The sequence below is a fragment of the Staurois parvus genome, unplaced genomic scaffold (assembly GCF_062004578.1).
Source record: "Staurois parvus isolate SC_StPar_1 unplaced genomic scaffold, SC_StPar_1.0 ptg001141l, whole genome shotgun sequence".
NCBI classification, from domain to species: Eukaryota; Metazoa; Chordata; class Amphibia; order Anura; family Ranidae; genus Staurois; species Staurois parvus.
This window is the reverse complement of record NW_028318937.1, coordinates 66,671-210,849: the sequence shown is the minus strand read 5'-3', so window position 1 is coordinate 210,849 and position 144,179 is coordinate 66,671. Positions and strand designations below refer to the sequence as shown.

The window sequence follows — 144,179 nt, the reverse complement described above, 5'->3', positions numbered from 1 at the left end:
ATGAAATCTGCAATACATGCTCATGAACATTTAGATTTATGTTTTTTTTTATGCCTAGAATTATTATTATTATTATACAGGATTTATATAGAGCCAACAGTTTGCTCAGCGCTTTACTATATAACGGGAGACAATACAGCAACAATACAGTTCAATACAAGAGGGATAGGAGAGCCCTGCTCCTTGGAGCTTACAATCTAGGAGAGAGGGGATTTTCTGGCACTTTCCCGTGCCCAATGAGTCGAAGGTGTCACTGTACAAGGCATGGAGATACATGGCCAGACTCCTGAAGCGCTGATGCTTCCTTGACTCCATGTTTGACTATGAACTATAAAAGTCTGACAGGGCTTCTGAACCTTCCTCACTCTTAAAAAAAAAAAAAAAAAAAGCATTTTTATCTTCTATAGATAAATTGTTTTGGAGAATATACCCTGGTACTATTTCTGCACATCAGAACTAGTGAGGAGTACTCTGAGGAAGAGGAGGAAATGTAAATCTGTCTCTGTGCTCCTGACTGTTAGGAGCATGAGAATTGTGTCATCTATTTCCAGTATCTCAGGTGATGTGTCGCCATTTTCATACAGACGGCACATAGAGGAGTTGGGGAACAGACGCCGGCTCAGTAACGGTGCCTGCTGGCACAGTGCGGACTACAGATGGAAGAGGACATTAGCAATTTAGATTCAGATATGTTTACTGTAGTGGAGTTAAAACAAAGGCCTTGTTTCAGAAGTCAGGGCTGAGCCTTTACCATATCTGCAGTCAGGAAAAGGCAATAAATAGTCGTTTTGTTGTCCGTAAACAGGCCAGACATGCACCCTGAATTGGATAGATTGAATCTGAATGGCTACCAAGATATAACCAGACTTTTGTCAGGGCATTCTGGTTTTGTTCTGATCCTCTGTGTGGTCATCTTTTTTTAATCTTTGTGATATAGAAATACTGACCCTTATGTGTTATAATGCAATGAGTGGTTTACGGCCCTCAACAATGCTCACCAGCAACTGTGAGGTCTTGCTGGGCCTCCAGAGGAGTTTATTAAAGCTCCGAAAGGATGGGAGTGCTACACCAACCTTTACAGACCTTTTTAAAAGATTTTTATTTGTAACAGCCAACACGTTTTGTGGGCTCAGCACTCTCCCTTCATCAGGGCTAAAAATCAGATAATGTAGGCATCTTTTTCCAATCCAGGGGCCTACATTATCTGGCTTTTGAGGCCTGATGAAAGGGGAATGCTGAGCCCCCAAAATGCTTTGGCTGTTACAAAATAAAAATCTTTTAAAATGTCTATACAAGCTGGTGTGGGCTCCCATCTTTTTTAAACTGGATATGATCAAAGTGACCTGGGCCAGATTAGATCTTTTTTCAACAGTGCAGAGTATTTCAGGAGAGGAGAGTAAAGCCGGCCATAGACGGTTCCTTTTTTCCCCCATAATACATTCCTCCATCAACACAAGTGAGGTGGATGGAGGAATCCCCCCCCCCCCCCCCCCACAGGACATTGTATTCTGAAAGCAGCTCCAGCCACTGTCAGATTACACTAAGTGGCTGCAACCGCTGATTGACCAAAGGTTTCCAGCATGTCCCTTAGACAAAAGTCAACCAAACAATTTGATTTCTGTTGAGCGTTGAGTTGATCAACATTCATCTGGTCCCTGACTCATTTTGATGAGTATATGGCCAGCTTTAAGCTGGCCATATACAAAGAAAGTGCTAAGTTGGTTATGTAGGTGCCCCTGCAGGCCATCTCTGGCCAGGCGAACGTTTTTTGGCTGAACAGCGGCTGCATTCAGTCAACTGCTGGTAATCTGAAAGGCCCTGGCTATGACTGTCAGAATGTGACATGTATAGCGTGGATGGGGGGAGTCTGTTTAATTATTTTTCATTAGCCTGCAGGTTGAATTAAAATATCTGTGTATAAATAGCTTTCAGTAGCAGAAGGATCAATGTCTTCAAACAGCACAGAGTATTTCAGAACTGGTCAGTTAGGTAATAGAAAGAGCAGAGTCCTCCAGCAGCACAATGTACTTAGATATTGGAAGGAGTAATGTTCTCCATCAGTACAGAGTATTTTAGGACAGGAGAGTTTGAGAAAGAGAGCAGAGTCTTCCATAAGTACAGAATATTTTAAGAGAAGAGTGTTGGAGAAAGAGCCATAGCCCTCCATCAGTACAGAATATTTTAGGAGAAGAGAGAGGAAGGAGCAGAGTCCTCCATCAATACAGAGTATTTATGGAGAGGAGAGTTATAGGAAGGGGCAGAGTTTTCCAACAGTACAGAAAATTTAAGGGAGGATAGTTAGAGGAAGGAGTAAAGTTCTCCATCAGTACAGAGTATTTTAGGAGAAGAGAGTTGGAGAAAGAGAGCAGAGTCTTCCATTAGTACATCATTTTTCAGGAGAGGACAGTTGGAGGAAGGAGGATAGTCCTCATCAGTACAGAGTATTTTAGAAGAGGCGAGTTGGAGAAAGTGAATAGAGTCTTCCATTAGTACAGAATATTTTAGGAGAGAAGAGTTGGAGGAAAGAGTAGAGTCCTTATCTTTACAGAATACTTCAGGAGAGGATAGTTAGAAGAAGGAGCAGAGTCCTCCTCAGTACAGACTATTTTAGGAGAGGAGAGTTGGAGGAAGGAGCAGAGTCCTCATCAGTACAGAGTATTTTAGGAGAGGAGAGTTGGATATAGGAAGGAACAGAGTCCTCATAAATACAGGGTACTTTAGGAGAGGAGTGTTAGCGGATGGCACTGCATTATAGAAAACAAGATTCTTACATTCAGCTTGCTAGGAAATACTTGATTCATTCTTGTGTGTGGCAAACAAGACGTCCTCTGCAAATCACGCCATGTTGCGGTGTAAGTTATTGTCCTCTATTGGCCACTGATGGATCCAGGAAAGTGAAAATATATGTGATAGAATTTTATTACCTGAATATATTTTTACAGTAAAGGACGGAGGATTGTTGTTCTTTGTAGGTGTGATGTCAGACAACAACTTGACAAGTCACAGACTACAAACTAAAGCACAGTGAAGGTTGAATGGAACAAAAGCAGAAACATTCAAGAAATGTGCGGCTTCGTTCATAGATAACGGAAGGGTGTTACATTGTATCTTGTGTTCTACAGGAATCTCTGTAATGCTATTGACCTTGTGGAATTGGATCTTTTTATATTTTTCTGCACTTGCTCAGATATCTGGAAACAAAAGAAAGGAAGTTAGATCTTAAGGTGACACTAAACTCTGGTGTAAAAAAAAAAAAATCTGTATTGCTTGTATTACTGTGTATTCTTAATTCAGAAAAGCACCTTCTATTGCTCTTAGCATTCTCCAAATTCTTTTTTTGCTGTTGTGATCTTCTTGTAGAGAGTGGCTACATTCGTTCTCCATGGTCCCACTGCATTGTAAGAATGTAGCCACTCTCTCGGGATTTGTAAAGTATGTTGTCAAGCACTGCACACAATATATAAATTGTGTATAATAACTGCAGCCCCCCCTTTACCCCTGGCATCAGGGAGAGCTGACATTTCACCTCAGGGTGCTGGTTCCTAGGTATGGTTGGCATGGACGGTTGCAGAAGAAGGGGCGCCAGTTACTTTTAGGCAGAACAAAAGTGAGTTTATTGTTCACAACAAAGTTCAGGGAGAAAGGGTCCGGGCACAGGACACCCTAGGACAATAGGCAAACAGACCAGCAGACTCCTTAGACAGAAATAGCCAGGCAGAAAGCAGTACAGAAAAAGGGCCTTTCACCTGAACCCTACGTTCTGTACTTATGTCGCAACAGATGTCCCCTATAGCAACCAAAAACTCACAGCACCATGCAGGAATTCTTTGGATGAGTCCATCTTGACACCTTACCAGGCTCTCCCCAGTCCATGGAAGAGTAACCTCTGGTACTTAATCTCAGAACTCCATCCCTTTCCTCATGCCTCCAGGCAACAGACAGGATCACCCTTGCTGAGCCTAGAGCACATGGCTAGGCCTTAAGCTTCAGGCCTACCCAATGCAGCTGTTTCTCACATATCCACACCAGACAAAGGTCTGGGTAGAAGGATCCAGATCACTTGACCTCCCCAAATATATATACTCTCTCCCAGCATGCATCAGTGGCCAGAGAAACTCCTCCTGATTGGTTGAGATAAGTATGCACATTCATAATCCAGCTTTACTATAGCTCATCATACTAATGCCAAAGGTAACCGTGCCACCAACTGGCAAAAGAGACGAACCACAGCTATGCTAGACTTAGGGGTGAACCCAAATAACCAAAAGACTACAATTCAGCCAGGTTAACTACAACCTAACTAACTACAACCTAGCACAGCTAAATTTACCGGTAGCCCCTGTTTAACCGCTTCCCGATATACTGCTACAGGGTGGCACGGGTGCGCAAAGTCACGTGTATATATACGTGATTTTGCATTTCCAGGTGTGCATATCTACCTGCGCCAGCATTCGCGGTCGCGGCTGTCAATCACTGGGTCCCGGCCGGTGATTACTCACCGGCACCCGGTGATTGACGAGGATCTCCGACGGGGAGGAGAACTGTATGTAAACAATACAATACAGTTCTCCTCCCTGTCAGCTTGTGCACACTGCTTTGGATGGCTGTGCACAGTACAGCCATCCAAAGCAGTGTGATTATAGTGAAGCTCCAACACACAGCACAGTAAAACCGCACACAGTTAACCCTTTGATCTCCCCTCATGTTAACCCCTTCCTGCCATTAGTACAGTGTCAGTGCCTTTTTCTAGCACTGATTATTGTATTGGTGTCACTGGGGATGTGACACCAAGTCAGCTCCTCCCAGTGTCAGAATGCCCGCCGCAGTCCCACTATAAGTCGCTGATCGCCGCCATTACTAGTAAAAAAATTTTTTTAAATTCCAGTTTATATTCTGCCATTTGCAGACGCTATAACTTTCACGTAAACCAATTGATTTACACATATTGGGATTTTTTTTTTTTAGCAAACACATGTCGCAGAATACATTTTGGCCTAAATTTATGATGAAATTTGATTTTTTTTTTTATTTTTACTGGACATGTTTAATAGCAAAAAGTAAAAAATACTGTTTTATCTCAAAATTGTCGGTCTTATTTTTTATAGCGCAAAAAATAAAAAAGGCAATCAAATACCACCGAAAGAAAGCTCAATTCGAGGGGAAAAATTACATAAATTTCATTTGGGTGCAGCGTTGCACGACCGCACAATTGTCAGTTAAAGTAACGCAGTGCCATAACGCAAAAAATTTCCTGGTCAGGAAGGGGGGTAAATCCTCTGGAGTTCAAGTGGTTAAGACAAAGGGGGCTACATAACAATAATATTAATAATACATAGAGTAGTGCACATGACCACAACTAAAATACACCGCTCATTCCAAACAAACAGATGTGGGATGGAAAAAGGAGAGGTTTGGGAGAACATGAAGGGCATTTCAAGGAGGCAGAAACACTGTGAGAAACATTTCATGAATAATAGAATACAGGGCCATAAGGCCGTGGATGTGTATAGATTATTTTTGGAGAATAAGGCTATCGTTTGGTGTCGCTTTAACACATAAATGGAAATACTTACATTTGTTCTTGAATCAGTATTCTCCACATGCCAACTAAGGCTCCAGGTACCAGGGTGGATTTGATTTAAATCAAACTGATTTAAATCACAATTTAAATCACTAGTCAGTAAGGCTTGATTTAAATCCTAGTTTTCTACATAAAGACTACCGTATTTTTCGCCGTATAAGACGCACTTTTTCTTCCCCAAAACTGGGGGGGAAAAGTTGGTGCGTCTTATACAACGAATAGAGAGAGAATCCGTCAGGCGCGGCCACGGCCGTACTAAAGGCCGTGGCTTTGGCCTATCTCTGGAGCGGTCGGCCATCTTAGTACACCCGGCGGTGCGCGCTGACGTCATCACCCCCTCTGCTCGTGGATCAGCCCTGAAGACCGGAACGGCGCGGGAACACGGCGAGAGGAACGCGCTGAGCAAAGGTAAGTGAATTGACACAATATGGGGGATGAATTACTATATGGGGGATGAATTACTATATGGGGGATGAATTACTATAGGGGGGATGAATTACTATAGGGGGGATGAATTACTATAGGGGGGATGAATTACTATATGGGGGATGAATTACTATATGTATTGGGTTCAGAATCTTTTTTTTTTCTAGATTTTCCTCCTTTAAAATTGAGTGCGTCTTAAATTCCGGAGCGTCTTATATGGCGAAAAATACGGTAATTCTTGCTGGTATAACTTTAATATGCAAGTAGATGAAGATTTTTAGAATAACAACTTTTCATATTCGTTTTTTTTATCCCCAGTTTAATAGGTTAATCATTCATATTTGGACAACTTTTCTGTTGTACTTAGGAAGGAGAAAAATAATCATTACCTTAATAATAACAATTTAAATAGATTTATTCAACTGAAACAATAACATTACAGCATATGTTATTTGCTTAAACAAACATCAATGTTTGTTAACTAATTTGGCTAAACAAAATATATATATTTTAAGAAACTTAGACTGTCAGCCCCTTCCTCCTCACACTTAGTTTCACTTTCTTCTTGTGCAGATCTATTCCACTCCAATCAGAAAAATATTGTTTCTATTCTATTCACTGAACTTCTTGAAACTTAGCACTGAAGGGGTTGATTCTGTATTCATAGGTTTGTAGAAGTTAGGATGAAGGTCTTTTTCTTAACTCTGTTCATGTTATAACATTTTTGCTGTTAAGAAGAGGCATGTGATCTCCGCTGAGTCAAATTCAGTTTTGAGAACTGCAAAAGTAAACCAAGCATCTGTGATAATATCTTGTAGGCAGAGAAACTGCCCAATAATCTTACAAAAACCTCTGGAAGAGCATGACATTGTGAATGGATTAATGGAATTTATTTACCAAAAAAATTAAACATATACAGCCTTATTCTACATAATTAAAAAACTAATCTTTATTTCATGATGGAATTACCTTTGGATGGTAATATATTTTACTCAAAAAGCATTTTATATAAAAAAATCCAATTTAAATAAAAAAAATCAGATTTTTTGTTTTTTTGGTTTTTTTTTTCCATTGATTTTTATCCACCCTGCCATGTACACGGGGTGTTTGGAAAACACTTCTGAACAATGGAAACTGACTGCTGGAAAAAGTAGGTTAAAAAACATCTGTTTAGCCGCGTATGCATACCGCGTTTATGTGCGTTTAGAAGCGTTTTTTTAAAGATAACCTCCAGAGACCTTCCAAAATGCCCAGAATGCACTGAAAAACAGTAAAAAAAAAAAAATAACTATTTCAGACGTTTTGAGAGAAATGGAGAGAGCAGAAGCAGAGAGAGCAGTATGTGTTGAGATGACCTGTCTTTTCTGGTTGTATTCACTGTGAATCCCATCATAATGCAGCACATTCTACCATTTTTTTCCTTAGCGCAAAACCTGGAACTGACTGCGCTGGTGTGCTAGGTCCATTTAAATACATTGAAAACACTTTGCATGCATTTCTGATGATGAAAAAAGGCTCTGGACAGCATTTGGATATGGAACAGTTAAAAAACACTTCTAAACGCAAACAAATGCGGTTAGCCGCGTTTACACGCATTTTACAAGTGTTTGGTGTTTGAAACGCTGATAAAATCTACTCCTGAATGCAAGTTTGGTGCGTTCAAAAAACGACTGTAAACTCAACTGCCTGTAAACGACATAGTGTACATGGACACATAGGAAAACATTACGGAGAGTTCAGGGGCTACTGAAAAAAAAACGCAGAAAAGCTCCTGAACTTGAGTTTATCAGCTGCAGTGTACATGGAGCCTAAGGCTGCATTCACACCTTAATTAAAAAACCAACCGTTCTTTATGGTGCAATAAATTTCAAAATAAGTGAGCGCTTAAAAACAACTAATATAAAATCACAAAGTGTAAAAGAAGAGAACAGCAGCTGAACACCAAAGAGGTACCATATGAACCTTCTTAATAGAAATGTATACAAGGGAGAGGTGCAGCGCTATCTATATGAATATACTTATATACTTAAATATAAATATAAATATAAGTCAATAAAAAGTGCTATTATAGTGCAAATGGTGACTAAATGGTAAATTCAGTCCATAACGTGCTCAGAATCCAAAAGAGTCCTTTAAGAGCTCCAGTCCCTGGATTCGTGGATAAGGTGATAAAAGTAAGAATTGCGCACTCACCAAATGCGCAATTCAAATGCGCATTAACAGCTGATATTCCAGGGTCCTCATATGGATCTGGTCAGGTCTGGTCATAGAAAGCCCTCCGCCACCTGGTAGTGTACTCCACACTTAGAGGAAAAAGCCGTTCTGCAGATGTAAAGGACTCTCACCAGAGCCCAAAGAACAAAGGAGGCCAAATAGTGTGATACCAGATAGGTAAGGGGTGTTTATTCCCAAAAACACACAATATAGTATACAGGCAGAGGCAGGAAGGATACTGACCATACACTGGATATGTAAATAATGGATGGCCGCCGGGGCCCTCGTGGCGCCGGTCGGCGTGACGTCACACCGCTTGTAGCCGCTCCCTGACGCGTTTCGTGCGAAGGCACGTAGTCATAGGGGGTTTAGCTTACAGCAGCGGACGTCAGTGTAAGCCCTAAATAGGGAAAGTGGCGCATGCGCTGTAATCGCGCGCCATTTTCCCTTCAACATATGTCTCCGTATCGGGCGCCATTTTCATGTAGCCCGCCAAACAGCGCATGCGCAAGCGCTGTCAGCACGGAGTAAGCAGCATAACAATGATCACCAGGGAAAGGTGTGTAGCCTGTAAATATGTATAAGAAATCTCTCAAGGATATCATTACCAAAGGATACCAGAATAAAATAATAAATAAAAAAGAGAAACAGTTTTTATGTCCCTCTGCTCCTAGACTACCAGTTATGTATATCCTTCCGAAGGTGCATAAGGACCCATTGAACCCTCCTGGTAGACCCATCATTAGTGGGATTGGATCCTTGTGCTCCAGAGCTGGACAATACATTGACTGCTTCCTGCAACCTTTGGTACGGACTACGCCTGCCTATCTTAGGGACACGAAGCAGGTCTTACAAGAAATTAGGAGCCTTCCTTTGGATGGGGATACATTTTTAGTAACGGCAGACGTTACATCATTGTATACCAGTATTGATCACTCCCATGGTATGGAAGCAGTTGAATTTTACCTGAAAGAATCTGAGTTGTCTGTTTTGCATCAAACTTTTATTCTTACTCTTTTAGATTTCACTATGACTACAAACTATTTTTGGTTTGATGGTACTTTTTATCTTCAAAAAAGGGGCGTGGCCATGGGAGCAAAGTTTGCTCCCAGCCTGGCCAACCTATTCATGGCCAGGTGGGAGGAAGATGTCATTTATGCCAGGGATTGGCCCGAGCTCGTTTTCTATAAACGATATATAGATGACATCTTGCTCTTGTGGAGAGGAGAAGAACAAGCACTTGTGAACTTCTTTGGGACTCTCAATAATAACATGCTCAATATCAGACTTACCTATGAATATAGTAAGACTAACATTAACTTTCTAGATTTAACATTAATTAACTCCAATGGAGCTGTTGCGACCTCTTCCTTTTTTAAGGAGACTGATCGCAACAGCTACATTCCTACTAGCAGTTGCCACCATCCATTGTGGCTTTCAAATGTACCTAAGGGTCAGTTTCTCAGAATCCGGAGAAACTGTACCTCAGTGGACACTTACCACGTACAGGCCTCGATTTTGCGTGATAGGTTTATTGAAAAAGGATACGAGCAATCTCACCTTACCCGTATCATGCAAGAGGTGGCAAATATGGACAGGGAGTCATTATTGACTGATAATCCCACCTGTAAACCTTCCAAGATTTGTCCTTTTGTGACCACATTTTCTGCTCAGTTCAAAACTATCACGAGAATAATTAACCAAAATTGGAAAATTCTGAAAGCGGATCCAGTTTTGGCGAGGATCTTGCCGGATAAGCCGGAGATTATGTTCAGGAGGGCACAACCTTTGAGAAATACTATAGCCCCCAATATCATCAATCCACCTACTAAAACCACGTTTTTTAACAATATGGTCGGATTTTTCCCGTGCAATAATTGTATAATATGCACATGCAATGGACATAGGAAAAAGAAGATTGATGACTTTACGTCTACTAGTACTGGGAAAAACTACAAGATTAACAACTTCATATCATGCAATAGCAAATATGTAGTTTATCTTTTGCAATGTCCGTGCAAGAAACAGTACGTAGGACGTACTACCAGGAGACTTAGGGATCGACTGCGGGAACACGTTAATAATGTGAAAAAAGGTTATAAAGAGCACTCGTTGTCAATGCACTATAGGACTCATCATAACAGAGACCCATCTTCCCTAACATTTGTAGGAATAGATGTAGTACAAAACCATTGGAGGGGAACGAATAAAAAGAAAGCGGTTTCCCAGATGGAAACTAAATGGATCTATCAAATTGACTGTATGCGTCCTAAAGGACTTAACATAGACATGGACATTAACTGTTTCATTGACAACAGTTAGTGTCTTTTATTCCATTATCTCTCTTTTTACTCCATTATCTTATTGTCTTTTGCCCTCTTTTGGTTTTGTGGTTTTGGGTCATAGTGATATCATCATTTTTACATATATTTTTACATATTTTTATATATTATATATGAGGTGGAATGTTCCTCTATATAAATATATTTTATATGTGGTTTTAATTTGTTTTATTGTGTGTTTTTACTGTGTGATTTCACTCATGTTTTATATATGCATCATGTCATATGTATCATGTCATATGTTTCTGGTTTTTGGTATTTTGTATTAAAGAGTGTGGCATTAGCAATGACCACCAGATATAACCTCATTTTTAACTGGATCATTTGACATTTTTATAATGTTTTTCGTATGGCTGATTAACACATTGATCATTATGCTGATTAATTTGTGGGCATACTGTTCGTTTTTATTAATCTCTAGGCTTTGGATAAGATGTCCATTTGATGATCACTTTGCTATGATAATTAGTAATCTGGTAATGATGGTGTTTAAATTGCCCTTGAGACTACTATTAATCGTCTCCGTGCACTGGTTGCTGGGCTACACACCTTTCCCTGGTGATCATTGTTATGCTGCTTACTCCGTGCTGACAGCGCTTGCGCATGCGCTGTTTGGCGGGCTACATGAAAATGGCGCCCGATACGGAGACATATGTTGAAGGGAAAATGGCGCGCGATTACAGCGCATGCGCCACTTTCCCTATTTAGGGCTTACACTGACGTCCGCTGCTGTAAGCTAAACCCCCTATGACTACGTGCCTTCGCACGAAACGCGTCAGGGAGCGGCTACAAGCGGTGTGACGTCACGCCGACCGGCGCCACGAGGGCCCCGGCGGCCATCCATTATTTACATATCCAGTGTATGGTCAGTATCCTTCCTGCCTCTGCCTGTATACTATATTGTGTGTTTTTGGGAATAAACACCCCTTACCTATCTGGTATCACACTATTTGGCCTCCTTTGTTCTTTGGGCTCTGGTGAGAGTCCTTTACATCTGCAGAACGGCTTTTTCCTCTAAGTGTGGAGTACACTACCAGGTGGCGGAGGGCTTTCTATGACCAGACCTGACCAGATCCATATGAGGACCCTGGAATATCAGCTGTTAATGCGCATTTGAATTGCGCATTTGGTGAGTGCGCAATTCTTACTTTTATCACCTTATCCACGAATCCAGGGACTGGAGCTCTTAAAGGACTCTTTTGGATTCTGAGCACGTTATGGACTGAATTTACCATTTAGTCACCATTTGCACTATAATAGCACTTTTTATTGACTTATATTTATATTTATATTTAAGTATATAAGTATATTCATATAGATAGCGCTGCACCTCTCCCTTGTATACATTTCTATTAAGAAGGTTCATATGGTACCTCTTTGGTGTTCAGCTGCTGTTCTCTTCTTTTACACTTTGTGATTTTATATTAGTTGTTTTTAAGCGCTCACTTATTTTGAAATTTATTGTTGACCTTTACCTATTTGAAGTTGAGCTGCTATTCTGCAATTTTGCATAATGACTGATATTTTTGAGATTAGGTCTATGAGACCGATGATATCAGATGATGTATTTACCATTAATGAGGATACAGATGACATTAAGGGATTATTCATACAGTTACGTAATATGACCTCAGCTGAGGTCAGAACACTTTGGGATATCTCCTTTCTTGATAGATATGTGAAAGAACATATGGTTCCCCGCTCATTGAGATGGGATATTCCCCCAGAGACAGGAGATGTTAACAGTACGTCCGAATGGTTTCAGTATTTCAACTCTGCTGGGTTGGATTTATTGAAATTTCTTATCTTACGTAAAAGAAAGAAACTAGGGTATTTGGATGGTGAAATTAATAACATACGGGATAAACTTACCCCATTTAAAGAGAAAGATGACTATAGAACAGAATCAGATAATCTTAAAACTTTTTTAGAGCATATCGAAAAGGAACAACGAATTAAAAAACGCAGGAAATATATACGTGACCATAAAGACTATGCGGAAAATAGAGTATTTAAATGGCAAACTATTAATGAAGAGACCGTTACAGTCTCTCCCACACCCATGGAGGTCACTACATATGTATCCAAACCATCTAAGAAAAAGAATGGTTGGAAAGGTCCCGCCCAATACCATCCCATGAGATCTAACCAGTCTCAATTACCTATGAGAAACAATATACAAATATCTAATCGTTTCGAACCACTGCAATCTATGCCCGATGAAAATGTAGGGTCTAGGAATTGTGAATGGTATCCAGACCAAGGTTATAGAATTAACCAATTCATAAAACCTGCTCATTACCATAATAAAAAGCCTAATAAAGGGCGTAATAACAATAAAATGAATGTCCATTATAATCCCCCTGTAAACAACTATAATTCCCCTGCAAACTACTATGGCACACCATCAAAAGATGGTAACTGGAGGCCATCTGGCCCCAGAACATATGGTGAAAACCAAGGGGGGTATCAATACCAATATCAATATAATCCACCAAATGGTCCTAGAGTGTACAATGAACAACAGGGGGGATACCAGCATGACCCACCTTTTGGCACTAATGTTTATTTTCCGCCTCCATCTAGTAACCCTAGACATCAGGGTGATAATTCTAACTCTAAATCAACCCCGGTGCATTTTTTAGGGGAGGGGAATACGCGCAAGAGAAGCGCTCGAACAGAGGACAAAGGGGAGGCAAAAGGGTCAATAAACCCAAAAAAGAGAAAAACGTAAAAGAAAAGGGTATTTTTAATCTCAGTGGAAAGGAACTCACACCCCTAGAAATGGGTTTATTGGACAAGGGATTAAAATTTGCCCCACATAAGAAACTTGATAAGTTCCACACATTCATTGATGTACATAGATTTATTAGGTCATTATCATTGAAAAGGTATTTTTCCCAGAACCCTATCATTAGGAATGCACCCAGCACTAACACTCAGTCTAATTTGCGTAATGCATCTTTGTACAACCCCCCTCCACAGGCTCTTAGCCATGTAAATGTGTTTAAGGAGACAGTTCTCAAGGATTTGGCTGGCGTTAAAATTAGGAACTACAATAATAATCGGGAAGTTTCCATAGCGATTGACTCCCTCCTTGACCGTAAGGATTTAGTCATACGCCCCGCCGACAAAGGAGGAGGTGTTGTAATAATGGATAAAGAAAAATATACCAGGGAAGTGCAGAACATCCTTAGTGACACTGAGACATATTGTGTTTTGTCAAAAAACCCTTTAAATATGTATAAGAAATCTCTCAAGGATATCATTACCAAAGGATACCAGAATAAAATAATAAATAAAAAAGAGAAACAGTTTTTATGTCCCTCTGCTCCTAGACTACCAGTTATGTATATCCTTCCGAAGGTGCATAAGGACCCATTGAACCCTCCTGGTAGACCCATCATTAGTGGGATTGGATCCTTGTGCTCCAGAGCTGGACAATACATTGACTGCTTCCTGCAACCTTTGGTACGGACTACGCCTGCCTATCTTAGGGACACGAAGCAGGTCTTACAAGAAATTAGGAGCCTTCCTTTGGATGGGGATACATTTTTAGTAACGGCAGACGTTACATCATTGTATACCAGTATTGATCACTCCCATGGTATGGAAGCAGTTGAATTTTACCTGAAAGAATCTGAGTTGTCTGTTTTGCATCAAACTTTTATTCTTACTCTTTTAGATTTCACTATGACTACAAACTATTTTTGGTTTGATGGTACTTTTTATCTTCAAAAAAGGGGCGTGGCCATGGGAGCAAAGTTTGCTCCCAGCCTGGCCAACCTATTCATGGCCAGGTGGGAGGAAGATGTCATTTATGCCAGGGATTGGCCCGAGCTCGTTTTCTATAAACGATATATAGATGACATCTTGCTCTTGTGGAGAGGAGAAGAACAAGCACTTGTGAACTTCTTTGGGACTCTCAATAATAACATGCTCAATATCAGACTTACCTATGAATATAGTAAGACTAACATTAACTTTCTAGATTTAACATTAATTAACTCCAATGGAGCTGTTGCGACCTCTTCCTTTTTTAAGGAGACTGATCGCAACAGCTACATTCCTACTAGCAGTTGCCACCATCCATTGTGGCTTTCAAATGTACCTAAGGGTCAGTTTCTCAGAATCCGGAGAAACTGTACCTCAGTGGACACTTACCACGTACAGGCCTCGATTTTGCGTGATAGGTTTATTGAAAAAGGATACGAGCAATCTCACCTTACCCGTATCATGCAAGAGGTGGCAAATATGGACAGGGAGTCATTATTGACTGATAATCCCACCTGTAAACCTTCCAAGATTTGTCCTTTTGTGACCACATTTTCTGCTCAGTTCAAAACTATCACGAGAATAATTAACCAAAATTGGAAAATTCTGAAAGCGGATCCAGTTTTGGCGAGGATCTTGCCGGATAAGCCGGAGATTATGTTCAGGAGGGCACAACCTTTGAGAAATACTATAGCCCCCAATATCATCAATCCACCTACTAAAACCACGTTTTTTAACAATATGGTCGGATTTTTCCCGTGCAATAATTGTATAATATGCACATGCAATGGACATAGGAAAAAGAAGATTGATGACTTTACGTCTACTAGTACTGGGAAAAACTACAAGATTAACAACTTCATATCATGCAATAGCAAATATGTAGTTTATCTTTTGCAATGTCCGTGCAAGAAACAGTACGTAGGACGTACTACCAGGAGACTTAGGGATCGACTGCGGGAACACGTTAATAATGTGAAAAAAGGTTATAAAGAGCACTCGTTGTCAATGCACTATAGGACTCATCATAACAGAGACCCATCTTCCCTAACATTTGTAGGAATAGATGTAGTACAAAACCATTGGAGGGGAACGAATAAAAAGAAAGCGGTTTCCCAGATGGAAACTAAATGGATCTATCAAATTGACTGTATGCGTCCTAAAGGACTTAACATAGACATGGACATTAACTGTTTCATTGACAACAGTTAGTGTCTTTTATTCCATTATCTCTCTTTTTACTCCATTATCTTATTGTCTTTTGCCCTCTTTTGGTTTTGTGGTTTTGGGTCATAGTGATATCATCATTTTTACATATATTTTTACATATTTTTATATATTATATATGAGGTGGAATGTTCCTCTATATAAATATATTTTATATGTGGTTTTAATTTGTTTTATTGTGTGTTTTTACTGTGTGATTTCACTCATGTTTTATATATGCATCATGTCATATGTATCATGTCATATGTTTCTGGTTTTTGGTATTTTGTATTAAAGAGTGTGGCATTAGCAATGACCACCAGATATAACCTCATTTTTAACTGGATCATTTGACATTTTTATAATGTTTTTCGTATGGCTGATTAACACATTGATCATTATGCTGATTAATTTGTGGGCATACTGTTCGTTTTTATTAATCTCTAGGCTTTGGATAAGATGTCCATTTGATGATCACTTTGCTATGATAATTAGTAATCTGGTAATGATGGTGTTTAAATTGCCCTTGAGACTACTATTAATCGTCTCCGTGCACTGGTTGCTGGGCTACACACCTTTCCCTGGTGATCATTGTTATGCTGCTTACTCCGTGCTGACAGCGCTTGCGCATGCGCTGTTTGGCGGGCTACATGAAAATGGCGCCCGATACGGAGACATATGTTGAAGGGAAAATGGCGCGCGATTACAGCGCATGCGCCACTTTCCCTATTTAGGGCTTACACTGACGTCCGCTGCTGTAAGCTAAACCCCCTATGACTACGTGCCTTCGCACGAAACGCGTCAGGGAGCGGCTACAAGCGGTGTGACGTCACGCCGACCGGCGCCACGAGGGCCCCGGCGGCCATCCATTATTTACATATCCAGTGTATGGTCAGTATCCTTCCTGCCTCTGCCTGTATACTATATTGTGTGTTTTTGGGAATAAACACCCCTTACCTATCTGGTATCACACTATTTGGCCTCCTTTGTTCTTTGGGCTCTGGTGAGAGTCCTTTACATCTGCAGAACGGCTTTTTCCTCTAAGTGTGGAGTACACTACCAGGTGGCGGAGGGCTTTCTATGACCAGACCTGACCAGATCCATATGAGGACCCTGGAATATCAGCTGTTAATGCGCATTTGAATTGCGCATTTGGTGAGTGCGCAATTCTTACTTTTATCACCTTATCCACGAATCCAGGGACTGGAGCTCTTAAAGGACTCTTTTGGATTCTGAGCACGTTATGGACTGAATTTACCATTTAGTCACCATTTGCACTATAGTTCTTTATGGTGCCTTTTAACATCTGAGCACACAAAGCTTGTTCACACTACTGTATGTGATTTTTTTTTTTTTTTACCCAATTTTCAGTGCAATTATGTATTGTGACTTTGGGTGCATTATGTCTGTGCTTTGCATATTCTGTGGCGCCAAATTGCATATTCTATGGTGCCAAATTGCACCAAATTAATTCACCTTCGAATTACGTGATTTCCCTTGTCCTGCGATTTCTGTGCGAAGTCTCATCTGAGATCGCATTGGTGCGAACCAGGCCTTCAGGACCTTCTTGGACTAACCTATTACAGCTAGCACAGGTTTTTCCATTGACAGTGGTGCAGTCCTGTACTGCGGTTGGACAGTTATCTGTGGTGTGCGATGGTTCAAGTGTATCCCGGAAGCGATAAGCCCCAGGTGACATCACTTTTGGATGACCTGATGGTTTAAACTTGACAAGGCATTGAAGATCAAGCCTTTTCAGAGTTTTTCACACTTTTCTCTGCCTGTTCTCTGTAACCTGTGCAGTGCCAGCACAGCCGTATTTATGTAGTTTGACGTGTACAAAGGCAAAGCTAGGCCTATTTACGTATACTACCTATTTTATCAGTGACATATGGGCAGGTAGTCATTTTTGCAGCCCTGCTTTCCCATACAAGTAATGTTGTAGAATAATCTGAACCAGTGATTCCCCTCCTAACCTGCCATGGCATCCTCCCATGCTGTGCCCACACTGCCGTTGATTTACCTGGTAAAAAAAAATCGCACTCAATAGGCATCACCCTGATAGTCTCCCACGCGTTTACTACACTAGCGGGCTCTGGTGTACATACATACATACATACATTAACTTCACCTGAAGGAGGAAAACCTTGTTCCAAAGGTCCAAAGTCAAGGCTGACTCTCCAGAAATAACTGAGCCGGTGTTAAGTGAGATATATTAATGACCCTCTGCGGCTCTCTACTCATTTTCTCCCGATAATTCCAAGAGCATTTTATAATTTCTAAAAGGTTCCCATTACCATCCGTTGTGCTGACTTCACAACTCGCTGCTGCTCAGCAACCACTATATCAAATTAATGCGCTTTACGGAATTATTCCTCTCTGCAAATTAGAAAAAGGGACACTTTGCCGCATTTTAAAGTGAAACCATCCTGGGTTTTCAGGGACTTTTCATTTTATTTGCATACTGCAGCATTTGTCTGGATTACGTGTACTATGTCATTTTCATTTTTTCTTGCTTACTATGCGGTACTGAATTTTCATTAACATATATCATATTAAGAGATGTGCAGGGGTGTCCTCCAGCTGCCATCTGTGTGTTAGACAATGCAGTCAGCATCCTTGCTGTTTGACTTTTGAGATACAGTATATTATTATCAGTGTAGCGGCCTGCCTAAGGCCCAATGTACACATGAACTCACCTGGTCGTTAAACTCAGCTGGCAGCAAAAAATCGCAAAACATGGCAAAAACGTGCTACCGCGTTTAGCGCTTGGACTTTATTCATTTGATTGGCCATAGTGTTTTCCATTGACGTCCAAGCGCTAAACACGGCTATCCACGTTTACACGTGTTCTTACCGTGTGTAGCATTTTTTGGGCAAAAACATTCCTCTCCTGAACGCAATTATTCTGCGTTCAGAAGAGGAACGTTCAACTGCCCCTAAATTCTGGTAAAAGCTTATGTATACATGGACACACAGACTGTTATTGAGTTGAGTTCAGGGGCTTTGACAAAAAAAAACGCCAAAATCTCCTAAACTTGCGTTTAGGAGCAGCAGTGTACATGAGGCCTTAGACTGGATAATTTCAATTTTGAGTCTGCTCCACTCAGTTAAGCAGCAATTTATTTTCCAGGTCTGGTCATTTCTATCCCTAAGCCTGGTGGTTGAATGCTCCCGCCCCTGAGTAGAAGGGTCGACCAGTGGATTATACATTTTTATCTGACTTCAGCCAATCCCTGGGAGGAGGTGCCCAGAAAGTGGCTGGAGAAAGGGTAGATGTTTGGGATGGTCTCCTCCTGCTCCTATTTTTCCTGAAACTTTTGCTTTTGGGAGGCAGCCTGTGCTACTAAAGATCTCTTGCTGTTTGGGCTCAGCATGCGCTTGGCCAAGGGCCTGAAAGACATCTGATGGAGGACACTACCTTATGAAACTGGGCTGGAGAAGGACCCTTTCATATCGCCTAGACTGAGCCTGTATTTGTCGTTGTGCGTTGGAACCTGGTATCTGGACCTGGTAACCTCTGGACAGGTAATGGAGATCGTTTATTTCCAGCGTCCCTTTCGGGGGTGAGTGCTACATGAAGATGAGCCATCAAGGGATCACATTATGTTCTTGTCTAGTGACAGCTCTCTGATCAGCTGAGAGTGACAGATCGCCTCCTAGGAATTCGAAACAACTGAGCAAGTTGGAAATCAGGAGTATTACTTGTATCTGCCTATCTATAGGTACCACTTATATCACTCTCAGTGCAAGTTTACTAGATGCTAGCACACTCCCTGACATGCAGGGAACTATAGATGAAGGACATACTGTCTGTAAATGTTATGAAATCATAAAAATTTCATTTAGCAAGCCTGTAAAAGTGGTACATAAAGTCACACAGGTAAATGTTACCATAATATCTCCACCTGCTAAAATGCTAACAGAGTAAAAGGAAACAATCATTTACAGCATGGACACAGGAATAAAAGAAAAATCACCATTAATGTGGAAGAGTTGGGGATTCAAGCATCTCGGAGGGTGGCTAAAGATCGATTCAATGGGATAGTTTGCGAAAACAACCCAGCAAGGAGCCAGGATGGGTACTGATGTGCCGATGTCACAGATGGATGTCATATATCTGAGAATAGATATTTACTGTCTTGCTTTAAGAAAGCCCTTCTATTAGGCTTTGATGTTATCTAAGGCCACCATGGGCTGGCAGCTTGTAATACATGACGATTCCTGGTTCCATTGTTATGTATGCATTTCCTACATAGTAAATTAGCCAGTTTAAATATTAGCTGTGGCTGCCAGGTTCTCATACGTAGAAAACATTTTAAATTGAACCTGTGCCCAGATCATACACATTAAAGTGTATATATATATATTCTGGACAAAGCGTAAAGGCACTTTAAGGCCTCATGTACAAAAACGCTTAGAAGCTCCTGTGTGCTGAAGTGCAAAATCACTTTTTAGCACCCATGGACCTGCACATGCTAATACAGCCATCGATACAATGGAATAGCTGTACATGCTCGGGTAAACACCAATGGCTTCTTCTACCTAAACATGCCACTTTTGCATTTGGGAAGAAGCGCCGTACGCACATTTGTAGGTAATTGCCAGTGCAGAAGCTGTCAGGATTTACCAAGGCACTGTTGTGTACAACCATTCACTTGTATTGGTGGCTGTACACAACACATGTTGCTTCCTGGGAGCCAGAAAGTATCAAGGATTTTGCAACTCAGCACACTGAGTCTGTGCGCATAAGGCCTAAAGCAAGCCCTCATTCATCTCTGTATTTATAAACATTGTATAGAAATTCATCTTAAAATTTCATAACGGATGCCTTTTCCTATTATTTTCTATTGAAGCAACGTCTTGGCAGCCTTCTTTTGTTGTGATCCTTGAGAATAGATAACTTCACATTAACTATCTGCTAACCGCTCACAGTATATAATCTGCGAGTGGGCGGCAGATACAGGCACAGTCATGTGCATGTAACAGCCTTCTTCTGGGTTTGGGCACTCCTGATTGGACACAGCACAAGTTTGGCAGCAGATTTCAGCAAATGATTTTGGCTGAAGCCTGATTGGCTGTGTCCAATCACGCACAGAGCTCTGTGTTTACAAACACACAAAGCTCTGTGTACATAGGAACAGCGATCTAGCTGTTTGTTCTCCCTTTAAAGCAGGGAGAAAAAACAGTCAGATTAGTAAGTAAAAGCAGCACATATAACACACATTACACTTGTTAGACACACTGTTAACCCCATGATTGCCGCTAGATGTTAACCCCTTCCCAGCCAGTGTCATTAGTACAGTGTCAGTATACAGTATTATCACTGTATTAGTGTCGTGTCAGTTAGTGACCCTCCCAGCCAATGTCCGTTAGCGCCAGATTGCCCACAATCCTATCAGTCCCACTATAAATTGCTGATCACCACCATTACAGTATAGCATCTATAGCTGAGTAAATTCTAGTATGTATACCATAGTTTATAGACACTATAACTTTAGCACAAACCAATTAATATACACTTATTGGGATTTTTTGCTACCAAACACATGTAGCAGAATACATTTTGGCCTAATTTTATGAAGAATTTTTTTTACTATTTTTTTGCGGAGGTTTTATAGCAGGAAGTAGAAAATATAGTTTATTATAAAAATAAATAAAAACCCAGCAAATACCACCAAAAGAAAGCTATATTTGTATGAAAAAATTATATAAATTTAATTTGCGCACAGTGTTGCATGACCGTGCAATTGCCAGTTAAAGTAGCGCAGTGCTGAATAGAAAAAAAATACCCTGTTCATGAAGGGGGTAAAACTTTCTGGAGGACAAGTAGTTAAAAGCAGCTAGTGAGGTCAGCAGGCGTTTGTTTTAAAGCCCATTAGCACCATATGCGCTGGGTTGCAATGGGTGGCATTTTCCAATGCAGTCCTGATGCACAGACAAGGCAGAGGTGCACCCTGGAAAAAGTAGGACAGGCTCTACATTTTTTTTTTTTTTTTGTAGCTCAGCATGTTTCAATTCATTACAGCACATCACAACTCATTGCAGTGAATAAACATGAACGAATTGTCATTTTATGACATTTCAATAACATTGAAAAAAAAAAAAACAGGGAGTTGCATCATTACATTGCATCGGCACTTCTCCCTTCACAGTGCACATCAGCGGCTACAGTGTAACATTGGTCACTGGTGCAAACAATTCCTAAAGGCTCTTTTACTGTTTATTAAATCCCCTTTTGGGATAGCACTATCCCCACCCCTCAGGCTGCATTCACACTTGAGCATTTTGTAGCATGATGCTCGAAGCTCCGTAAAAGCTCAAACTGAAAAAATCAATTGTTCTCTATGGTGCCTGTTCACATCTGATCGCGTAAACAGACACCATAGAGAACAATTTGATTTTTAAATTTGAGAATTTTTGGAGCTTCGAGATTTGAGCTTCAAGCTACAAAACGCTTAAGTGTGAATGCAGCCTTAAAATGACCACTGGCGTTAGAAAAAAAAACCCCAAAACACTTAATCCCTAAAACTAAAAGCCCTTTTTACTTGCCTAAAGAGTCCGATATGTGACATTGCAGTCCAGAGCCCTCTCTTGATTCTTTCTGTGGGGTCTATGTCACTGTCTGCATGACATAGACATTTCCAATTGGCTGGCTAGCAGAAGGGTTCCCCCAGGATCCAAAGTGATGTCAACAGTAGAGGACCAGCTGACGATAGGCCATCTGTATAGCAAGATTAGTGGTCTCCAGCACCTGGAAATGGCAAGGGGGGGGGGGGGGGGAACCTGGACAGGGTACTTTTTTTTATCTTCAGCAGGTATGAGAAAAATCCCATGCAGTATAGATGAGGGGGGGGGGGGGTCATATTTTGCTCAAAATGGAGCTTTAGGAATATGTAAAAGAAGTGTAGACTTTTTTGTTTTTCCCCAGTTATACTATCAGTCTGATACTGCATTTGTCCCCCATCGGCTCTACATGTGAGAACTCAGTGATCACATGACTGCTGATTGCTGAGTTCTCACAGCTACTCTCACAGCTACTCTGAGCAGAGAGCGGTGACTGTCAGCCACTGCTCTCTGCTCTGCCCCCCCCCCCCCCCCGCGCTCTCAATGGAGTTCTGGGCTGTTAAGCGGGAGGGAGTGTCTGGCTCAGGCTCTCAGCATATCGCTAAGAGGCTGAGCCAGGTTCCGGTTCAGATTGTGGGGTGGATCTCAAATTTAAAGTCGGGATCTTTCCCCAGTCTGGACTGGCTGAGTGACACCATCCAACTGAAAACCGTTCACAGGAGTGCAGAAGGAACTGCACTCCTGTGATCCACAGAAGTACAGCCAAAAGAGCTTTGGCTGTACTTCTCCTTTAAATGTAATTGAATGTCCATAGTCTGGGCACAGGCGCACTTTAAAGAGAAACTGAGCTCTTATAAAGAACCATAAAACCAAATGGGACGTTACTGGTACAGAAAGTGGACAACATCATATTGTTGTATAAAACATGTTTATTGAAACAAATCTTTCAAAAATTTACCATAAAAACAGTATTTTGGCTAATCAGCCCAATATATCACAGCATTGTATATCATGACATCAAAGTACTCCAGAGTTCGATGCGTTTCGCTTGTTCGCTTCCTCAGGACCCCAGAGGAGTTGAAGACAAAAAAGTCCAGTATCCTAGCTGGAAGACAAAAAAGTCCAGTATCCTAGCTGGAAGATACATATGTACATTTATTTGCAACACATTAGTTAAGAAATTATAATCATTACATAACACTACCAAAAGGAAACTTTCTCCACAAACTCACATGTCAACATGAGTGGTAATAAAGGGCTACAGCATCCACATAGCGGTTAAAAAGGTCCCAGATGAATATCCGCCATACGGCCAGATCCCCACATGCCGCATAAATTAAGGCCCTGCAATAAACACATAGTCATATTGCATCCTAAACACTTGCATCTTTAGGCTTTATTTGTTCTTACTTCTTGTAAGTAGTATTCTCAAGAATAAAAGGTTTTAAGTGATATTGCACCATGTTGGGTCTCTATTTTTTTCATCGGAAAGAGTCATTACTGTCTTGGAGAGTCTGAGCCATCATTGGAGGAATCCAATCTGTCTCTTGAAAGGGGTCTTTGAGAATTGTATATCCAAAAGCTCAAACCGCCAACCATGAGAATAGAAGGCAAATATGTTTGAATGCATACCTGAGAGGGCAGCACAGCACAACGTCGGATTGTTTCACTATTATTCACGTGGTGATTATTGGAATATGATTATGAATTAACTTCACGTGGTGATCACAAAAAAAGACTGAATTATTTGGACTTTTCATGCGTTTATATATTTTGAAAATTATTTATTTGAGTTTAAGCGCCACATTAATATTTTATAGAATATTATTTTGATAATTTTTTGATTTTTTTTTTTTTAATTCACATTTATATATTCACAGCGCAGTTTGTTTTTGAGCAGGGGTGTCCAAACTTTTTTCAAAGAGGGCCAGATTGGATGAAGTGAACATGGTGGAGGGCCGAACATTTTTCCGAACATTCTTTGAACCATTACAATTAAATGCAAATAAATTATTTTATGCCAAGTTAATTGCAAACGACATTATATTTCATTTCATAACATTAAGATCAACTGACAGCTGAGTTTTCACAATGTATTGAAAATAAATTAAAAAAAAAACTTACCTGCACTAATGTGAAGGGTGAAAAAGGTAGCTGGAGCTGAAGTCTCTGCTCGGCAGCCGGGAGGGGAAGAGAAACACACTTCACGCTGGAAGCCCGGCCCTGACGTCACCGCCCTCTGTCGCTCCCAGCGCGGCGCAGTCACGCATGCGCACTGCTCTCAAGCAGAAGACTGTCTGCCACAGAAGTGAGGGCCGTGGGAGGGCCACATTACACAGAGCAGGGAGGGCTGTTGGAGGGCCGTATTAAACCGACCCCCAGGCCATAAATGGCCCGCGGGCCGGACTTTGGACATGCCTGTTTTTGAGGGTTTATACCTTAAAATATATTTTTTTTTTATCTTGCATCCTAAGGCAAACCGGGGGAGTGGGTAAGGGGGAACACAAAGAAAAAGGGGGAAAAAATCAAAAAGAAACATCCCAAATGTGACTCATATTAGTTGATTCAGTGATAAAGGAAAACACACAGCGACAATATCCACATGTAAATCTCTGTAATATCTCCTATGCGCCCTCTCCCCAAGGCAATCTAGGCATAATAGTAATAATAACATACAGAGTCAAAGGGGATATCAATATATTCCCCACTCCATCATTGCCACTCCACCTTAAATGAACAGATCCATTCCCGATAAGCCCGGATCCAAGGGGGAGCTAGAAAATGTCCGCCCCAGCAACAGCAATATCACTAGGTAGTTTGTCCAAAATTTCTCCAATATCAGTCACCAGAAGCATCAATGTGTGACTCCTAGAATTCTATAAATAAGCATCCATATTCAATATTGTTCCCAACCTTAGACCCTCCGTACTAAGATGCCGACCCAAATGAACCTCTGTCATACCTCCAATACAACCATGTGGCGGCAACCGCTCTGTAGATGCGTCCTTCCCTGCTGGCGCCAAAACACTCATCTATCAGAAACTGAGCTCTGGAAACTATGCCCAAAAAAAAGCAGGCAGATGGCAAAGGTCCATCACCAGTATTGTCTGTGGTCTCCCTGCAGCTGATCCTTTCCCTATTACTAACTTACCATGCCTTGTTCTGCATTGTGGAGGCGGCCATATTGGTGAGGGCAGGGTTTTGTTTTCCCATGTCAGGGTGTGCAGCAATGAATACAGTGAGCAAGTACAGTGGTCACCAAATCTCCCAAGTCTAGCTGTCATCAGTGCCTTAGATCTCACACTGCAGATATCCAGCTCTGAGGCTGTGGGCACAGGAGTGCCTAGGCACCCCCTCCCCAGGAAGTACTATGCTGTTTTTCAAGAGAACAAGATACATTTTTTTGGGATACTGTTTAGGCACAGTTAAGTTTTTTTTCTAAATTTCCTTGTAGCAGATCTTCACTTTTTGAGTTTAGTGTCGCTTTAGAAAAACATATTTAGAGATCTAAGCTGTTCACCATTACCAGGGAAACATTTATTCCTTCCTAAAAATAGCTGAGGTAATAATTTGTTATTAGTGAGGGCGTTTAGCCCCGCGCAACACACACAGCCGGCCTGCGAGCGAGTGCACAATATTTGTCTGTTTACAGCTGAGCGTCTGTGTGTACATAGAGCAGCCTGAGTGTATACAAATATTTACTGAAGGATCTTTCTCAGCACAGATTTGCGTTCCTGTTTACATGAATATTTGTCACCCTCGCTGTGTGGAAAGTGAATAACAAAAGAAAAGGAGGTGACTGCAGGATTAGAAAGGCAAATGATCATATGATTAGCTCTGAGGGATCACATGGTATCTGCCAGAGGAGTTAGTATTAGGCCTCATGCACACAGACTGTGAGGGGCAGAAAATTCTGTGTGTTTTCCTATGCCGAGGAGTCATGGTGTTGTGTACAGCCGACATACAATTGAATGGCTATAATGCCACCACTTCCCCCTCACTCCCCCTCTCTGTTGGGGTCCCTCAAGGCTCTGTCCTCGGGCCCCTTCTCTTCTCCATCTACACCTCCTCCCTTGGCCAACTCATACACTCTCACGGCTTCAACTACCACCTATATGCCGACGACACACAAATCTATCTCTCAACCCCCCACCTCACCCCCTCAGTCTCCGCCCAAATCACACACCTACTGAGCGACATATCTGACTAGATGTCGCTCCACTTCCTTAAACTGAACCTCTCCAAAACCGAGTTTCTTGTCTTCCCCCCAGCCTGGACACCACCCCCCATTGACTTCTCCATCATGTCCAACAACGCCACCATCAAACCCGCCCCGCAGACCAGAGTACTTGGTGTCATTCTGGACTCCAACCTATCCTTCCAGCCCCAAGTCCAATCTTTAACAAACTCGTGCAGACTCCACCTCCGCAACATCGCTAAAATCCGCACGTTCCTAACCCCAGAAACCACTAAACAGCTCATCCACTCCCTCATCATATCACGACTTGATTACTGCAACTCCCTCCTCACTGGCCTGCCTCTCCGCTGGCTATCCCCGCTTCAGTCCATCCTGAATACGGCTGCCAGACTCATTCACCTTTCCAACCGCTCCGTTTCCGCCACCCCCCTCTGCCAATCCCTCCACTGGCTTCCGATTGCGCAACGGATCAAATTCAAAATCCTAACACTGACGTACAAAGCCATCCACCATACTGCCCCGAACTACATCACTGACCTAATATCCAAGTACCGCCCAGCACGCACACTCCGCTCCTCACAAGACCTCCTTCTCTCTAGTTCCCTGGTCTCCTCCTCCCATGCCCGCCTCCAGGACTTCTCCAGGGTGTCATCCATCCTCTGGAACTCCCTGCCCCAACCCATCAGATTATCACCTACTCTCCTCTCCTTTAGGTGCACCCTGAAAACCCACCTCTTCAGGGAAGCCTACCCCACCCCCTGCTAACTTGCCGACCTCCTCCACTCTTCCTACCACTCCATCCCCCACAGCTATCTCCTCCTGTGCCACCATCCCCTCCCTCCTAGATTGTAAGCTCGAAAGAGCAGGGCCCTCGATCCCCTCATGTTTTGCATTGTATTGTATTGCTATTGTTCTGTCCCCCATTGTAATGTACAGCGCTGAGCGAACTATTGGCGCTTTATAAATACTGTATAATAATAATAATGGCTGCACTCATGTAAATGCTGACTCTGCATTGCATCTGTGTTTACCCCGTGTGTGTGTGTGTACAATATATTTCCCCAATGTGAAACTTCCAAAGGAGCATCAGCGCACACGTAGCTTTGTATAGCCTTTCACAGAGTCAATGTACATGAGGCCTTATGCTCCATACACACTATCAGTTTTTTTCAATAACCCAGCGGGCTGAATGAAAAGAAAACTGTCAGATCGCTGTACTAACACAAATGGTGTCAGTACAGCGATCTCCCCCGCTGTGCTATTGTGATCTGATAGGGGGACTGCCCCTCCTCCCGCTAGAACACATTGGTAAACACTCTCAGCTATTGGATGAGAGCGTTGATTGGAAGCCAATCGGCAGACCTTTTTTGGTCATGCCCCTTCGACAGAAGCCAGGCAAATGTCCAGCTTCTGTTGAACTGGCTGCCAGACACATGGGCCAAATATTGTCCGGTTTCTGCTGAACCAGCTGATGCCGCCCAATATTCTGCCTAGGCTTTAGATTTGGGTTAAAGATGATTTCTAGGTATAGATATTTTATACACGGGACACTTCTGAACGATGGAAACTCACTGCTGGAAAATGTAGGTTAAAATACGTCTGTTTAGCCGCATTTGCATATCGCGTTTATGCGCGTTTGCATTGAGAAACATTTTTTAAAGATAAGCACAGGAGAACCTCCCAAATGCCCAGAATGCACGGAGGTGGTGAATTATTAACTATTTCAGACTGTTTCAGAGAAATACAGAGAGTAGAAGCAGGGACAGTAGTATGTGTTGAGATAATTAGGTGTGAGTTGCTCATTAACATTTCTTTTGTTTCCAAGGGTGGGAAGGGTGTCTGGTGGAGTGAGTACTTAAGGTCACTTGGCAGGGGGTCTTCCTGAGGAATTTGAGCTGTGAATGGTCATTAACATATCTTTTGTTTCCAAGGGTGGGAGAGGTCTGAGGTGTAAATTGGTCATTACAATGTGTGACAAGATTGGTAGGAACATTCTGTGTTCAGTGTTTTGTCCATCTGAGTACCTTGAAAACGCTTTGCATGCATTTTTCATGATGAAAAAAGGCTCTGGACAGCATTGGGAACTGGAAGAGTTAAAAAAAAATTTTCAGACGCAAACGCTTATAAACGCAATTTGCCGCGTTTAGACGTGTTTAGCTGCGCGTAAAAGCGTTTTGTGTTTGAAACACTGTGTTAGGGATCCGGGTATGACCAGAAATGTGTGGACTGACACAGGGAAGTAGCAGGTTTCAGGAACACAGGTGTAGTCAGGGCTGGAGAGGTGGAATGGTCAGGCAGGCCGTCAGGTACTGTCAGGTACCACCCGGTGGGATCTCTAGTACCCACAGAATGGGATTCCCCAGGGCGCGGAGTCTAAGCCCCAGTCTGCCTTTTCACCAGAGCCCCTGATGGTGGGGATGGACTTGGCGCAGGACTGAGACCAGGTCGCGGCCCCTGAGTGCACCCAACTGTGGTAGAGGGGTCCGCCGAGGGTATGTACCGTGGGAAAGCCTGACGTGAAGAGGCTGGCAGACCTGGTAACAGGGACAGCTCCGTGCGGGATGGATCGTCTGGGTAGCGTCAGGCAGGCCAGGTCAGCAACGTGCGGGCAGTGAGGTACCGGAGGAGCAGGCAGAGAATAGTCAGGGTCACAAGCCGGGTTCAGTAACTCACGGGCAGCGCGGTACAGAGGATCATGCAGAAGGATGGTCAGGCAAGCCAGGGATCAAGCGGGAGAAGTCAGCAGAGGTCAGGATCAGGCAGGGTCGGCAACAAATCAGATAGTCAGCAGAACAGGAACACAGGATACCAGGTACAGGGTCTCATGGGAAACAATACACCAAGGCCCTGATCACAGGCCTGGTCCTACTTAAATACACCTCCTGAAATCAGCTTCAGCTGATGGCTGACTGCAGGAGTGAGCTTCTGGTTGCTGAGAGCACCCACTGGCCAGCCCTGGTACTGCAGCCCACACGGCAGGTGAGTCCCACCACCAGTGCTGAGTCCATTCCTGACACACTGATAAAATCAACTGCTGAACGCAAGTTTTCTGCGTTCAAAAAAAACTGTAAACTCAACTGCCTGTAAATGACTGTAAACGACGATATGTACATGGACACATAGGAAAACATTAGGGTGAGTTCAGGGGCTGCTGAAAAAAACGCTGAACAGTTCCTAAATGTGAGTTTATCAGCTGTAGTGTACCTGAGCCCTTATTGGTCCAGCTTGGAATAATGTAGCTACAGTATGTGTGTGATAGACCTAGAAGCTGGAGATCACAGAGGTAGACAATGCTATTCCTCTGAAAAAAACGCACAGGAGGACGCAAAATCTGAGCGTTTTACCACCATAAACATTTATTTAATCCAAAAACAATTGTATACTCACAAACATGTATAGAATAATATCAAACAATAACTCCTGCTGTAGGCGACTTCATCTATTCATATACCACACGGTTAGAAGGCTGACATGTTTCAAGGTATAAATTCAACCTTCCAATCATGTGATCTAAGAATGGATGACTTCACCTACAGCTGGAGCTGTTGTCTGATACACCTGTTTCTATACACGATTGTAAGTATGCAGTTGTTTTTGTTTTAAATAAATGTTGTGGTGATGCGCTAGGCGTTTGCACCCTTCCGTGTGTTTTTGCAGCTTTGAAGATGATCTTAGAAGGGCTGCATTGAGTGCCACGATTTCATGAGAAGTGCATTAGTCTGAGCACTCAAGTGTTTGGAATTTTCTGTTTAACTGCTGCTACTCTACTAGTGATCTCCACTTGCCTTGGGATCCGGGGCTGAGCCATTGCCCTAATCCTAATGAATTTTGAACATAAGGGGGGAGATTTAGGCTAGGTTCACATCTGTATGGGTGGTGCAGCTGCGGATCCACACAAAAATCCGTGCAGCCACACCACCCGCACAGAAGAATGCGGACCCGCGGGCGGGTGCCATTGATTCTAAAAGCATGCCGCCCGCACTGGAAATCGCAACCGTACTGGGAACCGAGGTTCCTGTGCTGGCTGTGTTTTCAGAAGAAGTGCAGGGACTTCTTGCCTGCATGTCCTGGGGCACGGGAATCCATTCAAATGAATGGGCTCTCGTGCCTGCGCAACATGTGGACCGCATGAACACAGATATGTGAACCAGGGCTGACTAAGGCTACGTTCACACTCGCTTTGTCAGCAGGCGTCAGACAGGCGTTTGGGAAGCGGTTTTAACGCTTCTCAAACACCTATGAAAATTCTGCAAATGGCAACACACAGCGCTGTTCACACGGAAGCGTTAGTGTCGTGGCAAAACTGATGCCTCGTGTCGAGTCAGGAGGAGTTGAAGCCTCCCATTCAAGTCTATGGTGCCGCTCCACAAATGCCTGGCAGGCGTTTGCCATGCGGTTCCAGAGCGTTAATACCATTTAACTTCATTATAGGCGTTTGTGGTGCTGTTTTAACACTTGGCAAATGCCTATCAACCTCCTCAAAACCACGCAGGGGGCATTTAAGAAGCATTAGACAGGTGTTTCGGAAGCGTTTTTAACGCTTGTCAAACACTATAGGGGCGTTTGGCAAGAGTGAGAAATAAAGTCAAGTGTGAATGATCCCTAAAGCTGGTTCACTCAGTCTGGTGCACCTGTGCATGGCAGCCAATCAGCTTCTAACTTTAGATGTTCAATTATTATAATATTATTATTATTATACAGGATTTATATAGCACCAACAGTTTGCTCAGCGCTTTACAATAGAAATGGGAGACAATACATCAACAATACAGTTCAATATAAGAGGGATAGGAGGGCCCTGCTCCTCGGAGCTTACAATCAATTAAGCTTTGACAATGAAACCTGTAAGCTGATTGGCTTCCATGCAGAAGTGCACGAGATTCTGAGTGAACCAGCTTTAGTACATAAACCCCACGATGTCCACTTGTCCAATTAGAGAATGCCTTGCCTGCATTCAGAAAATATAAAGCATTCTGTGAATTGCGCCCGTGTCAAGCAGCTGACTGCTAGTGTTCAGAATGCAGCAGGGCAGCCACTTGGCATAGGACCTGGAAGCAAGTGGAGATCACTGGAGTAGTGGAGTCTTTTTAAATAATGTCAAAATATGATCAAATTCGTGTAATTAGTATAATCAGATTTTAATTTATTTTACCAATCGGTGTTTTATCTAAAAAAAATAAAAAAATAAAAAATTCATATTGAGTTTTTAAATGCCAAAACAGCACATACTGTATGTTGCGGAACTCCCATATGCAGCCCGGGTCGCACAGGGGTCCTGGATAGGACTTTCCAGCTTAGCTCACTAAAGTCCAGCCTTGGTGGGTTAATCAACAATGTCCTCCAACAAATTGGTAGACTTAGAACAGAAAACCATTTTTCTTCAGAAACCACTTCACAGTTTGAGAGAGATGAAATGAAATATTTAATGGTCATTCAGTGAAAGTAATTGGGCAAATATACTTCTGCCAAGTGTCTGCAAATTTACACAGTGTGAAGGAAATTATTTGGTAGGCAATTAACGTTCCCAGCTTCCTGCAATATTTTGTAGCTGCTCTATTCTTGGGTCTCATTGAGCAATCTCAAGAGCATCGTAATGCACACCAAGAATTTCACCGCAGGGCGGTCAGACGGCCCCAAGGTGCCCATTCGGTGGTTGTAGACGAACTTTATGATGTTGCCTTTTACAGGCAGGGCCTAGGCCAAGACATAAACAACTGATGAATTCTTTAAGCTGGGCAGCAAAATGTTATATGGCATACAGGTGTCTATTCACTCGGATGGATGGGTTAGTTTAAAGCAGAGTTCCATTTTTGTGTTTATTAAAAGTCAGCAGCTACAAAAACTGCATATGCTGACTTTAAATGAACACACATTCACCTGTCCAGGGGTCCGGTGATGTACTCACACACGCCGTCCATTTTCTTCCTCTTCTCTCCCCCGCGCTGGCATCTCAACTGTGGGCACCAGGCTGTGACAGCTTGCAGTTTCACAGCCGGGTGCCCACTGCGCATGCGAGAGTCGCATTTTGCATCCTGATTGATCCAACAGTCTTCTAGGACCTGTGAAGGTTCCCAGGAGACTGCGGGAGGAAGGAGGGGGCCACAGCAAACTGAGCCAGAAGTGGGAGTGGGTACCTGTCAAAACCAGGTACCCGCTCCCCCCCAAATATGGCAGTGGAGGGAGGAGGCAAACAAGTGGAGCTCTGTTTTCTCTATAAGGAACGGTACTGGGAGGTGGGAAGGAACCAAGGGACAGTGCTTGGAGGTGGGGAGGGGGCAGAGGCAAGAAGCGTTTCAAAAGGGGGGAGGTCCTGCACCTATTTTCTGAGAAAACCCTGATTTTGAGTCTGTACAAGCTTGCATCATTTTTATTGGCAGTGTTAGCCACCTCCCTCTACACAGTTCCCTTCCATTGATGATCATAGCTCTTTAACCGCTTCCCATCCGCCCTATAGCAGAAGTACCGATTATTCGCCGGCGCCCGGTGATTGCTGAGGATCTCCGACGGGGTGGGGGGGAGAACTGTTTGTAAACAAAACTGTTCTCTCCCCTGTCAGCTCCTGCACACTGCTTTGCATGGCTGTACATAGCAGAGTCATGCAAAGCAGTGTGTTTACAGTGAAGCACAAACACACTGCCCCACAGTAGAACACACACAGCACACAGTTATCCCTTTGATTGCCCCTCACGTTAACCCCTTCTTGCTCAGTGTCATTAGTACAGTGTCAGTGCTTTTTTTTTTTGCACTGGTCTGTTCCTCCAAGTGTCAGAATGCCCGCAGCAGTCCCGCTGTAAGTTGCTGATCGCCGCCATTACTAGTAAAAATTTAAAAAAAATTAAAAATCCCAGTATATATACCTCCATTTGTAAACGCTATAACTTTCATGTAAACCAATTACTTTACACATATTGGGATTTTCTTTTTAGCAAAGACGTAGCAGAATATATTTTGGCCTAAATTTATGACGAAATTAGATTTTAAAATTTTTTTTACTGGACTTGTTTATTAGCAAAAAGTCAAAAATATTGTTTTTTTTTTTCTCAAAATTGTCAGTCCTTTTTTTTATTTTTTTTCATAGCACACAAAATAAAAAAACGCACAGGTGATCAAATACCACTGAAAGAAAGCACAATTCGTGGAAAAAAAAAAAGACTTACATTTCGTCGGGGTGCAGCATTGCGTGACCGCGCAATTGTCAGTTAAAGCAACGCCGCGCCGTAACACAAAAAAAGGCCTGGTCAGGAAAGTGGGTAAATCCTCAGGAGGGCAAGTGGTTAAACAAATCTGTTTTGGCTGCACACCTGCTACACAGCCATGCATGCATTGACTGCCTTAGGCGTGTTGCACATGGCTGGTCTGAGGCTTCTGGCCTAAACTGAGGGCTTATTTCTGCACCCGGGAGATACAGCTGCAGCACCAAGCCGCCCATAGTAATGAATGACTGGACACGGGTTTATGCCATGATTGCAGAACTCTTTTCTCAGCCATGTGTGAGCATAGCATATACTTGTGTACATTCATTACTATGCGCAGCCTCGGCCTGCAGATGTCTATCTTGGGTGTGGACGTATGCCTGCTATTTACATTGGAAGTCTCAAACTGCCTGTGTACATGAGGCCTAATGCAGGCTATGCCCTTTAAATGAGTCCTAACACAGAGAAAGATGTTTTGTGAAGCCCTCTGGGTGCTGTAGCACGTGTGTATGGCGGTACACAGACAGGTCGTGTTGCAGCACAGCAAGTGATGGTGCTCTAGGTGTTAACAGGCCCCCAGAGGTGCGATATTTGTTCTCTGTTCAGTTTCCAGGCTGACCAAGAAATGTTAAATGTTCTCACAAGAACAATTTGTAGTTTAGTGCCTTTTCATGCAAGGACTTTGTTGTAGTGTAACTTCTAAATGTACTTTAACAGGGCGCTGAATGTAAACTCTCCTACAATTTCTTCCATTCCTCAGGCTTTATTTTACAATCTTTTTCCAGGTTTGTAGCTGTGCCTTCTAATGGAGTGTGTCGGGCATGTTTGTACATACCATAGGGCACTAGTCCAAAGGCCATGGAGCATTTGTGTCGTTTTTTTTTTGTTTGTTTTATTTCAGACAGGTTAGGCAAGCTGTTATAATTCATCCTGAATACTGTCTGCCAGAATTTGTAACATTTTGTCAACCTCTGCCTGGGACAGCACAGACATGATCATTTTTGGGGTGGATTGAGGTGAGAAATAAGAAGTACATTTACTTGTAATGAGGGTGCATCCATTCATCAAGTTGTATATTTTGTGCATTGCATAATCCTCGGTTCACACTCCTGCAACCCCAAAGGTTTTGTGACTTTCAGTGCGAGTTGTTTGCGACTTTAAAGTTTATGCAACTTTGGTTCTGGCCAATCAACACAACACAGAGTGTGACACAGCAGAAAATAAACTGGGAGTGGATTATAGGGTTAAAGGATAAGTTCACCTTTTGCAAAAAAATAATAAATGATATAATAAATTTTTTTTTTTTTTGCAGGTAATAAAATGTACATTTTATTATTTTTGTCTGCAGGAGCCTGTAAAGAATTGCAGCAGTGATCAGTAGATCACTGAAGCCATGCAGGTCTCCTGCAGACCTGTCAGTATATCAGCTTGCCCTTACGGGATGCACGAGCAAGCAGATATACTGACAGGAAGATTCAATGAACTACTATTGGTAGCTCATTGAAAACTACAAGCCGACAGCTGCAAAGGCTGTGGGGACTTGCAGTTCATTCATTCATGGAACTCTGTGAATGAATGATGCCCTGTGGGCGGAGCCCCGCACATCCGCGATGTTTCCGTACCTGACAGATATTATCGGGAAATTCTCTTCTGTCATTGGAGGAGGCAGCAGTCAGCGGCTGCAGCATTGTGGAACACATAACATGTTAAGGTGAACTTATCCTTAAAAAAAAAAAAAAAAAAAAACAACCCTCTGAAGTCGGATCATGTTGCAGCCAAAGTTGTATAGAGAAGACAAAAATATAACTTTTTGTGATTTTAACATTGCAGTCTATGCCACTCAGGTCTCACCAGAGACGCAGAAAAGTAGTGTACAGGGTCAGACTGAACATCTGGAAACTCGGCCACTGCCCGAGGGCCTGGGGTCAGTAGGGGGCCCCATGAGATGCCCCTGGTACCTTTTTCATAGGCTTTTTTGAGTTTGGGCAAGGACACAGGAGCCCCATGATCCCCTATTGCCCGGGGGGCCCCATGAGTTGTCAGTCCGCCCCTGGTAGTGTAGGAACTTTCTTTTGTTGCTGTGACTCAAGTTGGCCCCCATCGAAATGAATGTGTACTGACTTGTCATGCGACTCTTTGTTGCAAACTGCACGACAAGTCACAGCAGTGTGAACTGCTAAATGCCAGCTGTTCTGTTTTTTTGGGACGGTCCCACATCTAGGTGTTCTGTCCCAATGATGCTGTGTCCCGGGCTCCGGCCCAGGATCACAGTATAATCTTTACTTGAGTTACAGAGTATGTGCAGTAGCTCAAAAACAGTTATTACCTGAAGGGATCAAGACCGCAAGTGGGATCATATATAATTAGGGATGGGGCTGTCCTAAAAATGCATGTGATCTGGGCAGGGCTAACAGTATCTCTGGGGACTGGGGAAAAAAATAATCACAAGAATACTCCTAAGGGCTCGTTCCCACTTGACTTTATTTCTAACTCTTGCCAAACACCCCTATAGCGTTTGCCAGGTGTTAGACAGGTGTTTGGAAAGCTTTTTTTTATGCTCCCCAAATGCCCTATGCGTGGTTTTGAGCTGTTTGATAGGCGTTTACCAAGCGTTAAAACTGCACCACAAACGCCTTTAATGAAGTTAAATGGTATTAACGCTCCGCAAACGTCTCGCAACCGCACCGCAAACGCCTGCCAGGCGTTCGAGGAGCGGCACCATAGACTTGAATGGGAGGCTTCAACTCCTCCTGACTCAACATGAGGCACCAGTTTTGCCACGACGCAACGCTAACGCTTCAGTGTGAACAGCAGAATTTTCATAGGCATTTGAGAAGCGTTAAAAACACTTCCCAAACGCCTGTCTGACACCTGCTGATAAAGCTAGTGTGAACATAGCCTTATTAAATATTTTGGCATTAAAACCTCATGTCAGACTTTGCCAGGCCTTTCTTTGACAAAAGATGTTTGTAAAATTTTCAGAAGCACGCTAAAGATTCATCCTCCTCTTGTTCTCACTGCCATGGCCTATCCAGGGATGGTCTGTGTTCTACAACCGGCGGCGTTCTAGTTGTTCTTTATGCCCAAGCGGGCTGATATTTCAGGGGTTACTTGGAACAGGAAGAAGGGTGGTGGGAATTTGTTTTGTTATAGGTATAGTTGTCCTTTTAAATGTGAATGAATTGTAGAGTACAGATCTCTTCTTCTCACTGGAGCCATCACTCGCAGTCCTACTAGTGGTGGAAAATGTTAAATTACCAGCCGCCCGGCAGATGAATAGCCAGGATTATCCGCTTACCACCTGGCTCACCCTGATGCTGCTGTCATCTGCTCCGTACAGGCTGGCACATTGGCTCTGTTTTCTCATTACTTCCACAGAGCTCGCTGCCCGGTGGTTTATCTGACACCATGCCACCTGACTTACCCGAGGCCTACTTCTCAGTTTATTGTGCAACAACAAAAGTTGATTTTTTGATCTTGTGCAGTGTAATAAAAATCTTCATAGCTGTACATGTAACCAGATCTTGTGACCTTGCACAATGAGGGAATGTGTGTTGTAATGTCCCATTCTAGGAACTGAGCTGCTACATTTCATTTTTTAGTGTCTGATGATTTTGCAAATCGCTAACAGGCTTGAGGTTTCCCTCTTTTCGGACCATATTGAGTATCATGAATCATTTCAAAACACGACTTTGTGGTCTTCACATAAGAATAGAATGTAAGTTCCGGAGGCGGGTTTAACAGCAAAGGAAATAAAATGAAGTGTTGAGATGTGAACAGGGCACATGTACATGTATGCTGCCTCTAGTTTACATCCAAGCATTGCTGTAATGCTCCAGTCTACCCCATTGTTTTGGTGTTAGGCCTCATGCACAGGGATGTTTTGGCCCATGAGCATCAAATGCCAGCCTTTTGGTGCCTAGAAGGCTCAGGTACAGTATCCTGCCCCACTGCCAGCAGACTGACAAAATCTATAAAATAATATTCTATAAAAAATAAAATATTAACGCGACGCTTATACTCAAACAAATGGTTTTCAAAATATATATAAACACATAAAAAATCCAAATGATTCAGTCCATTTTTGTGATCACCACGTGAAATTAATTCATAATCATATTCATATTCGATTTTTCAATAATCACCACGTGAATAATAGTGAAACAAAATGAAGTTGCGCCGTGCTCCCCTCTCAGGTATGCACTCACCAATCATAATTGCCTTCCATTCTCATGGTTGGCATACTGAGCTTTTGGATATAAAATTCTCCAAGGAATAGAACCCTTTCAAGACACAGAGTGGATTCCTCCAATGGTGAATCAGAATCTCCAAGGTATATAGTAATGGCTTTTTCCGATGCTCCCAACAAATATCACATAGAAGATAAAAAATAGAGACCCGACATGTTGCAGCACTACTTAAAACCTTTTATTCTCTACCTGAGAATACTACTTACAAGAAGTATGAAATTAAAGCCCAAAGATGTAAGTGTCTCGGTTAATCAGAGAGGAAAGACCGCACAATGCTCTCACCACTGCCAGTCCTTGCTCTCAGACAATCCTGCATCACTTCCAGTTCCGATGATCGTCACTTCCGGTCACCAACACTGACGCGTTTCGTCACTTCCTGACTTAATCATAGGGAGTGGTTATGCGGTGCGGCGTCACACATATATAGTGCGTTCAGTTAATTGAATGAGGAATATTATAGGTCGGAATCAGCGATCCCTCCTGCTTACTAACACCACCCACATACTGGGGGAAATATATTGCTCATGGCGTCATGTAAGTGGGCAAACTAAAATTCTCAAAAATATATACTTTAACATCGTTGGGCTTATATAAAAATTCTAATTATTTAAAACAAATATCTATGACAAGCTAAAATATGCAGCCACTGGACATGGCTGGATCCTGTACTGAATGATATTCAGTGTTTAGGGCTGTACGTGTTTCAGGAAGTATGCCCAGAATTAAGGAATTTCGGCATTCTTTTTGGCATACATCCCTTGCCTACTAGGCATTTATACCCCCTTTGTGCCCAGTCCAATTTTCAGCTTTCAGCGCTGTCGTACTTTGAGTGACAATTGCGCGGTCATGCAACACTGCACCCATATGAAATTTTTATCTTTTTTTCACACAAATAGAGCTTTCTTTTGGTGGTATGTACTTGCCACTGAGTGTTTTTATTTTTTGTGTATAAACAAAAAAAGAGCAAAATTTTTGAAATAAAAATGTTTTCTTTGTTTCCATTATAAAATTTTGCAAACAGGTAATTGTTCTCCTTCACTGATGTGCGTTGATGAGGCTACACTGATAGGCAGCACTGATGAGGTGGTACTGATGAGCTGGCACTGATATGCAACAATGATGGGCACTGATAGGCGGCACTGATATGCAACAATGATGGACACTGATAGGCGGCACTGCTGGATGGCACTGCTGGGCACAGATTGGCGGGACTGGTGGGTGGCACTGCTGGGCACCGATCATCAGGGCACTGATCATCAGTGCACTTATGATTGGTGCCGATCCCTCCTCTGACAATTGACGGTTATCGGCAGTACTTTCCTCACGCTGTGACAATGTGAGGAAAGTGCAGCCGATAACCGGCAACTGCATTTACCGGTGATCTGCTGTGTCATTGGACACGGCTGATCACGTGGTAAAAAGCCACTGTAATTGGCCTTTTACCACATCAAGTGATCAGTTGTGTCCATAGGACACCGCAATCACGGAGATCGCTGGGGGCGCGCGGGAGGGCACGTTCTGGGTGGATGTCATATGACGCCCACACAGACCTGGCCGGCCACAGGGAAGCCGTCATTTGGCTATCTGCGGTTGGCAAGTGGTTAAAGTTGTTGTAGACCTTAGGCATGAAATATAAACAAACCATATCCCCTGTATAGTTTGTATTTTTTTTAATCCAGAGAACCAAGTGCCGTTTTTGTCTGCTGCTTCGTTTCTCTGCTGTCTACTTCTGACAAGTTTTCCAGACACCAAGAGAAAAATGGTGACAGGGAGGGGCCTCCAGTAGACTGAAAGCCTCAGCTCTGTTCCTGTGAGCTGTGTGTAGGAGGGTGTGTCCATTCCCTCCAATCAGCTCTCAGGGCTATCTCACTGAGTGCTGTAGTGTATAATTTCAGCTCTCCGCCCCTTTTTTCTGAACTCTCAGACAAGCTTTATAAATTCAGCACTTTGAATGGATGTAGAGAAGGCTGCAGATAGACAAGTGCACCTTATGTAGGAGGATTTGTTTCATCTCTGTATCATCTGAGGCTAATCGCTTCACTGGGCATATGGAAGGGTTTACAATCATGTTAATGCATGCCTGCCTTAAACACAAGTACTGCTCTGTACAGTGTCCAGTTGCCACACACTTCAGCCTGTCATAGATTTTAATAGGCTGCTGTCAGCAAGCCTGGACGCTGCACCTTTGCCTCCCACATACCTGAAAATGCCAGGATTCAAGGCATAGGAGTCCAAACGCCTGTTTGCATGTAGCCTTAATCTGGGAACCCTGTTAGCTGTGCTGTTCATCACACCCATCATTCAAATTCAAAACGGTTTTGGAAACGTGGATCTGATTGCTGATATTGCGGATACTTCAGTCTGATCCACAACACACAAACAGCTGAATGAGCCAGAGGTGGCCTTCCGCTAGCTCATATTTATTGGATGGAGGTAGTCATGAATGGAGGTAGTCATAAAAATGTTTGTTTCAAAACATTCAACTAAAGTTGACCAAAAGCCATTATAGGATCATTTCAGTGTATATAACCTGTTTGTTTTTAAAAACATATAGAGTGATATTTGCATAATGTCTGTCTTAAGCCGTCCATAGCTGGACCGAATCTTGGCAGGTTCAGCAGGCACTGGCTAGAATTCAATCCATCTATTGGCAGGCTGGTTGTACTAAAGTCGATCCATCAATCGACTTAAGCACAAACAGCCTGTCAGATTTTTTCATGTGATTGCTGCTGGTAGCTATACCCAAAAGCAGTGATCATTGTGTTCTGCCAACAGGGAAGACTCCCCACTGGTAGGACACAATAGTTCTGCGGGAGGGATTCCCCCATCAACACTGATTGTGTTGATGGGAGAATCATAACAGTTTTCTTTCCTGAAAGAAAATGACTTCATGTATAGCCTGCCTTACTTATCCTCTCATCTAGTCACAGTGCTTCCAGACAGGGCCGGTCTGATTTGACGATAACAGATTCTCTCATTTTGAATGACGTTAAATGTTCTGAGCAGTCAATGATTGGGTTCTTTTGATTTATGTGAATTTGTTTTTGCAAAAGGTCAATTTTAAACCTCTTTTTTTATCTGTTCCTTCCTCAGGATTATCCGGGTCTTTGTGCGCACTCTGAAATATTTTTTTGGGGTGCGTTTCGAGGTGAAAGGATTGGAAAACTTTCAGGTTGACGGCCCATGTGTCATTATCTCCAACCACCAAAGTGTTCTGGATATGATGGGTAAGGATGACTGTAGATGGCTGGATGTGTCACCCAGGCAAGTGGGCAGAAAGATGTCTGCTCATCTTCAGGGTTTTCTTCCTGAATGGGCCAGTGAATGGCGGAATGGCGTGCATATTGTAATGGCTTAGTTCCCTTTTCTGTATAGAAAAGTGAGTGATCGGTTGTTCAAGACTCCAATGTAGAAGACATTAAGAGGACCAAGGGACGTATTTGTCCCATGTTTTTAATGGCGTGTATTATCTGATTAGGAACTTAAAACTTTTTTTTTTTTTTTTTGTTTTGAGTCAAAATATTAGTTCTTATCAACAAACAACAAATGGATCTAGCTTTTTGCCAATTATTTCGTGAAATGGCTTAGTTACAGAAACTGAAGTGTACGAACTTTAAAAACAAAAAAATTGATTCTTTTGGCGTTCCAAAATCTTACGGTCCTCAAAGGGTTAACCATGTGTGATAACAGTCCCATGTAAGGACTGGAAGTGCTTGTGATCTCTGCATGGGTTCCTAGTCACAAGCACTCCAGTGCCTATTTGGTAGTCCGGCACGATCTATGGGCCCCGCCACAACAGATCAAAATAATATTGATTTGATCTCCAAAGAAAATTACAATGAAGCTTTCTTAAACCATTTATAAAAGATAGAAAAAGTGAATCAACTCAAAGAAATGCAAACTTTACATTAAAGACCTAGAGCAAATACTGCATTAATAAAATGTACCCAATAACAACTTAAAGTACATAAACCATGGACATTGGTTTCACATTACAGCTTGTCTATTAAAAGCTCATCTTCTTTCAGCTGACAGTAAGAAAATGTTGTTGCAACCTATGTACACGTAACGTACAGTAGTGACGGTCATCTCCATCTAGCGGCCGATGTGCACCCTACATACTTCAATGTTATCCCTTTAGAACGCACGCACAAGAAACCTCCAGAAACCTGCGAGGAGGGTGCAAGGTTTAGACTGCCTAGGGGCCTCCACACAATTTAATCTGGCACTACTGAAATGATCTGTATTCAACCCAAAATGATGGGTTTGGGAAATGGTCACTTTCCTGTGGATATTTGTGGAAGCCCCTGGCCCAGTTTATGTGTGAGTCATATATTTCTATAAGATTGCTGTCTCCAGAGATGAGACCAAGTCCTGATTATATGTGCTCAGTACATAAACGTGAATGCTTGGCTTTTAATAAAAGTGACATTATGATATGTCGCTTCCCTTTCTCTGCTCCAGCCTGCCTCCTGTTTCAAACTACAGCCCTTCTGATAATCTGGGAATGGATCACACATGCACCTTCCTTCTGCCCTCTTTAAAGCTTAAGTGCTATCACATGGGGTGGTAGGCCTAGTAAGAGGGCAAGCACTAGCCACAGGGTATGGTCATAATGATATTTTCAAGGGTTGAAGCATGGATCAGGTTGGAGGACAGGGGCAAGAAATGTACCTTTGGTAAAAAGGGTCAAGGATGTTTGTCTGGTTTTAATACATTTTCTATCACACATTTAAAGAAGATATGCAGACAGCAAAGTACAATCTCATATTTTATACAGTTCTGGGAAAATGTATTTGCCCCCTTCCTGATTTGTTTGCATTTTTGGCACAATTAGATGATTCAGATCACCAAAAATTTTTTAATATTACACAAAGATAACCTAAGTAAATACAAAATGCAGTTTTTAAATGAAGATATAATTTATTAAGGAAAAAAGCTGTCTGACCCTAATAACTGGTTGTACCACCCTCGGCGACAACAACTGCAATAAAGCTTTGCGATAACTGACAATGAACCTTTCACATCACTGTGGAGGAATTTTGGTCACTCTTCTTTGCAGAATTGTTTTAATTCAGCCATATTAGAAGGTTTTTGAGCATGAACAGCCTGTTTAACCACTTCCAGACCGGACACTTTTACCCCCTTCCTGACCAGGGCAATTTTCAGCTTTCAGCGCTATCACACTTTGAATGATAATTGCGCGGTCATGCAACACTGTACCCAAATTAATTTTTTACCATTGTTTTGAGACAGATAAAGCTTTATTTTGGTGGTATTTATTCACCGCTGGGATTTTTATTTTTTTGCTATGTAAATGAAAAAGTCCAAAAATTTTGAACAAAAGTGTTTTTTTTTTAAATTTTGCAAATAAATAATATGTCATCATAAATCTTTGCCAAAATGTTTTCCGTTATCTTTTTAGTAAAAAAAAACAAAAAAACAAATTAGTTTATAACCAAAAATTATAATTTTTAAACTTTTTTTTTACATTTTTATCTTATTTTTTTATATTATTATTTTTTATTTATTTATTTTTTTACATACTGTCACCCTAGCAGTACAGTGTCACCATGGTGACACTGTACTACTTGGGGGTGATGAAGATTTTTTTTTTTTTTACACTGATTGCTTTTACACCCATATAGGATGTAAAAGCAATCATTTCTCTTTATCTCTGTGTGCATTCCTGCACTCATTGAGAAGTACTGAGTGAGCTGTGATTGGTCAGAGCTTGTCACATGGTACAAGGCTGTTGTGAATAGCCTTGTACCATGTGACCTCTGTGATCATTCACAGATTTCACACGTAGTAAGCAATGATGTCACAAGTGACATCTTGCTTACTACTTTGCGTGTGATCACTGATTGGCCAATTGGTACAGAGGTCCCGTCCGACGATCGGTGTTTCCATGTGTCCGGAGGACACAGCGGGCACCGGATCGCGGTGCTGCGTGCTCCAGGGAGCGCACACAAGCAGGGTGCGGCGAGGCCGTTCATAAACGGCCACCCGACCCTGTACTGCCACCGTCCGGCCGTTTATATGCAACGGCCGGTCGGGAGGTGGTTAAGGTCATGCCACAGCATCTCATTCAGATTTAAGTCTAGGCTTTGACTAGGCCACTCCAAAACTTTAATTTTGTTTTTTGAGCCATTCATAGGTCTTGCTGGTGTGTTTTGGATCATTGTCTTGCTTCATAGCCCAGGTATGCTTCAGCTTGGGGCCCAAATTGAAGGCCGGACTTTCTCCTTCTGGATTTTCTGGTAGAGTGCAGAATTCATAGTTCCTTCAAGTATGGCAAGGCGTGAAGGTCCCGAAGCTGCAAACTAGCTTGATTGCTTGAGTCCAAAAGCCTTAGTTATTGCTTTGTAACCCTTTTTCAGACTGATACATGTCAATTAGTATGTTTCTCATCTGTTCTTGAATTTCTTTAGATGACAGCATGATGTGTTGCTTTTTTAGATCTTTTAGCGTGCCTCACTTTGTCAGACAGCTACTCTATTTAAATGATTTCTTGATTCAACAGGTCTGGCAGTAATCAGGCCTGTGTGTGGCAAGTAAAATTTAGCTCCGCTTTCCAAAAAATGTGGTTAATCTAAGTTTGTTCACAATATAGCAAAGGAGGGCAGTTGGGTTAAGTTTCCCTTAATAAATTAAATCATAATTTAAAAACTGTATTTTGTATTTACTCAGGTGAATTTTGTGTAATATTAAAATTTGTTTGATGATCTGATTCATTTAAGTGTGACAAAAATGCAAAAAAAAAAATCAGGAAGGGGGCAAATACATTCTCACTTTTATGGGGAAAGAACAAAAAGAGGGCGCACAGGCCTAGTGCATTACCATAAAAAATGTTTAATAAAAAATAAAGTAGGTGTTGTACTCACAAACGACAATATAGTCAAGGCACATCATAAAAGAACAGCTGGATCAACACCGTGCTGAGTAACAGTCCGCAAGAGGGAGTTTAGACATCCAAAAGGCTGACGCGTTTCGAGGACTTGCCTCTTCCTCAGAGCCCTGAGGAAGAGGCAAGTCCTCGAAACGCGTCAACCTTTTGGATGTCTAAACTCCCTATTGCGGACTGTTACTCAGCGCGGTGTTGATCCAGCTGTTCTTTTATGATGTGCCTTGACTATATTGCCGTTTGTGAGTACAACACCTACTTTATTTTTCATTAAAAATTTTTTATGGTAATGCACTAGGCCTGTGCGCCCTCTTTTTGTTCTTTCCCCATTCAGTATATTTGGATTTCCCCGGTCCATTTGAGGGCAGCAAGGTGTGCATGTTCCAGGACATTCTTAATGTGGTTGTAGCATCGAGTCCATCCCCAAGCGCAAGAGCATTTGTGTTTGCTGGTTCTTTATTCTCACTTTTATGTAGGTATGTCAGGTAGCTGGACTGTTAATCCCATCTAAAGGTTTTTTTAGTTGGGAAGCCAATTAGAGTTCTGAACTTGAGTTCTGGTTTTGCACATTATAAAGGATTTCCACCATCCCTGCTAGATTTTTATTTTATATTATTGAATATACAACCAGCCCAGGTGGCTACAACAAAGCCAGGAACTAAGGCAGGTATGACAGCACCTGAAACCAGAACCAGCTTGGCCCAATGTAACTATACAATACCTGTGGGATCCCTGTAGAAGCTGGAAATCACTTTAGTAGGCACCACTACTTCAGTGATCTCCACTTGCTTTTGGGTCCCGTGTTGAGTGGCTGCCCTGCTGCATTCTGAACACAGGAGGTCAGTTGCTCAGCACAGGCGGCATTCAGGGAATGCTTTGAATCTTCTGAATAAATGCAAAATGTTCTCTGATTGAAATAGGTGGAGGGGCAGGGGCGTGAATGGCACCCGTGCGAGTGGACAACTTCCTTTGCTCACAGTGCATCAGGCCAGCCACTCAGCACAGAATCAAGTGGAGATCACTGGAGTAGTGGTACCTACTTCAGTAATTTCCAGCTTCCAGGGGCATTGGCCAAGTATGGTATTTCAACAGGTACATTGGTCCAAGCAGGTTTAGGTATAAATACCTGGAATTCTTTTTAAACATGCCAAACGTTTGTGATTTTTCACTGCTGATCACTCAGTAACAGCATCAGCATGTAAAGTAGATGTCTACATTGTTTCAGTTTGATTTTGCTTCACACAGTTCAGCAGGCAGGTTGACAGGAGAAAATAAACTAGACTTACATTTATCTTGAAAATGAAAATGTTTTATTTCACCCTTCTGTAAATGTTCCGAATGTATTTTTCTAATTCCGAATTTGAGGCTGTGTGGCATCAGCCGGTCTCCTATTCCCCAATCCAATAAGCAGCCCAGTGCTTCCTTCTCTCACCTATAACTCATATACCGCACATATATTATCGCCTTGCCTTCCGCTGAAGATTCCCCTCCACCTATTATTAGATTGTGAGGATTCATACGGTCAGCTCAAGCAGTTAAAATATTAACCGTCCGGCAGATTAAAATAGATGAGCCTCGGGAGTGCCATGCCGCTGTCTCATCTCAGCCGCTGCGTACAAAAACTATTGATTTTTCTGGACTCAGAACGGTGTTTTGTTTTTATTAAGAAGACCCAAAAAATTCACCGCCAGGCAAAGTGTAATATTAGCCGATTAAAAAGTCATTTTGCTTTCTTGTAAGACTACCCCCCCCCTTCATCCTTGTCTTACCGTTGCCAGCAACAATGAGAAGAAAATCACAGTGGGGAGCGATTGTGCACGCTGGCGGCTGTGCTTCGCAGAAGATATTTTAATCTGTGTCTCATTATGGAAATACAGATGAGTGAAGTTTGGATGGAGTCGGCTGGTAGGAGCAGTTTTTGTCCTGGTGAAGTGATGCTTTAAGGATTTAGACAGGACAGGAAGTGATGGAAAATCTCCCCAACAGGGACACATACAAAAACACATTTTTAGTATAGGATAGATTGGAATTTTTAGCATTTTAATTGCTGTAAGTGCCTTCTTGTACCCAGTGACAATGGCACCCCCATTTTTTGTCCAAAGTTTCACAGGGACAGGAAGTGAGGTAAAATCTCCCCTACGGGAGTTCATATGCGTCTCCCCTTCTTTTTGAGAAGACGTCTCGGGGGAACCAGAGGTTGTTGTTGTGTTTTGTTTTTTTTTTATTGTTTGAAGACATGTTTTGGGCTTTGTTCCTTTCCCCAATTTCTGTTTACATCTGGTCGGGAAGGAATAAGATGTAAAAAGGAACAAGCAAGATATTGTAAAGAAAGTTTTGGATCCTTGTGGTCTTTCTTTTGTTTGATTACCATTTCTGTTATTCTGTTTATTATGGGATCTGCGTATCCACGTTGTTCTATGTATGTGTAGTCCTGCTGTTGCAGTAATGTCATTGTGGATTCTGAAAGTATTGTTATTTATTTATTATTTATTTCAGGTACTTATATAGCGCCGTCAATTTACGCAGTGCTTTACATATATATTGTACATTCACATCAGTCCCTAACCCTCAAGGGGTGTACAATCTAAGTTCCCTAACTCACATTCATATATACACATACTAGGGCCAATTTAGACAGGAGTCAATTCACATACCAGCATGTCTTTGCAGTGTGGGAGGAAACTGGAGTACCCAGAGGAAACCCACGCAGGCATAGGGAGAACATGCAAACTCCAGGCAGGAGGTGCCGTGGCTGGGATTCGAACCAATGACCCTAGTACTGCCAGATGGAAGTGCTAACCATTTAGCCACTGTGCTGCCCATTTTCTCTATTACCTTGACAATAAAAGTTGTTTGGATTATAAAAAAAACAACTCCCCTACGGTCTCACAGACATAACAAAACGTGGACATTTTTAACTCCCCCAGCCCCCCCCCCCCAAAAAAAAAGAAAAATGTGGCTGGGTTTGGGATTTAATAGTGGAAAAGGGATCCTAAACTGGATCCAGATCGCCTGTCTTAAAAACAGTTGTTTGCCATCTCATTAGAGGACTACCCTTTGCCTCCTGTCCTGTAGACACAACAGGAAGTTTCGTTGATATCTTTTTTTCTGTGAAGGATAGCCCCCTTTTGCCACTGGGATTAGTATCCCCATTGGAAGATTTCTCTTCTATTCCTGTTCTGATGGCAGCTCAGAATTTTGGATTTACCCTCTTTTTCATTCCTGGTGAAATTGCTGAACTGATCAGGGCGAATGGAGAGAGTGAATTTCTCTACCGGGGACATGGACAGAGATAACCTCCTGACAGTGCTTCATACACCTCAGAGATAACCTCCTGACAGTGCTTCATACACCTCCCTACACTATTCTAAAAAGTATACTAAGCTCTAACCTCTGTTTCCTCTTGTACCAAATTGTATTGTAACTGTAATGTCTACCTTCATTTTGTAAAGTGCTGAGCAACCTGTTGGCTCTATATAAATCCCGTATAATAATAATAAATATTCTCTTTAGTTATGGATTAATTTGCCTAACATTTCCTAATAATGGTTTAAGAGTTTGCTTTGGCCACTCCGTTCCAAGGCTTGGTTCACATCTTTGTGGTGGATCTCATGTATGTTCTACATGCGTTTTGAGTCTGTTATCATTGAGCTCTGTGAAAGCGCATCAAAGTGAAGCAAATAGGACTTTTTTTCAACGCACCACACTTAAAACACACCTAAAATGCTCAGATGCCTGAGAGGTAGTTGGGGCATGAGCTGGCACCCCGTGTCGTACATGCTTCATACTAAGTATCTGCAGACCACTTTCCCCCTGAAAATTGCTTCTCTCCAAAACTAGAACTTTTTCTAACACATTCTTCCCTAACCAAGTTCTGAATTTGTTCTGTCTACTCCCGCCATTGTACTCTTTTGTGTAAGATTTTCTCTTATAATTTAAGCGGCGCTTTCAGCAATACTTTTGTACCATAGCACTGTCTTGGAGTGTTATTCAGGCCTGTCTCCGGCACCTCTAATTAATCACTCCTCTCCCCATTCTGTAGCTCGTGGCTCGACAGCCGTTGGCTTTGTTGAATAGAATTTCTCTCTGCCGAGGTACATTCCACTTGTAATAAAAGGTTTTGCATCGTTAGATGGCAAATAGATCCGAGTGAGCTTGTTAAAAATGCATTACAATCGCCTAATAATAATCCAACTTTTTTTAATGGTTCTCTATAATCCTCTTACACAGAGGAATAATCTAGCTGCATTATATAGCTTATGTATATGTAGCGCTACCCCTGCAGAGGCCTTTTAATAATTCCTGTCCCCAGTGGTTGCCCTGACCGTGCCTCCCGACACTTCTGACATAGTTCAACAGGTTAATAATGCAAGAAGCACAATTGTTTAGAACAACTCTATATTAGTATTGTTCAAAAGAGTAGACCATGAGAAAAATGAAAAGTATACCATATGGAGCTGCTCCAAGCTATGGATGGAAAGAAAAGGATCACCCCACCGGCAAGTGAGAAGGAAGCATGAGTCCAAGTGATTCTAGTGTCAGTCAATACAAGTGAAGGGATGGATGCTGCTCAACTGACCCTGGGAGTCCAATGCTGAGGAATGACCTCAGCCGCTGTTCTGGCCACACCCTCGGATGTGTTTCGCCCCGCTCACCGGGGCTTGGTCACAGAGGTGTCAAAGCCCCGGTAGGTGGGGCGAAAAGGGTTTAGGATATACAACCCCAATAACGCATAGAATTAGAACACTGGTAAAATAGGAATCATCAGTTAGCAACGTTTAACAAATTATACAGTCATAAGTAATAAGCTTCTACTAGACTAGACTGCAACACCTGCAGTGAGAGGGGGAAGAAACTGCTTGCTGACTTATCAGCTCAGATGCAGAGAATTATGTAAATATATATTCCAACGTTATTGGATATAAGTATCCTAATTTGAATAATAACGGCCTTAAGAGAGAAGAGGTCACTTTATAACTAGAGATTGCTATTTGAGTCCTGTGATGTTTAAAGTTCCTGATATGATGGTATCCATTGTCTTCTGCTAGCAATGGTGGGGCCCAAAAACAATAGTGAATACTGGTAATTCAAGGATGTTAGACAGGATGTGGTACTGCTCAAAGCAAAGGTCTCCTGATACTGAGGTGTAAAGGTGTCTGCATGCAGTGTCTCTAGAGCCATGTTTCTCAACCTTTTTTCAGTCAAGGCACCTTTGAAAATTCTGCACAATCTTGAGGCAGCCATTACAAAATGTAAAAAATATAAACTAATAGTTTTACAGACTTTAACTGACAATTGCTTGGTCATGCAACGCTGCACCCAAATGAAATATATGTCCTTTTTTTCTCCACAAATGGAGCTTTCTTTCAGTGGTATTTGATCGCCTCTGTGGTTGTTATTTTTTGTACTATAAACAAAAAAAGACCAACAATTTTGAAAAAAAACAATTTTTTGGACTTTTTGCTATAAAGCATATCCAGTAAAAAAAATGTAAAAATCAAATTTCATCATAACTTAAAGCCAAAATGTATTGTGCTACATGTCTTTGCTAAAAAAAATAAAAAAAACCCCCAATACATGTAAATTAATTGGTTTACGTGAGTTATAGCGTCTACAAATGACGGTATATATATTGGAATTTTTTTTATACTAGTAATGATCAGCGACTTATACTGGGACTGCAGCAGCATTCTGACACCGGGAGGGACTACTGCCACTGACATCCCCAGTGACACTAATACAGTGATCAGTGCTAATAAAAAGCACTGACATTGTACTAATCACACTGAGCAGGAAGGGGTTAACATCTGGGGTGATTAAGGGTTAACTGTGTGATGTTTTAGTATTTTGTCTATGTGTGCTTTACAATGTAATTACTCTGATCAGGACCTGGTTATCAACAGCTGAAGCCGCCAATGGCTGCGCAGGTAGGGCAGCGTGCGCACCCCCTTCCCAGAAATACAAAATCACTATATATATATATGTGTGTGTGTGTATGTATGTATGTATGTATGTGTGTGTATATGTATGTATATATGTGTATGTATGTGTGTGTGTGTATATATATATATATATATATATATATATATATATATATATATATATATATTTATATATATAATATCTATATATATATATATATATATATATATATATATATATATATAAACAGCACAGGGTCCTGTTACTGGATACAGGGTCTGCGTGGAGAAAACTGCTCTTGCAGGTTTCTCCAGATTTTGATATTTCTGGATGTGGCTCCGTAGTTTGGAGATTTCAAAGTGCCTTGGGAGGGAAGAAATCTCCAATGCAGTGTTCAGAGTTTGAAGTCAGCTAGCAGGGTGTGGGCCCAGGTGCTCACAGCCCATATAATGATGGTTTGCTGAGAGTTGCAGGGGGAGTGCAGTGGCTGACATTGAGTGTCTCTTTGTGAGATAAAGCTGTGTGCATCAAAAGAGCTCAATGCTGTGTGCATCAAAAGAAGTTCAAGGCTGTGTGCATTCAAGGAGTCCAACGCTGTATGCTGGGACTAGCCAGTGGTCTGGAAGACCCATATTAGCAGAGGTACTGCTAACCAGCGAGGCTGATAAGGAGTAGCTAGGAGGTTGGTAATTTTTCATTTGTCTTTACCATTGGAGAAGAACCCCTGTGTGGGAAAGCTTATTTTGGACTTTTGTTTCTTTTTGTTTCTTGCCTTTTAATAAAAGTGGGCTACCAAGCCCTAAAAAAAGTTTCTGACTAGCGTGGACTCACTTGGAAAGCATCTACCACTAGAGCTAATCATCCCCCATGTTACAATATATATATATATATGTGATTTTGCGCAGCCCTGCCGCCCTGTAGCAGTAGTTCTGCTATAGGGCGGTCGGGAAGAGGTTAACACTAGTTGGTGCAGGGAGGTGTGTTTCTGCCTTGCTAATACTAGGGAACAGGGACTGTGTCACTGACTTGGAAGATGTCTGATCTGACCACATTACAGCAGACTTAAGGCTCTGTATAATCAAAAGAGCAGGAACCACATTAGGATCCTGTTCTATTTGGAGAAGTTCTCATGCTAAATATTGCTTCACACAGCTTTGCCTCCTGATACAGTTGCACAGGGCAAATCCTCTTCTCACTTCACAACTTATTGACAACTGTGAAAATAGTGCAGCAAAATCTATTTTGCGATGACAGACACCAGTACTTCCTTCAAGCTGTGCTTCCTTCACTCCCATTTACTTCCCCACCCCTACTTTTAGGTCACCTCCCCATCCCCAAAGTAGAATGAACCTTGCCCTGTGCAGTCCCTCACTCCCATTTACTTCCCTATCCCCACTTTCAGGTCAGGTCACCTCCCCATCCCCAAAGTAGAATGCACCCTTCCCTGTGTGCTCCCTCACTTCCATTTACTTCCCTATCCCCACTTTCAGATCACTTCCCCATCCCTGAAAAGTACACTGAACACTCCCATCCAATATTTCCAAATCTACTCTCCCCCATCATCACACATTCCTGTTCCGCTGAGTCAGTGCTCTGCTATCTAATAAACTGAATCACCAATCCTTTCTCTTTCCTATGCAATTCCTCACGTTCTTTTCACAAAGGTTTCATTAGCAGTTCCACACATTCATCACAAAATGTACTGGAGTTTTTACTCGACTAAACTACGACTAAAACTGAAACAATTCAGATGACTAAAATATGACTAAAACTTTATTGAAATTTGATGTCAAAATTAACAGTGGCACTAACATCCAGGGCTTTTTAAAAAAAAAAACCCAGGTCACACGCTAAAGCCATTCTCTGTAATCTGTTCAGCCTGCAGGCTGACAAAAAATAAAGCAACAGATTCCTTCTGCCAGGCTACACAGTTTAGCTAGACGAATCTTCCACTGTGGCTACTGTAATATGACAGCCAGCTGTCAAAATACCTCAACAGTGCCTGTATCTGATTGGATGCACGCACTGTTCAGCTGACAAACTTTCTGCCCAGACCCTTGAATTTTTCAGTCGAGGGATGTTGAGCAGAAGCCGGCAAACGTGGCAACCCACTGAGCAAATCAGGAACCAACTGGCATTCAAACGGTGTATAGCCAGCTTAAAGTAACGGGTCTGCTCTTCTATGACATTGAAAACAAAATTAGTTTCTCATTTCACTACTACTACATTTCAGATCAGCGTGTCCCTTGTAAGCACTTTTCCACCATTATTTTTCTTATTATCTGGCCACTCACAGGAACACCTTGTTCCTCTTAGATCCATTAACAGAAATTGGACATGGGCAAAGGCTGAGATTTGCCCAGAGACATGTCGCTCTGACTGTGAATTCCTTGTCCAGGCTGCCCGCTAGTTCTAGCCACAGTGTGAACGTGTTGTGTTTAGGATATCTGCCTTCCCAGACTTTTCATATCTCATCATTTTACTGCCATTTCTCGATGCCAGTGTTCGAGTGCCTATTCCTTTCTCCAGTACATTTTGGCTTCAAAACAGCTATAAAATATAATACTCTTTGGATATATGGCTGAGTTCAAACATTAGTGCTTCCTGAACACCCTCCAGCTGAATGTGATGGATTAACCCAATATTTTTTCACGGTGGATTGAACTGTTGCTGAAAGTCTATACAGTGTTTTTCTTCGAAAATATTTTAAATAAAATCATGCTTCAAAAGCGTGAATCTCAAATTTATACTGTAAATAAAGATACCGCTTAGCCACTACATGCAGCACAGTGGCTAAGTGGTTAGCACTTCCGCTTAGCAGCACTAGGGTTGTTGGTTCAAATCCCAATCACAGCATTACCTGCACAGAGTTTGCACGTTCTTCCTGTGCTTATGCGAGTTTCCCCCAAAGATGTGCTGGTAGGTTTATTGGACCCTGTCTAAATTGGCCCTAGTATGTATATGTATGAATGTGAGTTAGGGACCTTGGATTGTATGCCCCTTGAGGATTAGTAGCAGCCTGGGATAAGTCAGCCTGGGAGTGAGGAATGAGTTCACCTAAGTACAGGCTGGGTGGTTCTACAGGTAAGCGCTTCTGGAGCCCTCCCACCCTTCCAGAAACTGGAGAACTTTCCGGAACAGGGGAGGAGGTCCAGATCTGCATGTTTGAGGGACCTTGGCCAATCCCCTGGCGGATGGCTGGGCATGGTGACCAGGGCAACCCTCATATATCACAGAGCTTGGGGAGCAGAGGTGAGTTGGGTGAAAAATGGATTCAGAGAAGGCTGGAGTGTGGAGCCTAGAAAGGAACCCCAGGGAGGGGAGCCTACCTACAGGCAGCATGCTGGATGGGAGGATCTCTACTGCCTCAACATCTCCTTGGGAGGACAACATGTTAGCAGAGAAGGAGCCAGCCCAGTGTAAGACCTGAAGGCAGCCACCAACCCACCATGTTGGCAGGCAAGGACAGTGTGAGTACTCCTACACCTCCTCTGGGCCAGATAAGGAGAGAGGGCAGTCAAGTGCAATACCCAACTAGTCTTCATCTGGGACTGCTTAACTACAGGCTCTTGGGACCCAAGCTCAAGGATTGTTTACTTTCAAGATACATGTGTGGAAAATGCATGTTGTCTGGCTGTGCAGAGCTTAGGGGGATCCAAAATAAATCCAGCGGCCGTTACGAGGGTAGTGCTACATGTGTGAAGTGCTGCGTAAATTGACAGTACTATACAAGTACCTGTAATAAATAAACATATAACCTGCTGACCACACCTATTCAAAAAACTGTCATATATGTTACAGTGGGAATACAATCTCTATAAATCTCTGGATATTCAGGCAAGAACTCACAAGCAACCTTTCACAGAGGTCAACACTCCTCTGGTAGAATCTAATGATAAAACATTTATGCGTTAGTACATGGTCACTACTAGAATACAGTTGCAAGAAAAAGTATGTGAACCCCTTGGGATTACGTGGAGTTTTGCATGAATTGGGCATAAAATGTGCTCTGAACGTCATCTAAGTCACAACAATAGAAGAACACAGTCTGCTGAACATAATACTACACAAACATTAGATGTTGCCATGGTTTAATTGCACATAACATGTAAACATTCACAGTGCAGGGAGGAAAAAGTATGTGAACCTTTGGACTTAATAACTGGTTGACCCTCCTTTGGCAGCAATAACCTCAACCAAACGTTTCCTGTAGTTTCAGATCAGACCTGCGCAACGATCTGGAGTAATTTTGGACCACTCCTCTTCACAAAACTGTTTCAGTGTAGCAATATTCTTGGGATGTCTGGTGTGAATCGCTCTCTTAAGGTCATGCCACAGCATTTCAATCGGGATGAGGTCAGGATTCTGACTGGGCCACTCCAGAAGGCGTATTCTGTGCTGTTGCAGCCATTATTTTTTTGAATTACTTGTATGCTTTGGGTCATTGTCCTGTTGCATCACCCATCCTCTGCGGAGCTTCAGTTGGCGGACAGATGGTCGTACGTTTTCCTGCAAAATGTCTTGATAAACTCTGGAATTCATTTTCCCATCAATGACAACAATCCGTCCAGGCCCTGAGGCAGCAAAGCAGCCCCAAACCATGATGCTCCCTCCGCCATGTTTTACAGTGGGGATGAGGTTTTGATGTTGGTTTTTTCTCCACACATAGTGTTGTGTGTTCTTCCCAAACAACTCAATCTTGGTTTCATCTGTCCACAGTATATTTTGCCAGTAGTGCTGTGGAACATCCAGGTGCTCTTTTGCAAACTTCAAACGTGCTGCAATATTCTTTTTGGACAGCAATGGCTTCCTCTGTGGTGTCCTCCAGTGTACTCCATTCTTGTTTAATGTTTTCCTTATTGTAGATGTGTCAACAAAAATGTTAGCATGTGCCAGAGATTTATGTAGGTCTTTAGCTGACACTCTGGGATTCTTCTTTATCTCATGCAGCATTCTGCACTGTGCTCTTCCAGTCATTTTTACAGGACGACCACGCCTAGGGAGAGTAGCAACAGTGCTAAACTTTCTCCATTTGTAGACAGTCTGTCTTACCGTGGACACATGAACATCAAGGCTTTTGGAGATACTTTTGTAACCCTTTCCAGCTTCATGCAAGTCAACAATTCTTGATTGTAGGTCTTCTGAGAGCTCTTTTCTGCGAGGCATGGTTCACATCAGACAGTGCTTCTTGAAACCAGTAAACCCAAAACAGGTGTGTGTTTTTTAAGGGCAGGACAGCTGTCAGCAACACATCCAATATCATCACACTGATTGGAGTCAAGGTTGGCTCACTCCTGGCTCCAATTAGCTCTGGGAGAAGTCATTAAGCTAGGGCCTCACATACTTTTTCCTCCCTGCACTGTGAATGTTTACATGTTATGTGCAATTAAACCATGGCAACATCTAATGTTTGTGTAGTATTATGTTCAGCAGACTGTGTTCTTCTATTGTTGTGACTTAGATGACGTTCAGGGCACATTTTATGCCCAATTCATGCAAAACTCCACGTAATCCCAAGGGGTTCACATACTTTTTCTTGCAACTGTATCTAGACTATACCCTCAGGGCTCGCCTATGTACCGTAGGGGACGTAGCCTAAAGATTAATTACCCAAATTACCTTAAAGCAGAGTTCTACTCAAAAGTGGAAGGTCCACTTATTTGCCTCCTCTCCCCCTCCACTGCCATATTTGGCACCTTTTGTGGAGGAGCGGGTACCTGGTTTTGACATATACCCACTCCCAGTTTCGGGCTCAGTTCGCCACGGTGCATTTTCGGCCCCCTCCTTCCTCCTGCAGTGTCCTGGGAACCTTCACAGTCTTCCCAAGACTGCCGGACCAATCAGGATGTGCAGCGTGACTCGCCCATGCGTAGTGGGCACCCAGCTGTGAAACTGCAAGCTGTCACAGCCTGGTGCCCATAGTTGAGATGCCGGCACCGTGCAGAGAAGGAGGGAAGGGATGGTGCAGGTGAGCACATTACTGGACCCTGGGACAGGTAACTGTGTGTTTATTAAAAGTCAGCAATTACAGTTTTTGTAGCTGCTGACTTTTAATAAACACAAAAATGGCTGTAACTCAGCTTTAAACTGCCCTGTTCTATGAATTTAATAGGGAAATCCCTATATATAAAATCCACCAGTGAAATACATATCACTGACCTCAGAATAGGGATAGCAAAAAACTTGAAACTCTCCATGATTTCTATAGATTAAGTCAAACACAAGCTAAATTGGATTATGTCCAACAAAAAAAATTCAGGTGCCTTCTATATTCAAAATGCCTGAGACCCGGGAAGACTGACTCTTCTTTTATCTACTTCTCCCACCAAGCTCATGCTTTCTCCTTTTCTCTTTTCTATTACACTTGGCTGACCCCTGTTCTGAATCACAGAGAAACAGGCGTTTTTCTTTTCTTTCTCCTACTATTTTATTAAGATATTGGAACGGCATGACTGTCTAACTCGGATTTAAAATTTGACTATGAGAAATATTTCACATAACATTTTCTCTGGTGTTAGTGATATCAAGCTGTATTACTGAGGAAGTATTCTCAAAGAACAACACACTGTAGCAAATTGATTTTGTATCAGTGCTTTATTGTATACTATGACATTTCCACTTCAATTGGTTGTAAATTTCATATACAGAAACAATAAACAGATTGAAATACAGGTATAAATAAAATCCCAGAACATACCATTTTTCCATTTCTTGAGGGTTTCTGCGCTGCTCAGATTTCTTTCTTTCTGAAGAGCAGCTTTAGTGGAAATCATTAGGTATTTCTGAGTTAAAGAAGAAGCAATTTTTTTACCATGCAGTGGGGATGTGCTTGCACTGCATGGGTTGACTGCTCATTTTCATCTAGGGATTCGGAGAGCTGGCATATACTTGCCTAATCCTCCAATCCTCCAAACACAAGACCGGTCCCTTCGGCTCCTGAACCCCATTGATCCATCGGTATTGTGCAGTGGATTGTTCCTGATGTCATTGCGCCCATAGACCTGCTGCTTTGTTTTCAAAACTTCAATTTTCTATTGTGAATAAAATATGGGTTTATTAGCTTTTCAAATCATTGCATTCTGCATTATGTAGATTTTACACCGCCTCTCAACTTTTTTGGAATTGGAGTTGTAAAAATAAACCTGGACTAGTGGTGCATTACAGGTGTAGGGTTCCTAAGAGATATGAAAAAACCAGCATGATTCAGCCTGCCAGCAATCCTGTAGCAAAGAAATGTCTGTTTTGCATGGAATCCATGCTTAAATGATTCTCCCTGCTGTATGCTATTTCCAGCTCTAGGGCACCTTTGCTGTTAACTGCCACAGAGAGACACACTCATTCTAGTGAAAAAGTGGTAAGATTCATGAATAAGAATTCCCATTATCACATTCAGTGTTCTCTTGCAGAGCTGGAAGAGTCACTAGAATTCTTCATATCCGACACTTCAGGTGGGTTGGATGTTTGTGTCTTCCTGCTGTGGCTCTTCCGGCTGATGCGTCCATAGCATGTCCCTTTAGAACTACAATGGGGCCCTTTATGGTGGCAGCTAAGAGGGGACTGAGCATGTTTCTTCTCACTTCTTGTTATGTTTCTAGGACAGGAAATGCATGAAAACACCCATATTGGGATACAGATAAAAGTTTAGGCTTTACAAATATTTAAACATTAATTGCAGCTATACCTGCCTAATTCATATCTGTTAAAACCTATTTTTTATTTCTTTTTCTAGGTTTGATGGAGATTTTACCAGATCGATGTGTGCAGATCGCCAAGAGAGAATTGATCTTTGCTGGCTCTGTGGGACTTGTCACCTATCTTGGAGGTGTCATCTACATCAATCGGAAACGAACAAGCGATGCCAAGTCCATTATGGCAGCAGTGGCACATGCTATGACAGTTGACAATGTAAGTAGTGGCAGTTCAAAATCTCAGTGGAGGGTTTAATAAGCTGAGCCTCTTCTAGAAAATGCTAACTTGGCGGCACTCAGACTTCATGGTACAGCAGGTCGAGTGTCCCCAGAGCATGGTGAATTATTACATTTATTAATAATGGGCCTCTGAGTATGACAGTGCTTTTTAAATATACTTATAATTTGTGTTATGGAAAGACAAATGAATTTGGAAAGCACATTTAATGCTGCAGATTATGTCAAGGAAATATGAAAAAATTATTTATTTGCCTTTTCAGCTGAGATTTAGTGCTGTTTTTAAGCACTGATGAGGGAAAAAAAGTATTATTGTTGGTCGTGAGGGTTCCAATTATGATGGGTATTGGCGAGATGGTAAAACTAAAAATGTCAAGGACTCAAGGGTTAATTTAAGAGTTACCTTCAATGCCCATTTACATGTATGTGTTACAGTAACACGTGGTTAAATGCATGTTCGAATGGCAATGTAACACACTAGTACATTAGCGGGCAATGCATCTGCACTACAGTGCGCCACAGCGCACCTGCTGTAATAATAAGATGTAAATGGGCCCTTTGAGCTCAGCATTAAGTTTTAGGATCTCCTACAATTACCAATTTTATTCATACATTCTGGAAAGAATGTATAAGAACTCATTTTACATTTTGGGCTCCTTTTCAGAGGATTGTAACTTTTGGAAATTCAGTGTTAGAAGGGACCTGCCTTAAAGCACAAGGCATATTTATGTAAGGAGCATCAATTGGATGCTGCCATTTTCCAGGTTTGCCTGCTGGCTCCAAGGCATTAAAATTGAACCTATTCATTGCCTTGAAAATAGTATTTAGCTTGGAACTCTTGTATTTTGGTTTGCTTTAAATATCTGTTGGGATTGCTACACCTAGGTCAAGAAATTGGTGATGACCTCACCATCTCAAGTCTTTTGGACCTATGGACACCTTTGGACCTAGGTGTCCAAAGCAATGATAAGAATAACAAGGTCATTGATCTGTTGATGACTCTACCAGAAATTACTCAGAAACCCCGGACTAGAGTCAGAAGAATTGGCTTTTGGCACCTTGGCATGGTATCCTGTTCTTGACACTGGGGTCCATTTCAAGGCTTATAAGTCATGACTAAGGCATCCAGGATTTAGCTGCCAAAATCTGGCTTAAAACTTTAGTTTGACCTTCATATAAATAGCATAGGGATCTAGTTTCTAGCTTGAGGACCAGCTTGGAGACCTAGTACTGAGTAGTAGGTTTGTCAATCAATATCAAACCCGCAAGAGCTGACTTATGGATCCAGAAGTTTAAGCTTAAGAAACTCTTCTGTGGATACAATACAGAATTTGAATATAATTTTTAAATTCAAAACCAATTGGTTTTAAATATGAAGAGATCCAGTATCCTGCTATTAAGATCTTGTTCCGGGTTTCCGTGTCGGACTCACTAGAGGAGAGCTCCTTTTAATTACATTATCGAAGATTCATTTAGAATCAACTCGGGATCCAGTTCTGAAATAACGACAAGCAGGTTGAAATATAACACTGAACTGCATGGCTCCAGATTGGGATCCAGTTTTATTAGAAGCTGCATGGGAATCCAGTGATAAATTCACTTGATCTGTTCTGATCTCCGACACTGTCAGTGATCACAAGCTTTCTTTCCAGTTGAAGGTCTGGATTTATCCTGAGGGGACTCGGAACAACAGTGGCGACTTACTTCCTTTCAAGAAAGGAGCATTCCATCTGGCACTGCAGGCGCAGGTAATAATCCAGCTTAAAGCCGCTGATGGTAATTTTGTCATTTTCATGTTTAGTTTGTGGAATTCAGAGAACTGGCTCTTGGGGACAATTTGCATATTAAAATGCCCAGCACAAAAACACAGATGTTCCTTCATCAATTGTGCCTGTTTCATATCCTTCCAGAAAGACAAGGAATGCCTGAAGAGCTTAGACTGCTGTTGATAAAATGTATTTCATCCATTTATAACATTTATTTAATCCATTTATACAGTGCCAGAATATTCTATAACACTGCACAAAGAATGCCAAGCCAGTCACACCGGTTTCTGAACCAGAGGAGCTTACACTCTAATGTCTCTATCTTAGTCACACTATTTTAAATATTTTTTTGTCTCTGACATATTCTGCAGTGCTGTACAGAGAACACCGAACTTACACTCTAATATCCTCACAATCACACACTGTTATTACATATTTATATAACTCTGACATCTACAGTGCTGTACCAAGAACTTTGATAGGAGCTTATGCTATAATGTCCCACCATAGTCACACAGCAATGTTAACCGCATGCCGCCCAGCCACTGTACATATACGGCGGCAGGGCGGCACTCACAGGCAAAACCACGTTTTAAGACGTGTGTTTTGTAAACAAATAGGGGGCGCGCCGCCGCCCTATTTGTCCCGCGGTTCTCTGCCGCAGATGTCAGTCGCCGGGTCACAGCTGCTCCTTAGCGGCTATGTCCCGGCGATCGGCGGCAAACAGTGACAGAGAGCACAGCTGCAGTAGCTGTGCTGTCTGTCACTTCCCTGGCAGCTCGAGGATGAGCTGATCGAGAAAGAACAGTTTTTCTTTCTCGATCAGCCTTGTCCCGCCCAGCACACACCCCCGCCCCCTAGTAAAACACTCCCCTCACTCCTATAACCCTTCCCTGCTAAATAAAGTTAACCCCTTCCTCCCCATTGCCATTAGTACAGTGTCAGTTTTTTTTTTTTTGCACTGATCACTGTATTAGTGTGTTTGGGGATGTCAGTGACCCCAAGTCAGTACCCCCCAATGTCAAAATGTCCGCCGCAGTCCCGCCATAAGTCGCTGGTCGCTGCCATAAGTCCCTGATCGCCGCCATAATTCGCTGAACGCCGCCATTATCAGTATAAAAAAAAAAACCCTAAAAATCCCAGTATCTTTCCCGCCATTTGTAAACGCTATAACGTTCACGTAAACCAATTCATTTACACGTATTGGTTTTTTTTTTTTTAGCAAAGACATGTCGCAGAATACATTTTGGCAGAAATTTATGACTAAATTTGATTTTTGCATTTTTTTTTTACTGGACATGTTTTATAGCAAAAAGTCCAAAATATTGTTTTTTTTTCCTCAAAATTGTCAGCCTTTTTTTTTTATAGCGCAAAAAATAAAAACCGCACAGGCGATCAAATACCACCGAAAGAAAGCTCAATTTGTGGGGAAAAAAAGGATGTAAATTTCATTTATGTACCATATTGCATGACCGCACAATTGTCCGTTAAACTAGCGCAGCGCTGTATAGCAGAAAAATGGCGTAAATTGCAGTGTTTATACCATAGTTTGTAGACGCTATAACTTCCACAAAAAACAATCAATATACACTTATTGGGATTTTTTTTACCAAAAACATGTAGCAGAATACATTTTGGCCTAAATTTATAACCAACTTTGAGTTTACTATATATTTTTTATAGCTGAAAATAAAAAATATTGTTTTTCTTCAAAATTTTTGGCCTTTTTTTGTTTATAGCGTGAAAAATAAAAAGCGCACAGATGATCAAATACCACCGAAAGAAAGCTTTATTTGTGTGAAAAAAAGGACATAAATTTTGTTTGGGTGCAGCATTGCATGACCGCGCAATTATCAGTTGAATTAGTGCAGCGCCAAGTAGCAAAAAGAGGCCTGGTCATTAAGGGGGGGTAAATCCTCAGGAGCTGAAGTGGTTAATATACATTCATGCAGCTCTGACATATTCCACAGTGCTGTACAGAAATTACAAACATATGTGCGGTTTCCTACTTAGTAATGCTGCATAGTGATTGTACTTTGTTGCTTCTCTTACCCCAGTGCACATCTGTGTGGCTCAGACTCTTATGATTCACTAAGTATACTATCTTTAAGTATCTTATGCCTGGTACAGACAATCAAAAAATCAGTCAAAAAAAAAAAAAGTATTCAGAGTGACTGTGTGATGATCTATTTATTAGTACACATTTTTTGAGAGCCAATCACTATAGTTCATGCAAAAATATCCGAAGGGACAAGCACAAACATTTTTCTTGTAAGATAACAGAACGGACAATTTTTGTGTAAATAGTATAGTATTTGTACGAAAAATATCAAGTGCCCAAGAACGCAGATGTGCAGAAACGAAAGAATACATTACAAACCACACGGGAAGTTGTATTCTGTCTAACAAGAATTTTCTTAACTTTAATAACTTATTCATTTTCGATATGAGACTAGCATGCAAAAAAAAAATGGGCAATCATTCATCCAATATTCTCATCGTGTGTGGTAGTCATTACAGCAAATGAAACTAATCTCAGCACTCATCCAAAAAAAAGGATACTGATTGCACCATCTGATGCAAACAGAGGCACTAGAGAGCTAGCTTATCCCCTAAATGAAATATGCTATCATGGCCACCCTTAACAGTTGTTCAACACCAATGCAGACTGCTTTGTCTGAGTTACAGATAATCAGTAGATGTGTAACTATAGATCAAAATATGTGATATAAAATGTGATACAGCAAAAAAAAGTGAAAATGCAAAAACGTGCAGAGAAATATTGCAGATACAAGTCAGAATTAGGCTTATTGAGAGAAGCTGCAGCTTCACAAAAGTTAAATGAATTGTTGTCATTATTGGTGCTTATGGTCAGATGGTCGACCTTCTTATTGGTTCAAAAGTATAGTTGTAATGAAGTCTGCCATCTCCACAAAGAATCCACAAGACAGGTAGATACTTCATCCCCAAGTAAGGCCACGGTGGTGCCATTTACCATATCAAATAAAGATGTATCCTCTCTGTGCAACCCAGAGTGAACATGGCTTCCTCTGTTTTCTTTTTTCACTCACCTTTTTTTCTTGACCGCAAACTCCAAGCAGAAATAGAAAACTCAAAACAGTAAAGTTCCATAAATAATGCATGCTTAAATGTTACTTTAAATGCAAGCCTGTAATGTTGCTTTGGACAATGGATCCTGTGTAGGTGCTCACCTTGGCATGTGGTACACCTCATTTAATTTTCTTCAGGGTGTTATACAGTTCCAGGGCCATGGTCCATCATTCAGTTGAACCCTGCCTCTGATGACACCCTCCAGGAGAGCCAAAGATCTGGATGGGGCTTGTCCGTAACATCCACCCTTCACCTACTGAGAGGACCAGGGGCTGTGGTAAGTCTGGGCTGTGCCCTGTCTTTGGGAGCCCAGGGTGCTGTTGCTTCGGACCGTATAGCATTAACAGAGAAGTGCAGACTGCAACACTTTTTAGGAGTCCGTTGTGGCCAGAAAACGCAAGTCATCAGTTGTTTACTTTTAGGTTGGAAATTGGTGCCATTTGTGTGTTTAAGTTAAATCTGTTGGCTAGGACAGCCATTACACCTGTGCAGCAACTTCCATACTGAGCAATTGGGTCCTTGCCTTAACACTATCCACAACACAGTGATCCTTGGCTGTTCTGGGCTCCCACTGCCTACAGTGACTGGTCACAAAAGGCATAATCCTTTCTGCTCTGCAGTACAGGTCATGAAAACCCTTACTGAGTAATCTGACGGATCATAGACACAAAGGGAATAAGTCAGTGGGTCGTGTCAGTGCATACTCCGCTAACATCTCAGGGGGACTGCAGCGTATTCCCTAACTGTCCTGATTTTGATAGTCCTGACCTCTGGTCCCCTTCCTTTTCAGAGACATCCTTAGTCCAATCTGGTATATACCCTCCTGTCTTTCTAGAGATAAATTATCAGCCAATATGTCAGATTGTATTGGTAGGTTATCTGCACATGAGCGCTCAGATTGCAAGAGATGCAAGCAGTTTCCCTCTGCCTTTACCCGTCTTTGATTCTCCTCTTACAGCTTCTGTGCTTCCTGAAAAGGAGGGTTCCTCATCTGGTTAAGAGGTCCCCACACGGGTGGATACCCAATCAGTTGCTATCCCTCCCAATACTATTTCTAACCCCATTGATGCAGTATGCAGGTGTCTTGCCCTGGAGCAGACTGCATCGACCTGTTCAAAGGTCACCACCTTGGGTTCCTTTAAATATGCCTTTGCCAACCAAGAAACGCTTCTTGAACATTCGTTTCTGGATGGAGCATTTCTTATGTGGTTACTGGCTCCATCCTGAAAAAAAAAATCAGCCCTCCCAAGCACTTTGCTCAGCAGTACCCTATTTTAGAGGTGTTTTAAAAATAGTCAATCCCTCTCACGGACTCAGCCTTTTCCTGCCTTTAACAAAACCTTAAGGGTCCCTCATGAATGTCCTTGTTTTCAGAAGCCCTATGGATAAGAGGTTAGAAGACCTCTTCAAGGCACTAGTTTCTCTGGCTGGTCCTGTTGTACACGCTGTTGTCGCAATCTGTGTGTCAGACATTAGCTGTCTGCTCTAAAAATATGGCTTGGGACTATAGTTCCATTCCTATGGATCCATCTGTGCTCCATCAACAGGAGCTCTTGTCTGTAGTCTTATGCTATGCTACAAATATGCAAAATGAGCCCCCTTTCAGTACATATGCAAAGGATCATTTGATTCAGGTGTTGGTCTATAGAGCTTTCTTGTAAGAAGCATCTTGTGCACATGTCTTTTGAAGGGCAATGTCTATTTGCCGATTCCTTGGACACTTACATCAAGGAAGCCATGGGAGGAAAGTGAGTACTCACTTACCCTAGGAAAAGAAAGCAAAAGTCCCTACAGGCAAACCTTTGATTCCTAGGAAAAATAATTTGCTTAGTCAGTGATCTTTTCCTATCAGCCTTCAGAAGGGGTACCTTCTGGATAAATCCTATTTTTCCTCTAGCCAAGTCTGGATAAGTGCTTGGCCTTAAGCATGAAAAATGTTGTCCCTAAGTATTTTTTTCAAAGTTTGCTTGCCTTTCACTCATTGGTGAAAGCCTTTGTGCAGGGTGCCACTAACATTGTTGGCATTTGTATGCTGTGTTCCTCACCCCCTCACTGCTTTTGGTCATCCCATGGTCTAAGACAGCGGTCTCCAAACCCTTGGTGCACTTTTCATCCCAATGATATGAGGTACTGTTTCTCCCACTAGTATCAGTGATGGGGCACTATTCTTCCCACTGACACCAACAGTGTGGAATAATTCCTGCCACTGATACTAATGATGGGGGCACAATTCTTCCGAGTAGTATCATTGGTGGGGCACTAATCCTCCTATTGACTCAAACACTGGGGCACTATTCTTCCACTGACACCAGTGATGGGGCACTGTTCCTCCCACTGACACCAACAGTGAGGCATAATTCCTGCCACTGACACTAATTATGGGGCACTATTTCTCCCACTAGTATCAGTGATGGGGGACTATTCCTCCTTCTGACACCAACAATGGGACACCATTCTTCCACTGATACCAATGGTGGGCACTATTCCTCCCACTAATACCAATGATGGAGTACTACTCCTCCCCCTGCTGAACACCAACCCTGAGGTCATGTTTATTCTCACGGATGCTTGGCCTGGGACATTTTCTGCCCCCCCTGATCACAATCCACCCCTCTAAATTCTGAAGTACAGTAAACTGGCCCTTTGAAAAGTTTGGAGACCCGTGGTCTAAGACTAAGATCCTGTGTCTTTTTAGTCACTTGCTGCCTGCCCACAGTACTTTTTACTGTGGACAGCTGGCATGGCCAGGCTCAGCAACATAAATATACTTTGCTGAGCACATGTGCACTGGCACTGCTGCTCCCTTAACCACTGAATCCAAAAGACGCAATGAATTACCGTTCCCAGTACCCGGCCGCATTGATCAGTTGAGGGATCATGTGATATGTAATCACAATGTCAACAAAGCTGTTATAAATTATTTTCATTCATAAAAGCTGTATATCCTATAGTAATGCTGTGATTGTCCCACAGCTACCTGGGCCAGTCACAGCACCCTGTACAATGTGATAGCTGTAAGCCAATCACAGCTGTTATGAATGCAATCCACTTAAATGATTGCTGTTACAGTGATAATCACTGTAACAGCAATCACAGTGTAAAAAAGATAAATTCCCTGATCACCCCCTCAATATAGTACAGTGTTTCTATGGTAACACTGAACTGCTCTGATAAAAGTATGTAAAAAGAGAATAGTTTGTAAAACATTTAATAAAAAAATGATTTACATTTTTTTTTTTTTTTTTTTTTTTTTTTTTTTTAGCATAGTCTCCCATCAGTATACTTGATCACCACTACACCAGTCATATTGTGATGCTGTACAGCACTGGTGACAGTATGTAAAAACAAATGTGGTAAAAAAAAAAAAAAGCCTCCTGTATGGAGAAACTAGTTGCATGCATTGCTCAGGTGTGATTTTTGGCCCATTCTTCCACACAAACTGTCTTCAAATCTTAAAGGTTCAGTTGGCCTCTTCTGAGAACTTTGATCTTTAGTGCTTTCCATAGATTTCCCATTGGATTCAAGTCAGGCGATTGGCTGGGTCATTCTAGCAGCTTTATTTTCTTTATTTGAAATCAATTGAGAGTTTCCTTGGCTTTGTGTTTGGGATCATTGTCTTGCTGAAATGTCTACCTTCATCTTCATCACCCTGCTAGATGGCAGCAGATTTTATCAAGAATGTCTTGGTACATTTTTCTATTCATCCTTCCTTCAATGACATGAAGTTTGCCAGTACTGTATACTGAAAAACAGTCCCACATCATGATGTTCCCACCTCCTAACTTTACTGTTGGTATGGTGATTTTGGGGTGATATGCAGTGCCATTCGACCACCAATCATGGTGTGTATTATGGCACCCAAAGAGTCCAATTTTGGTCTCATCTGACCAGTCTATATTGTTCCAGTATTTCACAGGCTTGTCTAGATGTTTTGCAGCAAACTTTAAACGAGGTTCAGCATGCTTTTTCTTCAGCAGTGGCGTCTTGCAGCCCATGGCAGTTGAGTGCATTAGTTGTTGTTTTCTTTGAAACAATTGTACCTGATAATTCTAGGTCTCTCTGAAGCTCTCTACAAGTGGTCCTTGGCTCTTGGACAACTCTTCTGATAATTCTTTTCACATTCTGTCAAAAATCTTGCGAGGAGCACCTGGTCATGGCTGGTTTATGGTGAAATGATGATCATTCCACTTCTGGATTATGGCCCCACTAGTGCTCACTGGAACATTCAGAAGTTTAGAAATCATTCTGTAACCAATTCCATCAATATGTTTTGCAACAATAGGATTGTGAAGGTCTTGAGAGAGTTCTTTGCTTTTACCCATCATGAGATGTTTCTTGTCTGACAACTTTGTAATGAGACACCTTTTTCATAGGCCATCAGTTGAGACAGAACCAGCTGATATTAATTTGCACTGACAAGGGGCAGGATTGCTATCTAATTACTGATAGATTTCAACTGGTGTCTTGGCTTTCCATGCCTTTTTTGCACCTCCCTTCCTTCATGTGTTCAGCACTTTTTTCATGTGTCATTCCATTTTGTTACTTATTGAACTTATTTGTTTTGGTTTCTTTGTATGTATGGATTGCATGGGTTATTACTGACATGTGGTGAAAATGTCATGTCAATAGCACCTTTAGAAATGTACATACTGAGAAAAATGGTGACATGATAAATCCTTATTTTACCTGCTGTATTTACCAAATGGCAAAATACATTTTGGCCTAAATTTAAGAAGAAAGATTATTTATTTGCAAAATATTATAACAGAAACTAAGAAAAAACTGTTTTTTTCTTCAAAATGTTCTGTATTTTTTCTTTTATATAGCAAAATCTAGAAAAACCAGTGGTGATTAAATACCACAAAAAAAAATTGATATTTTATTTGGGTAGAGTGTTGCATGACTGAAAAATTTTCAGTTAAAGTAGTGCAGTGCTGAATGGTCATGAAGGGGGTAAAACCTTCCAGAGGTCAAGCTGGTAAAGTACAATTAAGAAAACAGGATTTTTGACTTGCCTATAAAATAATTTTCTTTAAATGCATTACAGAACACAGATCGCTCCCCTATGTTCCTTTTTGATTCACTCCTTATTGTTTGCTAATAGACTGAGAATGGAAGGGGTTAGGCTAGGGCTGTCCATACAGCTTTGTTTGGCAGTGTCCATTCAACTGAAGGTAGCTGCAGAACCCATCGACAGGTAACATAGATGCCAGCAGATGAAGCACTTTTGCAGATCCTCTTTATAAATTTATATCCGATATCTTCGATGCTGTTTTGTAGTCTTTCAAATCTAGAGGATTCTCCTGACATCCACTCAGATCTCTGGTTTCATTCACTGTCCAGTCCTACTAAAGGCAGAACAGATCAGGACATACTGGGTACATAAAACCAAAGTCTCTCTCTCTTTTATTCCCTAATTTATTATTCCCTGGCCTATATTCTGACTCTATAGAGTTTTTGTTTCTGTAACTTTACCAAACTGTCTATTTTGTCTATGGTAATGTACTGTGTCTCTGTTCTCAGGCTCCTATCATCCCAGTGGTGTATTCCTCATTGACCAGCTTCTATGACCGCAGGAGGAACCTGTTCACTGGTGGTAGGTAGACACAGGCGGCTTTGCAGATCAGACAAGCTGTGCTCAGCGTCTTAAGCCAGCGTGATGGGTGACATCTGCTGTCCGGCTCTTTGCTTTATACTGGAAGAACGTTATCGGCTTCCCGGGGATGTGAGAGCTCTTTAAGCTGCTGGAAGGACGTGCACAGAATTATTCTTCATGCAGAAATGGCAGATTGGGCCAGATCTGCAGAATATTCAGGGACCCCAGCGGTGGAGGATGACAGCTGTGTGCTCTGCTGCCACCTACTGGATGCACATGTGCCTGCATGTTTCTGTTTTTCTTTAAACCTGTCCTGAGAAATACAGAAACTTCCACTGCTGCTCCTAAGAACATTAGTTGCTGGAGTGTCCTTGGCTCCTGAGTCACTGACCCAAAACAAGCATTTAGAGTAGGGATCTCCAAACTTTCCAAAAAAAAAAAAGACAGTTTATTGTCTTTTCAGACTTTAGGGGGCTGGCAGTGGCTAGTGGGAGTAGAAAATGCCTCCCTATTAGTGGGAGTAAAAAAATTACATAGCAAATGCTTTATTGTTGGTGGCCAGTGGGAGTAGAAAACGCCTCAGTATCAGTGGGAGTCAAGAATGCCCTAGACTTGGTGGTAAAGTAAAAAAAAATTGACATAGCACCTGTGGTCAGTAGGAGGAGTAATAGTGCCCCATCATTGATGTCAGTGGCGGGGAATAAGGCTCCATTGTTGGTGTCATTGGGACGGAATAGTGCTTTATTGTTGGTGTTAGTGGCCAGTGGGAGTAGAAAATGCTTCAGTATCGGTGGGAGTAAAGCATGCCCTAGGCTTGGTGGTAAACTAAAACAAATTACATAGCATCTGTGGTCAGTAGGAGGAGGAATAGTGCCCCAATATTGGTGTCAGTTTAAGGAATAGTGCCCCATTGTTGGTGTCAGTGGTGGGGCATAAGGCTTCATTGTTGGTGTCATTGGGGCGGAATAGTGCTTTATTGTTGGTGTTAGTGGCCAGTGGGAGTAGAAAATGATTCAGTATCGGTGGGAGTAAAGCATGCCCTAGGCTTGGTGGTAAAGTAAAACAAATTACATAGCATCTGTGGTCAGTAGGAGGAGGAACAGTGCCCCAATATTGGTGTCAGTTTAAGGAATAGTGCCCCATTGTTGGTGTCAGTTCAAGAAATGGTGCCTCAAGGTTGGTGTCAGTGGGAGGAATAGTACCCCAAGGGTAAGAAAAGGTCAAATAAGGACCACATCTGGCCCACAGAACGCAGTTAGAATACCATTGATTTAGAGGATGATAGGTTTTGCTGTTTGCTAGACAGACTCTACATATGTGTTTATGACCTACTGTCTTGAAAAAAATGGAACAGGAAAATACACCAAGTTTCTCATTGACGGGGATTCATAAAATGAACCTGACAGCCCAGTAGAAATTGGCAGTAGGGGTTACAAGCGATCCCACAAGGTTTCCATACACTTATAAATATTGCTCACGTGTGTGGCTCACATGTGCGCTCTGGAAGCCTCTGATTCTGGGGTGTGCACTGTATGCAAATATTTTCTCTTTTTCTTTGTCAAATATTGACTTTAATCTCAAACATGCCCCTGCCTCCCATAGTACAAAGCAGACCCTCCCAGCGACCTGTTAAGCACTATTCCGCATTGCATTATGAAATTCAGGCTGCATGTCTGATGTCCAACTTGGAACTAAGCTGCTCTCTACCAGAACTAGGAATTCTGATTGAGCCTTCATCATTGAAGTCCTCAACAGGTTTAGGAAGCCAGTAAGCCATTAAGCTTGCCAGCAATGACACACAGCTGAAATATTGGTCTTTAATCAATATGTGCTACTTTGTGTTAGAAGATGTCATCTTATGCAGATGAATAGGAGGTGACCTAAATGGTGAAGGCTGCAGATAGCGAAGAGGGATTATTTGTACATTTTAAAATACACCAACAGTCACAGGTAATGTATTCATTCTCCATTTTCCTTAATTTTCAGGAACCATCAAAGTTGAGATTCTTCCAAAAATCGATATCTCGAGCTTGAAAGAAGAGGGCATTTCAGAACTGACAGAAAAATGCTTCAATGACATGCGCAAAGTGTTCTTCCGGCTCTCCGGAAAGCCACTCCCAGCTGGTGGACAGGACATTTCTAATAAATAGGAACTACTGGGCTTGCAGGCATCAGATCCAGAGACTAACTTGCAAGGGGCAGAGCACTGTGAGTCAATCACAAGCTAACCAGAACTACAGAAAAAATACAGACCTGCCTTGATACATGGTAGTCAAACACTGGACTTCTCAGATGGCACTGGACGGGTTTGTATGGCTAAACTGTAAATGACCAAAGATCACACTGCTTATGGATTTAATATTGGAAACCAGAAATAAACTAAATGGACTGGTTTAGGTAGAATTACAGACATTTCTGGAAAATTAGCTATTTTGTTGAAATGCATTTGGATTTAACTGGCTGCTATGGGTTGTTGCTTTGTGATGGGGGGGGGGGGTTGTGTATTTTATTTTTTATTTTCTTGGGAGCAAGAAAAAAAAATAGCAAGTTTTAAAATACACAAACATTTTACAAGGCAACAATGGAAGGTTTTCTTAAGGATTTACATATTTTATTTTCTAGAAAATATTACCTAAGCAGAATTAATGGTGAAACTAGGGGCCAAAGAAAAATTCTGTAATTTTGCAGAAATCACTCCGCTCATTGCTGTTGGAAATATTTTGGATAAAGGAAACTACAATGAATGCACAGTACACCAGCAAACAATGGTGTATCCTAGAGAGCTGCTTTTACCATTAGGGTAACAGGAGAGGACTAATATACTCCACATCTAAGGGACTATTTTCAGCAGCCAGGAAACATACTTTATTGACAGCAACAAAAACATTTTTCTTGGGCATTGGTTACTAGACTCATGTCTGGCCTATAGTAAAATGTTTTGTGCTACTGGATAGTGGTGTGCAAGTCTTAAAACTTGTCAGAAGCAGTATTGACCCAACTGAATAAAGCTGCTACCATAACAGCCAGGATTATTTGGCTTGTGGTAAAGTTATACAATTGTTGGTAAATTTAAAGGCGATCATATAGAGTTTTAACAATTGAATTGCAGCATGTTGCCTGTTGAAAACAGGAAAAAAAAGCTTTTCAGTTGGTAGGGGAATTATATCCTACATATTACTTCTTACTTTATTAGTTAAAGTTTATCCTCTTGGACCTCTCCCGTATTTATTGCAAAAATAGCAGTGGGCCAAATTTTCTTTTTCACCTTTTCCCTGCCCAATATCTTACTGATATAATATGATTTACTTTCATTTTAGAGCTATCTATACCTATTCTTTGTCTCCTGCTATATGTTGAGATTTCTGGCACTGACCATTGTAAAGGAAGTTCCAAAGTCACTGGTGTCAAGATTTGAGTGAGTGCTCATGGATCTTGAGTCACAAGTGACTTCTTTGAGTTGGCTTTATGCTGGTTTTCAGGTGGGGAAAGTATTTACCTCCAAATCTGCCAATCGCATTTCCATCCCACAGTTCAGGATTTTACAGGCCCTTCTCTAGAACAAGGGGCTAAAAAAGCCACAAGCAACAATAAGCTCCTCCACCTATGTCTAATAGCCCAGTAGAATGTAGGTGAACTAGACTTGACAGTCTTCAGAGCATGGGGCAACTTCACTGGGGTCCCTGCAGGCTGACGCGTTTTGAAGGAATCTCCTTCATAAGAGGAGATTCCTTTGAAATGCAGCAGCCTGCAGGGGCCCCAGTGAGGTTGCCCCATGCTCTGAAGACTGTCAAGTCTAGTATTACTAAGCCACAGACGAGTGGGTTGATGATCATTTTTAATTCCTATGCTTGTGAGTAATATTTACATTTCATTTTTAATAAATTTGTGGGATAATGCACTAGGCTGGTGCGCCCTCTTTTGTTCGTTTACAAAAGCCAGAAGGCTTGGCTGTTTTATTTTGGTAGTTTTCCTTTAATTCCAGACATTTTGCTAAATGTATTTAATAAGATAGCACTATGAACTAAGCAGCCTTTCAGACATAATTTCATATCAATGTTATTGTGTCCAGTGGAATATGAGATTTTGCAGCTTTCCACAGGTGAACTGCAGACATGTGTAATACTCCATCAATGGGAGCCCTCTGTAAACAACTGGATGCATTATGGAAATGATTTGGGCAATGAATCTTTCCTGTCTTGCTTGTCTGCACCAAATAATAAAATCCATAATCAACATGCAGAGTCAGAGAGCCCCTTAAAAGTTAAATCTGCACTTAAAAAGGGAAGTTCGGTTTTCCCTTCTCCCAGCCCAACACCGCGTTTGGAAACTTTTTCTGTTTTGGGAGCAGGTATCTAGTTTTGACAAGTACATGCTCCCACTTCTGATTGGATTGTCCATTCACAAAGTTCAGTGTGACTTGCGCATGCACAGTGGGAGGCTGGCTGTGAAGCAGCAGGCTTCCCACAAGCAAGTTGGCGGTCCTGGGAAACCAAAGGCCAGCAAAAAAAAAAAAACATCCCAGTAAAGACAATGCTGGATCTTAGATTGGTAAGTGTGTGTTTTAATAAAAATCAACAGCTACAGTATGTGTAGCTGCTGACTTTTTTACTTTTTTTTTTTATTAAGAAATGACTGTAGCTCCTCTTTAATATGCTGTGCACTGGTAATTTTCTTAAACAAACTACCAGTCAATAAGTATTTCTATAACAGCATAGGCAATATTTTGTGCAGGAACAGAGACTTTCCTACATATGTAGTGCCCATAACACAATTGAGTTTTCCTGCTATGGTATAGAGAGCACAGTGCTAGGCCTAGGAAGGTCCACAAAGGGAATGCAATAAACTTTCTGTGATGCACTTATATATACATATTGCATTGTAAATTTTACAGGAGGAAAAATGCACAAATGCATCTGTTTTTGCCATGTCCATCAGTAGAACAATGCAGAAATAACATGCAAAAAAGTTCTGAAAATAATCAAATCAGCCAACTGCCAATATATAGAATTTTTGTGCCTTTTTCCCTTCTCCATTTGTATTAAACTCTGATTTGGTAGTTGAGGATGGCTGAATTTATTGATAATTTCTGTGTTTTGTTGAGTTTCCTCAATTGTTTCTCTTCTTTTTCTGTTGTGTACAATCACAACTTGCACTAGACTAATGACTGCTGCTTTTATGTTTATTTTATGTTTATTGTTGCCAAAATAATATATGGCACTCTATAGAAGTATTAGAGGTGTAATTAATTACAACCTGCTATCAAATAGTATATTTGTAATTTTATTATCCGAGTGTAAAAATATTTTACCTTAAGCACGGGTTCAAACTGATGCTGGTGGCACATACCATGTGATTCGCACAGGAACCACACCGCTTTCCTGTGCAAATCATATACAATTTCTGTGCGTTGCAATTTGAGACATACTTTTGTATGGCCCAGATCGCACCGCATCTGCACCAAAATAGTGCAGGACCCTTTTGTTTTGTATGCACTAGAATCAGATTGCTATTCACACCCATGCAATCCGATTCTGCACATCGCACCGTGTTTTGTGAACCGATTTCGGGGTGCTGTTAACTTAACATACACACCCACAGTGGTTCATATGAACGGGGTGCGATTATGATGCAGTGTGGAAATCGCACAGAAACCAGTGCGAATTGCGTACCGCATCAGTGTGAACCCAGGCTAAAAGTGAGAAAATTCCTTAGTGTTTTATTGTAATTTTATGTTTATGTAATTGTTTATTTGCTAGAAGTGTTTGTTTTACCTCTTCATTGTGCCAAACCAGAAAAACATGGAGGTCGGCCTTGTAACAGATAGCAGAAACATGCATTCTTTCAGCATTAAAGCGGAGCTCTACCCAAAAAGGGAAGTTCTGCTTTAAGGACTGCTCCCCCGCTCCCCATTAAGGATTGGCAGCTTTGGGGGAGCGGGTACCGGAAGGTACCCGCTCCCACTTCTGGTCCAATCGCTTAGGTGATAGGAAGCGGAAGATGTCCTCCCTCCTTCCCTCCCTGTAGTCTTTTGGGACACGTGACAGGTCCCAGAAGACTACAGGACCATTCACGAAGCGCAGCGCTACTCACACATGCACAATGGGTACCCGACTGTGAAGCCGCAAGCTATCACAGCCGGGTGCCCACACTGAAGATGCTGGCCTCCTGGAATACAGGATGGCCGGTGAAACGAGCTGCGGGGGACACACCACGGGACTGAGGGACATGTAATTGGCTGTTTTTTAAAAGTCAGCAGCTACAGTTATTGTAGCTGCTGACTTTTATTTTTTGATAGGGTGAGTGGAACTCCGCTTTAAGACAGTTGTGTGTGTATATAAATGACTATGAACGGATCTTACGCTTACACCACAAGAGTTATAGAACGTATGCTTCTCCTATGCAACTCTCTTCCCAGTTTCCACTGATTTTCACTATCCATTTCCTTATTGGTGGCTTATGGAAGTGATGGCGGATGGCACTTGCAAGATGGCGATCTCTTGATCTTTAGCAAAGAGGAAAAACAAGCTAAACATAATTTTTTATAAGGCCTTCCTACCCCTGAGTGAGAGATCTTTTCCTCATGTGGTTGTCATTTACCAAAAAAGAGTCATGCACATGGATGTATGAAAAAAATCCTCCAATATGATGCCAGAATTTGGCAGAAAAATGCCTCGAATGCTGCATTTTTCTGTTCATATGTGCAATTACATGTGCATGAGTGTGAACTATTGGTTAAAATATTAATTTATTAGCCACTAGAATACAATTACGCACAAAAGTGTGCACTTATGCATAAATTATGCTGAAAACTCCTATCTGAATGCAGGTTTAGGGCATATTGCTTTGTATGCCTGTAAATGACACATTTGCACATTAGATAACCTAGAGCTGCTTTCAGAGGCATAAAAAATTCGAGACACTCCTAGCAGCAGCATTTTTTCTGTCCATGTGCACAAGGCCTAAAGCTGGCTATATACATGAAGCAACTTTTGGCTGCTGAACCTGCCAAAATGGATGGCCCTGTGCGGCCACCCACCCAACATCCCTTAACTGAGAAATTAAAGGAGCCAGACTAAAAATTGTTACAGATGCAGACAATGTTCAGGCATTCTGACAACTTTTGGGGCCAGCTGTCGTGATACAATCGCCACAGCTGCAGATTTGTCCATCCATGCTGTGTAGTGTGGATGGAAGAATCTGTTAGATCTATATGTGTATCGTCAGCTTTAAAATCCACTTGAGATATTTGCACAGATAGTAGCACAACTTCAAATCAAAACCGCACCTTCCGATTTATATTTGTAGGGAGGGAATGTATCAAAACTAGAGCAGACACAATCTGGAGCAGCTGTGCGTGGCAACCAATTGGCTTCTAACTTCATCTTGTTCAGTTAAGGTTGGAAAATGAAAGCTAGAACCTGATTGGTTGCCATGCACAGCTGCCCCAGAATCTGGCTGCTCCTGGTTTGATAAATTCCCCTCGATGTGTTCTATCAGGGGCATAATTGCATGTGTGTTTTTGTCTTTTCCCAATGTAATCTGATTAGGTGGCAATACTGTACAACTGTTGCATATAATTGTTCATGTTAAAATATCCCCCAAAGACATCACAGGGGGTTGGATGTAAACAGGTTTGGCGTAAATATACGTGCTATCAAATATATTTTACTACAGATGAGTATCTTACTAGAGATGTATTAGATTATTTGTATGAAAATCAAAAGTGCCTTTATTACAAAACAAGCCAAAGATTTTTGTCACTGTTTTCATTGTACTGAATGTGTTGTGTAAATGTTTGGACAACTATAAAAGAATGAAAACGTTTTGTTTCTTGTGGTTATTGCAGTGCAGCAATCTCTTCCCTTAGACAACCTATACTTTTTTTTTTAGTACATTATATGTACACTGCAGCTCTTCCTTAGTGGTTTGGGCTGCATTGTGACAGCTCTCCAAATACCGGAATGAAATTGTCTTTAATAAATCAGTCTCATATTTTCATTGCTCATGGGTGCTTTGTTTTTAATCTGCAGATGGATCAGGACTGATTTTAATGTGCGACTGCAGCATGTGACAATGCACATGATGGGAAGTACATACCCCAGCATGTGTGGATAGACTGAATACAGAGTCCCAGGAAAATCACATACGGGGCCCAGCACATTCCTGGGTACATTTTGCACTCTTAAGCTTCCCATCTCCCACCCTTCTAAAATTGAATATGCTGCCAGAACCATCCTCAGATTAGCTGATGACCAGAACCATGGTAAAATGGAATACCACATCTCACATTGACTCCAATAATGTCCAGGCCATAGCCCAAACATTATGGGAGTCAGTGGGAGATATTGTGTCTATCAGCATTAGTAGCTATGACCATGCTAAGGAAGAGGGGTCCGTCGTGACTGTTCGCTAGAATAACTTTTCAGTGGAACTGTACTCAAATGTTGATTTAAAGGAACAGTAATAATCTTTTTTGTTGGTAAGGATAATTGAATAACTAAAGGAGAAAACGTTGCTCCCATCTTCCTCCAGTGCTGCTCACATGAAGGCCTGGATGCTTGGTCACAAAATCTTTGTTGGGATCTGCCACTGTTAAAATTCAGGAGCATCCTCTTCAACCAAGTGTCCAAGCCTTCAGACATACAACCAGCACTGGAAGCAGCTGGGAATAGCACCTGGGATGTAGCACTCACTGACCCCTGGAGGCATGGTGGTACCTCCAGAGCCAGGGGTGGGCCAGTATTTCACCCCAGGGCTGAGTCCATGGCTAAAATGAGGGACTGAAAGAATATTGGGCGCAAGTCACTTTCTCTCTAGTTTTTTTTAATCATCACACAAGGAGGAAGGATAAGGAATCTCAGATACCCCAGAGTATCGCTTACAGATTTCTCCAGATTCATGTCCAGCTTCACAGTGTCATCACCTTTAAGCCAACCCGGCAACACTAGAGGTAACTTCTTAAGCTGGTAACAGACTTCTCTCTCTGGGGTTGTTTTTTAGTGTCCTAAGTACACAATTTGCTTCCATGAATTCTGTCCAAGAGAGTCACCAGGCCCCTACAAGAAAACCAGCCTTCATCTTGGCTTCCTCCAGCAAGGTTATCCTCCTGGGTCTCAATCTTCTCCTGCCTGTTGTCGATCAGGGAAGCTATGCCAACTTCCAGGACCACTTCAAGCCTAACAAATAGATTAGTTTAGCAACATCTCCCTAGGCCACAGCCCAGGATAAAAAAAGCTTACCTGGCCTGCTCCACTTACTTATATCCACCCCCAGCAGGCATCAGTGGTAATGAACTTCCTACTTGTCGGCTAAAGGATATATAAACCAACTCATAAGTCAGCATCACTGTGGAGGTACCAGTGACACTGGCGGCAGAGAGAAACAGTAGCTCCACTGACTTTAGGGGAAGACCGAGTGAAGAAATAACTACAACTCAGCTAGGGCTGACTGCCACCTAGCAAACCTAAATTTAGCTAGTAGTCCCCATTTGGGAAAAAGTGCTACATCCAGAAAAGGTAAGTCAGCCATTTTGAAATGTGGGAACTGCCGTGGCTGATTTTTTTATTGCATGCTCTTTAAGTGTCATGCTTATCCTTTCTTTAACACCTAAGCAGTTACTAACCTGTCTCCTCTGAGTCTGTGTTTTAGAATTGTGAAAAAGGGATAAGGTTGGCAGCCTTGAGGCATAAGTCTTTAAGGAGAATTGGCAATACTGTCTTTTATATTACTATACTGCAAAATTCCTTTTCAATCTTCCTAATACACACCAACAACACTCCACAGAACTATCCAGCCTGAGAAATAACACCAGGGAGAGGGAAATGGCATTTGTGAAGATCCTTTTTATTATACAAAAAGCAAAACCACACAATAAAATTGTAAAATACAGATCTTGCATATAAACGAGAGTGTACCATCAAGAGGAAAGTGAAATTGTCAGGACTCTTTACATTAAGCAGCATGATAGAAAATGTCTTCTGTGAACATCACACCCGTGATCTGCACAAAACCGAGACCGCGACATGCAGCCAAATATATCAAATTGATTCTTATAAAATGAATTGTATACATTTTTTCAGAGTGACCTGGAAAATCAAAATGTACAACTGATCTTACAGGGAAAGAATACAATGGTGAACATACTGGTTGGCTACAAAAGAACCTTTTCAGTTCAGCCCCTAGGTGGCGCTGCATTCATAATCACTGCAAGACTGCCCCCTGTATAGGCACTATTACACATAAATCTCAACAGGAATCTCATTTCTAAATTCTGTTTTGGGGTGAATGTTGGTACTTGAATTTCCCATTACATCCAAACTTACATCTTTTAAAGACTTTGCTGATGGACCACCCCACTGACATCATCAGTGATCCCTGAACCCCTGGAGTCTCACTCGTCCTGTTATATTCCTTGTAAAGTAAAATAACAAATGATATCACTGGGGAATGTGTAACCCCCTTGAAATGGTGGCAACAGCTGGGCAAAAGTCAGGTACAGTGATTAACTGCTGGAGCTCCCAAGGTAGAAATTTTCATAGTGATCCATTTACTTGGTCTCTGCAGAAAACGGAAGTATCTGTTTTCGGTCAACTGACCCTTTGCCTCAAACCATATTTCAATGTTTATTATCTCATCACAGATGGAGAAGAGAATCCGAACAATAGAATTAGCTAAGGCACCCAGGATATGATTGCACAATGTGGTCAGCAATGGCGGCAATCAAAGGTATGTGCGCACTGAGTATAGACGGCAAGAAGTCACCAGTACTCCAAAAAAAAAAAGTTTCATTCGTTTATAATGTGAAAATAGCATCCCGTAAGTCAGAATTGCTCTATGACCCCTGTGCTGACCTCTGTCCCCACCAATCACAGCTGTTCTCCCATCACAGTGTGAGAAGTGGCAAGCTTGGCCAGGATCAGGGTGTGTTTAAAGGGAACCTGTCAGTACAAGAAAGGGGAGAGCAGACCTGTCCCCACACTGGAACTAGCACCAGTTAGTAATGGCAGGCTCCAGTGTTCTATGGGAGCATTTCACCATACTAAGAAATAATGGTTCCATAGTCTGATCTTTGAGCTGCTGCAACCTCCCAGCTAAGGGCAGCACACAGCCTACCTATCCTGCCCAGTACATCTATCTAGCTCACGGTGTCAAACTGGCAGCCCAAACTACCAGTCCCATGAGGCATTGCAAGATTGACAGTTACAAGTATGGCTCTTAAAGGCAGAGGCAGGATGGGACTTGTAGTTTTGCAACAGCTGGAGGGCCGCCAGTTTGACACCCCTGATTTTATTCTAGCTTATTAGTATACATATAGTACTCTTTAGTTCATGCCTCCATGTGATTCTTGTGCACTCAAAAACAAACAGTTACTATGCTGCACAGACCGGCTGCGTCAGCTCAGTAAGTGACACTTTGTATGGAAGAACAGTTCAGTCTGCAATGAGGTACTATTGTCTTTAAGGAGAACCTGTCACCTCCTACATAAATATTGTGCACTATGGGGCTGATGTGCTTTGTACATTGTGCCTTGTTTTCCCCACTTTCCCAGAGTAGGGAATAAAAAGTTTTGGTACAGGCGACCTTATACCCTCCCCAAAGGTCATGATGTATACAGGTTTGTCTAGGGGGGGGGTGTGTGTATAGAACTAGGTTCTCTTCTAAAATATACAACACGCTGTGCATACTACTGCTACTTGGTAGGGTATGACAGGTTCTCTTTAAAAAATGCATTTCATGCCTGTCACTGATAGAACTAAGTGGCCACTGATGGTTTGTATGGAAAGTTTTGTAAACTATTTAGAAGAAATGTATAAATATTACCGAGGATTCATCAAATTGATTACATACAGATAGCCAAGCTGCTGGTAGTAGAGTCTCCCAGTCGCCAAATTTCCAGACAGTATTTATTCATCAAATTCAGATTAAAATCGAATTTTCACTTGGTGTTAGTCAAAAATTTGCTGCCCATTGAGCTAGCTTTCAGGAAGTTTGGGCTCCGCCTGGCTGATTATAACCATGGCCAATCAATTTATATACGTCCCCAGTCAGCACACTGGAAGAATACTGAGCCTTGCTCTTCTTCCTAATGTGCAGGAGAGACAGGTTGTTCTGCACCTAGTGACCAATCAGATTCTTCCCTTCAATTTTCAAGAGCAGCATAGGAGAGTGAAGGGAAGCCTCTGGTTGCTATGAGTAGCACAGACAATTCTTCTTTCAGACATCATAAATGACAGGCAATATTACAGTTCTTGTATCGTGTAGTGGCCACAAGTCTTGCAGGTTCGGGGGTCTTTTGCTGTACATATTTAGTGTGCCATGGTGGTCAAAGTTCGTTCTTACAGGAGCCTGAAAGATATAACAAGAGTTATTAAACTTTAGCCAGCCTGGTCTAAGCACCAGTATTCTGTCATTTCCAAAAATATTGCCTGTGTGTAAAATTCATATTCTTAATATATGGTCTAAGATAAAGATAATCCAATCAGATCTATTTATTGCATAATATAGGCGATTGATGGAAACTTTCTGGTGTTTTTTTAACAAATTTGTGGATGGGTGTAGCGTGGTGCCAGGGCAGTGATTACACAAAGGCCAGTTGCAATGAATAGAACTTGTATTGAAGATAAACAGCCCAGTGGGAATGCTCCCGACTGGGAACACTGGCTACATGTCTGGCAATGTAGAACTGAGTGGGTCTTGAGTGAGATGACAGTGTCTGTCCCAGAGAGCGCAATGTGGCCTGGCCAGTCTACATCCATGCTGGAGGATTCAAGGAAAGAGGGCATGTCCTTATTGGTCTGGAACTGGAACCTCTCCCTAACGCTGGTCACTTTCCCTGACAGACCGATTAGCTGTCCACTCAACAAAAAGTGTGCCAAGCCCAGGATAAGCTGCCCACTCGACAAAAAGTGTGCCAAGTCCATAATGAGCTGTCCACTCGACAAAAAGTGTGCCAAGCCCAGGATGAGCTGCCCACTCGACAAAAAGTGTGCCAAGCCCAGGATGAGCTGCCCACTCGACAAAAAGTGTGCCAAGCCCAGGATGAGCTGCCCACTCGACAAAAAGTGTGCCAAGCCCAGGATGAGCGGTCCACTCGACAAAAAGTGTGCCAAGCCCAGGATGAGCTGTCCACTCGACAAAAAGTGTGCCAAGTCCAGAATGAGCTGTCCACACGACAAAAAGCGTGCCAAGCCCAGGATGAGCGGTTCACTTGACAAAAAGCGTGCCAAGCCCAGGATGAGCGGTCCACTCGACAAAAAGCGTGCCAAGCCCAGGATGAGCGGTCCACTCGACAAAAAGCGTGCCAAGCCCAGGATGAGCGGTCCACTCGACAAAAAGCGTGCCAAACCCAGGATGAGCGGTTCACTCGACAAAAAGTGTGCCAAGCCCAGGATGAGCGGTCCACTCGACAAAAAGTGTGCCAAGCCCAGGATGAGCTGTCCACTCGACAAAAAGTGTGCCAAGTCCAGAATGAGCTGTCTAGTCGACAAAAAGTGTGCCAAGCCCAGGATGAGCTGTCCACTCGACAAAAAGTGTGCCAAGCCCAGGATGAGCTGTCCACTCGACAAAAAGTGTGCCAAGCCCAGGATGAGCTGTCCACTAGACAAAAAGTGTGCCAAGCCCAGAATGAGCTGTCCACACGACAAAAAGCGTGCCAAGCCCAGGGTGAGCGGTTCACTCGACAAAAACCGTGCCAAGCCCAGGATGAGCGGTCCACTCGACAAAAAGCGTGCCAAGCCCAGGATGAGCGGTCCACTCGACAAAAAGCGTGCCAAGCCCAGGATGAGTGGTCCACTCGACAAAAAGCGTGCCAAGCCCAGGATGAGCGGTCCACTCGACAAAAAGTGTGCCAAGCCCAGGATGAGCAGTTCACTCGACAAAAAGTGTGCCACTTCTTAAATAGACTCTGCCTGACTCAAGATGGCTGCCAGAGTCACATGGGACAGTGACATCCAACCGGATCGCTTCCCAGTGACCCATGAAACCATAGAGGAGTAAGTTCCTCCTGATTTCCTCTCCCTCTGCAATGCGGCTGCGGTTCGAGCATCCCCTGCAGTAGAGAAGAAAGACCGCACCTGCCTACACCTTTGAGTGGCTTTTGCTTTCCTTTTGACATGTATGATGAAGCCAATGTCTGCATACATCAGCCTCAAAATGGGTGTAATCCATCATTACTGTATATTTTACCCAAAAGTAAATTTTGACGTGACTTTCCCATTGTTTCCATATTTTCATCAAATCCTTCTATCAGAATATCACCTAGGTGTGTCAAATAGTTATTTAGCTATTGTTAGGGATTATTTCTCATAATTTACGTATTATTATTCCTCTGAAATGGGTCAATTTTCTGCCCACCTCTATAGACATTCTACTGAGCAATGTGTTAACCTCCCCCCTAAAACTAGCAGCATTTTAAGACGAGAAAACCCATGATCATTTTTGTAAGTTACACACTCGTACTGCGAAAACCAATAATATAACAAGAACATAGGGTAACGTGCACAAAGTAATCCTGACTCCTGGGATGAAACCTTTTGTGAAGAATTTGTCTTTGATTGTAAAATGTCAAGTAACCGCATATAGAATATAGTTACATACTGTTGTTTTTTTGGAAATAGACCTGTGTCCAATTAGCTCAACCAAAAACACATCTTGCAACCTAAACCCACTGTTGATCTATTCTAGAAAAAGCCATAAAAACCCTTAGGGCTTGTTTACGCCTACGTCACCTTTTGAAGAGTGATCTGTGATGGATTGCGTTTTGGTTTTTCAGAGAGTGGTTCAAGCACAGCTGACAGGCATTCAGGAGGTGCTGCATCCACCTCCTGAATGCCTTTTTCCTGATAGCCGACAAATGTTTTGAATGGGAACACCCCATCTCCAACGGGTTGAAATCTATGGCAATACTGGCTGCTGAATGCCACAGGGGAATTTTTGACATGTTGCAAAGCATCATGGTATGTGTTCAACCTCATCCAGCTGACTTTGCAATTTAAGAGGGGTGGGAAAAACGCTGCTAAACCACCTATTTTTAATACCTCCTAATCATAGATGTAAAATAAGCTTTATATTGCATGCGTAAATTAGCCCCAAAAGGAACTATAATTCGCCCTGATCCCCAAATTGGTTACTCCCTGGATCAATATTCTGACTGTTCTTGTTTATAATTATTGGTAGTCATTTATATTTTGTGCATTTAGAAACGCATCCAGGTCTTTTTTTTAAGCCATCTGTAGATTTGGCTATAACCAGCTCCTGTGGAAGACTAATCCACATTTTTGTAGCTCTTACTGTCAATCAGGGTGCTCAACCTTTTGAAGAGCGAGGGCCATTTAAGTGATTTGGTAAACAGCCACAATGAAATGAAATGGTCCAGAATTTTGAATTTTTGCTTTCGAATAGAATAATGAACATTTTCCTCCTGCAGCTGCTGATTGGAGAGAATCAGTTCCTAAATATCGCCACTCCCACTGCCGCTCGTGTCCAAGTGTAAAACAGAATGTGACAGGGAGGCTGCATTGGCCCCCTGGAGCATGGGGCAGGGTCGTCATTGCAACCCCTGATGCTACACTAGCTAACTTTGTTGCTGAGTTGCTATTGTTCCCAGTTACTTCCACTTTGTTTTAATACCACTAACAGTTGACTGTAGAATATTTAGTAGCAAGAACGTTTCACAGATGGACTTATTGCACAGGTGGCAACCTATCACTGTACCACGCTCCTGAGCGCGACCCATTCTTTCGCAAATGTTTGTAGAAGCAGTCTGCATGCCTAGGTGTTTGATTCTATACACCTGTGGTCATGGAGGTGATTAGAACACCTGAATCCAATGATTTAGAGGGGTGTCCCAATACTTTTGTCAATATAGTGTGTGCGTATATATATATATATATATATATATATATATGCATATACATACATACACACACACACACACATACATACACACAGAGTATATAGTGAAAGGTGAAAGGATTTAAGATAAGTGTGGTGCTGCTTTCTGTATGTGGTTCTCTATGTAAAGCGGCTTAGTGCCGTTTCTGCGTAATTAAGCTCTGCTCGACTGCAGGTCTCCCTAAGGGTGGAAATGTATTGTAAATGTGTAATCCCATCGTTTGCATCCTCAGCTCTGTGCAGGGAGTTATTCAATAATTGTTGCAGCTAATGGGATGTTTAAACTCATCCTATTCGGGAACGCCGCGTCCTTTTACAGGGTAACAGTCAGGCGGCTCGTTAGCTGAGCCAAGATTTGGACTAAGATCAAGGACAGATTGTGATTTCCGATTTATTGGACGAAAGCCTAATAAGATCTCAAACCTGACCGGTCTGCTAATGTGCAGCAAATAAGCCTTGAACAAATGCGCGTCCGCATTCGCAAAACGAAAAATTGGGGCACGAGCAGAAATACTGTTTATTTAATCATTCCTAATTACTGAGCAAATGAACGTTCCCAGAATGGAGCACGATGTGTTTATTATCTTTCTAAACGATGGTTCTGCCAGGTTGGTTTCACCACCGCAAATGGATGCTTAGAGGTTTTCATGCCAAGTCCTGAATTTTTTAATATCCAGCCAATTAGGCTGAACAAATTTATTTTATTAACAGAAAAAAATTATATTGTTATATAGAAATACGGTGTAATCACAAAAAATGCTGACTGCACTGCCCGACATGAAACTATTAAGGCACTATAACACTGCTGCACTGTGGTTTTGCTGCAGCGCAGTGCATGCACGGTTTTTGTATGGACTTTTATTAGATCTGGCATTTTTGGTGTGTTTTCTGAAAGCACACCAAAGATGCAGCATGCAGGACTTTTGGTGGGCTTTCAGAAAATGAAACAAAAATGCCTGATAGAAGTCTATGGGAAAGCGCAGGTAACTCGCACGAAATCCGCATTGGGTGACCAAACTGGAGCATGACAGTGTGAAAGCTCCCTTAAAGAGAGAACCTTCAAATGAACACAGGAATTACACTCAGGAAAACATGTAACTGCAAACAAGTCAAAGTGTGAAAGTTACATCAAAATAGAATTTTAGGCTACATTCTGTTTTAATTACCTGTCAGCACAGGTATGGGAGCTGTCCTTGCTGACTTGTTTGTGAAGGAGCGTTCCAAGGCTGTCACCCTGATTCTGCCTCCAATACGTAGTGAGACTCAAATCTGAACAATCAAGTGCTTAGTAGATCACTAGGTCGGCCTCTCTCAACCAGGGTTCCTTCTGGATTCTTCAGGGGTGCCTTGGTAAAATGCGTAAACAATGCCCCAAATTGCCCAAAAATTGTGGGGAGGGGATCAAGCCTGGCTTTTGTTACACAAATGCCATAGTTTTTCATTGTGCAACATTACAACCTAGGACGCTGGTGGCTGGTCCACATGGTGCCCAAACAACTGCTGATGTCATTGGTTGATAAGGAGGACATCTGACACCCGCATATCATCTTTGTGTGATCCCCCACCACCCTCTATCTGCACTAGGGTCATGATAGCTGTATGGTTGACAGAAAATGAGGTAGAACAAATGCTGGAATTCTAGTCAGTACCAGTGTGCAAAAGTGTATTTTCTTTTCAAGAATAAATTATTTCTAATGTTGGATGCCCTATGTGTGTGGATGCTTCTGCAATATTTTTATATAATTTTAAAGGGTACCTTGACTAGAAAAAGGTTGAGAAACATTGCACTAGGTAGTAAAGAATTGGGATGACTACCTTGTAGCCTGCACCTTCCAAAACAAGTCTGCACTGGCAGCTCCCCTTCCTACCCTGACTGTTTCACTTTAGATTGGGAAATGTTTAGAAGCTTGTGGCTTACACTTGCACTTGTGTGTCCATTTTGTTTCTCTGTGTTTGAGGACATGCTCCCATACCTGCAAGGCTATCAAATTGGGACCAGCGGCTGTGTCCTTGTAGCCACTGCATCCCAATGGACCTGAATGGGACTGTCTGCACACAGATGTACACAACAAAGATGGCTCTTTGCATGGTTGTACCCATGCAAATGAGGCCTTCATAGTTTCATATGGGTTGATTAGTGCAATCAGCACCAATTGTGAACTCCTGCTGTGACTTTTTTTTTTTTGTATGGTGCCCATTCTATAATTTGTAACATGTTCTCATATTCACTAAATGACTAAGCATGTCTGGGCTTGTTGATATCACGTCCATTGAGCTGCTATTCACAGCATACAGTACGTTGCATAAAATTATATAGAGAAAGGTAGGTAATGGGATTTTATAGGTGCGTAAACATAATCCAAACAATATTTGTTAAAAAAGATTTCTTACAATTTATTTAAATCAATAAAATTACATTAGATACAGTTACAACAGCCTTGGCAATCACACCATGCTTGACTGTTTCCTGCAGTGTACAGATTATGCTTCCCAACATGTTTCGCCCATCCAAAGTCTTTTGGCCACATGGGTGATCTCTGACATACTGAGGCTGTGTTCAACCTCCACATCTTTATGGACTTAATGCTTGTGTGGAGTCTTTGTGAATGAGGGAGATCTTTGATATCCAGCAATGAGTATCTGCTGTTAATAATCTCCCCTCCCCCTTTATCTAATTTGGTTCCTTATGCACCTTCTGCAATCACACAGACGCCTGTGCTTTCGATTCAGCATCTATTTGTTTTCGTTCTATGGAACTATTCTGGCAATATAGTGTCAAAGACTGTATTGTGGATGGCCTTTTTCTTCCCCTGAGGAAGCCTAGGATGGGCGAAACATGTTGGGAAGCATCATCTGTGCACCGCAGGAAACAGTCAAGCATGGTGATTGCCAAGTCTGTTGTAACTGTATCAAACGTAATTTTATTGATATAAATAAATTGTAAGAAATCTTTTTAAAAAATATTATCTGGATTATTTTTACGCACCTTTAAAATCCCATTACCTACCTTTCTCTATATAATTTTGATAGGGATGTGGTGCAATATGTTGGTGGTCAATTACTCGTAATATTTTCAGCATGTCTGCAACACAGTGCACAAAAACGCAAGCCAGTGCACATCTATATAATGTGGGTATTAAAAAAAATTTCATTTAAAGATAAATCAATGTGTAGTAAAATGCAGTACAAAGCATTAAAGACCATATCAACGCACGTCAAACATGCATGTCTGTGTGTTTTTTTATGCGTCGTGGGTATGGAAAGATGAGAACATAAAAATGAATACACACATGTTCCAAATCTTGACCTTCTTATCATGTCACCTGTGATGTAGGATACTTACACGTCTCCAGCCGCTCTTCCAAGAAAGAGATCTGTTCGCTGAGTGAGTCTATCCTGTCCAGCTGCTGGAAGGAGTGTGTCAGAAGTGTGACGGGGCTGAGGACGTCCTCTGGGGATGAGGTTGATAGACTGTGAAATGGAGCCAAAACCAGCTGAAGTTTCTGCAGAGAGAGAGAAAACAAGGGTCTGACTACCAACACAGAGAATACTGCAAACGTATGGACCACATATGGACACCCTCATACTGACAGATAATCACAAATAATATGGAGAATAGATGATTAGTAACCTAATCTTATACAATAGTCGCACCCACATGAACATCGGAAAATTTGTAGAAATAGATTCCATTTTCTGCTTTTGTTAAAAAATTGATCCACAAAAATTGTACACTATACATTGTTATACAAGACACTTTATAACTTCATGATTAAAAATGGTCTGCCCAGATTCACACTGGTGCTACCTGCAACAGAATGGCATGACAAGTGAAAGCACATTCATTTCAATTGCGGCTGTTCCAATCAATGTGACTCAAGTCACAGCAACTTTTTAAAAAGTTTCTGCACTACTTTGATGCGACTTCAATGAGACTTGATTCCCGTAGGCTCTAATGTCGCATGAAAGTGACACGCAAGTTGCGCTGGAAATCACAGGACAATGGGGTCGCAGCAGTGTGAACAGAGGCTTAGGGCTGGTTCACACTAGAATGTGCAATTCCTGTGTGTTCCCCTGCAGTGTAATCTTGCACCCCATTCATTTGAAATCACACTGGAACACACAAAAAATATCGCATGCTGCACACGCAGCACCAAATCGCATGATACTGTGGCGCCATGCAATCTGGTACCTGCAAACGCACTGCTTTTGGGGTGCCATTAACAATGTATTGGCACCTGAAGCAGATTGCAAAGGCAGTGCGTTTTGAATGCAGTGCAGGAATTGCGTATGGAAGGTGCCTTTCCTGCACCGCATTCTGGTTTGAAGCAGCCCTTATTCATCTAATTCTCCTGTCAGTTTTTAAAACTTCTGCTAGCCTGAGGGCATGTGCATGCTGCTTGGGAAAGGAAAGCCACTTTACTTTCTACTCAATATGATCAGATCATGTTTTTTTCCCAGGTGTCTGCGCAGAGCTGGAAGTCAGCCCACATGGAAGAAAGATATATTTGAAATATATTCTATAAATATTCTTCCCAAATATGTTGCCATATATTTGAAATACTATACATATTCAATATATTAAAAAAAAAAAAAAAAAAAAAAATATATATATATATATATATATATACAGTGGGGATCGAAAGTTTGGGCACCCCAGCTAAAAATTTGTATTAATGTGCATAAAGAAGCCAAGGAAAGATGGAAAAATCTCCAAAAGGCATCAAATTACAGATTAGACATTCTTATATTATGTCAACAAAAGTTAGATTTTATTTCCATCATTTACACTTTCAAAATAACAGAAAACAAAAAAATGGCGTCTGCAAAAGTTTGGGCACCCTGCAGAATTTATAGCATGCACTGCCCCCTTTGCAAGCTGAGACCTGCCAGTGTCATGGATTGTTCTCAATCATCGTCTGGGAAGACCAGGTGATGTCAATCTCAAAGGTTTTAAATGCCCAGACTCATCTGACCTTGCCCCAACAATCAGCACCATGGGTTCTTCTAAGCAGTTGTCTAGAAAACTGAAACTGAAAATAGTTGACGCTCACAAAGCTGGAGAAGGCTATAAGAAGATAGCAAAGCGTTTTCAGATGTCAATATCCTCTGTTCGGAATGTAATTAAGAAATGGCAGTCATCAGGAACAGTGGAAGTTAAAGCAAGATCTGGAAGACCAAGAAAAATATCAGACAGAACAGCTCACAGGATTGTGAGAAAAACAATTCAAAACCCACGTTTGACTGCACGATCCCTCCAGAAAGATCTGGCAGACACTGGAGTTGTGGTACACTATTCCACTATAAAGAGATACTTGTACAAATATGGTCTTCATGGAAGAGTCATCAGAAGAAAACCTCTTCTACGTCCTCACCACAAAAATCATCGTTTGAACTTTGCAAATGAACATATAGACAAGCCTGATGCATTTTGGAAACAAGTTCTGTGGACCGATGAGGTTAAAATTGAACTTTTTGGCCGGAATGAGCAAAGGTACGTTTGGAGAAGAAGGGGCGCAGAATTTAATGAAAAGAACCTCTGTCCAACTGTTAAGCATGGGGTTGGATCAATCATGCTTTGGGGTTGTGTTGCAGCTAGTGGCACAGGGAACATCTCACGAGTAGAAGGAAAAATGGATTCAATAAAATTTCAGCAAATTTTGGATGGTAACTTGATGCCATCTGTGAAAAAGCTGAAGTTAAAGAGAGGATGGCTTCTACAAATGGATAATGATCCTAAACACACCTCGAAATCCATGGGGGATTACATCAAGAGGTGTAAACTGAAGGTTTTGCCATGGCCTTCACAATCTCCCGACCTCAACATAATTGAAAATCTATGGATAGACCTTAAAAGAGCAGTGCGTGACAGACAGCCCAGAAATCTCAAAGAACTGGAAGACTTTTGTAAGGAAGAATGGGCAAAGATACCTCAAACAAGAATTGAAAGACTCTTGGCTGGCTACAAAAAGCGTTTACAAGCTGTGATACTTGCCAAAGGGGGTAGTGCATGCTATAAATTCTGCAGGGTGCCCAAACTTTTGCAGACGCCATTTTTTTGTTTTCTGTTATTTTGAAAGTGTAAATGATGGAAATAAAATCTAACTTTTGTTGATATATTATAAGAATGTCTAATCTGTAATTTGATGCCTTTTGTAGATTTTTCCTTGGCTTCTTTATGCACATTAATACAAATTTTTAGCTGGGGTGCCCAAACTTTCGATCCCCACTGTATGTACTGCATGTTGAAATGCGTTTTTATTAAAAAATATCTGAAAAATATTTCTAAAAATACATTTCAGATATACTGTATGTCTTTAAAAATAAAAATCTGTATTTTTACATATATATTTGTAAATGCATTCCAAAAATGTAGATTTGTATTTTTAAAGACATACAGTATATCTGAAATGTATTTTTAAAAATATGTTTCAATTATTTTGTAATAAAAACTCATTTCAACATGCAGTACATATATTTAGATTTATTGAAATATATTTTGAAATATATTGCATATGGCCAAAATTGTAGCATTTCAAATATATTTTTCTTCCATATGGGAGATTACAGGCATTCCCTGCAATAGGAGTGTCAATTAGCAAAAGACGGCATTAAAAAAATGCCGCTTGAAAAAGCAGGACTGGGATAAATGATTGTTAGTTTAATCTGTAATAGGTCCAACATCTGCAGAAGCTAGTGAAGCCTCTCACCTGCTCTAGAACTTCGATTTTATTTCTCAGTTCTTGTATTTCTTCCTTGACGGACTCCGGGATTCCCACTGCAAAGGAGAGAGGAGTCAGTATGCACTTTGCTGTAAAAGGAAACAGTCAGCCTTCAGTACACAAGTATTCATTAGAGTCATTACTGGAACGTTTCTCCTAATATTTCTATCTACAGTTCTTTGCACTTGCTGTATCATGTTTCCATTTGGTATGGCAAATACAATTGTAGATTCTCCTTTTAATGGTTATCTGTATTTCAATAAAATAACGGCCTTGGAGACCAACCCCCACTATGCTAAATCCTTACCCACATAGGGTTTGGTGTATCAATGGGGTCTTAGTAATAAATCATATCCACCTATCAGATTCTATTTTCAAGGCATGTTTAAATTTGATTAGTGGCTGAGGGGAAGTATCTCCAATTCTTAGTTAGAACACAATGAAGATTGCAGCCTACTGCAGACCAGCCCTCTGGAATTTCCCCCTGCTCTAGAACTTTGAAGAAAGGTCTAGAAGCAGTGGATGGATCTGATGAGAGGCTGGTTTGCACTCTTAGGGGATCCTGGTCAATCGCCAACAGGTGGTTGGGATTTGAACCAACAACCCTAGTACTGTCAGGCAGAAGTGCTAACCACTTAGCCACTGTGCTGCCCATTTTCCCCTCTATTATTTTTCTGGAGACAACTCATAATTTGGGATTTTTCTTTACTTTCATTTTCAATGATAATGGTAAACAGAAAAAAATAGAGAGCGTGAATCTCAATAAAAACTGACAGGGCTTCTAATCAATCACCTCTCCATCCAAAAAAAAGTTTTGCCTTTAATTACACTTTAATTGCTGTTTGTAACCCCTATGGGGAGATTTGACCTCACTTCCTGTCCCTGTGGCAACATGATAAGAAATGAGGGAGGGAATATCACCAGGACAGGAAGACACAGACACTAATAAGTCCTTGACACATGTTTTAACGTCTTCTTATTTTACTAAATAAACAAAATATTATAATACAGGATAATACAATAGGAGCTCCTTGTAGAATACGGACCCACCTGTCCGGCATCCATGCTGGTGGCGTTGGCCGCTGCGCATTATTACTCACGGTACGAGTTTGATGTGTCACAGCGCGTACCAAAAGTAATAATGGACAGTCACCAACTTGTCAGGTCTCTGGGTGATGGTTGCACTTCTTAGGGTCTTCAATGGGATGGCAAAAAGGGAACTGTAAACATGGAACAGCAAAGCAGAATACAGTTTTGGAGAGCTTGTGGCTGCATTTCTGGCCCACCAGTAATTAGGAGGACACACAACTATAGCTCACACGCTCTTCTTCTACAACTCACTGTAAGACTAACCTGTTCCATTTGCTACCGGGGGCAGAAGAGGCAGCTGTGTGGCTGCTGGCTTTTCGACTTTGTCACATGATCTCCCATCCTCCGACAGACGGAATCCATCCTGGCACCCACAATGGAAGCTGCCGGCAGTGTTCACACAGGTTTGTGCACAGTGATGGCTTCCCATTGCACACTCATCCACATCTAACAATAGAAAATAGAAAATCAAAATCATGTTCCTATTGTCTCTTTAAGTGCAACTCCAGCCAACACATTTTTTTTAAATATGTCTTTTGGAATGGGTGAAGGTTGTATAGTTTTAATTACCATTAGTGTCCCTATTGCAGAGGTTGACGCTCACTTCCATGCCCTGATATCCACTAGAAAGTAAGAGGAGATCTAAAATATGACAGAGGTCACTGGGAATGTGGGGAATTGTAACCTGTAAGGCTGACAATTAGGAGGAGATTTTATTTACTTTAGGGACATTTCTTCCTTTTTTCAGTTGTATCTCCAGGACAGGAAGTGGAAGAAAATCTCCCCGCTGGGGACACCAACTGTAATAGTAACCTCATAGAGGTTCTAAACATTCTCCATTTTATCTAAAATTCAAACAAAATGTTTGGATGTGAAGTTCTCATGACTGTGCCAGGTTCCACTACACTCAGTGTGAATCTCTACCAGGACACTATCTGCATGGAGTTAACATGTTCTTCCTCTATTTGCACGGTCCCCTCCACCAACACACACACACTCTCCAAAGATAGCTCCTGTCTAAATTGGCCCTATTATGTGTTTATAATTCAGTTATAGATATGTAACTCAGACTGTAGCTGATAACTGTTGTGGAACGTCTTCTGTATTATCCTTTTGCAGTGTGTACAGGATTAAACTGAATATTCATTAATACAGGAGTGCAGTAGTCACCTTTAAGGAGACCACTTTGCAATGTTCATCTGTGGAGTGTCCCCAGTGCAAGGGGCAGCCATCTTGGCTGGGGCTAGATCAGTCTGAAAGGACAGTAAAGTGGGGAGAGGAAAATGAAAGGGGAGGTGCTGAACAGAAGGGGAGCTGAGAGAGCACCACAAGGCTGCAGTAAAGTGAGAACAATGATGTGTGGTCAGAGTTTGTTGGGGCTATCTGATGCTGTGCTGCCCAGGAGAAGTGTGCTAATCAGAGACTGCTGCTGCGATCATACTTTGTGCAATGCTACATCTGATGGGACCTAGATCTGGCAAGCCCGTACTGGGGATCAGTGTTTCATATGCTATACCTGGCGAGTGACTGCAACCATCAGAAGACTCCTGAACTGCAGGAGAGGACCCCAGGCTACTACTTTTGGGCACTAGCTTGCAAGAAAGGACACTCTCACAAATCTACGTGGAACTGCCTGGAAATCGGAGAGTGCCTCCTGTGGTGAGAGACACCCTGGCCATTGATTTTTCTTGTTTCCTGGCTCTGTGAAATAGTTCTGCCCCAGTGGGGGTGTCTTAACAACCCTTTATTTGGGAACAATCTAGTACCACTTTTGATTACAAAACTGTACTGGAGAACACTCCCATTGCATGTAAGGAAGGATTGAAGGAGAGAGATCACAGCAACATCTATTGCTGTCTGACTTTTACTGAACCAGAGTATGTGTCCAGAGACCCAGAAGAGGGCTCCCTGGGTCTGGTAAGAGACTAACAGCATACAAGTTCATCTGTTTTCTGCTGGGAATTGTTGTGCTTGATTTAAAGGCCCTAACTTTGCCATCCAACATCTTTTTTTTCATCATTCCTGGCCAGTGGGAAAAAACTGGGACTGTTACAGAAAGTTAGGAATGTCTTTATATACTGTTGCTAGGAAAATGCAGTTTAGTTCTGTTTTAATATTGCAGGTGTTTAACCATATCCCGCAGAGTAAGGTTATTGTCTTTTTTATTGATTGTTTGTATAAGTACACTTGCTAATCCTCTCTTCCGTTAGGCTATGCTTGACCATATCAGTTCTTTGAAATACCTCAAGGTGTGTTGGTAATTGAAATTGAGTGAGGTGTGTCATATTCAGGTGTGCAGAGAAAAACCTCTGGGGGTCTGGGGGTAGCGCTACAAATATTGATCACATTTTGCTGACCAATTGGGAAGTTTTGAGGGAAGACCTGGCAACCTACCTCATAAAATAATTTGCCATGAAAATTCTAAGGAAAATGCCTTTAGGTGTGGCAGGGTGGTTGCTTCCTTTACCTACATGCTAAAGGGTCATTCATTTCAGGTACTTATATAGTGCCGTACATTCACATCAGTCCCTAACCCTCAAGGGGCGTACAATCTAAGGTCCCTAACTCACACTCATACATACACATACTTGGGCCAATTTAGACAGGAACCAATCAACCTACCAGCATGTATTTGGAGGAAACCGGAGTACCCGGAGGAAACCCACGCAGGCACAGGGAGAACATGCAAACTCCAGGCAGGTGGTGCCGTGGTTGGGATTTGAACCAATGACCCTAGTACTGCCAAGCGGAACTGCTAACCATTTAGCCATTGTGCTGCCTATTGACATGGATGTACACTATGTAACATACTGCATATATTAATTTCACTATATTATTATTATACAGGATTATTATACCGGATCAATTCCTGTAAAATTATAAAAGGTGCCCCTCTATGTCATATCAGAACATTGGCTGCTATGTATACCTGTCTGGCAGAGGTCCCCCCTCCAGCCTGTGGGACATTTGCACTTGTTGTAGCCAACACAAGTTCCTCCGTTGTGGCAGGATGATGGACATGACACTAGAAGACAGAACAAGAGAAGGACAATAAGCTTTCAGCTGTAACGCCTATTAAAGCCATATGGGGGCACATTCCTCAATGTAACAAGGAAGGGGGGTCACAATCCAATTTCTCACTCTGTCATGAACATCATGGACGTCAGGAAGAAACCAGATAAAGCGTGTAATGAGAAACGCAGCTGGGCCCCAACTGCACACGTGCTCAGCCAGGGGGGGGGATAAAAGAGAACCTATCTAAAAAACATTTTTGAATACATTTAAAAAAAATATCCCATGAAAACCGTTTTGGAACTACAGATTTCATACCATAGAAGTACAGTAACAATTTAATGACATATAGAGCATAGCTTAAAGTCTAGTAGAACTTTTTGGTTAAAGTCAGCTAAATACATTCCAGATGCATCAAAACAATAGCCTAGGTAGAAAAGCCTGTCCACTGCCAGTATGCTGAAGAGAACATCCTTGAGCTTTGTATGGAAGCAGTGGTCTCTCTGTGAAGGTCCGGCACACTCCCTGCTGAGCCAGAGCTAGAAGTCTCCAATCAGAAAAGCTCACGCTCCCTGCTCTAGCTCTTGCTCATAAGGGGTGTTGTGCCTCATAGTATATGTTTAGTGTCACTGCAATGTAATGAACTATAGTGGTATCTACTGACACCAAATGGGGAGTGTGGTGCCACAGCAACCCCCTCCCCTGTTTATTGCTAATTATTAGTCTTTGGCTAGACCAGGGGTCACCAAACTTTCAAAAGAAAGGGCCAGTTTACTGACCTTAGGGTGGCCGGATTGTGCCCAGTGGGAGAAAACAATGCCCAGTCTTTGGTATTAGGGGGATAAATAGTTGGTATCAGTGGGAGGAATAGTGTCCCATTTTAGTTGTCAGTGGAAGGAATTATGCCCCATTGTTGGTGTCAGTGGTAGGAATTATGCCCCATTGTTGGTGTGAGTGAAAGGATTAGTGCCCCATTGTTGGTGTCAGTAGTAGGAATTATGCCCCATCGTTGGTGTGAGTGAAAGGAATAGTGCCCTATTGATGGTGTCAGTGGTAGGAATTATGCCCCATCGTTGGTGTGAGTGAAACGAATAGTGCCCCATTGTTGGTGTCAGTGGTAGGAATTATGCCCCATTGCTGGTGTGAGTGAAACGAATAGTGCCCCATTGTTGGTGTCAGTGGTAGGAATTATGCCCCATTGCTGGTGTGAGTGAAAGGAATAGTGCCCCATTGTTAGTGTTAGTGGTAGGAATTATGCCCCACCGTTGGTGTGAGTGAAAGGAATAGTGCCCCATTGTTGGTGTCAGTGGTAGGAATTATGCCCCATTGCTGGTGTTAGTGGTAGGAATTATGCCCCATCGTTGGTGTGAGTGAAAGGAATAGTGCCCCATTGTTGGTGTCAGTGGTAGGAATAGTGCCCCATTGATGGTGTTAGTGGTAGGAATTATGCCCCATTGTTGGTGTGAGTGAAAGGAATAGTGCCCCATTGTTGGTGTTAGTGGTAGGAATTATACCCCATCGTTGGTGTGAGTGAAAGGAATAGTGCCCCATTGTTGGTGTCAGTGAAAGGAATAGTGCCCCATTGTTGGTGTCAGTGAAAGGAATAGTGCCCCATTGTTGGTGTTAGTGGTAGGAATTATGCCCCATCGTTGGTGTGAGTGAAAGGAATAGTGCCCTATTGTTGGTGTCAGTGGTAGGAATTATGCCCCATTGCTGCTGTCAGTGGCAGGAATAATGCCTCAAGGGCCAGATAAAGGCAAGCAAAGGGCCGCATCTGGCCCCAGGGCCACAGATTGGAGACTGCTGAGCTAAACAATCCCTGGTCTCTCATGCTTCCTCAGGTAATATCAATTTCCAGCAGAGACAGTGCTCAGGAAAGTCAATGTCTTCTTACACATCAAAAGGCTGGAAAAACATCCTCTGTACTGCAAAGTGTGAATGAAAACTATGTTAGATTCAGCTTACTGAAAAAGTCTGTTTTGAGTCAGCAAGTGGCAATACTGTTCAGACAGGCTAAGATCTATGAAGATCTGTATTTTGACAATGCAGCATTTGATACAGAACAGGGGACATGATGGACTTCAGCAGAGAGACCACTGCTTCCCCACAGAGAGACAACTTCTCTGCAGCATGCTGGCAGAGGACAGGCATTTCTACTCAGGCTGTGGCTGTGTTCTAAAGTGTACTGTAAGACTTTGCACATCTTTTGTTTTGATATACCTGAAACATAGTTAGCAAGTTTAAATGAGTCACTTGGACATCACCTGCTACTTATTGTCAGTATATTAATGTATTACATTTGGATATTTGTATACTCGCTCTGGAATCTGCAGAATTCTGCACTAAAATGTATATCAATAGAAGGTTTCTTCATGCAGCCGACTTTCTTTCCCCCTGCTCCTGGTTAGATGGGTGTCCTTACTATCACCCCTTTTCTACAGAACAAAGGATGTCTATATACTGTACACAGTATAGCATTATGTGCATACAGTGTGTGTATATATATATATGTATATATATATATATATATATATATATATACACACAAACACCTTTTCAGGTGATGTACAATATAACAAGAGGGGAATCCTGTGGGGAAGGGTTGGACAATCTGTCAGGTCTCTGTCCCTTTACTTTCTGTGCTGGAGGCTCTCTCCCCAACAGGGTAAGGACATCAGTTAAGAACTGGCCAAGGATCTAACCCTTCCCTACGTTATGCAAAACCAAAAAAAAAAAAAATGTTGCCCAGAGTTAGGTTTTAATTGCAACCCTCAGGAGCCCCTGTGGTTTTGTGATCTCTGGTCAGTGTGGAATATTCATATCTCATTGTTTGTCAAGGTACAGGTAAGTATTCAATCAGTACCTGTGAATGTTATTAATCTTCCTTTGTTCATGTTTCAGTGGGACTTCCATGAGAAGTGGTATTGTCACCTATGATTTCAATTTAGTAGTAATAAAAGATGGAAATAGTGGGGAGAGCTGCCCATCCAGATGTCCCACTTCGGCCCTAGGCTAATCCTTGTGGGAATCCCCAGGGTCTGTCTGCACCCCATCCCAGATTTCCAGGGGGAAGGGAGAGAATGTTCTGCTCTATAATCAGCCACTTGCGTCTGCAGAACATCAAAGCTTCCCACAGCTGAGACCCTTTAAAAATACATGCAGCTATTTCCGCATGTCTGCCTGTAATTGTGTGTGACAGAGGTGGGGGAGAATGCCTAGATATTCAGGTGACCATGTTTCACTAGTACTGTTTGTGATTTGTATGTAAACTAGACTGATGTCCACCCAAAATGGATTTATGAGAACCTTACTGTGACTGAATCCACCAGGTACTAGGTGCTGGATGTATTGGAACCCAGAAGCTGCATGGACGCAGCAAAATGAACAACCTCCTGTTTTCCAGCAATGGTGAACCTTATATCTTCAGCAACTTGACACCAAGCAAGACCTTGCAGTCCCTATGGAAAGGGGAGAGTCCATAAGGAACACTGAAACAACATAAAAACAGAGGGCTCACCAGCCTTGTACATTACCAGCATATGGTCATCAACGTCCACCTACCTTCAAAACGTGTCAGCCATTGGAAGTGTATTCTCCATGTTGGGATTGGTGATGTGGGACACTGTGGACATTGATGAACTTAATACTATGCTGTCTGTGAGTACACAGCTGTTCTATTTATTCATTAAAAATGTTTTATAAAAAGGTAATGGCAAGGCTGGTGCGCCCTTCATTTTTTTTTCTTGTTCTAGTGCAGGTGGGTGTCTCTGAATGCACACAGTGTGTGATTGGGGTCAAGCACCCACATGTTTGTCAAATTGAGACCAGCGGTTGTGTGTAGCTGCTGCATCCCAATAAACATGAATGGGACTGCCTGCACGCAGATGCACAGAAAACCTGTGTGTGAGAAGATGGCCCTTCACATGGGTGTACCCATAGATACAATTTAGATATAAGTTAAATATAATTTTAATATTTTTTTTAGGTTAAAAGAGCTTCTAAAAAGCCTATCACCTTCATTTTCATGTTACCTTTAAGTAACAGTTAAACTCCCCAATAATTCTCTGCAAATATTTCTCATATGAGTTCTTGAAAAATACAAGAAGCAAAGTGAGGTACTTGCAGCAACCAATACATCTTCACATGGTCTTAGAAATGTTCTAAATGAAGTGAATGACAGCAATAAAAACCTGGCAGGGCTTCTAACCCTTCTTGACTTCATCAAAGATTTTTTAAAAATTGTCTGGAGCGGAGCTCTACATTAGAATTTTTGTAATCGGCCGTTATTAGTCAAATGAGGGTGACCAGAGATAATCTGCAGGGTCATTTAATGGAATCAATGGACAGGACAAGTCATTGCAGCTGTCTCTTACATATAGATTTGGAAGTGCTATAAACGGCTCTTCTCTATAAATCAATTCATCATATACTGTAGGTATTGTGGTCATTTCACACAAGCTGCCATTACTGCATTACCTTTGTTACACCCTTGCATGTGGCTGTCCATTCGTTTCCAGCCTGGGCAGCACGTGTACAGTGGATGAGGTGCCTTCTTTGCCACCTGTCTGTAGGAGATCTTGTATACAGTCCTGATAGAAACATGCAAAACAGAATTCACCGTCAGTCAGCAAATTGTGGCTCCACCATGATGTCATTAACAGAGCATGTTTTCAGGATGTCCAGCTTTATCTGCTGCCTGTAGTATATGTTCTCCTTGTGTTCAGTACATTTCTGGTGGTGAAATTGGAGGGTTGTTCTGCCTCACCTAGAACTGATATTTCAGTGTTTGGTGGATGCTCGTTCTGGGCTTTGCACACTGCTGTGGTCATTATAATGGGTTCCCATCATCCATGCTGGATATTTAGGATTTATTTTACATCATGCAGAATGTAGCATTAGGAGCTGGAACATACAAAGATGAATGGGGACATCCAACACTCCCAGGTAGACAGGAACAGATCTGGGAATTATGGCAGATAGATCTCACTGATGGAGTATCAAAGACATATAGAGAACCATTGACTGACTCACCAGTCTCCTCTATAATTCTCCCTTTTGGACAGACCTATGTGTTTGGTGATTAGGCTGTGATGGAAGCAGCCTTCGCCAGGATCCTCCACTCATGGTAAACCTATCCATCAAGACTCTGACCATGAACAAAAGAATACACTAGAAATAGGACTTTATAGGTGCCTAACAATATACATATAATAATATACATTTTTTAAATCATACACATTTATTCGCAAAGTATTAAAAGTACAATGCATTAGTGCCACTCATGGCCTATTTAAAGATCCATAATGTATCAACATTAAAAAGCACTTGTTTCACAGTATAACATTGGATTTCTCACCCTAATATATACATCCTTTATTGTAGTCACATCAGATGACTTCAAGATCCTAGATGAGAGTAGTAGGGGGGATATCAACAATTATGTCAGGACGCGTTTCATGGGTTCCAATATCCTATTTCCTCAGGCTCTGTGAAATGCTTAGTGGTGTCTCAGGGAGTATCCTTTCAGAGTAAAAGAAATTATACCATTTTATTAGTTCTCTTCTATTGCCCCACAATAGATAGTGCATGATCCTTAGGGAGGAAAGAAGCTATATAGCTGCATATCTCAACCTTTCACCATCCCATAGACCATCTTATTGTATATGTGTTTCCCCCGGCAAGGCAATAGAAGAGGGCTAACAGAATGGTATAATTTGTTTTACATTGAAGTGATACTCCTTGAGAGCCCTCCAAGTGTTTCAGAACCTGAGGAAGTGGGATATTTGGAACCCATGAAACGCGTAGTGACATGGCTGTTGAGATTCCCCCGCTACTGTCATTCAGGATCTTGAGGTCATCTGATGTGACTACAACAAAGGATATATATATATTCTCAGAGCTGGGTGGGAAAGCCAACATTATAATGGGAACAGGGGCGGACTGATCATTTGGAAACTCGGGCACTGCCCTAGGGCCTGGGGTCAGTAGGGGGCCCCATGAGATGCCCCTGGTACCTTTTTCATAGGCTTTTTTGAGTTTGGGCAAGGACACAGGGGCCCCATGATCCCCTATTGCCCAGGGACCCCATGAATTGTCAGTCCGCCCCTCAATGTGAAACAAGTGCTTTTTAACATCAATACATTGTGGCTCTGTAAATAGGCCATGCGTGGCACCAATGTGTTGTATTTTGAACACTTTGTGAATAAATTTGTATCATTTTAATAGCGGTGTATATTATTATATGTATATTGTTGAGCACCTGTTGCAGGGATGTTGGTCCCTTTCTGTGTGGTTCTGGCAGTATATATTTATCAAAAACACTGACCATGAGCTGAATCAGCAGCTTCCATCAGTAGCTTCTCCCACAACTGTAGTTAGGTCAGTTTATATGCCCCACACAATTTGAAAGGATAAGAAGTGTTAGGGCATACAGGGAGGTAACTGGTAAACTGATGCTGGTATAAATGGGACATCATATTATCCAGTGCCTGTCAGAGCATGCTGGACTTGTTCCTCCACAACAGTTGCAACTGCAGGTCCCCCCCCCCCGATACGAATATTCCTACCTGTATGTACTACAGACACGATGTCCCTCACAGAGTGTGATCAGTGGATGGTAGACAGGCTGGACAAAAGATTGCGTCACGTACATGACTCCCGTCTGAGTACTGGAGGAGCATAATCTGCGTCTGAAACACAAGAAAGAAAGATGGAGAGGTCATTAACAGATTTAAGCATAATTCAGTTAATTCACTAAGTCAGGGGTCTCGACACTTTCTAAACAAAGAGCCAGTTTACTGTCCTTCAGGCTTTAGGGAGGGCAGCCTGTGTGCAGTGGGAGTAGCAATTGGCCTGGTGAGATCAAACAGTGCATCTTTGCTATTAAATAAGGGAAAAATAATGAGCCATCATTGGCACCAGTGGGAGGAATAGTGCCCCATCATTGGCGCCAGTGGGAGGAATACTGCCCCATCATTGGTACCAGTCGGAGGAATACTGCCCCATCATTGGCGTCAGTGGAAGGAATAGTGCCCCATCATTGGAATCAGTGGGAGGAATAGTGGCCCATCACTGGAATCAGTGGGAGGAATAGTGCCCCATCATTGGAATCAGTGGGAGGAATAGTGCTCCATCACCAGATTCAGGGGGAGGAATAGTGCCTTATCATTGACGCCAGTGTGAGGAATGGCGCCCCATCACTGACGCCAGTGGGAGGAATGGTGCCCCATCATTGGAAACGGGGGGGGAATAGTGCCCCATCATTGGAATCAGTGGGAGGAATAGTGCCCCATCATTGGAATCAGTGGGAGGAATAGTGCCACATCATTGGAATCAGTGAGAGGAATAGTGCTCCATCACCGGATTCAGGGGGAGGAATAGTGCCCTATCATTGAAACCAGTGGGAGGAATGGTGCTCCATCATTGGAGCCAGTGGGAGGAATGGTGCCCCTTCATTGACGCCAGTGGGAGGAATGGTGCCCCATCATTGGCGCCAGTGGGAGGAATAGTGCCCCATCATTGGCGTCAGTTGGAGGAATAGTGCCCCATCATTGGAATTGGGGGGGAATAGTGCCCCATCATTGGAATCAGTGGGAGGAATAGTGCCCCATCATTGGTTTTAGTTGGAGAAATAGTGCCCCATTGTTGATGTCAGTGGCAGGAATAATGCCCCACTGTTGGTGTCATCTGGGAGGAACAGTGATTCTCATCAGTGGGAGAAATAGTGCTCCAAGGGCCAGATAAAGGCAGTAAAAGGGCTACATCGAGCCCCAGGCCACAGTTTGGAGACTGCACTAAGTCATAATAATTGTTATTTGTCATAATAAGAGCTGGAAATCACAGTCGTGCAGCTGAAAATATCTCCTTCACAACGGTATGAATACAATGTACAAAGTTGATCCCCTGTCACTTTTTAGACATTTGCACTGTTGTGTCACATGTCTCCCTAATGGGAATATACAGCAAAATGGCTGATGGCCGTTCTGCTTATTTCCTAGTCTATCCAAAACAAAAAAATACATTTTGGCTTATCTTAGGGGGATATCATATCATTCAATACCATATAATTCTTATGCTGCAGTGGGTGAGACTAGAACCAGAGAACAATGGAACACCTCATGTTGTCAGCATCAGATTTGGGGTCACACAATGAGGATAAAGGCTACAATGCTAGTGGGGCAGAGCATAAAGGCAAGGAAGGCCCAGTGATTCTGGTCATACGATTAATGTCCACCACCAATACTCCTTCCTTGTTTTTCCTTTCCTTTCACTTCTCTGATGGATCCTAGCTGGCAGTAAAATGGATCAGATGTCTGGTGGCCTGTGTAACACACGAGAAGTGTCCTTCATGTAAGGTGTGCTCCATCAGTAGCGGCCTGTGAACAAAGGGCAACAGTTGGCATCTGATGAATGATGGACACAGAGGGGGTAGGAGGGACCCTGCAGCAGTAAAACATGTGTTGTAGTCCCTAATTTCACAGATATTTAGGGAGGAAAGCTGCTGTTGGTCCATCTGTGGGCTAAACTGTCAATCACCACCATTCCAATAGTAATATATGATCCTTCTTTTTATACATGTTTTTCCGGAGGTCATTTCACTACAACACCCAGAACCTACCCCTTTCGGGACAGGAAGTGATGGAAAATCTATCCAAAAGGTACAAAAGTTAGACAAAAAGGCATATTTAGCAGAGTTTGGAAAGATTCTAGAATTGACCCTGTATTTTATTGCTCTCTGTACCATCTTATCCTGGTGACAACAGCACCTCCATTTCGCATACTGGTGTCACAGGTATAGGAAGATCTGCCCAATGAGGTTAAAGATAGAAATAAAATCCTGACACATTTTCACTATTTTTTGACTAAATCTAAAACGATTTACACAGCCATCCAGGGACTTTGTGAAAAATAAATCTGCCAGGTTACTTTAAAGAAAATAAAACCTGAATGCGGTTTTCAGCAAAGTCCTACAGTTTCAATTATCCTTTTGCTAATACCTAATACACTGGGATACTCAATTAGTGATAACACAGGAACAATGCGTCAGCCATTACACGCTGCAGGTTTGACTTGGGCGCAGTGATTAGCCGGCAGGGAAGCGCCTATTCCCTGTAATTAATTTGTTCTCTTTCCTAAATGTTATTCCTTTTTAAAAACATATGTTAAGAAAGAAAAACCTCCATCAAGTATTCTTTGTATAATGGCTACTAGAGAACACCATCGTCTCTGGGAAAAAACAGATTTTAGGGCACCCTATGTCACTTTCAGGAAATTTTTTGTCAGTATAATTATTAATTAGTATATAAATTTATCAATAGGGCCCTTTCACGCAGGCTTTCTGATCAGGTCCACTTTCAGTTTTTCAGGCAGACCTGAGCAAAAGCTCCATGCAGCCTTATAGATAGCCGGAGAACATCTGACAACCTCCAAGTCCGTCCAGGATTGTGACCATTTTTCCATTTTTGCAGACATACATGTGCCAGATTGGAGGTAGTCTGATGTAAACTGACAACAGAGGTCATTTACACGTGGCTGCCCATAGAGCTGTCATGGGTCCGCTTGTGTCCACCGGGCATAGACTGAATGGGCATGGATGTCAAAAAACTGCCATCCATCCCATCTGGCTCTGATTTAGCAGGTGACCTGTTCATGAATCCCCTGCTGAGCAGAGCTGACTCTGCTCTGTGTGAAAGGAGCCTTAGAGTAGATCTAAACTCTATCAGTAAACTCTCCTTTAAGTTTCAACATGTTAATTTCAAAAGTAATTTTAATCCGTTTATAATGACTGTAAACCCTTACGCATACTGAGTGAAGTGACTGGCCTCAGGTGATGCACAGATATGAACCAAATCCTCCTACATAAGTTGCACCTGTTTATCTGCAGTCTTCTCTTCTCTACATCCATTCAAATGACTGAATGTATAAAGCTTGTAGAGCTGTCAGAAAAAAAGGGGAGGGGGGGAGTTGAAGTTACATTCTGCAGAGCTCAGTGAGGAGAGCTCTGATAGCTGATTGGAGGGAACGGACCCCCCTTCACACAGCTCATAGGAACACAGCTGAGAAGATAACTCTACTGGAGGTCCCTCCCTTGTCACCATTTTTCTCTTGGTGTCAGGAAAACTTGCCAATAGTGATTCATGCTGATAGCAGAGGAACAAACAACACACAGAAATGACACTTAGTGCACACTATAGAGGGATATACTTTGCATATAATTCATGTCTGAGATTTACAACCACTTTAAATCTGACACTCCTATTCAAGGATTACCAGGTGATCTAGCTGGTCCTTGTTTGGGCACGTCCTGTTAAGACGTGACATTGCTCTGTATTGTCACCCCTCAACATACCTGAATGAGTGGCAAACCATAAGGCAAAAGCGTTGAAGGAGATTTTAGTGTTTAGTTCACGATTCAGCCGTAAAAGAAAGCCAATGCATCCTGAGGGCATCAACACTCCCACTTCACCAGAGCTTGGAGTAAAGGGATGATGACTTGAAAGGACTACATGGTGTGGCCAGTGGCAGTAGGTAAGACCCACTGACTGGTGTTGACCACGGTGCATCTGGAGTTCAAAAGGATTATAATTTATCAGAGTGATTATAGATTCTTCACACCGGTCCCTCTGGTTCAGCTTTAGATCATCCCCTGATGAAGGGGGAGTGCCGATCAGGGGCGGACTGACAACTCATGGGGCCCCCGGGCAATATGGGATCATGGGGCCCGTGTCCTTGCCCAAACTCAAAAAAGCCTATGAAAAAGGTACCAGGGGCATCTCATGCGGCCCCCTACTGACCCCGGGCCCTTGGGCAATGCCCGAGTTTCCAAATGGTCAGTCCGCCCCTGGTGCCAATGCCCCTGAAATGCTTTCTGGCTGAATTGTGAACTAAACACTAAAATCTCCTTTGACGTCTTTTATGGGTATATTGTAGACTATTAAATTCTTGTTGGACTCTTTAACCTTATGGTTTGATGTCCATTCATGTATGTTTACAATTTAAGTCATTCTCTGGCACCCGTTGAGCTAGGCCTGCTCACTGGCCACAGGTGCCATTCACAGAATGTCTTGCATTTTTCTCAATGAATGCAAAGCCTTCTCTGATTGGACTAAGTGGAGATTGTGACATCACCACCCTGTTCCTCCACCTTATCCAGGCAGATAGGGCTTTGCATTTGTTAAGAAGAATGTAGAGCTTTTCTGTGAATTGCGAGCGCCCTTATGAGTTTTCTGTGCAGCACGTCAACCACTCAGTGGGAGACCCGGAAGACAGTGGCAATCCTTGTAGTAGTGGCACCTACTAAAGTGTCCCACAGGTATGGCATACAGTCCATGCTGGACCACTGTAACTACGCAATGAACCTGGAATTCAGCTTTACATATTTCTTCCTGGAATTCTTTTTTTCTGTCTCCCAATTGTGCTCCTGCATTGTCACCCTGCGACCCTGGTGGAGATTACTAATGGCAATGCCGATACACATTGCACAAACATGGTCCACCATTGTTATAGGAAGCCGGCCCCTGCCAATGTTGTGCAGCTGATACTGGAGCAAGCGCATGTAGATGTAAAGAGGCTGCAGGAGATTAGAAGCACAGAGGTGCAATAAATGATAACAAAAGGTTACAATTGAGTAGTTTCATCAACGTCCCCCAAAGTTTGTGAGGGTGACAGGTGTTGGGTTTCTATGTGAGGCACAATACAAGGGGAGGAGGTGGAAGGTTCTGTTTCATATTGACTGATCCAAAGCCATTAAGAATTCCTACTTTATAGCTAAGCTGACATTGATTTTAAAGTAGAAGGGACAAATAAATTGACCTCTGACCCAACGTCGTTGGCATCCACGTCAACACCTGGAAATCTGACCCATTTCAATGTATTTTAAAGAGAATTTATTGGAAGTGTTTGCATAAATGTCTGCAGGCTGGCCATGAGCCATCACAACCGCAAATATTTCCAGCGAGGACATGAACTGACCTCGCTGTGTGCCTGAACCGCGGGCCGCTTCGCTGACAAGGAGAAGTATGGTTCTCCTTAAAACTTTGTCCGATCGCCCCAAGATCAGATCTCTAATTAGAGACCCCATCAGTCTTGTCATTCACTTCTAGTGTATGGAATGTGTAGTAATTCTCTGTGTGTAATATACACTCAGCTAAGCCGATACGCCGCCGATGGCTGTTATTGCCTATAGTGACGCCAAGCAGGCTGCTGGGGGGTCCCCTGACATGCTAAAAATTCAGATCAGATTTACAGCCACACAAAAACCTGTTTCTGCAGCAATAAATTACACTGAATGAGATTAAATGTAGAGTGACGGTAGAGAAGTCACTTATCCTGACAGCGCTGGCGGGGTACAATGACGGCGGGGGGGGGGGGGGGCATTTCTGGGTGAATTCACTTATAATACAAAACAGATGTGTAAAGGGCCTGGCAACATTTGTTATAGAACGGTCTGTACAGCAGTGCTGCTTGTGCAGATAGGAGAAGGTTCAGGCACAAGATACACACAGCATTTGTGGGGGAATAGATTTGGCAACACACGACTGACTTCCTGTTCAGTGACCCCCAAAGCAGGAAGCTAGTAAATGGCATCTATAAGCTCCTTCGTGTAACTTTGCTTGGTCTTTATTGTAGAGAAAAGGCTGCCAAAGAAAACAACAGCCAGGACACTGTCTTCTGTTACCGAAGTCAGCCCAGTGCTGGGAAATATCTCCACTACCAAGGCTGGTTCACACCAACGCCGCGCTACATCGTGTGTCTGCTGGTGTGCCTTGTGTAGGAGCAGGTAAGAGGCAGCGTGTTTCTTTCTGCTTTTATTTTCTCCTAAAATAACACTTCACTCGAATCTCAGCACAGCAGTACATTGTGACGCGGTGTGGTGAAATGCGGTGTCATGTGATGTGCTGCAATAATATGATAGGACTATATTTTAGCTATGTGTCTGAAGTGCAGGGACGTCCCTAGGAATGGTGTCACCCGGTGCGGTAACACTTGGTGTCACCCCTCCGACGATCCCCGCAGGATGGATCGGATCTGAGGAATGAGCATAATGGATCGGAGCCTGATCCATTATGCTCCCCAATCTGCAGATCCCCGCAGGATGGATCGGATCTGCGAATTGGGGAGGACTCTGATCCATTATGCTCAATCTGCAGAACCGATCCATCCTGCGGGGATGACACCATACATCGGACACACTCCATGAAAAGGTAAGTTTTAAAGCAAGCTGATGATCCCCGCAGGATGGATCGGATCTGCGGATTGGGAAGCATAATGGATTGGACTCTGATCCATTATGCTCAATCTGCAGATCTGATCCATTCTGCGAGGATGACACCAGACATCGAACCCACTCCACGAAAAGGTAAGTTTTAAAGCAAGCTGACGATCCCCACATGATGGATCGGATCTGCGGATTGGGAAGCATAATGGATTGGACTCTGATCCATTATGCTCAATCCACAGATCTGATCCATCCTGCGAGGATGACACCAGACATCGGACCCACTCCACAAAAAGGTACGTTTTAAAGCAAGCTGACGATTCCCGCAGGATGGATCGGATCTGCGGATTGGGAAGCATAATGGATCGGACTCTGATCCATTATGCTCAATCCGCAGATCCGATCCATCCTGCGGGGATCGTCAGCTTGCTTTAACACTTACCTTTTCATGGAGCGGGTCAAGTGTCACCCCATGCGATAGGTGTCACCAGGTGCGGCGCGCACCCCCCGCACCTGCCTAGGTAAGCCACTGCTGAAGTGTAACTCTTAAGGGCTCGTTCACACAGTGTTTAATGGTGTTTAATGTGGAATAACTGCACTGTCACCGTAATGTGTGAACAATCCCTAGGGCAAACTATTATTCTCTATATAGCCCATTTGCACTGCAACACAGGCCATTTTAAGGCTTATTTACACATGTGGCTAGGTGGCGGCAAAAATTCATGGCTGAGCCGTGTTTTTGTCACCCACCAACCACCCCGTTTAAGCTGCAATAAGCAGCAGACGGAGGGATTTTAATGCCACAGTAGCAATGCTTGGCTTCGCATCCATAGCAAAGTTTACCCGACATGTAGAGATCGGTGGGCAGCAAGTCAGCTGCACACTACACATTGAAGCAAATGGGGAAGCGCTGCAAATGCCTACAACACACGTGGTTGCTGCTTGTTTCTGGAAAAAATGAAGTTAAAACAGGAGTCACATGACTTCCTCACTGCATTTTAGTAGCCTCCGAAGTGCAATCTGGATGTGGAAACCTGTATCACCGCGGCTCCCTGCAGACAAAAACTGACAGCTGCCTGCACAATAAAACAGAGCGTTTATCCTGCAGACAGTGTGAACAGGTGCTAAAGGGAACCCATGCTGGGGGAGGTGATGTGGGTGCTGCCATTGTCGACCTTCTGAAAATGCTGTTTGCCTGGCTCTCATGCTGACACAGTATAATTCTATGCCTCTGTTCTAGAACAAGCACCCAGGTAGGGCTGTATATTAGCACCACATCAAAGTGCTGAAGCGAGAGGATCAGCATGGCAGCCAGGCAACTGGAATTTTCAGAAGAAGGACAACAATGGCAGTTGCTGTAAACTTTATTTCTTTATGCATCTTTCATTCACAGTCTTCTGAACACTCTACATATTGACTCTTGACTGACGTTCTTTTAAAGAAATCAGTTTAGGAAAATGTAGTCACCTTTGACCCTGGATAAAATGGGTGGAGCCAATAGCCTTTCCTGCGGTAGGCGTGCTCAGACACCATTAATTGTGGGACAGAGGAGGGAAAATGGTAAAAACTGGCAATAATTGTTCTATGAATACTGAGTTTTGTTTAGATTTTTTTCTGTGGCATCTATGAAACATTTTACACTCATTTTGCTGTGTATTTTCAGGTCTGTGGAGTTGTCCTTTAAGCCAATATTGTGGGAATAATGAAGGCAGTATACCTCTTCTCTATAGACTTACATACAATTAACCCCACTTTTCCACTTGGCGGTCCAGACATCTGTAAGCTCTCCCAAGTGTCTCGCGGGGTCCTTGGACAGCGCTTATGCCTGAGTGGCGCTCCGTCAATCAGTTCTGAGGGCCATTCCCGACACACATTAATACCTCCTGACAAGCTGAGGTTGAGAAGCGTTTGATGGTCGCCGAACAAGGGGAACAGATGTGAGAGCAGCAGGTTTTAGTGCCTCCACCTTTCCACAGTTGTTCCGTCTATTAAAGTACACTGCATTCAACAACATGGAAATGTAATACCTAAACTGGACAAGCTGAGCAACTGTTATTTGCATCCCGGAATTTATCTTCTGCACCTGCCTGCCCTGCCATCTAAATCCCATACCTTGCCAATAATGGTGGTGGTGATGGAAAGCTACCACATTCATGGCTTGTGTGAGCTCACTGCAGCCTCACCCACACCAGAAGTGAATCAGTCTAGGGTCATGTGACCAGAGCCTGCAGGAGCACTTTGAAAATCCTGCTAAACCTGGCTGCAGAGGCTTCTTTGTTGAGGTAGATTGTTTGAACATCCTGACTTTAGCATGGTTGCAGTGCATCATGTAAAGTATCAATAGTCATACTGATTTTATTTGCAAGTGAACATGTAATCCATATTGAACTTCCATTTATTAGCCAAAAAGGCCTCCTCTGTGCCCCTCTCTGATAGCGTTTCACTTCCCTGTCTACTGCCATTCCACTGGTCAGTAGGGGTGATCTCAATGAACAAAGGTAGCTGGTAAGGATTACCCTTAAATATTGGGAAAGTCAGGCCACAGGTAAAGAGAAACGAAATCAGAGAGGGACACAGAAGAGACGAGGGTTTTTCCAAGTCATCTGGTAGTAAATAGGAAATTGACTTTTTAAAGTCTAAAACAAAGTACAGGTTCACTTTAACAGAACTGCAGACTTGCCTGATTACATGATGTCACTGCGCCATTAATTATTATATTTGTCATCAGATAAAAAACTAATTATAATGATCCTTTTAAACTTGTCGCAGTCAATTATCCGCTGATGATTAGTGGAGATCTGATAACCGGATACTTATCACCAATTACATGGCAGTTACTGGTAATTGCACTCATTAAAGCAGCACTCTGCTAGGCGCTATTTGATTGTAATGGGGCAACATGACATTATGCCATTATCACACAAAAAAAAAATTGCGTCCCTTTCTGTGACACAACCGCATTCCTGGTGCTGCTCCTGCATGATCTATCCAATCAGCACATGAGGTGGAAGAAGTGAGTATAACCTATAGCTCACAAAAGTGTCAGTAATTGCCTATTAAATAAAATCAACACTGGACTGTTGCCATTACAGACCTCTCCTTTAAAATTGCTACTTGTCTGGCTGTCCTACTGATCTATTGGCTTCAGTATTTTCCTGATTCACTGACAAGGAGCAAGTATGTAGAAGTGTGCAGATCAAGACATTGGACTTCATTTGGTACAAGCTTGTTCTGGGTCAGTGACTCAGAAATATGGAAGGCAAAGCTGGCCAGGCAACTAGCATTTTCAGATGGAGGCCAACTCTCTTGCGATTGTACCTTGAGCGATTCTTTCATCGCCACAAGGCAGACAGATGGGAGTCGGTGCTCAAGCTGATAGAGTTCTATCATATCAACTGTATAATCTTAATAATCAGAGCGTTCCAAGCTGGCCATATGTATGGATCAAAATTTGTGCTGCTTGATATCCCATGGCTGGGCCAGTACAGTGCTCCATATGGCCACCCACACATCACAGTCCGCCTGTTATTATCAGAGATGTTTAATCGTCCATAATACAGACGTGTGGTGGTGTTTTCAGCCTGGTGCAACTACAATTTTCACCTTCTGACAACATTTTACCTGAGGACAGCATCTGTAATTATTCCACTCAGTGGAATAAACAAAATACGGATCACATGAGCAGCCAGTTTTCAATTTTATCCAATCGACTTGTAATGTGTGTGAAATATTGGACAAGAACACGGCCATAACTAGTGATGAACAAGGAGATGTACTCATTTTTTATTGGAATATGTACATTTACCTCTCTAATCTGTGTAGAATCCTGCAGTTTGGGATTGTGGGCAACCCAGAAATGTGGCCAAATCCTTGTTCATAAATCTTAAGACTCTTTTATGATCTGGCCAATCCATAAGCAGATATTCAGATCATTACTGGCATTTCTATAGCCCTTCACATGTCCCTGGCCACAATGAGTTTACAATCTAAGGCTTGGCCATACACTAATAGATTTCAGATTCCTCCATCCTTGCTAACAGCATGGATGGATGAATCCTCCCTGATAGGCTATTGTGTTGTGAAGGAAATCAAGCAGGAGTGTGCCAACAGGGCCACCAGCTATGCAAATGTCATCAGAAACCATCCTAAATTAAGCTAGCCATAGATGGATTGAATCTCAGTCAGTTCAACAGGGATCGGCTGAGATGTATGGGCTGGCTGATGTTACCCAAGTTGATCCATCGATCAACTTGGGTACAACCAGCCTGTTGGATTTTGAGCATGTGATGAGTGCCTGTGGCTATAGCTGCTGGCAGCAACCAGTGTATTGTGCCAGCTGGGAAGGCACCCTACCCCCAAACCCCCCCCCCCATTCCGGCCGAACACAATAACGCCACGGGAGGCATTCCCCCATCAATGCTGACTGTATTGATGGGGGAATTGAGCGATTTTTTAAATAAAATCTAGGAATCTAAGCTTTAGCTTAAGAGGAAACTTCACTGTTTAAAAAAAAACTGTAGCTTATGACACTTCCCAGACCATGGAGTCCAGGACTGTCTTCCCTGGAGCCCATTCCGTGCCTGGCTTCAGCTCCCTGGTGCTGCCATTTTGGATATGAGAGCTGGCTGTGAATTTGTGATGACACATCCGGCTCCCCGCTGTGCATGCATAGGGCACAGCAGCACTATAAGCCTGGTCCTGCAGTCAACTGGGATGGATCACATGTCCCAGGAGGCTGCAGATAGGGAGTGGGGGGAGTGAAGTTGAAGTAATTCTCACCTAGGCAAGAACTGAGGAAGTGGGAGTGAGTACCTGTCACAAAAAGGTACCTGCACCCTAAAAAAAAAATGAATCACATTTGTTAGAGGAGGAGGGAAAAAAGCGGTACTTTTGCTTTTGAGCAAAAGCAGCATAGTGGCTTGATGGTTAGCACTTCCGCCTGGCAGTACTAGGGTCGTTGGTTCGAATCCCAACCATGGCACCACCTGCCTGGAGTTTGCATGTTCTCCCTGTGCCTGTGTGGGTTTCCCCTGGTTTCCTCCCACACTCCAAAGACATGCTTGTAGGTTAATTGGCTCCTGTCTAAATTGTCCCTAGTATGTGTATGTATGAATATAAGTTAGGGACCTTAGATTGTACGTCCCTTGAGGGTTAGGGACTGATGTGAATGTACAATATATATGTAAAGTGCTGCGTAAATTGATGGTGCTATAAGTACCTGGAATAATATATGTACCTGGAATAAAAAAGGTACCTGCACACTAAAAAAATTATCACATTTGTTAGAGGAGGAGGGAAAGAAGCGGTACTTTTACTTTTGAGCAAAAGTCCACTTTAAGGTGCCTACGTCAAATGCATACTACAATCAGTGTTAGACTGCAGACATTAACCTACCCGCATGTCAAATGTGTCACCTTTTAGTAATTACGTCCTAGAACACCGTGTGAAAGCCGAGAACAGAATGATGCAGGGGCGGACTGACCATTTGGAAACTCGGGCACTGCCCGAGGGCCCGGGGTCAGTAGGGGGCCCCATGAGATGCCCCTGGTACCTTTTTCATAGGCTTTTTTGAGTTTGGGCAAGGACACAGGGGCGCCATGATCCCCTATTGCCCGGGGGCCCCATGAGTTGTCAGTCTGCCCCTGGAATGATGTATAGAGAAATAACTTATGCAAGCACAGAGAGCACATGCAAACTCCATGCAGATAGTGTCCTGCCCAAGACTTGAACTGAGGACTCCAATGCTACAAGGCAGACCACTGTTCAAATAAATTAAAATGACAATTCGCCAGATCAGTGACATGATTCGCTTGTTGTAACATGTGGCTGCGTTAATGGCATCAGCATTATTTTCTGATTGGTTCGGATTGTCATTTGTACAGAATGGTTGTCAGAGACAGGAAAAGTCATTGGAAGTTTTTTCAGGGTTACAGGGTGACACTCCTACTAAACCTTGTATGCAGGGTATAAATCCCGAGCTGTGAATCGGAGGATGGAGAGTGACACGGGACCCCCTCGCTCTCCTACCACAGCACGAGATCTCTCTTTTGTTGGTGAGTTATTTCAAGTACAAAGACAGGCTTACCCCGAGTGGTAGAAGTGATCTGTGCCCGTCGCTCCCAGGATTATCATACTTGTCGTCAGCAAGCAGCCGATCGCCCACATTCTGCGTCCCTGCTGGGAATTATTGTGGATGAAGAATGAATTCACCGTTTTCGATTCTCAGCTGCTTCCACAGGACGCTGCAAAGGAATTCCTGCAACAAAGCACACCAGACAGACGCTTTAATTCACTTTAACTCAGCAGAAGTGTGGCGTGCTGCAGAGCAAAGCAAAGAGCAAGCCCAGTGTGGGTATATGACTGGGGGAGAACTACAAGTCCCAGCATATATACTGAGCTTTAATGGCATATTTAAGAAAGGAGGTTAACATTCAGCCTTATTTTTTACCTTTCATTTCAGCACCTTTCTAAACATTCCTAGTTACTGATTGGATGTAACATTTGATGTAGCTATAACGAATGGTACTGACACCTGTTTTTCCCATTGAAGAATGAAAAGAATAGAATGTATAGCAAACAGAAGTAGATGAAACTTCACACAGGCAAAGTCAGGCGCCAGATGGGCTGTATGAATCTTCCGGTCAGTGTCCAGAAATATGAAAGGGACACATTGTAAAACCCCCGTTCACACCAGAAGGTGAGACTGAGCATGTGTGCTTTTTTTGCACGTTTCCACACATCGTGTTTAGAGCAGCACATTCATTTCAATGGGCTGCCCTATGTGTAAGAAACGTGAAAAAGGTGCCTGGACAACTTTTAAAAATGCGCCACACTAAACCGCACAACATGCATTTTGACATCTGTGAATACATGTGCATTTGCAAGATGCAAGGGATGCCATTAGTTAATGAATGGCATTGTCACACATTTGCAAAGGAGCAACGCGTTTTCATGCAAGCGTTCCCACAATGCACTTGTCAGAACAAAGCCTAATGCTCCCAGCATACACTGCAGACTCACTGGTGCTTGTGCAGCTGCGGACATTATAAAAGACCTTAGATGACTTAGGAACTACAAGTCCCAGAATGTCAGCCAAATTCAATCATGCAAACCAAGACCTATCATGCCCCAAAAATTGTAAATGTATGCAGAAAATTCCCAGATAAAGGCAAGTTTCAGCATTGTGTAGAGATAAAAACAGAGGGCGCATCGGCCTAGTGCATTACCTTTAAAAAATGTATTTATTAATGATAAAAGTAGGTATTGTACTCACAAAATGAGCCACTGAGGAAGAGGCAAGTCCTCGAAACGCGTCGCCTGTTGGAGGTCCTGAGTTCCTATTACGGACAGCCATGCATTGCGGATTGGGCAAAGCGGTTCTTTCACGATGTACCTTTGACTGTATTGTCATTTTGTGAGTACAATGCCTACTTTTATCATTAATAAATACATTTTTTAAAGGTAATGCACTAGGCCGGTGCGCCCTCTGTTTGTTTTTATCTCTACTCAGTATATGTGGACTTCCCCGGTCTTTTGAGGGCAGCAAGGCGTGCATATCCCAAGAAACTCGTGATGTGGTCCTATCTATCCCTAAGCACAAGAGTATCTGGGTTTGCCAGTTTCTTCACTGAAGTTTCAGCATTGTAGTTGGAAGGAAACTACAAGGCCCAGCATGCCCAAAAAGCTCCATTCTTTTGAAGAACATTTCCATCTATCTACATCATGTCACCATAACAGACAACTCCCAGCATGTTTAGAATATGCTAAACTGGCACAATAAGCTTTCTTCTCTGGTCAGTCTATAACGCTGATGAATGAGGGACTACAACTCCCAGCATGCCCAGCTGACTACTAACATATGCAATAAGCTTGCAGGAAAGGGCACACCACAGCTGGGATTTGTGGTTCTCCGGCCTCTGGCAGTCTGAGCATTGTTCAGGCTTAGCAGACATAATTAAAAACAGAAAACAGCTATACACATATGAATAATTGTGTTTGACCAGGCAGCAAGTAAAGGCAATCTTGAAGTAATTAACAGAAATGGAAGCAGAACAGCTTTTTTCCTGGGTTTATTAAATGCCATATCTAACAGAATAAAAAGGGACAAATTATGCAATGAAGAGTGACAAGCATGAGAAAAGGAAAATAGATTGTAAAATAGAGACAATACTGTATATTTGTAGAAAAGGTCCGAGGTGTTATGTAAAGCTGTCCATGGCTGAATGGGCTGAACTAACAGAATCCTCCATTCACACATATGAGGTGGAAGCAGAATAGGCTGATCAGCAGCTGACTGACAAAAGTTTTCTAACTTGTCCATTTAACAGAAGTCTATCAAACGATCAACTTCTGCCAACAGGGACGGCCACACACTGATCGAAATTCAGATCAGTCCCTACTGACCAGGCTGAAGGTCAATCCTTCTATGGCCAGCTTAAGGTCCCTATCACATGGCTGGTTTGCCGAGGCCTCTGGATTACTGCAGCAAGAATCTGCAGATTCTTGCTGCAGAAATTACCAGGTTACGCGATCAGCCACTCAGCCCATTTAAACTAATGGCGGGTTGACAGTGGCCACTGCTGATCGCATGCAGCCGCACACAGAGTAATTAGCTGCGTTTCTAGGACAGATGTCTGAGCCTGGACACAGTCAGCTGAGCAATCTAAGGCTGCTTAGGCATGGCAGCTCCAGAATACACTTTACACAGGCAATCTAAACAATGTGCTGAATAGATGCTACCAACAGAAACTATAATGTGTGCCTACAGTAAGGTTCTGGTATTATTTCCAAATTATTGTATTTTTATTGAGCATGATCATAATGCAAGATTTGATTTAAGCCAACTGTACTAATCATGACCACTACAGATCCTTCGAAAGTTAGAAGTTGCCACAACTAAACAACAAGTCAGTGTTGTTCTATTACTGACGTACTTAACAAGACAAATAATCTGCAGTCAAGCAAGTAAACCAGCGTAGTACTTCTCCTCTCTGGGTAGCTGTGGATGACCCCCTAGATGGTGTGCCATGCTAACATTTAACAACTACTGGTGGAATCCGTGGCTTACTGTAGGGTGGAAAAAAAGTTGGGCATCAGACCTTTTAGTCTGTTCTTGAACTGATTTGCTCAATAAACTCTAGAGAGAGGGTTAGAGGCACAGGATGTCCAAATATAGCAAGATAGGTAGGCTCTTCTAGTAGTTAATATTGCAGTTGACCCTTTAAAAGCATCCAAACAGATTGCCATCACTGTCTGTTGCTAAAGATTAAATGGATCCTCCTCTTTCTCTATGTAGATTCCAGGTCCTTGGCGCTATGCAAGCAATCACAGATACCTTAGTGAGCAGTGAGAACGCCTTCTGATGTCCTTACCAGAAACGAACAGAAGAAGGAGCGCCAGCCTAGTACATCATCCCACAATATTTAATGAGTAATTGTCATAAAATATATTCCCAAACGTGAATTAAAATCACTCATCAAGCTACTTGTCTGTAGCCCTTAAGTCCTAGACTCAGTATACTCCAGAGTCCAAAGGGACTTTGCTGAGGTCCAAATTGGTTGACACGGTTCTAAGGCAGCACCTTCTTCTTCAGAGCCAAAGCCTTCCAATGTCCACCTGCATAATCTGTTAAGCTTTCCAGGACACTCTTCAGCACAGAAGACTCCTCCATACAGGAGCCATCTTCTTCCTCTGGAAATACCCTCCAACAGGGCAGGTGAAACTTCTTAGGCCTTTAGGACAGGCTGGAGTAAGAGCCAAGGAGTGAAATATGGCATCCTCACAATGGCATCCTCACCAGGGGGAAGCCCAGGAGGGAAGAAAACATTATCCTTCTGGCACCAAATATTTATCATCTTCTCTTCTCTGATCACTGGACCAAATGACTCAGTGATTGGCTAAGGTGGATAAATATTCATAACTCACACTAACTACTGAAGACAATTCAACAGCAGCAGGCAGAAATAATCAATGTTCCGAGTTTAGGAGAAACCTACCGAGCATAGAAAATGTGAATGTAGCTCAGGCAGGCTACAGTCTAGCTGAAAAGTTAAGTAACACTCCAGCCTAAAGTGGAACTATTCTCAGACATATGGATGTCACTGGATAAGTCAGGAAACTAGCATTTTTAAAGGGAGAAGTCATTAATGGCAGACTTCATGACATCAGAAAGCACAAGTGTAGTGTATCATTGTATTTATACATGTAGTACCCTCCTAGATAGGTTGCTAGATTGGTTAGATACATTTGTTTTTTTTTAATCCTCTTCAGTCAGTGGAGCAGATTGTGATTGCTTTGGGCAGTTCTGGATTTTATTGGCTGCAGGTGTGATAGTTTCCCCCTGTCTTCTGGGAAATTCTGGAATGTAGTGGGCTGGAAAAGGCAAATCAGCAGCCTGAATATTTATGTAATCTCAGCCACTCCCTGGGGAGGGTGCCCAGTAGGCGGCTGGGGTGTGCATAAACATTCTTTGGTCTGGGGCAACCCTATTCTTGTCCAGGAGGAGAAGTTCCCAATCTGAAAAGCTACTGTCCTTCTAGGCATCCCAGCTGAGGCTTTACATGTGCTCCTTCAGGTCCCAGCTATGCTAGAGCTGGGGGGGGGGCGGTATTTTCCTGGGACTACAACTAATAAAGGGATTGTACTGGGCATCGGGCCTGGAGAGCTCATGGGGGAATGTCTGGCTGTTATTGGTAGGATAATAATAAAAGTGTGTAAAGTGAGCGCTCAGATGTTTAAAAAACTGATTAAAAAATAATATATATTAATATACAGCAGCAAATGCACCAACATAGGATATCCTACAAACCCAGTAAGAATAGATATAAATAAACAAGTGCAGTGCTGCACTTGTTTATATGTTATTGGAAGGAGGCACCCAAGTATCCAGGGACATTGTGAGTACAGACCTGAGTCTAGGATCCTAGTGACTATTTGCTGTTACTATCCCTTGTACACCAGTGCTAATGCTTGTTGTAACCAGATAGTCATAATAGTGTCTCAATGCTGCTTATTCCCTTAGCTGCTACTAGAGAGATTGTACTAAGATGCTTTGACAAAGTGAAGAGTGTCCTCTTGTTATTGTACAATGTTCCTGAAGTATCCCACAGCTCCCTGCATCCCATCCAAGATCATTCAGAATAAAATATGAAAAAGCAATGCCCTACTGTTGCTATGTGCCTGGCTGCCTTTACACTAATCTGGGAGAGGAACCCGTGGCAAACCAGCAGCTTTTCGGGGTGAGAGCTACATACAGTAAGTTTTTGCCACTTATAAAAGTCAGAGAAGTGAGCCAGGGAAGAGAGATCTTGTGTTCTAGAAGAATCTTTCCCGTTCCCAGCATGCACTGCATGCTGATTGGCTCAGACCAGTCACAGGTAATTTAGGGTCATTGCTCTTCCCTGGATGATGATTTGATTGTACAGTATAATGTCTCAGCAATCCATACACAAGGAAGGGAACTTTTACTGCTGACATTTCTAATGAAAGGTGTACACGTATAAATTACATTTCAGGCTTTAAGCAATAAGCAGGAGAGTTTTCCATGCCGAGTGACGGGTACAACTTAAATGCACTTGCAGATCAATAGAGGCAATTAGGTCCCACTAGGAGCAATGCTAGATGGGCCTCGATAATTGCAACGTGTCTTTGAAGCCAGCCTTTTCTGAAGAACGATGTGAATGGTTCAACGTTCTCCACAAAGCTCTGTCACAAGTGATTTTGTCAGAGGTCAAACCACTTTACCTTATAATGTAGTCACAGGAGAACACCGTGCATTGCCGCTAATACAGGAAGTGACAGCTGGAACACAGATTAACAGCCTCATTCAAGAACGATTCACAAAGTCCTAACAGACCAACAATACGACGCATAATTCACCATAAATTGACTGATGCAGAAGGGGTATTTATTACACACATACATAGATGTAGAAAAGTTCCAGAAACTTATCAGAAACATAATGGGCCAGGGATGGTGGGATGTGGATTGTTATAAAAAGCTGATTTTCTGCCCTATATTCCCTTTAAAGAATACTGCCAAACATTATTTGTCAGTCTCCTTATGACTGACATTACATCTAACGTAGAACAGAAGGTTACATACATTATATTGCCAAAAGTATTAGATTCCGGTGTTCCAATCACCTCCATGGCCACAGGTGTATAAAATCAAGCACCTAGGCATGAGGACTGCTTCTACAAACATTTGTGAAAGAATGGGTCACTCTCAGGAGCTCATTCAAGCGTGGTACCGTGATAGGTTGTGATAAGACCTGTGCAATAAATCCATCCATGAAATTTCCTTCTTACTAAATATTCCACGGTCAACTGTTAGTGGTATTATAACAAAGTGAAAGTAACTGGGAACAACAGCAACTCAGCCACGAAGTGGTAGGCCACGTAAAATGACAGAGCGGGGTCAGCGCATGCTGAAGCGCACAGTGCGTAGAAGTCGTCAACTGTCTGCAGAGTCAATAGCTAAAGACCTCCAAACTTTGTGTGGCCTTCAGATTAGCACAACAGTGTTTAGAGATCTCCATGGAATGGGTTTCCATGGCCGAGCAACTGCATTCAAGCCTTACGTCACCAAGTGCAATGCAAAGCATCGGATGCAGTGGTGTAAAGCACGCTGCCACTGGACTCTAGAGCAGTGGAGGCATATTCTCTGGAGTGACAAATCACGCTTCCCTGTCTGGCAATCCGATGGACATGTCTGGGTTTGACGGTTGCCAGGAGAATGGTACTTGCCTGACTGCATTGTACCAAGTGTAAAGTTTGGTGGAGGGGGGATTATAGTGTGGGGTTGTTTTTCAGGGGTTGGGCTTGGCCCCTTAGTTCCAGTGAAGGGAACTCTTAAGGCATCAGCATACCAAGACATTTTGGACAAATTCACGCTCCCAACTTTGTGGGAACAGTTTGGGGATGGCCCCTTCCTGTTCCAACTTGACTGCGCACCAGTGCGCAAAGCAAGGTCCATAAAGACATGGATGAGTGAGTTTGGGGTTGAGGAACTTGATTGGCCTGACCTCAACCCAGTAGAACACTTTTGGGATGAATTAGAGTGGAGACTGTGAGCCAGGCCTTCTCATCCGACATCAGTGCCCGACCTCACAAATTCTCTTCTGGAAGAATGGTCAAACATTCCCATAGACACACTCCTAAACCTTGTGGACAGCCTTCCTAGAAGAGTTGAAGTTCTTATAGCTGCAAAGGGTGGACCAACTCAATATTGAACCCTACGCACTAAGACTGGGATGCCATTTAAGTTCATGTGCGTGTAAAGGCAGGCATCCCAATACTTTTGGCAATACAGTGTATATCCCAATAGATTTAAAGAACTTCAAACCTACAAATTAACTATAGCTTATTTCCGATATGTTATAGATATCAAGACTCCTAAAGCAATATACATATAGATACAGTGCTATTTATATATATAGTATATGTATATAATATGATCAAAAATGACATACATATCAAATGCACTATATGGCCAAATGTTTGTAGATATTGACCATCACACTTATAAAGGCTGGTTGGACATCTCATTTCACTCACTATGGGCATTGTTATAGAGCTGGCCCAACTTTGTGGCTATAACATCTTCACTGTCCTGCAAAGGCTTTTCACAAGATTTCTGAGAGTGTCTGTTAAAATGTGTGCCTGTTCAGCCAAAAAAACATTTGTGAGGTCAGGTATTGATTTTGGATGAGACAACCTGGCTAGCAACTCATCCCAAAGGTATTCCATAGGGTTGAGGTCAGGGTACTGTGCAGGCCACTTGAGTTCCTCCACGCCAAACTCATCAAACTATGTCTCTATGGAGCTGGTTTTGTGCACAGGGGCAAAGTCACGCTGGAACAGTAAAGAACCCAAACTGTTGCCAAAGATTGGAAGTGCACAATTGTCTAAATGCCTCTGTATGAGTATTTATGGTACCCTTCACTGGAGACACCTGAACTCTATCATTTAAAGTGGAGTCCACAGACCTTTGGTCATTAAATGTATTTCATTTTCTGTGCAGTTGTAGGTGAACTTTTTACATGTTATCCTGTGCATTTCATGTGTTAGTTTTCAGATTACCTAGATACGTTGAATAAAGACACAGAACTTGATTTACTAAAGCTCTGTTCATCTAAGCAGTCACTAAGCATAAAACGCAGCTTCACAATGAAATACATTGGTTTAGTCCGGATTCTTATCAGCTCTTACAGTAAATAGCCCTTCCTAGAGCTGGAGAATAAACTTTGTAGTCAAATTTAAAAAAAAAAAAACCTGAAAAACATTTTAAATAAGGAACTATGAAACAGAAGATTGTCACACTCTGACAACTGCCGTATACTCTGCATCCTGCCACAATGTTTTGTGCTTGTTGCCTCATTAATTCCTAAACTCAAACAGGTAAAGGTTTTCATTCAGTTCAAGTATTTCTAATGATGTTGATAACATTTTATCTAATATTTAAAGCAGTTTAAACCCAAAACCAAAATCTAAATATGTTGCAGCTTACCATTTTTTATATGTGGTGACTGCATTCATTTTCTTTTTTAGGCTTTTGTCTTTTATTTTTATCTCTTGATTCGACCAGTGACACACTTCCTGTCCTAGGCTGTCTCCATTCTGGATGGAGGAGCAATGGAGACACCTTTGGACAGCAGGATTGTCAATCTGGGGAGAGGGTATTGTTAGATGTACTAAACTCCAGCTAATATTTTTGAACAGTTGCAGCATAATTTTTGTTTTCCTTTTGGGATAAATGTTTTACATAACTGAATAAAAGCTGACCATTACCAACCTCTGTCAGTGTATAATGGTTTATCTCAAATCTCTAACTGCCACGTTTGCTGAAAAGCTTGGTCTGTTAAAGGAAGTTGAAAAATAAGACTTACTGGCTGGATCAACACATAGAAATAAAGGAAAAACACCTTAAAATAAAAAACTAATGCAGCCACCAAGAACTGGTAAGCTGCAATAAATTTTATTTTGTTTTGGGATTTAACACATATTTTTACCAATAAAATCAAGTTGCCAAAGCTACAGGTGAATCCTTTATTATATAATGAAAACACAAAAAGTTGTCAGCAAGATGGTGTAATGCCTCCTTATGGCCACTATGTGGCAGAATACATAATTTCCAATAAAATAGTATTTCCTTAGCAAATCTTAATGATTATAATGAGGCCTATCCTACAAATCCTCAAACAAAACTGTAATAATTGCACATAAACATGATAATGTGTGACAATCAATTGCGCTATACCAATAACACAATATGCTTACGCTGTATAAAACTTCTCCAGGCCCCCAGCCCCCATCTGACCAGAATTCCTTGCAGAAACCTGAATTTTATCTAAAGCTCTAAATATATCCCACTGTCTAACCTTCGTGATAAATCCTTCTGTCTGCTTTCCATTACTGTGTTGTAGGAAAGAAATCATAACCACAACATTCGATACAGCTGACTATGATTACCCTGGGTGCGATTAGCCAGGGCAGGCAGTGAAAGAGTTAAACCCCTCTGTTTTTTCCATCTGCTGCAAAAGGTCAGTGGAGTCCCCAAACACACAAGTGCAATGTGACACTGCTTGTTAGAGCTTTTCACACACAATAATTGCTGACTTGCAGGACTGGAAACAAAGGCCTTCCCCCTGACATCACTAGTAGAATGAACAGGGAAGGAGACAGGCTCCACGTTTATTAGAAGTTCTTGGGGAAGATTTTGGAGGGATGGGGACACTCAGGGAGGGATTGAGTTGCAGAGTTAGGAAGGTGTTCATCAAATTACAGCGGAATGATCCTGTGTGAACTATCTAAAGTATGTGAGTAGCATCTTACAGCACTGGGGTTCTGAGATCACTTCCCATCAAGATTCTGTCTGGGTGGTGTGTCTATGTTTTCCAATGTTGGTGGAGGTTTTCTGCCACAACCCAAAACCATTCTACTTCTTACTAAACTGACTGTAGAGAGGGTGCCTGGGATGGAGACACTGGGGAATGAGCCCTCTGATGTCTGGTATGGCAGAGTTATACACATGTGTAGTTATAATACTGTGTGGCTGTGCTGGGGAGATTAGAGTGTAAGCTTCTCTGGTGTAGAGACTGATATGACTGGTACAACATTCTCTGTATAGCACTGTGGAGTATGGCAGAGCTATACATATGTTTAATAGTATGTGACTGTGGTGGAACATTAAAGTTCAAGCATTTCTGTGCAAAAAAATGTGAATGTTTTAGTTTACTCAGTGCTATACTGTGAAATATGTCAGATAATAATAATAGGGTGTGACTGTGACTGGGGCATTAGAGTGTAAGCTCCTCTGGTGCAGAGACTGATGAGAATGGCACAATGTAATCTGTAAGCACTGCAATACATGATAGATCTACTGTATACTGTATAAATGTATTATAATATTAGTGTGTGACTGTGGCATTAGAGTGTAAGCTCCTCTGGTGCAGAGACTGATGAGAATGGCAAAATAGAATCCTTACAGCACTGCAATACATGATAGATCTACTGTATACTGTATAAATGTATTATAGTAATAGTGTGTGATTGTGATGGGGGCATTAGAGTGTAAGCTCCTCTGGTGCAGAGACTGATGAGAATGGCACAATGTAATCTGTACAGCACTGCAATACATGATAGATCTACTGTATACTGTATAAATGTATTATAGTAATAGTGTGTGATTGTGATGGGGGCATTAGAGTGCAAGCTCCTCTGGTGCAGAGACTGATGAGAATGGCACAATGTAATCTGTACAGCACTGCAATACATGATAGATCTACTGTATACTGTATAAATGTATTATAATATTAGTGTGTGACTGTGATGGGGGCATTAGAGTGCAAGCTCCTCTGGTGCAGAGACTGATGAGAATGGCAAAATAGAATCCTTACAGCACTGCAGTATATGTTAGAGCTACTGCATAATGTATAAATGTCTTATAATAAAAGTGTATGACTGCAATGGGCACAATAAAGAGTAAGCTCCTCTGGCGCAGATACGTGAATGGCACAATGTTCTCTGTACAGCACTGCAGTATATGTCAGAGCTACTGTACATAAATGTAATAAAAGTGTGTGACTGTGGTGGGGCATTAGAATATAAGCTCCTCTGGTGCAGAGACTAATGTTAATGGCACACTGTTCTCTGTACAACACCACAGTACATGTCAGAGCTACTGCATATACATATTTTATAATAATAGTGTGTGACTTTGGTGGGATATTAGAGTGTAAGCTCCTCTGGATGTGAATGGCACAATGTTCTATCTATGGTACAGCAATATATATCAGAGCTACTGTGTGACTGTGGTGGGGCATTAGAGTGTAAGCTCCTCTGGTGCAGAGAGTGATATGAATGCCACTATGTTAACTGTACAGCACTGCAGAATATACCAGATCTGTTGTAAATAATTGTACAATAATATTGTGTGACTATGATGGGGCATTAAAGTGTAAGCTTCTCTGGTGCAGAAACTACAGTGAATGGTATGGTTCTTTGCACAGCACTACGCAATATGTCAGAGCTATATAAATGTATAAAAATAGTCAGTGTCTGTCAATGTAGGATGTCCTTGCAGTTATGAAATTGACCAGATTAAAATGAAACAGCAGCTAAAAGTTAATGAAACTACTAAAAAGTAGACTAACTTGTTTTCAAACAATTAGGAAATCCCTCATCCATATAAACAATAACATTATAATCCAATGTAAACAATCAATAAACAAACAATGACTAATGATGACTTCCCTGCCCACTAGGTGGAGACCTTTGCCAGTAGGACAGACTTGGCAGAGGAAACACTCCTGTACAGTGAAAGCTCCTTAAAGGGCAACCTGCACCTCCACTACCAGCATCTGTGGAACTACAAGTCCCAGCATACCACTCTCTTTGAGCTGCATCCCTGGTCTGCACAGCTCAGTTTCCCTTTAGGGATCGCACAAAGCTGTTTCACGTAAAGAACATTTAATAACACTTTATGAAAGTTACGGGAAGAAATTACAATGAAATTGTCATTTCAAAGAGAAGACATTTCCCAACAGACAGATGACTTCCTGTCCAGTGATCCCCAGAACTGGGGAATGTCATTGTGCTGCTGCCTGTTGTCAGAAATGGCAGCTAACACAGAGCAGGCCTGAGGTACACAAATGGTAAATATCTCAGGTTTAGTGGTGAGGGACTTCTTCCCATTTAACCCCCTTGATGCTGGGAGCAAGCTGGAGACTTGCAAGAGTTGTAGATGGGCACATGCAGAATACAAATGGATGCATTCAGGAAAGTATTGATATTGTGGGTACTCACTTTGATTCCAAGTGACAGGGGGAAATTGGAAGCGTTTCTCTCTTGGCCCAAGGGAAACAGACTAGTTGTGGAAGTTTAGAGCCCAAGCTGGCTGGGATAGGTTTTGTGGCTGCTGCTTGTACTTATTCCATAGAGCTGAGACCTACATTGATGTGTAATGGGAAAGTGACAGGAGTTCAGGGGGGGCTCCCTCCCTCCACATACCATGGGAAAGCCCCCCTCCCTTTTTCCCATTGGACAGGGGGCAGAATTGTGTGACATCACAGAAGAGAGGTTTTCACCTGACCACCTCCCTGCCCTCTGCATTCATTGACCATTTGACACTGGTGATGCTGAGCAGGAGGGTCCCTGCCTAGGTGGACTCCCAGCCTCCCCTCTTCTATGGGAACAGAGAACAGACAGCTCTGGAGCTGAAACTTCTGCAGACTTTTTCTGTGATGTGGATTCCATGAACTCTAAGAAGCTAATTGAAGACTGGCTCTTGAATCTTGCAAAAGCTGCATTGGCTACAGAAGGCTGGCAATAAAACACAGCAGTGGGTACTGGTTGTATATCACAGAAATCGATAAGGAAGCTGTGCTTAGAGTATTTGTAAAAATGTGGTTCAGGGCTGGGGGGAGGAATGGTTTATGAGAATCTATATATTGATATGTAGGCATGGCTATATGCACAGTGCAATGTTCTGCAGAACCTTAGGGAGGTCAGCTATGGAAGGAGCTGCAGACTTGTCATTATGTATCTGTCAGGAGGTACATTAGATGGTGCACTGCAGTTTTCAAAGGAGGACAGTTATGGAATAATATATTGTATATATCAATATGGATATGTCAGACAGTAGATGGGTCCATGTAATGCTCTGCAGTTCTCTAAGAAGGTCAATAATAGAATAATCTGTACAATGTATCAATATGTATCTGTCAGGTGGTGAATGGGACTGAGAAATGTTCTCAAGATAGATAGGACTATAGGGAATAATCTGTAGAGCGTATCAATATGTACATCTGCCAGGAGTAGATTGGACAGATATATGTTCTGAGGATCTATATTCACAGGACAATAATGGAATCATCTGCAGAATATATCAATATGTGTCTGCCAGGTGTAGATGGGATAGAGAAGTGTTCTGAGGATCTATATTCATAGGCAAATATTGGAATAATCTGTAGAATACATCACTATGTATAATACATCACTGCCAGGAGTAGATGGGACATAGCAATGTTCTGAGGATCTATATAGATAGGAATATAGTAAAATAATCAGCAGAATATATCAATATTTATCTACCAAGAGTAGATGGGACGAGAAGTGTTCTGAGGATCTATAGTCACAGGAAAATAATGGTTTAATCTGCAGAATACATCACTATGTGTCTGCCAGGAGTAGATGGGACATAGCAATGTTCTGAGGATCTATATAGATAGGACCATAGTGAGATAATCTGCAGAATATATCATTATTTATCTACTAAGAGTAGATGGGACAGAGAAGTGTTCTGAGGATCTATATTTACAGGAAAATAATGGAATAATCTGTAAAATATATCACTATGTGTCGGCCAGGAGTAGATAGACATAGTAATGTTCTGAGGATCTATATAGATAGGACCATAGTGAAATAATCTGCAGAATATATAATTATTTATCTACCAAGAGTAGATGGGACAGAGAGGTGTCCTGAGGATCTATATTCACAGAAAAATAATGGTTTAATCTGCAGAATATATCACTATGTGTCAGCCAGGAGTAAATGGGACATAGTAACATTCTAAGGATCTATATAGATAGGACCATAGTGAAATAATCTGCAGAATATATCAATATTTATCTGTCAAAAGTAGATGGGACAGGGTAGTGTTCTGGGGATCTACATTTATAGAAAAACAATGAACTAATCTTCAGAATAAATCAATGTGCATCTGTCAGGGGTAGATGGGACAGAGCAATGTTCTGCAGATCTGTAGAGAAGTCAATAATGGAACAATCTGTAGAATATATCAGCATGAATCAGTTTTGGTGAAGATAGAGCAATGTCCTGCAGCAGTGGAGTAGCTGGGAGTTTATCATTCTACAATGTTTGTCTGGCAACGGCCTGAATAGAAAATCAAATCAACCACAATTCATTTGCATCCGCTGGGGGACCTTGTGGGGAATATTCATCAATGATTCATGCTCTTCAGGAGCAGTATTTGAATTACCATTAAGATCAATATTGGAGTTATTTACATAATCAGGCAAATCTGCCTTCCACACAGTATCACTTAGAAGAGCAATAACCCCCTTCCTCCCAAGGTAGTTAAATACCAGCAATACCACCAGGAATAGATGGAGGGCAAGGGAATGCGCAGAGGCAGAGGGGGTGAAAACTTGGCAGAATGAATAGGAAGAAATAGGATACGCAGAAGGACAAGAGATGGGAAGGAGAGCCTAAGAATGGTTGGAGGGCAACAAAAATGACGCAGAGGGCAGGTTACATGCAAAAGGGCAGGTTATATGCAAAAGGACAGGGAATGTACAAAATAATTAAAGGTCTGGGATGGTCAAGAGAGTATATGATAGGCAGGGAACAGGCTGGAGGCATAGGGTGAACAGAGGGGAAGGGGATCAGCAGAAGGATAGGAGATGGGCAGAAAAGTATGGAATAACCATGAGGACAGAGCAAGGGCAGGAGGGCAGGGGATGGACGATAGGAGAAAGGAAGGAGAGCAAGGGATGATAAGAAGGGCATATGATGGCCAGTAGATTAAAAGATGGGCAGGGAGGCGTTGGATGGGTAGGAAGGCAGGGAACGAACAGGAGGCTGAGGATAGCCAGGAGGATGGAAAATGGCCAAGAAAGAGTAAGATGGACAGGAATGCAAGCATGAGGGTTGTAGATGTGCAGGAAGTCAAGGGAAAGGAAGCACAGTATGGGATGGGCCAGAGGACATAGGATTGGTAGGAGGATAACGGATGGCCAAGAAGGCAGGGAATATGGAGGAGGGCAGGTGGGCATAGGGTAATCATGAGATCAGAGGATGGGCAGGAGGATAGGAAATGGGCAAGAATGCAAGGCATGTGCAGGAGGGCATGGGATGTGCAGAAAGGCATAGGATGGGCAGGAAAGTAGGAAAGGAGTGGGAAGGTGGGGAATGCACAGGGGGCTAGTGAATGGGCAGGTTATGAGAAAAAATGCAGGGGATGAGCAGGAGGGCATACGAAGAGTATGATTGCATGGGATGGTAAAGAGGGAAAAATGTAAAGGAGGGCAGGGAATTAAAAAAAATGTATTCGATGCAGTGATACATCTTTTAATGACCTGGCACTTTTATCCTTTTAGGCTTCTTGCACATGGAGGCATCTTACTGCTGTGTGTCCCTCGTGGTGCTTTAGTGTGTCTGGTACAGCATCCAGCCCTACTGCCTGCAGAATGTCATGTGTGGCATGCTGTAGCTGGACGGGGCAGAATGCAGTACTGAGTGGTACTCGTATTTGAAGACCTATGTGTTCATGAACAAATGCACAGAACAAAGAAGACCAACATGCAGGGTATGCTGCCCTGAACCCATAGGGCCCTAAAGCCACAGTCTGCCATTGACTTTGACAGGCTACAGACAGTGGGGCTGGGCACTGCACCCGTCCATCACTAAATGCAGGAAGCACACACAGCGGCTAGGTGCCCCTGTCTGCAAGGGACCTGCATTTTCTTTTGATTCTGTATGTACACAAAATACTGTATATTACACACATAAAAGGAGAATGTAGCTGCCCCAACACTTTACAGCACCCTATGTGTAAATGGTATTTTTGTTACAATAAAGAAATAAAGTTACTATCTTCTAAATATTACAGCTTTCTGACTGTTTCCATTGAGATTATCCATGGGATGTCATACTAACTGTCCAGCAGAAGGCAGCACATCTTCAGTATTTAAAGGGACACTGTTACTAAACATGGGCATGCACAGATCAAAATCCGACTGCTTCAGCAGTTCATTAAACTGACTCCTGTTGAACAGTCCTGATGGGTGGGGTGAGGAGTCCCACTGTATGAATACAATAGCATGGTGGGGGGAGACTCCTACATCCACATCACTTGTGTGGATGTGGGAATTTGTGATTTATTTTATTCAACCCGCTGGTGCAGAAGTTCATGAATTAGATATAGTCACATGATTCATTCTGACCACCACTGTAAGGGGGGCTTTCTACCCTTTAACCACCACTGTAAGAGGCATTTTTTCCACTGACTCCCAATAAACTTTACTTGCAGGGGTTTGCCTAGACCTTCAATTTTTTTCAAGGTTTATTCTGGGGTACAAAAAAGGCTATCGTACTGAGAGAGCCTGCCATTGATGACCTGATTCTGAAAATACTAGTTGCCTGGCTGGCATGCTTATCCATTTATTATTCCCTCACTGACTAGAAACAAGTATAGGTGATGAGTTCTTTTTTATGGCACTGGCTATGTACTTGTTCCAGGTTAGACATTAAATTTGCAGACAGCTGGGTAACATTTTTTGAAGCATGGTATTTTCTGTATTTTCTTACTGACAGGTTTCCTTTATGCTGGCTACACACGTGACAGAATGGTTAGATTTGCTGGCAAAGTACCACAATCTTTACATGTTTTGTAACCAGAAGACAAGGGTCACACAAGTGAATGTGATAAATTTACTGTCTTATTAATGTGTGTTAATGTGTATATATACAGTGTGTGTGTATGTGTGTGTGTGTGTATATATATATATGTGTGTGTGTGTGTGTATACATATATATATCAGGGGCAGACTGACCATTTGGAAACTCAGGCACTGCCCGAAGGCCTGGGGTCAGTAGGGGGCCCCATGAGATGCCCCTGGTACCTTTTTCATAGGCTTTTTTGAGTTTGGGCATGGACACAGGGGCCCCATGATCCCCTATTGCCCAGGGGCCCCATGAGTTGTCAGTCCGCCCCTGATATATATATATGTATATAAATATATATATATACTGTATATATACACACATACATTGTGTGTGTATGTACAAAGCTTGACATTTTGCATTAAAACTGTCTGGGGGTACATAGCTCTCCTAAATAAAATCCTCTATTTGCCAGTAACATCACTGTTGAAATTGTACTGAAATTGGGTGCTCCATATCCATCATAACCTACAGAATGTAATAGAATACCCATTTTGTCTTTGATTTGATTCTTGGTTACAGTACTGAATCTTAAAACATTAAGAAAAAAAAGTGCAGGGAAACCTACTTGGGAATACTCAACTCTCATCTTAAAGCAAAGCTATGAAGTTTAATCATTTAACATAACATTGTTTTGTGAGGTCATCTCTATGCAGAGGTCTTAACATCTGCTAATCCCCACCCTACCAAATGTAGTAATACAATTAAGGCACATCTGTTGGCTGATTTACAGGGTCATAAATATGAACTCAAAGATACTAATTTATAACATTTAAAGTTTTAGAGAATCTGGCCAAAATGTAAAAGTAGGCTGCACTGTGAAAATTTTGCTGAATCTGACTGCAAGGCATTCAAATAAATAAGTTATTAAGATAAAACATGGGAATTTTTGTATTCTACACATTAAATTAGCACTTTACATGACATTACTATACAGTTTACATTATATAAGCTCTATAATAAGGGTAAGACATTTTGTATTTTCATAGCTAGCTCAATCAAAATTCAGTTTTATAACAAATGAACGCTCACCTTTATTTTACTACCAATTTTCCTAGCATCCCGTCAGCCCCGTTGCTTCTCATGTCACTGCATGGGAAAAAAAAGGAAAGAAATGACCACGTCAATAGCCAAACTTTTGTGGGAAATATAGTATTCTTAGTTTAATTGGGTATTTTTAGAACCACATTCAGTTATACTTTGAGAGAGTTCCAGAAAGTTGGAGGTAGAAATCTGATTTATTATAAATCTTGCCAAAATACGAGCATATACATATTAAACAGACAAATGGAAGAGATGCGTCACCTTTGACATGAACTTCATATTCTAAGCTTATTCTGGACTTTATAAAATGAAGTTTATACGGATTAAAGAGAAAAAACATAAAAATGTATATTTGGTAAATGAAAAAATAAAACTACAGTGTCTTTAGGATGGGTGTGGAAAGTGAAAAATATATGTGCACATGAGAGTCTAATAACTCAGCGTGTTTGTAATTCCATTGATTTAAAAGTTTACTATATTCTCGATGAGTAAGCCTCAAAAGTCCTTTCCCATGGTCAAGTCTTTGCAGCGCCAAAGCTTTCAACTGTCCTCGACTAACTCGCCGGTGAGAGCTCACAAGCGGAAGGGAGGGGAGATATACATATATTTTTTTTAATCTGTCAACACTTTTTGTTTTTTTTATGTGTAGGTAGAACAATCCCAGGGAATAGGACATGTCCTTTGAAAATGTCCTTATTTTTTAAAGAATTCAGCACACACTGAAACATCAGTCTGACAGTTTTGCATATCCCAGTTTGTAACAATTACTTTAAAACAGAGGGGGCGAGGTATTTACTCCATCAAAGCTTGATTTAGAGCGCTTGATGGCTGCAAATGAAGAAGTTTTACTTTGACACATACTCTTGGCAGAATTTTGATCACACTTCTCAAAGTATGGAATCAATTATGGGGACCCTTTGCCAGATAACCCAATGTAAACCACATTACAGCGTATTATTCTCCAGGGAGACCATGGGAAAGTCAACACAAGAATCATACCTAACAAAAATGCAGGATTTTCACCTAATAAAAAAAGGTATTAAAGCTCCCCCACCTCTCATATACATTTATTTTTCAGCAAGGCAATTTTGTCTGAATGTTGTAGAAACACAACTATGGACAGGCTAAAGGAAAAAGGATTGTAATTTTTAGCAGCCAATCAGGAACTTACTTACACGACTTTGGCTGCAGAAATGAAATCAGGTTACCATTATCAATGACTACCTGCAGACCAGGGGCGGACTGACAACTCATGGGGCCCCCGGGCAATAGGGGATCATGGGACCCAAACTGAAGAAAGCCTATGAAAAAGGTACCAGGGGCATCTCATCTACTGACCCCGGGCCCTCGGGCAGTGCCCAAGTTTCCAAATGGTCAGTCCGCCCCTGCTGCAGACACATCTCAGGTATAACAACAAAAGGACAGGATAGAAATTGTGTGCAAAGTGTGCTTAGATCATCTGAATATTTATGCCTGAAGATGGAGCAAAAGACATCTTCAGATGATCAAGCTATGACTGCACATCTGACTATCCTGTGACTTCTGCAGGCAGCTTCAAAGTGGTAAAACAATCAACAAATACAGCCTCACCAACATTAAAATAGCTGCAGAGCACCAGGCTAAGTAGATATACAAAACATCTACAATCATATGTGCACAACAAGTGCACAGACCATACATGTACATATCCAAAATAATGAGCACAAATACCCCTGTGCTTGGGGGTGAACTCGATACGGTTATGGATCCATTGTGGAGATCCTGGATGGTGCACGCCTTGCTGCCCTCAAAGGACTGGGGGAGTCCAAACACTGGATACAAAGAAAACAACCAGAGGGCACCCCAGCCTAGTGCATTACCTTAAAAAACATTTATTGATAAAAAATAATAGGTGATATACTCACAAAGGACAAATGTAAAAAAGCTGATCATAAAGAACAGCACTGTCCAGTCCGCATGGTATGGCTTTCCACATAGGAACACTGGACCTCCAACAGGCTAATGCGTTTAAAGGACTTTTCTCTTCCTCAGGACTATGAGGAACAGGCAAGTCCTCGAAAGGCGTTAGCCTGTTGGAGGTCCAGTGTTCCTATGTGGAAAGCCATACCATGCGGACTGGACAGTGCTGTTCTTTATAATGAGCTTTTATACATTTGCCCTTTGTGAGTATATCACCTATTATTTTTATCAATAAATGTTATTTAAGGTAATGCACTAGGCCAGAGCACCCTCTGTTTGTTTTCTTTGCATACATGTACATACAATGGGGGATTTACTAAAACTGGAGCACTCAGAATCTGGTCCATCTGTGCATGGTAGCCAATCAGCTTCTAACTTCAGCTTTTTCAATTAAGCTTTGTCAATAAAACCTGGAAGCTGATTGGTTTCTATGTAGAGCTGCACCAGATTTTGCACCATGCAGTTTTAGTAAATAACCCCCATTATCTTGCTTAGAAATTCAGACTGTGTTGGCTTTAAAAACTAATTCTGAAATACTTTTTAAAAAATTGTATCTAGGGGGAATTAAAGATGCAAACATTAATAAGAAAAATGGTACGTTGCTTGTATCACAGTCCGTCACTATAACAACTTATAAAGATGCTCAATAACTGAAGTGGGTGTTATTCGGATCATAGGAGTAAATTCATTGGAATTATTTGAAAAAAGACCATGAAAGTAAAAAAGAATATTAAAAAAAACAGGAAAATTAGAAAGGTATGGTGGAAATGAACTAACTGTACGTTTTGTATAAAATTATACATTAATTATGTTTAGAATTGTGTACTGCAGAGAGTCATAATAGAGAAAATACATGCCGAAAAAAGAAAATGCAGTAATTAACTAGCGAGTCCATTCGTCAATAATTAAAAGAAAAAAAATACAAGTATACATCAAAAGAGACAAAGCCAGCATCATAATGTTTGCAGACAATGAAATATAATTAAATATAAAATTCTAAAACTCTGCTGGAAGAACTGAAATTAAATTATTGATTCTAAGCTGTCTGGAGTCGTGCAGCCTAAGTGTCTTTAGTAAATAATAGACAAAAAATAGTTACATTTGAAGAAAGAAGAGTTGTTAAAAGCAGAAATGAATTTGAATATCAATGTAATGTGGAAAAAAAATCAGAGAAATTGGATATTACCTGCTGAGAGAGGAGAGGGACTGGTGCTCTTTTGACCATCGAGTTTCCATGATGCGTGGAGGTTGCCGGCCTTGGTTTGCAAGACCCATGGCTGTGCCCGCAACTGCCTCCTCATGATGCCCATGGATGGTGCTCTTCTCCTGCCCCAACCCATATCTGCTTTTAAGCCTCCGCAGTGTTACTCTAAATATCTGAAAGGGATCTTTTTATGTAGCTCTTCCTGTGTAAATCAGGACTGGGTTGGACAATCCAGGAGAGGAAATCCTGTGTGTGTTTGAGGCTGATAAAATTTTCGAGCAGAACAAACACTTAAGCCTTAAAGCATAGGTCTGGGGAGCCTGATGAGAAGACACTCAGCACTGGAAGGCTATAGAAAGCTGAGAAGGGGGAGAGATAGATCACTTTTCCTCCACACAACTTCCATGTTTGTTTAAGGCCTTGGATGTCAAGGAGAAGGAAATGGCAGCCAGCAGGGGCACTGGGCCAGGCAAAGCTAGCATGTCACTTGGCTGTGATGTGTCACTCACCTTACTAGAAATAGGGAAACTTCCTGAGTATCAAGTTTAGCTGTAGACAGGTATTGTCCCCAGCTACTTCCTATAATGACCACCTAAAGTGACCTTGCACGGCAAAAAAATGGCAGACCAATCTATGCTGCAAAATGCTAAGGGTGCTCTTATACCATACAGGATGATATGGCCTGTGTAGCAATATTCATACTTTATTGAGGTTCAACATGCTGATAGATTTTGAAATGTGTCAGTGGCATTGCCATTTTGTTCTCTTACCTCAATTCATTGATAATCCCCCAGCTGCTAGATCAATGCTTCCCCATGGAGCAAGTGCGCTGTCCAATCAGATCAATGCTAAATGACAATATGCCAATCATATTCCATATTTTATTGGGATTTAGAGCAAATCTCCTCCCAAAGAGAAATTGAGGCTGACATTGCATACCATTGTGACATTGTGCAAAATGCTACTCACCTGGCTGTCATACAGACCCCCCTTTTTTACTTGGACTTAGCTCTCATTTTCTTGGTCTACATACTGGTTTTAGGTCAGTGACTTGAAGGTTTTGCAGCTGGAACAGTTTGACAGTCAGGCAACTAGCACCTTCACAAGAACATCAGGCAATGGCTCCATAGTTCTTTCAGGAAAGGTTTACATTAGGAATAAGAGCACCAAAACCGCCGAGGTTTCAAAATGCCTTAGTGGTTTATCTTTAATAAGCTATGGTCTTCTACCAGAATAATCTTCAGTATGTCTCATGGAGTTCCGATCATCTCATTCTGTGAGCCAGTACCATAGGAGAGCATGGGCTGGCACCTGGAATTGTCTTATGTACACAGTGGTGAACTGGGAATCTGAAATATATTAATGGCCTTCCATACTGGTATAAATAGTTGTGACAGATTTAAGCAACACATAGGTAGGTTTCCATCAAGTACCAGATGTTACTGCTTTCTATTCCAACCCACTAAAATCAGACCAACTGATAAGAGTATATTGTTTAATAAAAAGGGATGCTCCATTCACTGTCACAATTAACCTGAAACAAAGAAAAAAGTGGCAGTTAGTTCAGAATTATTTTCAGTCTGAACTGAAGCACCATGAAAAACCTGCTGGATTTGGCTGTATTGGATTACATAGCTTCAGCTATATTAAAGCCCAACTCCAGGAATGAGAAAAAAATCTACCCTTACAGGAACCCCAACTTACCTGATCCCTCTTCTACTTGAAGTTCTGGTCTGTGGACAGTGCAATCGACCGCAGCCCTAAGCAGCTTAGAAGGAAGACTGCGGAGGGGGGGGGGGGGTATTGGGGCAACTGTCACACTGGAGGGACCCTGTTGGAGTGTGGAATACCCCCTGAACATAATGAACATTTAACCCTTGCACTGACTGTTGGGCAGTACTGAAAGGTTAGTTTTTTTTCTGGACATCCTGAACTTGTATAAATGTCTGCTTTTTGGAAGTTCTCCTTAACCCCTTTACCTCTATTCACTGATCATCATTAACAATGCAGTTTCACATAAACAATCTCTATTCTGCTTTTCTCAGAGTTTTCTTTCTACATACAAAATGGAGTGGGAGGACCTGATCTGAAGTGAAAGTTGTAAAGAAAGCTGGCAGTTATTGATAGTGACGTAATGACTTTTGTGGAGAATATATGGTAGCCACTCATGGGCTGACATTCTATTTGTTCAGATTACCTACTGCACAGAGGCCCTAACGTAGGGGCCCATTTATAATTTATTATTATTCAGGATTTGTATAGCGCTTTACAATATAAAGGGGGGACAGTGCGATTACAATACAGTTCAATACAGAAGGAATAGGAGGGCCCTGCTCATGGAGCTTACAATCTAAAGAGAGGGGGAGATGGTAGAAAAGGTAGTAGCTGGATGATCTGATGAGGGTGACTCAAGTATATTTCTTAGGTGAAGGTCAAGGATCACCTAAAGGTGGACAGGATAGGAGCTGACCAGACATACTGGGGTTGGGAGTTTCAAGGGTGGGAGAGGTTCGTGAAAAGCCCTGGAGGTGAGTGTGGGCGAAGGTAACAAGGGAGCTAGGGGGCAAGATGTCATAGCAGGAGAGGAAAGGACGTTTTGGGTGATATCTACAGATAAGCTTGTTGATGTAGCTAGGGGCAGTCTTGTGGATGGTTTTTGTATATCATTATTAGTGTTTTGAATTTTTCACATTGGGCTAGTGGTGGCCAGTGGATTGCAGATAGGGGCAGGAGCCAATGATCATTCAGTAAGGTGTATTAGTCTAGCAGCAGCAATCATAATGGACTAAAAGGGGGATAACCTGTGTAAAGGTAGGTCAGTGAGGAGGGAGTTGCATTAGTCAAGGCTGGATATAACGGCTTGGCTATGTTATTAGACGAGAATTAGACCTGAACCCTTCCCACTTTCATGTACACCTTGACATGAATCACTTTTATCTTGTGGTGAATCTATACACACTGAATATGTGATTTGACTTAACCAATAGTAGAATGGAGGGCCCAAAAATTGGTCTTGCACAGGGGCCCTTTGGTAATTCTATCACTATATGTAGGTAATCCAAGGTTAGAGACTAAAGAGCCTTCATTGTTAGCATGTGTTAACTCTTCACCTCTTATATTCATCCTCTGCAAGCAGTCTCCATGAATCCTTACTGGAATCTCACATATTTTTACAGAGGGATGACCTCATGTGGCTATACCATCGCTGCAATAAGGATTACTCTGTTCACTATTTATCTTCTCTGCAAAGCACCAAGATGGAAAACGTTTTATTCAACCTCTTAACATTTATAGCAGAACTCCGGGAAAAAACGTCTTTACATGTCCTTGTTGCTGATTTCCTACCTTCACTGTTTATGTGATCCATTTTCTGGTTCATTCAATAGTTGCACTGAAGTAGCGTATTAATTTTCAAATCAAACTGTTAATTCTCTTTGGTTTCTTGTTTGTTAGACTGGTGGCTGCTATGTCTCCTATTCCCCCAACCACTGGTCTTGGCACATCCTTTCTGTAGTTCTTTCTCCAGCAAGTAGTGATGTAATTCAGCCCCACTTGCAGTGGTGGGTGGACCGAGATGCTCAGACACATTCAAAATGTTCAGGCCTAGTGTACCCGCCCATATTCTCTACAATTCCCTGTGGTTGATGGGAACTGTAGTTTCCTAGCACTGCAGAGAGAGAAGAGGGAGAGAGAGAGAGAAGAGGATATGACGTAATCTCTGCTGTTACACCTCCTCCTTGGCAGAAGAAGCTGTAATCTTTTGAATTACAGAGATGAGGTCATGAAAATTCAATTAGACTTTTCTTCAAAATGGTAAGGATTTTCAAAATTGTATGAACTGTTTAGTGTTTTGTGTAGGGGGGGGGGTGTATTAATGGGTGATTTTGTTTGCCTATTCCGGAGTTCTTCTGTGAAAAATAGGCAGTAAGCAAAACCAATCAGTGAATGCCATCCAGCATACACCACAGCTGTGCCAAAATTAGCCAGTTCACTTAGTTAGTTTATCTTAATCTGAATTCTGAATAACCATTTCAGAGCTCTTCAGACATGTAAGGAAGTGTGTTTGGTATCTTTTTCTCTCTCATGGGTTTCTGTATCGCTGAGCATCAAGCAGATATGACTGTGAGAAACTTCTTAGTACTGATACTTTCATACATCTTGGTCTCAATACATAAAAGACAGCAAGGAAGCTGCAGAGTTGTGTATGAAAACTCCTTCTCCTTTTCACAAACTGGTGTTCCCAGATCTCCAGATTACTGATAATAGAAGTGGACTGGCTGGATGCACTACAGCTATTCCTGGAGAATGGAAGCTCTGAACAGGAGGCCCATTTCTTCTGTATGCATTTCAATGTGTGACCCCCCTTATCATAAACAGCCTCTGTTCTACTGTTTCAGATAAATATAGGCCTATGGTTTTTCACTGGCCCCCTACAAATCAGTGGGAACATTCTACTGTTTTAGAAACTCTCTATCTGGCATTGAAATGTCTATACTGCAAACTTTTCCGTTTAGTAGGGGTGATGATTTGCTAGCACCACCTGCCTCCCCACATGCAGGACAAACATAAACACTGCACAGTGATGTACTAGGTGTGGGGCCATCACTTCCGCTGCCCCTACTAAGCTGCCATCTGATCTGCAATGGCTTGAAGTATGGACATCCTCACTCTGATTATTTATACATAGCTCCAAACTGTCCCTGATTTGGAACAAAGTCCCTCTGTCCCTCTTTCCTCCCCATTTGTTCCTCATTATGGTCTGATCTATATATACAAACTGCACTATTTATCATTCAAAAAGGGGTTTCCCAGTGCTGAACCTTTCATCCAATTTCTAAATTGCTGCATTTTTAAATTTGAAAAGCCAGTATAAGGAAAGTGGTAAAAAAAAACACTTGTGGGTCTAACTAATCTTTCTTTTTTAAAGAATTCTCCTTTAAGGGGGTGTGTCCTATGCCTATGTCATTTTGCTAATAGGCATCCCTCGTTCCCATCTCAAAAAGTTGGGAGGTACGTTTATATGCCGTGTCCCTGGCACTGTATGGTTTATATCTGAGACTGAGCCTGGGTTCACACTGATGCGGTGCGGAATTTGCAGAGTTTTCTGTGCTAATTCTGCACCGCATCAGAATCACACCCATATATGTTAAGTTAACAACACCCCAAAATCGGTCCGCAAAATGCAGTGCAATGTGCAGAATCGGATCACATAGGAGTGAATACCCATGCGATCTGATTGTAGTGCGGACCAAAAAAAGGGTCGTGCACCTTTTTGGTGCGGTGCAATTAGAGTCGTACAAAATGTATGGCTCCAATCGCATTGCCCACAAATCGCATGTGATTTGCACAGGAATGTGGTGCGGTTCCTATGCGAATCACATGCGATGTACCGAACCGCATATATGTGAACCCGGGCTGAGTGTACATTTTACAGGCCAAGCATTCATTCTCCACCATTAATTGCAACGTGCTGCTAAACTTTTTTAGGAACATCGATTGCTGCTTTTTTATCTTTGTTTAGATTATAAATCGATGCATTGAGTGTATCTGCTGCAGATCACTTCTATAGGGTACATATAGGGCAAAATAAACCAGATGGAAAACAACTATGGAATTTATGGTTATTCCCTGGAGCAAAGAACTGCTTCAATAATATCACATTTGAATTTCATGGACGTTCCCAGGAAGACATGCATGGCACAGAGAAGCCCCCTGTAGATGCCGCATGGTTGTGTGCAGCTTTAGTCTTCATAAACTGTTCTCCTTTCTGTGTACGTTACCAAAATCTTCTAGTAAAGCCTAAGGTAACAGAGCTATCTTCAAACCATTTCCAGTGTCTCTTTTTGCCCTGGTTCACCGGGAATAGCAATCTCCAGAGTCCTTAGAGTCTGTATAGAAGTCTTTGAAGTAGGATAGAAAATATGGTAAGAGAAGAAATGGGGACATTGTCAGAAGTGAGGACGGGTGTCTGAGAACTTCGAAAAGGTCTCACAGAATTATACTCCAAAGATCATCTTTTCTCAGCCAGGGTTCTTCCAAAGGTTGTTAGGGATGCCTTGAGCAATGAGCAATTTCTGCCTATCAGATAACGTCCCACAGACACAGATACATTTTTTAGGTCTCGCTAAGGTGTGTGCATGTGTACGCGTATGTGTGCGCGCACGTGTGTGTGTGCATGTGTGCGTGTGTGGGATATAAGGGGAATTCTTCTCAATTAGCATTAGAGTTCTTTCATGCAGGCGCTCAGAAGGTGATAAAAACAGATGACTGAGCTGTGGTCCTACCGCCAACCACGTGGATGCCCACCTGAATTCTAACATTGCAGCTCGACAGAGCTGTACACATGCCCTGGCTGTGATGCTATGCTTAGTGACCATGGCATTTGTAACTCTGGTTGCAGAGCTTGACAGGTAACACCACCTGTCAAACTCACCTATTGAAATCAATGGGGCCACACCACAACTGCGAACCAAACGCTTAGCTGGCAGTTGTGATGTGGTCCTGCAATGCAAAAATTGTCATCTCACAATTACAAAAAAAAATAGTAGTGCCTCCTGAATACATGTCAGCTGATGCTATACTGCCCTCTGAAAGTGATCCACCACAGATTGCTTTTCAGATGGCAGTAAGCTTACCATCTGTCAGAAAGAACTCTTAGGGTAAGGGAAGTCTTCTCCTACTGATCACTAATTAAAGGGGAGCCATCTCCCACTTACCACCAATCTAATGGGGTCCTTCTGAACTAAACACCAATGTAAGGGGACACCAAACTCTATACCAGTGTTTCTCAACCTTTTTTCAGTCAAGGCACTCTGTAAAATTATGGACAGTCCTGAGGCAAACTTTAAAATTATGGACAGTCTTGAGGCACCCCATTCTAAAATGGGGTGCCTCAAGACTGTCCATAATTTTAAGAAGGCACCCCATTCTAAAATGTCAAAAACTATTCTAATAATTTTATATAATGCAGCAACATCCACACACATAGGACACCCAACATTGGAGGTGATTTATTCTTCCAAACCAATACACTTTTGCACACTGGTACTGACTAGTATTCCATGGTTTCTCTTCTCCCTCAGTTTTTCTTCATCACTGAGCTAATGTGACCCCAGTGCTAATGGAGATGGGCAGGGGAGGGTCAAACTAGGATGCTGTGCAGGCAGCTGACATCCTCCTTGTCAGCTGATGATGTCATTGGTTGTCAGGACGCCGGCGGCTAGAAGGTCGTAATGGTGCACAATGGAAACCTGTGGCTTTGTGTAACTAAAAGGCAGGCTTGTCCCACCCACTGGTTTGTATACAAGTTTTGGCCAATTTGTAGACATTTTGCCAAGGCACCCCTGAAGAAACCTCAAGGCACCCTGGCTGAGAAAGGCTGCTCTATACCAATGGTAGGAAGCACTACATTGACTAGCAGTGTAAATGGACACTTCACTGACCACTGTTGTAAGGGGGCACTTTATCACTGACCACTAATGGGAGAAAGCACTGCAATGTTCACAGCCTGGGTGTCGTATCTGGCCATTATTATAATAAGTTGTTTAAATTTTAGTATTAATACCAAAAATAATATTTTTGTATACAACAGCCTTTACATTCAACACATCCCTTAAAGTGGTTGTAAACCTCAGACATGAAATATGAACAAAGCATATCCCTCTATAGTGTGAACTCAATCCAGAGCAGTAAGTGTAATATCTGTCTGCTACCTCCCTCCTCTGCTATCTGCATGTATCACGTCTGACAAGTTTTCCTGACACCAAGAAAAAAAGGTGGCAGCGAAGGAACCTCCAGCTCATTGACAGCCTAAGATATGTTCCTGTGCGCTGTGTGGAGGGGGTGTGTCTCTTCTCTCAAATCAGCTCTCAGAGCTCTCCTCACTGAGCTCTGCAGTGTGTAATTTCAGTTCTCCGCCCCCTTTTTCTTTGAACTGTCAGGCAAGCTTAATAGATTCAGCACTTTAAACAGACATAGAGAAGAGAAGACTGCATATAGACAGGTTTCACTTAGGAGGATTTGTTTCATGTCTGTGTATCACTTGGGGCCAGTCACTTCACTGGTTATATGTAGGGGTTTACAAACACTTTAAATTAC

The 144,179-nt window shown here is 42.2% G+C and overlaps 2 protein-coding genes across 2 annotated transcripts; one reads left to right on the top strand and one right to left on the bottom strand.

The window, feature by feature from the left end:
* Positions 1-35,111: 35,111 nt before the first annotated feature.
* On the top strand, positions 35,112-76,801 carry LOC149439255 (1-acyl-sn-glycerol-3-phosphate acyltransferase beta-like). Its single transcript, XM_089659246.1, has 6 exons — positions 35,112-35,212; positions 40,845-40,978; positions 58,310-58,485; positions 60,158-60,253; positions 68,906-68,978; positions 70,965-76,801. The coding sequence occupies exons 1-6, from the start codon at positions 35,112-35,114 to the stop codon at positions 71,126-71,128; spliced, it is 744 nt and encodes a 247-aa protein (XP_089515372.1). The 3' UTR covers positions 71,129-76,801.
* Positions 76,802-78,800: 1,999 nt separating this feature from the next.
* Positions 78,801-136,254, bottom strand: LOC149439254 (epidermal growth factor-like protein 7). The gene is made up of 10 exons (XM_089659245.1): positions 136,065-136,254; positions 132,908-132,964; positions 114,994-115,164; positions 102,259-102,381; positions 100,169-100,281; positions 95,610-95,705; positions 92,945-93,127; positions 91,580-91,647; positions 88,213-88,372; positions 78,801-81,323 (listed from the first exon to the last, which is right to left on the bottom strand). Exons 3-10 carry the CDS (start codon positions 115,071-115,073, stop codon positions 81,301-81,303), a joined length of 846 nt encoding a protein of 281 aa, XP_089515371.1. The 5' UTR covers positions 115,074-115,164; positions 132,908-132,964; positions 136,065-136,254; the 3' UTR covers positions 78,801-81,300.
* Positions 136,255-144,179: the final 7,925 nt, after the last annotated feature.

Excerpts from the sequence above, each read along its gene's own strand:
- LOC149439255 (XM_089659246.1), top strand. The coding sequence starts at position 35,112 with ATGTTTCCGTACCTGACAGATATTATCGGGAAATTCTCTTCTGTCATT. Across the intron at positions 35,213-40,844 it reads GGAACACATAACATGTTAAG|GATTATCCGGGTCTTTGTGC; the intron begins GTGAACTTATCC and ends TTCCTTCCTCAG. Across the intron at positions 40,979-58,309 it reads AAGTGTTCTGGATATGATGG|GTTTGATGGAGATTTTACCA; the intron begins GTAAGGATGACT and ends TTCTTTTTCTAG.
- LOC149439254 (XM_089659245.1), bottom strand. The coding sequence starts at position 115,073 with ATGTGGGCGATCGGCTGCTTGCTGACGACAAGTATGATAATCCTGGGA. Across the intron at positions 100,282-102,258 it reads CGTGTCTGTAGTACATACAG|GACTGTATACAAGATCTCCT; the intron begins GTAGGAATATTC and ends TGTTTCTATCAG. Across the intron at positions 91,648-92,944 it reads CCCGGTAGCAAATGGAACAG|TGGGAATCCCGGAGTCCGTC; the intron begins GTTAGTCTTACA and ends TCTCCTTTGCAG.